This window comes from Xiphophorus maculatus, chromosome 9, assembly GCF_002775205.1.
Source record: "Xiphophorus maculatus strain JP 163 A chromosome 9, X_maculatus-5.0-male, whole genome shotgun sequence".
Lineage (NCBI taxonomy): Eukaryota > Metazoa > Chordata > Actinopteri > Cyprinodontiformes > Poeciliidae > Xiphophorus > Xiphophorus maculatus.
Window position 1 is genome coordinate 27199654 of NC_036451.1, and position 137721 is coordinate 27337374.

General features: G+C 39.8%; 7 protein-coding genes across 17 annotated transcripts in view; 3 read left to right on the plus strand and 4 right to left on the minus strand.

Annotated features, from left to right (window-relative positions):
* LOC102224251 (uncharacterized protein KIAA1107-like) overlaps positions 1-15421 on the plus strand; it is a 25895-nt gene extending 10474 nt beyond the window's left edge. For both annotated transcript variants that reach the window (XM_005807120.3, XM_023339345.1), the window contains exons 10-19: positions 225-327; positions 737-919; positions 1616-1780; positions 3214-3343; positions 4040-4101; positions 5458-5989; positions 7159-7246; positions 9480-9595; positions 9682-11535; positions 14501-15421. In XM_005807120.3, the coding sequence (XP_005807177.2) occupies positions 225-327; positions 737-919; positions 1616-1780; positions 3214-3343; positions 4040-4101; positions 5458-5989; positions 7159-7246; positions 9480-9595; positions 9682-11535; positions 14501-15000 (3733 nt within the window). In that variant the 3' untranslated portion in view covers positions 15001-15421. The remainder of the gene's footprint in view (positions 1-224; positions 328-736; positions 920-1615; positions 1781-3213; positions 3344-4039; positions 4102-5457; positions 5990-7158; positions 7247-9479; positions 9596-9681; positions 11536-14500) is intronic.
* An 847-nt stretch (positions 15422-16268) lies between these two features.
* c9h1orf146 (chromosome 9 C1orf146 homolog) lies at positions 16269-20615 on the plus strand. The gene is made up of 5 exons (XM_005807118.2): positions 16269-16334; positions 16518-16611; positions 17462-17633; positions 20328-20406; positions 20492-20615. Exons 1-5 carry the CDS (start codon positions 16269-16271, stop codon positions 20597-20599), a joined length of 519 nt encoding a protein of 172 aa, XP_005807175.1. The 3' UTR covers positions 20600-20615.
* A 38-nt stretch (positions 20616-20653) lies between these two features.
* On the minus strand, positions 20654-28175 carry LOC102223483 (glomulin-like). Of its 3 annotated transcripts, XM_014471795.2 has the most exons (18): positions 27996-28175; positions 27014-27139; positions 26107-26217; positions 25067-25175; positions 24546-24795; positions 24254-24344; positions 24004-24170; positions 23861-23914; positions 23732-23762; positions 23559-23648; positions 23012-23053; positions 22839-22912; positions 22605-22689; positions 22052-22158; positions 21341-21404; positions 21133-21268; positions 20964-21058; positions 20654-20885 (listed from the first exon to the last, which is right to left on the minus strand). In XM_014471795.2, the coding sequence occupies exons 1-18, from the start codon at positions 28035-28037 to the stop codon at positions 20790-20792; spliced, it is 1770 nt and encodes a 589-aa protein (XP_014327281.1). In that variant the 5' UTR covers positions 28038-28175; the 3' UTR covers positions 20654-20789. The 3 variants fall into 3 exon arrangements, with proteins under 3 accessions (XP_014327281.1, XP_023194875.1, XP_023194874.1); XM_023339107.1 differs by having other exon boundaries at positions 21341-21362; positions 24254-24795; XM_023339106.1 differs by having other exon boundaries at positions 24254-24795.
* A 16872-nt stretch (positions 28176-45047) lies between these two features.
* On the minus strand, positions 45048-51407 carry LOC102222242 (zinc finger protein Gfi-1-like). Of its 3 annotated transcripts, none has more exons than XM_023339109.1 (7): positions 51313-51407; positions 48407-49436; positions 47842-48030; positions 46732-47117; positions 46510-46647; positions 46222-46387; positions 45048-45870 (listed from the first exon to the last, which is right to left on the minus strand). In XM_023339109.1, exons 2-7 carry the CDS (start codon positions 48516-48518, stop codon positions 45692-45694), a joined length of 1170 nt encoding a protein of 389 aa, XP_023194877.1. In that variant the 5' UTR covers positions 48519-49436; positions 51313-51407; the 3' UTR covers positions 45048-45691. The 3 variants fall into 3 exon arrangements, with proteins under 3 accessions (XP_023194877.1, XP_023194878.1, XP_023194876.1); XM_023339110.1 differs by having other exon boundaries at positions 48407-49162; positions 49269-51407; XM_023339108.1 differs by having other exon boundaries at positions 48407-51407.
* Positions 51408-52120: 713 nt separating this feature from the next.
* On the minus strand, positions 52121-97569 carry evi5 (ecotropic viral integration site 5). 5 transcript variants are annotated; one of them, XM_014471366.2, is made up of 20 exons: positions 97399-97569; positions 87839-88071; positions 81338-81527; positions 75705-75929; positions 75547-75621; positions 75326-75451; positions 75098-75241; positions 74245-74334; positions 73933-74030; positions 73713-73773; positions 72063-72116; positions 71131-71163; positions 70608-70754; positions 67913-68044; positions 67685-67825; positions 67089-67247; positions 66688-66834; positions 66433-66528; positions 57180-57275; positions 52121-53062 (listed from the first exon to the last, which is right to left on the minus strand). In XM_014471366.2, exons 1-20 carry the CDS (start codon positions 97489-97491, stop codon positions 52790-52792), a joined length of 2613 nt encoding a protein of 870 aa, XP_014326852.1. In that variant the 5' UTR covers positions 97492-97569; the 3' UTR covers positions 52121-52789. The 5 variants fall into 5 exon arrangements, with proteins under 5 accessions (XP_014326852.1, XP_023195216.1, XP_023195217.1 ...); XM_023339448.1 differs by lacking the exon at positions 97399-97569 and adding an exon at positions 94619-94840; XM_023339449.1 differs by lacking the exon at positions 97399-97569 and adding an exon at positions 88699-88861.
* Positions 97570-98008: 439 nt separating this feature from the next.
* LOC102220351 (60S ribosomal protein L5) lies at positions 98009-105656 on the plus strand. The gene is made up of 9 exons (XM_014471368.2): positions 98009-98014; positions 100066-100188; positions 100657-100726; positions 100805-100920; positions 101002-101136; positions 101241-101443; positions 104196-104373; positions 105310-105398; positions 105498-105656. Exons 1-9 carry the CDS (start codon positions 98009-98011, stop codon positions 105595-105597), a joined length of 1020 nt encoding a protein of 339 aa, XP_014326854.2. The 3' UTR covers positions 105598-105656.
* A 1732-nt stretch (positions 105657-107388) lies between these two features.
* Positions 107389-119291, minus strand: LOC102219242 (protein FAM69A). 2 transcript variants are annotated; one of them, XM_023340014.1, is made up of 5 exons: positions 119020-119291; positions 110081-110215; positions 109887-109994; positions 109621-109803; positions 107389-109549 (listed from the first exon to the last, which is right to left on the minus strand). In XM_023340014.1, the coding sequence occupies exons 1-5, from the start codon at positions 119041-119043 to the stop codon at positions 108737-108739; spliced, it is 1263 nt and encodes a 420-aa protein (XP_023195782.1). In that variant the 5' UTR covers positions 119044-119291; the 3' UTR covers positions 107389-108736. The 2 variants fall into 2 exon arrangements, with proteins under 2 accessions (XP_023195782.1, XP_005806007.1); XM_005805950.2 differs by having other exon boundaries at positions 119010-119291.
* Between the last annotated feature and the right edge of the window lie 18430 nt (positions 119292-137721).

Sequence of the window (137721 nt, forward strand, 5' to 3'; positions counted from 1 at the left end):
TTTATACAGCGCTTTCCTTAAATCTTTACACTCAAACTTTTCTTTTTCTCTCTTCCACACTATAGCCACAAACATCCCTGCATACTACTGGTTCATGTGATGAACTCAAAATAATGCGTAGTTATAAAGTAAAATCTGTAATCAGAAATTAAACCACATGCACACTGTGTAGAGCCTATGGCTTCAGGAAATGCTTTTTAATTATGTCCACTCTGCGTATTCAGGTGGGTAGCGGAACATTTTGTGAAAGCCTGGTGTGAGAGGAACTTCTCCCTCCTGTCCCCGGAGCTGCAGCGCGCCTGCATCACAGCCGTAACGGACACAATGGTGAGTGGACTCCTCCCACAGTCATCTGATCTTCTCTTTTCAAGCCCAAACATCCATTTAAACAGTTCATTTCCACAGGAAGGAAAAAGCACGATGATCTGATTATAGATGAGCTTTATTCAATTCTGTTATTAGCATCGGCCTAATTCAGGACTTTGATGAAGATTGATCTGTGCTTGCAATTGGTGGCTGTGAATCTGTGAATCAAGACTGACCCGCTGTGGTTCAGACTTGGTACATGCTGACAATACAGCACTATGAGGGAATTCCCTCCTCTGATCAACAGGGGGTTGGGCAAGAGTAAATTATTATTATTATTATTATTTTATCTGATGCTATTCGTTTCACCTCTTTTGTTGTTTGTTGTTCTTAGAGAGTTTTTCTTTAGCTGATAGATGTTTTCCCTCAGACTGCACGGAACGCAGTGACGCTGCTCTGTGGCACGGAGCAGCTGATTGGCAGCCTCCCGGAGGTGAAGTGGGCCCAGCATGTGAGGGCCATGGCCGTGGAGCTCCAGGAAGAGAGCCTGCACTTCGTAGTCCAGCACCTCCCTAGGGTGATCCACACTCAGGCCTTCCACGACCTCCGCAGGGTAATAACGGCTCCACACCTTTTAAGCAGGCAGTGCTCACCGTGCGGCCCAGGGAACATTTCTGCTGCCAACTGCAGTTCAAGAATGATTCATATTTGTTTTTTAAGCTATTTATTTTTAATCAGGATAAAATTATTTTCTCACAGTTTAAAATGTCAAGTACGGCACAAAAATATTCATCTTTTCTGAGAAGCCGACTTTGCTGCACTCAAATTCGCTTGTATTTAATTTATTCAACTCGGCCAGACAGAAGGCAGGAAACAGAAGTAAACAACAGCTTCAGCTTCCTGTAACCTCCTTAAATCAGGTTCTTACAGTGTGAAATAAAATCTGTTCAACCAAAATGCCAAACAAACACCAGTTTGACCTTTAAAATTCTCACCACAGGCTGGCGATTTTGGAATTGTTTTACCTTTTGGATGTTTTACCTTTCTCAGAGCTGCAGTAAACATTCAGTTCCCAACTAGCAACAGATATGTCAGCCGGGCCTCTTTTTTTCATGATGGATTGATCGGTGCTATTTAAATTCAAAGTTTTACATTTTGGAATAATGTTTTAGAACTTCCTCATGATGCCATTTCTTCACCAGAAACCTACAATTAGTGGGTTTAATGTGACAAAATGTGAAAAATCTTAAGAAATGTGAAGACTTTTACATTGCATCTGTTTTCTCCTTGGTGTGTCACTGACTTGCAGAGGGAGGAGTTTACCAGAGAGCCGACGCTGCTGAAGAAGTTGTGCTTGGCGGTGAGGGAGGGTGTAGCAGTGGACAACTGCTGCGATCTGTTCACTGCTGTCCACTCTCTGTGTGAAGATAACTTTGATGGAGATTTCCACCTGGAATATCAAAAACAAGAGGAGGTAAACTAATCCTTATTCTTAGTTGGATTGTCGTTGATTGAACATATGTTTGTTAAAAGAAAGCACGACCTTATTAAATTTGAAGGTTTTACTTTATTAGTTTGTAGAATTATGTAAATGCAAATCCAGAATAGACAATACATGATACATTATATGGTTACTTACATAATTCAGTAGATTTTACAACAGTTTTTAGTAGCATGAATGTTTTTGATCCTGCAGTGACTTTATTTTGGAACTCAGTCAGACCAAAGTGTGGCATTTTCAGCCACTGGACAGATTTTTTATTTTTTTTGGCTCCTAATTTAAGACTAGTATAAATTTGTCTAAGTCCTCAGGGAAACCAAATTCTGCACTTAATTGATTTATTATAATTGGCAAAATATAGCATTTTAAAAAGTGACCCAAATCCTGTTCTTGCTGCTGTGATTAGACACATTTTGTTTGCTAGTCTACAAAAATAAATATTTGGAAACCGCATGCTTTTCGTTATGCAAACCAACAAATGTATGTTTATGTTTTGGATCTACAATGATTTACAGACCCCTCTTCCACAATACATTACTTCTTTATTTATTTCATTATAATGTCACATGTTTAGTTTAATGTGGGAGACTTAAAACAATATTTTTTTGTGTTTGTCATTCAAAAAGCATTTTTATTGCCAATGGGTACTCGCATAAGATCACATCTCATCTACAAAGGTCTGAAAAATCAGACCTTTGCTGATGTTATTAATTATAGGAAATCGAACTCTCAAACAGCATCATTCAGTTGCTATATCAATCAACAGCAGGCCCAGAGGCTGTTTGACAAAGTCTTCCAGCAGAACGGATGATACCCGATTTTATTCTTTGGTCTTCAGAATTCAATGACAGCATGCAGCCTCAGATTGAGATTCAGGTGCTTTGTTTTCCGTTAACCAGCAAGAGAAATCATCTGCAAAGCAACGTAAAGACGAGAGCTAAGCTTGTGAGATGGCTCCCATGACAAAGTGACCTGGCTGCAGGAGTTAAAGCCATGTACAGTAGAGCAGGATGGATTAGGCTGGGGGACGCTGTGACGTACGCCGGCTGCCTCACTAATCTAGCCGTGTGTGTCTAATGTCGAAGGCAGTGTGTTGTTGGTAAGATTTGTGACAGCAGAGAGCAGCGTTGGTTACCGTTTGTCCTCCAGCTCCATGTTTATAACCAGGTGTGAAAACAGAAATATGGACATCGGCTCATGAGGTCCCAGATTCCATTTAGGAGAGCTCAGCCACAGAGGCAGAGGGCAAGGGAGGGGCAGAGAGAGAGAGAGAGAAAGAGAGGGAAAAGGGAGGAGGCGAGGGTATTTGTTGCCATGGTGAAACATTCTTGAAGCAGCTGCTGATTCGCCCGCGCTGCAGCGCACCCCTTCCATTCTTCTGCCTGTCTCCTCTGTGTCACCGCCAGCCGTTCAGGCAGGAGATCGGCACTCTACGCGGGCGCCTCTGGACCTTCCTGCTTCAGACCTCTTATGCGGCTCGCCACACGCCGGGATGGGAGGCACTCTCACCCAAACACAAAGAGAGGATATTAGCAGGTAAAGGCTGGAATTCTGTCTTAAACCCTGGCTCTGAGTATGGAAGTAATGTGAATGCTTTTCATTTGTTGTCTTCTACTAAAGCCGGTGGCTCTCCTTACATAAAAATCCTCCAAAGTTCTCTCTGCTCCAGCTTCTTATATTACAGCAGCGCGCTGGCTGCTAACCCATTTAATATCCAGCCAGAGCTTTTATGAGACATGGTGGCAGTGTGTGTGCAGCTCGCTGGCTTATGAATGCACATCAACATGGTAAATGGACCAGATGCGCCATGCTTGTTTTTAACAGGATGAAGCTTAGCCTGCTGCTGTTGTGGCTCTGCATACATTTAAAAGCTTTCACAAATGCAATTACCAACCCGCTTCATTCATGTTGATCTAATAATATTTGGAAATGGGATGCATGAATAATTGATATGACTGGTATCTGTGTTTGGCCCAGTGGTCCTACAGTTCTTAGCTGTGTGTTTAGATTCTAAGGATTTAGGATTTAGAACCTTTATGTTTAATAAATGTGGAACTTTGCTTGTAAGAGAATGTACCAGATGTAAATGAAAGATCATTAACGATATTTGTTTTTTATGTTAAATATGTGATTGAAATAATGTATTGTTGTTGTTATATTGTGTTAATGTTGTTATATTTTTGGTAAACCTCATTTGTTCATCGGTGACTTTTTTTCTCCACCTTCTGACAGAGGCTATTGATAAAGGTGACAATCGAAGACTCGGTAAAAAGCCAGTGTTCACTAGCTCACAGGTAATGATGATTCATCTGTTTGGATCAGACACAAGTAACATTTCATTTTGCTTTTATGCATAAATTGAAAATTTCTTTATAATGAAAATAAAACAATCTTTTTTTCAATTGCCCAAATCTATCACTTCAGTGAAGCTGTTCAAGTTGTGGGGCACAAGTATTTATAGAAATGAAACCCAGTTAATTAGTTATTTAACCAGGCAAAACAGCTAATTGCTCACCAATTTGTTTTCTTGTTTTTGCACACCTCAACATGTAGAGGCATGTCTCAGCCCCTAATAGTTAGTTTTATAGATCCTTTCATATAATAACAGCTGTTTCAACAACAGGAAAACCTAGGATTTTATGCTTTTACTGTAACTATATAGAAGCTTTAAAGGGACAGTGTTATGTAAAAATCAACAGTTTTGAGCTTTACATCATGTTATAATGTTAGTCCTTTATCAAAAACATTCCTGGAGTGTTGCTTTGATTCTTTCATTCATGTTTGAGGAATCCTTTAATCTCTATGGTAACCATTCAGCTGTGCAAAACACCTGGTTGGACCTAGCCAGGCACAGCCTCTGAGGCACAGCTCCTCCTCAGAGCTGCAGTTTAGAAACTTTTGAGCTTCTGCCTCACAGAGCAGCACTCCTCTGTGGTTCCACCACTCAGGTCCTTCAGACTAGCCAGCAGCAATTAGCGACACTTGGCTGAACTGCTCGTGTGCTGATCTCATTATAGGAGCTACTTGTCAGTGAAACACTGGTAAAAACATTATTAAAGAGTTAATAGAGGAGCCATGTTGTTATGATTTCCTGAAGATGGAATTTCAGAAAGGATTTAGTTTTTAAAGAGACTATGACAAGGCATTGTCATAGTTGATCTACAAACAGAGCAGGAAAATGTAATATTGTCTGGTTGCAGTTACCAGTTGTTTTCTTGGTGCATCTCTAATTTTGTCATTGCAAGAATTTTGCAAACTTAAAGGGCAAGTTTAGCTCATGGCAATCCATGGAAGTGGCCATCCTTTAGTCACAGTGTGTCAGATGCCCCCATAGTAAAAGCTAGAAATAGAAAGTGAACAGATTTATGGGATGTAACTGATGTGTTGTCTAAACGCTAAGACATCATAAATTAGTGGCTAAAAGCTCTGCATGTCCCTCAGTTCATGTAGAAAGTCAAGTTCTGTGTGCCAAAATAGAAAGCTGCCTTTTGATAGACTCAGCGTAGATCTGAGATTAGACATCAATGTAACACAATGGTCTAATTTTATCCACTATCCCTTTACTGCTGATTTTTCTTTTTTTTATTCCCTGCTGATTGACCTAGTGCAGTAATACAGTAACATGACTCTTGTTTATTTTTATCCTGCAGTCAAAGGCTGTAAAATGCCCCACATCTCAGTCTGAGAGCTCTCCGGTTCACAGGACAAACCGGGCGCCGCAAAACAGAAACCCAGACCTCCGCAGTGCCGCGTCAGCCATGAAATCTGATGGTCTGAGCACGGCGAGCAAGCCGGGAGAAAGCCAAAACTCTAAAGCAAAGAACGCAAAGAAACAAGATAGGAGCGTGGCGACAAAGGCGAAGACAGCGTCGGCCGGCGCAGCGGTTGTCAACGGCGGGGCAAAGCGGGATGTGGCCGGGGCAAATGGCTCGAGAAACTCCCACGGGCCAAAAGAGCAAGAAAAGAAGCCGAACCCAGGCGCGAGGCCTAAAACCTCCCCCCCCAGCTGCACAACCACAACCCAGGCGACTGTAGCGAAGGCCCAGAAAGGTTCAGCGGGAAAAGCCGACAAGTCCGCCGTTGCCGTTACTACCCAAGCACATCCCAGTGCTTCATCCACATCAGCCACTACCTCGCCAGAAAACTGTGCCAGCAGTCTGCACGACAGCCACTCTATTCCAGGTTTACACTCTTTTATTGACTTCTTTATGTTTCATCAGCATCACCAAGATTCATTATCCTCTAGCGGCAGAACAGCAGCCGAAGCTGAATGGTTGTTAAGTCGCCTCCAGAGATAAAACTGTAGCCGGAATTAGAAAGGAACATCGGTTTAATTAGTGTAATCAATACTGTGCTGTCCCTGGGAGGGAGCTTTGGAAGAAGGGGCTTATTTCACGTCTGAATGCTGATTTGTCCGGAAACAAAGCAACTCTCTTCGTCAGTCTGCAGGTGGCAGCAGAGGTTGCAGCCTTCCACAGCTGTCACATGGGGGGGGGGGGGTCAGACCACTGAGCTTTTTAATGAGGGAGCTGGAGCTGGACGACCAACTGTCCTGTCCAGTCCTGCTGGTACAAATATACAATCACCACTGTGGAAGGCTGTTCATTCAGCTGTTTGACTCTGTCTCCAAAATGTTTGATCTAACAGCTGACCAGTCTGTAGGACGGAGTATTAGGGCCAAGCTGAGAAAATAAACAAAAATGAAATTACGAGAATAAAGTTATAATATTACGACTTTAGTCATGCAATATCATGACTTTATTCTCAGAGTAGTATGCCTTTATTCTCGTATTTGGACTTTCTTCTTAAATTACGTTATTCTCAAAATATTATGACTTTATTCATGTATTTTTAAACTTTATTCTCATTTGACTTTATTCTCATAATATTGTGATGTTAATCTGGTATTACTATGACTTTATCCCCAGAAAAATACAACTTTATTTTCATATTAATTCAACTTTATTTCTCTTGTTTCCTCTTCATAGATGTTAATATTATGATTTTATTCATGTAATTGTATGACTTCATTATCGTAATTTTATTTTATTGTTTTTATTCTTTTTTTTTTCTTGGTAATACTCCATTGTAACTCTGGCTTAGTTGATGCATATGTTTGATAAGACCACGGAACCAAATTACTGTTATAATTCTTCATTACACATCTGTACAAAAGAGATACATGTACAAAAGTAGTTTTGTTTTCTTGAGTTCGCACAATCCCAGAACACCTCATTCTCATAACTAATAATTACTCATGTTACTGATAATTCTTGTTTTCTTTAATGAGATTGTTTGATGCACAGTTCATTTCTAACAGATGTTCATGTGTTTCATGTCCTGCTTTCTAGGTACAAAGTCCAAGCCACAGGCCAAAGCAGTGAACAAGTCGCCTCTGACCAAACAACCTCAGAGGTCCGACACAGCAAGGACCAGCAGGTGAGAGTTACTGGCTTCAGCTTCCTTTCATTTCATAGCTGGAAACAAAATAAATTCATATCCATCTCTTCTATGGTTTGAGTGTTTTGATAAACTATAGAGATAAGTAATCATAACAGTTCTCAAATCTAGAGAATCTTTATTACACTCTATATTTATTGACTGCGACTCAGATCCCTGTTCGAACCACTCATGGGCCATTATGACCACTGACTGAAACACATTATAGGGTTCTTTATCGGTCAGTAAATTAGATTTCTCTGTTTTCAACTATAGATAAGATTGTTTCTTTTTGTCTTTCTCTCTCCCTCTTTCTTTCTGTCTCTTTCAGTTACTCTTTCTTTTTTTCTGCTGGCAGCTGCAGTGGTAGTTGCCATATATTCATAAAGAACTTTTGCATTTCACATTTTAAAATGACCATTAAAAGGCCTTAGAACTCTGGAAGGTAAAGTCTGGAAAGGCTGGAGTTTTATATGAAAGATTAGTAGGATTTCTGAAAGGAAACAGATAACCTCCTCCTGCAAGAATATTATTGTTATTGACGTATAGTTTCTTGTTGTGGCCTACAAGCAGAAAAAAAGCAGGTAGGAACCAGCTCATAGTCTGTACAAAACATGTTTTGGCAAAAGGAAATATTAGTTATGAACAGACCAAAACTTGACAAGTACAAAATAACAATGGTGCAAAGTGACACAAGCTAAATCAGTGTTGAGTTTTTGTGCGTCCTTTCGTGTGTGTGTGTGTTTGGATCAAGTTGTTCTCAGGAGGATAAAAACAACTGTGCAGTGTGCTGTGACAAGCCTCTTGTTTCCTCTTCAGAGATGTTAAAAATATCCATTTCAAACTTAGCATTACTGGGCTGTGGTGGCTAAAAACCTGGCTTTTTCTTAAATGCTAAAAGGAAACATCCTGCACTAGACTGTGCAAAGTTAACAGTTAAGTGCACCATCTTTCAGGCTGGTCCTCAGATTGATACATGTTGGATACAAAAATATTTTTTACTAGTCATCGTTTTATCGATGATTAAATGGGCTGGAATGGAAAACGTTTTGATTGCTTTGAATTAAAACGTTGAACTTGCCTTCTGCATCTCTAACTTGAAGTAACTGTCTGCCTTTTATCTGATTCTTTCATAATGCTGTGGAGGAATTTCGGCCTCTGTCTTTAAAAAACCCTCTTTAGTTTAATAAGGTTTGTAGATCTTGAATAGTTCATAGCTTACCTAATTATGGGCCAATGCCTTTTGCCTGACTGTGTGATTGGGCCATTGCCACGCTCTATTTTCTTGTCAATCAGTTGCTTAATTTACTGTCGCATTTTGAATCATTGTCTTGTCACATGACCCAGTTTAGAATAAGCCTAAGTGTTGTATAAAATAAGCCAAATACAGTTCTAATAGCCAGCTCAGTGACACTAACGCTCCTTCTCCATTGTCAAGCCTCACACTAGCCGGTTAATGTCTGGTTCAGTTCTAGTCAAGTTGAGTGTATCTCCATTGGTAGTGTGTCGATGATGTCATTTTAGTGTGTCCCATTGGTTGGGGGCAGTTTCTCTGAAATCTCTGTGTTTTTGTTCGTTGCGGGTTGACCCAACCAGTTGACCTTGTTTGCGCTCTTCCGCCACAATAAATAAAAAGGTTTGGAATTATCAATTTGCAGCATACTTTGCTCCCATCTGTTTCTAATTGTCCTGACACAAACTTATACCCTTCCAAATGGAGGCCTTCTGATTGTTTGATCATTAGAGTCTTTCTGATTATTTGAACTTACTGACATGTCTCAACCCAAGAAAAACTGGCAGCTCTCCTCAATGCTTTCCACTTCTAAGTAATCTACACTGTTGAATGATGGACTCCAAATAGTTTGGAAGCAGCCTAATCTTTGCAGCTCTTTAGATTGCTAAAAAAATTGCATTCCAACATATTTTCTCAATTTCAGTGCCAACTGGGGATTTTTTTTTCATTATGTCCTGACATGGAGAACAAACATACATTAAAGCATAAAATATTTACAGGTTTTGTTCTGTTTCCTTCTAATTAATAATTAGATGGAGAGTTACCCGTGAAAAAAATGGAAGGGGAAAGTAAATGCAGTTGCCATTCCTAATTTACCTTGTCTCATGAATGAAATAAAAATTGGAGTGAAAGTGACTTCTTTTAAACCAAATGTTTTATTTTTGTAATGTATTGTTTGTAAAATTATCCCTTTGGCTTCTTGTTCACCTATTTTACCAGCCCAACCAATAAATCAAGTGTGAAAGATCCAGCTAAAACCAGAACTAGTCCAGCAGAAAAGTCTGCTGCAGCAGCAAAACCAGACACCAAGGGAAGAACTACATTGGACCATCATGGTGAGTTGTTCAAGCTCCTTAATGTAGCTGTCTGTCAAAATATTGTAAAAGTGAATTCATGTTTTGAGTATATTTTTTTCCTTTAGTCTCCAAGCTTGGAACTTCTACGAAAAAGCAAGCCTCTCCCAGAAAGGAAGATAGCAAGGATGGACTCAAATCCTCAGGCACCAATAAAGTCACCAGTGATACTAAAAAGAAGACCGTAAAACCTGTATCAGCGAATGGAGTCTCGGCTAAATCTAATGCCAAAACAGCCAAAGTCTCCTTGAGTACCAAGTCTGGATCAAAGCCAAAAAATACCCCAGACTCATCAGCTGAAAAAGCTTCACCAAAAACCTCCAAACCATCCAGTCCTGCTCCATCCAAGATATCAGAAAGTAAAAAATTAGAAGCAGTGAATGGTAAAACATCAGAGCAGAGTCCAATTGACGACTCCGGTAATACTGTGAAGCGTAAGGATATTGTGCAACTTATGCCTTCTGCGGCACAAAGTTTACATCCAGTAGGGCAGAGTGAGGAGGAATTCCTACCTTCAGAAGTGAGCACTGACCACATTGTGCAGAAGACTGAAGCAGAGTCAGAAATCCAAACGAGTCCCCAAGATGAGACCAGTGTTACACCAACACCTAACAAAGTCCATCATGTCCACTTTGCAGAAGCAGTCGCTTGTGAACAGTTGGATAAAAGTAAAACAAAGCCATTTCAAGATGCCGTAATCACTATTAATGTAAACGGTGGACCAGAGCACGAGTTTCGATCACTGAATTCCTCAAAAGACACAGAATGTCTGGCCGGCACCCCTGGCAGCATGGGAAGTATCGACACCCCCATAGAGGACTCCTGGAGTGGAATCAATCATCAAATCAGCCCTGAATCCGAGAGCGGCAGCACGCATACCACATCGTCTGATGACATCAAGCCCCGCTCTGAGGACTATGACGCCGGAGGGTCACAAGACGATGACTGCTCCAACGACAGAGGGGTGTCCAAGTGCGGTACCATGCGCTGTTCTGACTTCTTGGGTCGCAGCAGCAGTGACACAAGCACCCCAGAGGAGTTGAAGATGTATGAAGGCGGCGCTAGTTTGAGGGTAGAGGTGCGTTTGCGTGGCAGAGAGGCCGAGACCACCAGCGAAGAGGAGGGAGCTAGACAACGTCCACGTTCTTGGTTGCAAAGAGAGGAGGTTCTGATAGAGCACACGGAGGTCAGAACCAATGAGAGCATGAAAGGTGTTCCCAACTATTCCGAGGAAGAAGAAAATGAAGAAGATGACGATGAGGAAGAGGAGGAAACGGAAGATGAGAGGTCTGAAGTCGAAGTTATTCCAGGTGATGGATCACTGCCAACAACAGAACCTTCCCCACACTTTCAGGGCATCATTAACCTGGCTTTTGATGATGACTGCCCAGACCAGGAGAACAACGACCAACCGGACTACCAGTCCACCTCTACCTTCCGCCGGTCAGTGCTGCTGTCTGTTGACGAGTGTGAGGAGCTAGGTTCAGAGGAAGGAGGTGCCCAGACTCCACCTCAGCAAACAGATGAAGCTTTCACTCCCTGTGATGTTTTCGAGTGCGACTCCACTACGTGTCCTTCAGGTCACAAACAGAACACCCCGCCGCTCAAACCCGAAACCACTGCCATGAAACTCAACATAGAAGAGAAAGAGGAGTTTGTATTCCTCACAGAAATCCAAGAACCAACCAAAGAAGAGAGCAATCATGTTATATCGGATAAAGTTCTGGACTCTGACACTAAGGAGGTGCCTCCCCAGGAGCGCCCATGCCACCTGGATCTGCACCACACTGAACAGTACAATGGAGGGAATAACAAGGGTCTCCCCAATACCTCAGAGAGCAAGAAAGCAGATTTACATCTAGACTTAAATGAACCTCAACTGAGAGGGGGCTCTGCTGTGCAAGCTGCACAATCTCCATCAGGTAATGTATGATCTACGGCCCCATTGTAGACCCCAAATCCAGACCATCAAATTTCCGTAGTCACCAAATTTGTCCTTGCAAAATTAATTCTCCTTAGCTCCGATTCCCAGACTTCCTTTCAACATGTACCTTATCTAGTATTGAAAAGAAGGATATAAATGAGCTTAATAGTGAAGTAATCACTTCAAACTCCAAACCATAAATGCACTTCATGTTTTCATTGCTCAAAACTTGCCTTCATCCAGATCCATCCATTGCAGAGCCACATTAATATCCATTTAAAGCTGGATTTTTGGTGTCATAAAACCAATTCACCAAATCTCTGCATTTTAGAAGAGCTAAACTATGTTTGATCAAAGCATTTAGGCAGTGGTAAATGACTGAAACTTAACCGCACTAAGAGAAATGCATCTGTTTAAAAATAAAAGATGCTGCCTTGTGACGAGGCCTCTGACCAATGCACTTTGATGTACATAAAGATAAAAATATTCTCTCTGTCATTCCAGTTAAACAGAAGAAAAAATCTGACCTTTTAAGCTATAGATTGTTTGTCGTAGGCTGTGGTGCTCCTTACAGCATTTTGAATCAGTATGTCAACACTAAAGGAATCACGACTGAGTTTTTGTTTTGCTCATGCCACTGTGACCTCTTAAACTGCACTGGCTATGAACCAGTGTAACTACATTTCTTTCGTTCTCATTAATTCATAAGATCAAATCAAGTCTGAACAACACTGTTCACAAAATACTTTTTATATTAAGGAAAAATGCAACTGAAATACAAAATATAGGTGAAAATAATTCATATTCAGGCCACAATTAATCCAAAACATATGGAGATGTATTATTTATGTGTAAATATTTCTGATTGCATTCAGCCAACGTATCAATAAAACGTTCCGACATTACTCCACTACACATTTGACAGTTTGATCGCTACATAAGCCAAGCTGTCACAACATTTGAATACAACTGTTGCACATTCAACTTAACGCTACTGAAATATTGCAAAACACACAAAAATATGAAATGATATGCAACATTACGAAGATGGATATGTCTGTGCTGATGATAAGTCATTCACCTCTGTATGTAAGGGGCTTTACATGGAAAATGTAACTGATGTTTTGCTCTGCAGTTTGATCAGTTTGGGTTATTGCTAAAAGCCAGCGGTAATGTAAATTTACCACTGGGTAAATTCATCTGACATAGAAAATTTTATTTCTAAGCATTTAGTTGATACTTGAATATAAAAAAAACTCCTAAAATGTGTGACATCACAACAGAAGTAAAATACGCTCTGAACAGTCAATTCCACACCTTTGATCCCAATACACACGCACTCTTCTGAACAGGATGCTATTAAAAGTGACACGCACTTTAAAGATGTGACATGACTTGATGTTCTCCAAAGTCCCAGAAGTCCACACATCTGGACCAGAATAACATGTTTTTCAACATATCAGCATGCACAGCACGGTGCTACAGAAGTCAATACAGTCAATACAATACAGTTTTTTCTTTCCCTTCTCTTTCCAGAATCATCAACATAATAAGTAAATTTATTATTAGGAAAACACAAATTTATCAAAGAAAATCCTCAAATGAATAAATCCTGATATTTATTTTTTTCTTTCAATTACGCACTTTTTTTCCACCATCAAAACACAGGACTCCAGGTTTGTAGGGTGAAACACTGACCAAAGTCTGGCTTATTACTACAAATTTTGTTTACAGTTTTTACAACAAGAGCAAAAAAATAAATAAAAATCTTAGAATGATTTGTTGATTTTAAAATACTGTATGTAGCACCTTTACAAGTGTAAAGCAAATGTTTGTGAGATTGACCCAACCCAAAAGTCCCATTGTCTAAAAATGATTGTATGAAAAAGAAGACACCATATTGCCACTGCTTCTCAGAAAATATTTTTTTGGGAGAAACGTTTCGTTTGCATCCCTTTGCTGTCCCTTTTTCTGTTAAGGTAAATACCCATTCCCAAGGGTTTCTTTTTGTTTGTTTGTTTTTGTTTGCTTTGTAGTTTGTTTTTTTATGATTATTATTTTGCATGGCACACATGCATGATGTAATCACTTTAGTTTGTATTTCACTTGTGCCATCCTTTTATGTCTTTTTTGTACATTATCTCTAGTCATCCCCAGTAGATGTGTGTGTAGAGATATAGATGTCTATTGTTTATGGAAAGTGTTTTGCTGCTGAGTACATTTAATTTTATGTGAGTAGCCAGTTTAAAGTACGTAATGCGTGTCTAGAGCAGCTGTTATAGTCCTGCCACATCTCTGGTTTTTCCCAACCACATTCCCAAAATGTGTTCCTGCCGCACCATTATTGCAGTACTATCCCATTGCAAAAGTGAAATCTGTTGTTTTCAGCATCAGCTAACGAGTTGGTAAATTCATTTGCCATATTGTGAATGTTCAAAATAAGAAGACATGTTAAAAAAAAAAAAACATGGCAGCATGACATTTTTGTGTCTTCAGCTTGCAGTTGCATTTTTGTGACAGTATTTGTTCTCTAGCTCTGCCTGTAAAGAGACCTGTGCACAAACCTCAGAACATATCAGTGTTAACTCTCAGAAAAATGCAAAGTTCACTGGTGCTGGCAATGCATGACTTCTTTTGCTTTACGAGTTGGATAAAGAGATGCATTCAGAAATACATTCCTTTGTACATTACCTTTAAAGTTACTGTCTACCCTTTCACAGAGATCTCAGTCATCTGGTACATTGTGGTTCACAGCAATAGCATTTCTTTTTATCTAATCATACTGCTTCTGCCACCTTGACTTCTCCTTACGTGACATCATGTTTGAAAGGGAAACAGCTGCATTAAGGGTAAAATCTGTTATCTGTGTTTCTCCTTAGCGTGTAGTAAGTCATCTATTAAGTGTAAGAACTGTGGAAGAGTGTTTCAGTTTGTCATTTTGCAGTATTGTCAATTGTTTTTAGGGGACAATGGTCTTGACAGACTGGATCAAACCTGCAAACATGACCACCGATCATCTAAAGTCCTCTCTCCCATTTATGAGATGGACGTGGGAGAAGCGTTTGAGCGCTGTTTGGATAAGGACAGAGATGTTAGACAACAGGTGGACGGCGAGAGGCGGAAAGGGGATGCGGAGAACGGCAGCGACTTTGCCAAGCGAGACTGGAGCTTGCTCAGGCAGCTCCTGTCGGAGCACGAGTCTAACCTGGGTGTTATCAACCCGGTGCCCGAGGAGCTCAACTTGGCTCAGTACCTCATCAAGCAGACGCTGTCCTTGTCCCGGGACTGCCTGGACGGGCAGGCCTTTCTGTCACCGGAGAAGGAGACTTTCAAACGATGGGCGGAGCTCATCTCACCCATGGAAGACTCCTCCACCAGCATCACGGTGACCAGCTTCTCTCCGGAAGACGCCGCATCCCCACAGGGAGAGTGGACCATCGTGGAACTGGAAACACACCACTGACTACTCAGAGGAGAACCTGCTGGACAGTTGACCCCTCTTATTTAAAAATGATATGTTTACTATCTTTATTTATGCTGTTTGTGATGTCACGTCTTTCTACTCACATCATGTCCTGGATTGTGCAGATTGGTGGACTTTACACCACTTCCATTCACATTTATCATTCCGCCCTTAAAAGACTATTTGACACGAGCAGGCTGGTATGCATGCAGATATTTTTGTAGATTGGACTGTTCAGTTGGTGTCTCTTTTAAAACCGTAACAGACAAAAGACTCTAGAAGAAATGGTGTCTTTTCTTTAAGACATTTTCTTTCTTTGTAGTCTTACAATATGGTTTACTGACATTTCTTAAAGAAAAATCAAATTAGCCTTTTGGCTCCTGTTAAATGTAAAATAAAGGTTTGTGTTTCTGGAAAAAAATGAAGGAGGTGGTCATATGTGTTTCAACTTTATTTATTTATTTATTTTTTTTTCTTTTAGTAATTTATAAATGTCAACTTTAGTTTTTTTAGATAAACAGCCATATATTTAAGTTAGAACTGAGGGTGTAAAGCAGGGGAATAACATCACCCAATGGTATGTAGCTCGTTAATTTATTAATTCAACCTGAGCTGATCTAACTTGATAATTAACTTTAAAAATCAATATTACAATTAGTATACGGTTATATATACTCAAGCAGGGTTGACAAAATAGGCAAAAAGAAGTCATCCAAGGTTTTACATAACGCTAGCGGCATCTAGCGGTTTGGTGCTAACACTACAAAACACGCGCAAACCGGATTTTGTTATCAGTGGGTTTTTAAAAATAATAAATTAGATCTCTCAATAATTCTGACTCAGCAATCTGCAGTGTTCATGTGGATGAATGCAGCTGTAAAGGAATGGGAATTACAGGATTACACTTGAATAGGGAATGTGACATCAGTTGTCCTAATAGTAGTTGAAATGTTTAGTCTGAATTGGAAAACTGATATATAAAGGTTCATTATTACAAGGAAAACTGATTTTACAGTCCAACTAAATTTACAAATTTCCTAAATATTTTAGGGATTTGACATGATAAACATAATTTGTACTAGTAGATACTTGTTGATATGTTTAAATGAGTTTTGCTCATTTTCGCGAGAAGAAATTATATTCATGGCCTCTACAGTAGATATACAGTAGATGTGGTTTTGGATTAAATGTTTACTCGACTTGCCATACAAAGCAGTTTTGTCGACGTAATTTTCTGAACTGGGTCATTAAATCCATCTTTATCAGAAATGACTTCGCCCAGTGAAACTATCGCTCAGTGGAGAACGACAATTATAATTAGCTCATCCCTCCAGGTAATGAGAATTATTTAACAGCTTTTCTTTCTTTTTGACAAAAATATAAGTGTAAATTATTGGAATAACAAGCTCTGTAGCTAACCTAAGCTAGCACCTGCTGTGAAATGTGAGCGCTCGTGAGCAAAGTGTAAGTTAAGTACCGCGGGACCAATTCTTATTATTTGAAACATGTTTCGATAGAACCATGACACCTGCAGGACGCTCAGCGCACAGCAGCACAGAATAAGGTTTTCTGACAGCGTGGAAGCTGGGGCCTTCATTTTCCCTCTTTCAGGTAAGCTAATAATCGGTTTTCCATCTCGTCTAAATATAATTATGAACCCTAAGTCCTGTTTCGTTTTGGAACGAATGTGCCTTCATAATGACTTTAGATAAAACATTCAAGTCACAGATACATTCCTTTCCTACACTTTTTTTTATTGCTTACAATTTATGTTACTGCGAAATACTTGTATTTCATTTTGTTGTTGAATATAAAGCAAACTGATGCATATTTTTCCACATTTGTAATTTTTTGCAACCAAAAGGAAAGCTGATTTTGGTACTATTTTACCCCCTTTACTCTAATACCCGTGAATAAAACCCAGTTCAGCCAATTAGTTGACCTAATGACCTAATTAGCAGATTGAGTGTGCTATTTAAATTCCAGCTTAAATGCAACTGTTCCCTAAAGGGCCCAATTGGGTTCTAGAGAATATTAGTGAATAAATGGCATGATGAAGACTGTAAAACACCAGACATTTAAGGGATAGAATTGTTGGAAGGAGTTGCTTAAACTATAGTATCTGCAATGTGCACATATGCCCAAAATTATTGTAAGTATTAGGTATTAATTGATTATCTATTATTATATAAAATGTTTGGTTTTTTCCCCATAAATGCCTCTTCTTATACATTGTTTCATTATGTTTTCAGAGATGTCATTCTCATTTATCAGTAGCAAATTTCTTGCTTAAATTAAAATTATTTTCAATCTAAATCTGCTATGGATACAAAAATGTTCTGGCTTATCTACATATTGGAGTCAAAGTGTGCTTAATGTAAATAGAGATCTGCTGGGTCTTTTAAACACAAGCGTTTAATGAATAACCATCTGTAATAACACATATTGCTTTAATTCCTAGGTACCGCGTTCCTGCTGGTTGACCCTCAGGACCTCCCAGAGCCTCTGGAGGAATCAGGATTAACTGAACGCATTGGAAAATTTGTGCAGGTCCACAGGAACTGCTTTTTACTTCTCTATTCTCCCTTTAATGGGGAAAAAGAACTGCAGGTTTTGACTGTGATTCAGCACAGGTATGTAGTGCCACTGCTTTCCATCTCTTCATACACGGTTAGGTGGCTGTGTGCTGTTTTACAGATTTTAAACCATTCTTCCTCACTTATGTTCCTTCAGTTCCTTTTCCCATTTTTCTTTAATATACATGGTGGGTGTTTTCTTGCCTGCCATCAGCCCCTGGTATAGTGTTGACATAACTCAACTTTTTCCCTCATAGGCCTTGTGAAATAAGTTATTTTACTTATGTTATTTTACTCTGTCTTTTTTCCCCACATCTCACAAAGAAAAAACGGACCCGGACGGGAAAGTTTATTAAGAGAAAGAAAAAGTTTTCTCTGTAGTCAAAACCATTGATTTGACAAACTAAACATCACAAAACGGTGCTCTGGATGACACCAGTTTCCACTGTCCCAATGTAAAAACTGACCTGGATGGGAAAGTTTGCTCAGTGGAAGAGATAACTTCCCCAAAGTTATATCTGACTAGTTTAGCAGCTGTTGGAATTTTAAAGCTAAGCATCGACAAAATAAAAACCTTCTGCTTGCAGATTCTCTCCGGGTGCTACGGCTTCTGCAACAGTCTTAAATTATGACTGTTAGGTTAATTGGTCTCTCTAAATTCTTCTAAAGTGAATAGAAAATAAATTTCATGAGTAAAATATCAAAAATAAAACATCAGGGCTGCACAGTGGCACCGTTGGTAGCAGTGTTGCCTTGCAGCAAGCAAGGCCTGGGTTTGAATCCCGGCATGTTCTCCCTGTGCATGTGTGGGTTCTCCACGGGTACTCTGGCTTCCTCCCACAGTCCAAAAGGATTTTGTGTGTGTTAGATAATGGATGAACGATTGAAGAATATTGAAACTTCTTTATAATAATATTATTAATAATAGCAATTATTTCTTCTTAGTATTATGCAATAATAATAATATTCAAATTCAAAAATACTGTATTAATCCCAAATGAAAATTTAAAAATGGGAAACTGATATTATTATTAATATTGATATCATAATAATAATATTAATATAGTCTTAGTAACTTGATTGCAGCCGGACCTGCCATTAAACGCCCACTGGTTGCCATTGTTACTCACATTTATCTTGCTGTTTCAACATTAGCTAGCATGTTGTCAGCATACTATTGACCCTTTGCAACTACGTCATTTAATCATTCGAGGCGCCATGATGGACGTCAGACGTGAGGAACGGGAGTCTTGAACAGAGCAACTGAAATTGTTTTCCAAAGTTGTTTTCGTCAGTTTATTCGTGGCTTCTACTGGTTCCAGTCGAGCTGAAGCGTCTGTGAACATAACACACCTGGTTGGGGCTCATAGACGGCGGTATTTACAAATGTTAGGAATAGCTGGCTTAGAAACCGACCCATACCTCCTCCCCCATGACGTTGATCAAATTACTTACTTTGCCTGAATTCACAGTACATGACTTGTATCACCACATTCCCTGAATGTGGAAATACATTTTATCTTGAAGACGCTGTGGCAGAACAGATTGAACGTCTGCCCGCTGAGTTTGTGTCAATCTGAGAAAAAAAGAAAATTATGAGTCGAACATCAGACAAAGAGACAGGGATGTTTATCCGCTGTGACCTGGTTGATCTGTTACTTATTAAGGAAACAGCACTCTTCTAATGTAACATTACATGAGCTAAACTCTCTTCTCTGTCAGTATTTTAAGCTTCTTGGATTCCCTTAACTGCTGTAATCTCACAATTACTGTAATGGAAGGTGAACAAAGTAATTTGACAACAAGGCTCCTTTGTATTATGTTATAATATAAATGACTGATTTGTGTGAGCAGGATGTGTGTCATATGCACATCATAAAACCTTAGATTATTAGCCACTTTTAAAAGCAGGCAAGATTTAAGGTTCTGAAATTCAAAGATTTTTTTTTGATGATGTAGATGTACATCAGATTCTCATGATGGATAATATCATTCCTTAAAGTAGAAGTCCACTACACTTGTTTTCTTGTTTCTAAAGATGTTTCACTTCTCATCCCTTGGATAATCAGGCAACAACCGAGGAGGGCAGAGTACCCAAAAACTGTACTCAAGTTAGAGTGGCACTACTTCAACATATTTTTACTCAAGTAAAAGTAAAAAGAAGCCATCCAATAAATTACTCAAATAAGAGTAAAATAGTATTTGGTAAAAATGACTGAATAACTGATCAAATTATCAGTCATTTAATATTTAGAAATTACATAATCAGGCGTACCAAAATATAAAGCTAGGTGGAAATGTTGGTTTTTAAAGGACAAAAATGACAATAGTTCATATAACTAACAAAAAATTTAAAAAATCAGGCAAAAGAATCAAATCAGTTTCCTTCAATAAAAAACCCCAAATGAAACATTAACAAAACCTGCAGGTGTGTTTCTGTGTCTGGTAAATGTTTGGTTAAAACATGTTTGTTTTTCATTCAGTGGGTTAAGAATCCAGAAATGTTGCTCAATAAGAGTAGAAATATTCATAATAAAATTACTCAAGTAAAAGTAAAAAGTACAGCATCGTAAAAGTAACTTTTTTTTTCAAAACCGTTACTCAAGTAAATGTGGTTAAATGTAGCTAGTTACTACCCAACTGTGGGTAAGGACGACCTGATTAGATTACAATTTGTACCTCAACTCATCAACTTCCCCCTTCTTATAATTCCAGATCAACGTTAACATAACCTTTTCTTTACATTTTCAGATTTATCGGCAGCAATCTGAAGATCCTTCCTGTACGAAATGGTGCACAAATAGCCAAAGGAATGCTGACAATTGCCAAGGTAACTTGTTATTCGGGAAAACAAGTGATTGTTGCTGCTGTTCACTCCCTGCATTTAAAATAAAGACGAACCTAATTGTCTGCAGGCCACCAGTAAGCCGCATGCTGATAAAATCCGAGAGCGCATGTCTCTGGCCCGGGCTCACATCATCGAGACCAGTCCTGTGTGGGAAATGCTCAGAGACATTTTATAAAGCCCAGCAGGTGATCCAGTTTGCTTTATTTAGCATGACACTAGTTCATACACAGTCCCTGCTGATGACACAAACTGTACTTTTGAAAATAATTTCAGCAACGATAAAATGATCACTTTTACAGCACTGCATTCTTTATTTTAACCGCCAAACAATCAGAAATAAAACATAAAAAGTTCCCAGTGCTGTCTCAGTGTGGTTTCCCCTGCTTCTCCTCTGTGATCTCATCTATTCGGACTACAAGGCTTTCCATTAAGTCAAATGTCACCAAAGCACTCTGCAGCACCTAAGAGACAAGAGAACCATCAGTGTTTGCTGAGCTTTCTCCAAAATAGTCATCAATTAGAAAGAGAAAAATCTTTACCTGATACTGGACTTCTGGAGACATATGGGAGACTTTGTCGTGCTTTACTGTTATGGTTTTTAACAGTCTGGTAGACCGAGCTTGCTCTTTGACTTCTGCAGGACAAACAGCATGAACAGAAATAAAATATGAAGTTAAGCTGTTTCACAGATCAGCAGTTCATTTGTACCTTTCGCTTTTAGCTTTTGTTCCTCCTTCAGCGCTTTCATCTCGGCGGAGTAATATGCTCTTGACATGCTGATACACACTCTCAGCATTTTTAGGTATTCATCTTTAATCCTGCACAGTTCTTCCCACACATCAGCCTAAAGGTGACAAAAGTCAGCAGCTTTTTAGACTGACCAGCAGAAGAAATTAGGTAAATTAAACTGACTTACGTCGCTCTTCAGTTCTTTGTCTCTGGTAAGCAGATAGCGCAGAAGATTCAGACTCTCCATTATTCTGAATGAACAGATAGAACATCTGAAGTAACAAAACCTTTGATGATTGTTTAGTTGAATCTATAGGCTTTCTTTTGGCTGTCAGTAGGGATGCACTGATTTAATTTGGGCCAATATCAATATTGGATATTAATATAACTATGATGCTCAATAGCCCATAGTAAAAAGTATCAGTATTGCTATCAGCAGGGTCACTGATAGCAATACTGATACTTTTTACTATTTTCGTTTGCTATATCCTCAAGTTTCTGAAGTTTAGGTGTTTTTTGGGTTTTTTTCTCCTTTGGATTATTTTGTTTATTGGTGTCTACAAAATATTTTATGAAAAAAACCAATAGGACAAGCAAAAACAATAGAAGAACAGAATACATTTGTGTGCATTTTTTCTAAAAAAAAAAAAAAAACATTTCCAAAAAAAATCATAATTTGAGAGGTAGAGTTGAGAAACTACAGTACAAAAATGAAATAAAACTTCAAGACGGAATCTAAAATTAAAGTATGGATTTGATACTGATTCCGACTCTACTTTCAGACATATTGCAAAGGCTAGGATGAATAACAGTGCATCGACAGCTTAGCCTTAATTGCTGGAATATTTTGGCCAAAGGGTTTCAGTGAGTTAAGTCACTGTTTGGAAATATGACTCACTTGTCCATGTTGGTGAGTAAATCCGTCTCTGCAGCTTGTGGTAAACTGAGCACCAGTTCAAGCAGCGGCAGAAGCTCCGTTCCCAAGAACCACTTATTGGCTTCACCCTGCAGGAGAGTTATGACAGATCCATCTCATTCATGCAGAGTTATCAGATCACAGCTAACATCAGCCATAAAGATCTTGGTCAGATTAGGTCTTTATACATGTCTGTGTTGAAAATACAAAAAAGAATTTGAATAAACTTTTTCTTACTTGGACTGTATTGTTCTATATGAACCCCAGAAATATATTTTTTTGTCACCTCATACTAATTTTAGGTTAATAATCACTAAATGACCACCAGATGAAGCTGGGTTGGTAAATGCTTTCAGAATCAGAAGAACGCAGAATGAACTGACCCCTCATGTGAGGTCACAGTTATAATCTGGGGTTACTTCAGGTCAGTTTTGGGTTAGTAATGTGTTAATTCTCTACATAGCTTGTCTTGTGAATATACTGTATGTTCTGAGATATAACTTTAGTAAGTGACAAGAAGCTACCTGATTCTCACCTTTATAGTCGATTGAATTTGACTCCTGATGTTGTTCACTATGTAACCTTCAACACCTGCATGGTGGCTTGTTTTTAACATGCATCTGCAAAGGAGGGATCGATAAGAAATGGTGTTTGTGTAGAATAAACATAAGACATTGGGGAAAAAATAGCAGTCTGAGGTATTAATGAAGTATAAAATCTACAGTTATTAATCTACAAATGCAAAAAGACATTTCACTTAAATTCTCACCTGAAGAATTTATGCTTTGCTTCAGCATCCAGTTTGTTTATGAAAAGTTGGAACACCTTCAGTCCCGATTCTCTCTGGAGAAACATCAAACTGTTTAAAAAAAAATCACCAAAACATTTCTCTTCACATTGATCTGAAATTTGTTCTGTTATCACAAGTGATTATGTACTGACCAAATGTTGAATTGGACAGTCGGTGAGAACTTGTCGCAAGTTCTGTGAATTTCAGAGCAGCAGATTTAGATTATTGAACCTCGTTTTTTAGTAATAGTCATGTAAGTAAATCTGTTCTCCATTAAATAAGAAATTAAATCGAAATGACACATGAATAAGTTTGTTCATAGAATCAAGTCATTAAAATACATGTCACGCCATCATCCGCCCATTTCTTCACTCCATGATCTGTGTCTTCCAGCTGTCGTAACTCTTATTAAAGTCTCTGCTGACCCGGCACACTTCTCTGCCCTTAGGTCAGTGATACCCAAAGTTGGTCCTCAAGAGCCGGCATCCTGCATGTGTTAGTTCTCTTCCTGGTGATAGTAACAATCTTCTCAGCATGTCAATGTTCTTCTTAGGTCTCCTGATGAGTCGTCATTTGATCCAGATCTGGTCAACCAGAAAGAGAACTAAAACATGGCCGCTGCCGGCCCTTAAGGACCGACTCTGGACAACACTGCCTTAGGTCCTCCATTCAACAAAACAGCTTTGTGGTGTGTCTTACCTGTGGTGCACTATAGAAGCTTTCCAGATCTAGTACACCTACTGGAAGGCTATTATCTTCCACCTTCTCCAAGCTTTTAGCAAACAGTGCCTATGGCAAAATGATTAAAAAACAAAAAAAAATCTACATGATGCCTTCTTTTCCAGGGGATTTTCTGTGATTTCTTTTCATACCAGTCCCTTGAGCAAATGTGATTCCTTTTTCCTGTCAAAAACACAAAACACACAGACCTTTAGGCAAACATCTTTCTTTTGTTGTAAAGGCAACAAAAAAAGTTCACCTGTAATTTACTGATAGCATACCTACTGAGGAGTTGACTGATGTGCTCCATGTTGCACTGAAGAATAAACACAGGACTAAAACGGACAGAAGAGTGCAAGTTGTATAACACATTAATTGTAAAGGTGAACAAACACATCACAATGCTAACTGACTATACTCTCACTTGAACACGGCTGGAAATGTGTCCATGGCTATGAGCTGGACAAAAAGCAGATAGGCCAAGCATGCGGCCGACTCCTTGGACAGGTCAGTATCCATCGTGGTGAATTTCCTCAGAGAACTGAAGAACAGAAGGCCTGGAAGAGACTCTCTGATTGCAGACAGGATGATCTGCAATGCACAAAAAGAAATCTGGGCATGCAGAAAGGAGATATCCCTTGATAAATATTTGAAACGATTCTTTGATTTAGTACCATTATCTCTACTGCAAAGAGCCACAAAGTTGATTTTCTGTCTCGGTTCAGTTCAGCTTCAAGCAAAGGTTCTTTTAAACTCAGCATGCAGCTGAAAACAAAAACACCAATCAGGTCATCTGTTCTGGTATCGTCAACTAGAAAAATAAAGTCCGTGACACTGACAAGATCCAGAAATAAAGACATACCATGTTTACACAAGGCTCTTCCAGTAAAATATGCAGTTTTTTTTTTTGTTTTGTTTTTTTTACTTGGGTGTGTGCACAAGAAAATCACTGAAACAGAAACGCACAACTTAAGAATCTCAGCCTTCAGCTCATCATCTTCTGGTGTTGGGTTACAGTTTTCATCCTTCTTCTTCACCCCGTCTACAAAAGGCCTGGTGAACGTCGCCAGGGCGACGCAGCAGCAACACAAACCGTGCTCATCAGCCTCCTCCTGCTGCTGGGTGTAAGGTACAGGCAGCCTGGACAGCTGCTTGTGAAGGGCCGACAGAGCCAAACCCACACCGGCTGCTCGGTTCTCATCCAGCTGCAGCAGAACTTAAAAAATGAAAGACTTTTTATGTATTTAACTTAACTGAATTTTCTCCAACATTGATCTCCGGTTATCAACTGTAGGGGGAGCCAAATACCAAGTTTTGTGAAACTTTGTGTCTATGTTTTAGCTTTAGATTAATCTTACATGCTTCCAAAAACTAGTGATTTTTACTTTAACAGAACATTTGATACTAGAGAGACTTAGAAGTGTGTTCACTGCTGTGTTGATGGTGAATGTGACATGTAAAGGCTTTAACAAAGTAGCTTTACATACCTGTTTGAAGGTGAGGAAGAAGGACGAGAATGGTTTCAGAAATGGCGCCTGGATCCATGCCTTCAATTAATTCAAGGAAGCTCTGCAGGAGGGTTGTGGAGCTGCACGTCTACAAAGCAGAGCATGTCTGAAGTGTCCTGAATCAAACCTCGGTAGGTCATTTCTTATTTTGTTGGGGGGTGTGGGGTGGGTATTAACTGACAGGGGTTCAAAGGAAATTATTGTCAGTGTGTTTTTTGGTTAACTCCACTGAGACAGTTTCAGGTGAAACAAGCACCAAGGTTTAGTGTAGAAGCCAAAGTAAAGAAAAAAGCGCCACAAAGGATGTTTTCTATCAAAAGCCAGTCTGTAGTACCATAAGTTGGTGTCAGATGAATAAGTTGCACTAGCCTTGGTACAAACAGGGCTTCTGATGAATGTAATAGCCTTCTTAGAATGTATTAAAGGTTCTTCATTAATTTCATGTCTTAAACATCATTTGACCACATCTTGAAATTTTAACGACCTTCTTTTCCTCTTGCATCTTTTTTTTTGTCCTTAAACAAAAAATTGATTGTCAATGTGTTCCATATTATGTTTTTCTGAATAAATGATTAGCGTTTCTTTACACTGTGACAAAACTACAAGGCTGAAGATGAAAAGACAGCACACATGCTGAATTCTGCTGTAGAATCTGCAGCAGATTATATCCACTGTTTGCTTCTTCATGAACTTTAGGTTAAAAAAAAATCAGGGATTTTAATTGCTGACTGAAACTCACCATAATGAAACAGTATACAGGGTTAAAGGCTTGGAGCTTAGTAAGAGTTAGGGTTATTATAAAACCTTCATGTAAATATTCATCTCTCTAAGATTCATTTGAGGTGTTTATTCTGACACCAAAGTATTTCATTACTTTTGAATCTGGAGACATTATTTAGAGGGCCTTATGGAATTGTGGCCTTTTAAAGACGGGTCCAACTAATACTTTCCCTTTTTCTTCCACAAACCTTCTCTGCTTTTTAGGAAATGTGGACTGAAGCTGCATTGCTGGTACCCACCATGATCAGTTGTGTGAAGGCAGCCTGGCAGTGATCATGACTCTTCTTATTAGTAACTAGTTTGTCTACAAGAGGTGCCAACAGACCACAGCCCATGGACTTCACAATTCCCTGTGGGTGGGTGAGAAAGCACACCTTTATTTACTACAGTGGTAGTACAAAGTGAACTTTGCATGAAAGTACATTTTAGAAGTAGAGTTTGGCCCTAACAGTAACATTTTATGTGGACTGATCTCTACTTGAAGGAAGATTAAAGAAAATAATCTTATTAGAAATCTATTTTTAGGCCCACAAATCAATCATTTCTAGAGTCACTGTAGGTCCAAACATATTGTGGATTCCTTTATGTTTCTATCGTAAATTAGTAAATAACTATCATGCTTAAAAGTGCCATAACTTACAGCTGCAATTAAAAAAAATCAACAAGGACTAACTTTGGAGAAATGTTTGAAGAAATATAAACGTTGCTGCTTTTTATTGCCAAAAACCTCACCTTACGTCTCAAGTGAATGCTTCTCATTACATATTCAATCATTTCAGCTCTTCAACACAGTTGGCCTACAAATGAAATAATGGTAAGAAGTGTTTCTCACAGTAGGCTACACACAACTGCATGAAGTGTGGTGAGATGGGAAAACCAAGGGCACTTAAGGAGCACCATGCTGATGGGTGTTAGCAATGGAGCGAGAAATCTAACCGAATATCTGCTTGTTTCCCTCCACACCTTTGGGTCAAAAGGTCAACAGCTGCCAAGTAACTGCTGCATCTTAATGTTTAACATAGCTGGATGTACTTTCAGTGCTGCTTGTCAGATTAACACAGTCAATCTGCCATCACTTCATATCTGTAGGGTGTGAATACAGTACTGGGACCCTCGGTCTGCCTCCTACAGTATTAGTGAGGTCACCTGGTTTTTCTCATCCTGGATGAATTTCAGCAGTTGTTGGCCGTCACCCCCACTGAGACAGGCAGCTCCTACATCCCTGAACTGCTGGTAGTCCTCCGGCTTCAAATCTTCTTCTGGAGTCTCGCGCTGAATAAATAGATATCGTGTATAATTAACACCATAACATGCTGTGCTTATGAGAAAGTATTTTCCACACAGATTTGTTCCGATTTGTACTTTTAGCATTTTTGCAATGACTAGGTCTTTACATCCTTGCGGTCATTTTGTCTTTGAAGAAGTGTTTTATCCAGTTCATAGGAGTTTTATCCATCATCTCAGTCGGGTTTATGTCTACACTATAACTAATCCACCTTAATCTCACTCTTCTTCAGAAGTGAAAATGCTGTCATTCATTGTGCTGCTCATCTTGCGTTGTTCCCATTTATACAAGGTCCGCAGCATGGCTCCTCTGTCTCCACTTGACCCTGTCGCCAGTTTCCTCTGGGTCTTAGTCTACCTTCTTCAAGTGTTCTACGGCGCAATCCATCCAAAGTTTCTTTGGCCTCCCACATGACCTTTTTCCTTTGGGGTCGGTGCATAGTGCTCCCCACGACAGTTTGGACTGAAATCCTGTTGAGTTGGTGACTGCCCTTAAACAGGCTGTTCATACTCAGCCATTCTGTCATGTGTGACTGAATTAAAATCAGCCACTCAAAACAAATGTGAAAACCACATTTTGTATTTTGTCCACTCTTAACATTTCCTCCATGATCCAGGACATGTAGATGTCCTGGATACCTTCATAATTCTTATAGTGAGTCAATAAGATTGAGCCAAGAAATCATGGAAACAAAGTTTTTGTTACTTTTGGTATCTAATTTAATAAAGCAGGTACTATTTTAAAATCTCTTCTCACAATGATAACATAAGTCGATGCATTGTCGATAGAACCATGATTACCTCAGCTCAGTTGTGTTGTGGTGGGAGAATATGGTGGACTTACCCATCTCTGGATGATCTCATGCACTTTATCTTCATTCATCATCAATGTTTCCTCCGCCCTCAGAGCCAATCCTGTTATCAATACGTCCACAGCAGATGTAGTGGTGGTAACTAAATGATCAAATAAATAGCTCTCCTGGCGTCTCAAGGGAAAGAAAAAGATTCAGTGTGTGAGGAACCGAAACATAAACCTCTTATCTCCCTTTGTGCTTCACAGCTAATAGGATTAAAGCAGGACACAGAAAGACGTGGAGCTGACCTGAACCATCGAGTTGACTAGCACTCGGTGGTGGGAGATTAATAACGAAGGAACTGCCGCTCTAATATTTCTAAACGTTAAAATAAATGTTCAAAGTGACCATGTTGGAAACTGCCAAATTCTGCTCTAAGGTGAACTCACAGAAGTGCTTAGGTAGTTTCCTGTTGTGTAGGTGGTGATGTGGCGCTTCATGCTTACCTTCATATTCTGTGACTGAAATAGACGTTAGTTGACATTTACATGTTATTTTAAGACGGTGTGCAAAATATATAGCCCTGAAAAGTATATCTATAAGTATTTCTGTTCCTTTCTATGAACAATGTGTCTGCTTCTGTTTTTCATTTGCAAAACCTGTCGATGTTAAATGAGATCATACCAAGCTGATGACAAATATTGATGCTTGACCTTTTGCACATGGTTTTGTAGCTGTGACAAAATCTGAAAGAAAAGGAAGAATAATAAAAACCATAGGAAAAAACAGGTGCTTCTTAGAAGGTCGTTTAATTCTGAAGTGGAGGGAAAATAGCACGTTGCTGTGCTCAACCTCTTTAACTCTGATTCAAATAATAAAAACCAAATGCCTCCAAAAGTAACTTAATTAGTAAGTGGAGGTGAAGTATGAGTAACTTATTCATAGTATGAATCCAGCAGTTCTGTGAAGACCTCAGAGGTTTGTTTGAAAACTTTGTGGTTTACGTGCAGTTGACTTGAGATTTGGGCAAAGGTTCACCTTCCAGTAGGACAATGACCCGAAGCACATGGCCACAGCCACAATGGACTGGTTTATAGATCGAAACATATATTTATGTAGATGTCTAATCCAATTGTGAATCAAGAATCAGGGGTGTTGGAGGGGGCAAGACTTGAAATCTGACATAGGCAAATGGCCTCAGTCCAGTCTGACTGAGATTGAGCTGTTTTACCAGTAGAGTGGGTGTGAATTTCAATCACTGGATGAGCAAACCTGTTTTTGAGACATACAGTATCTTCAAAGACTTCCAGTTGTAACTCTAATTGCAAGAAAGCAGTTTCTGCAGTGCATATTGTCTTGAGGCACAAATCTGCGGAAGGACCCAGGAACATTTCTGCTGTTTTGAAAGTCTCAATGAGCTCAGTGGCAAGAAAGAATGAGGACAGACAACAGGTTGCTCTAATATCAGGTTGAAGTGTAATTGCTGTCAAAAGTGGGTCATCTAGTTACTAAATTGGCAGTATTATATGCTTTAGTGTTGGTTTATAGCACAATCAAGCACCTATGTTTCCTACAGCTGATCTAAAAATGCCATACATATCAAATATGACTTAAAAGAATTTTGACTTTATATTTTAATGCCTCTGTCTCTTTAAGAAACTCCTGCCGTTTCTGAAACTCAGCCTTCAGGAAGTCAGCACAACATGACTCCTCTATGAACCCTTTAATGTTTTTACCGACTCTGCACTGATAAGGAGCTTCTATAATGAGCTCAGCAGATCAGCAGTTCCACCAGATGTTTGCTAATTGCTGCTGACTAGTCTGAAGGAGCTGAGTGGAGGAGTGGCAGGGGAGGGCTGCTCTGTACAGCAGAAGCACAACAACTTGGTTTTGCACAGCTGAATGGTTGCCATGGGAGATTAAAGGATTTCTCAAACATGAATGAAAGAATCAAGGCAACACTCTGGTTAAGTTGTTGATGAGGGAATAACAAATAAAATAATAATAATTTCTCATAACACTGCCCTTTTAAGCAAAGGCTGCAAATACTAATGTAAATGTAATTTTTTGCAGATTTCTATTTTTAATACATTTTGGGGGAAAAAAACTCAAAATCTTTTTTCCACATTGTCATAACGGGGAATTTATGTGTAGAATTTAGAGGAAAGAGATTCATTTAGTACAATTCGGAATAAGACTGGAACGTAACAATAATTGGAAAATGTGAATCTGTGAATACTTTCCAGGTTCCCTGCAGCAGCAGAATAATCACTGACTTCCTGCTCCGTCATGACAGCAGCGGAGCAGCAGCTCCGGTCCTGATTTGGGATGAATGGGTGGAGGAGCGTGTTTGAACGGTCGGATTTAGCCAACATCTGCCGTTCAGGTTTGCTCTCTGTATTGCCGTTTGATGAAAGCTTCGGACAAAAGCCACAGAGCAAATACAACACACACTGCCTCTCACTCCATGTTTGTCCAGCATTTTGTTGTTCCTAATTGCTGGCTGATGAGATTTTGTTTTGACACCGCTCCTGGTAGCAGGAAATACTCAAATAAACCGCATCTGACATGAGCATGCACTCAAAGCGTTTACTTTAACTGCACTAAATCCCAATGATTACTTAATGATGGGCCAATGTTTTCAAATGCAGTTTAATTTAATTAGAGGAGCACGCCACAAAAAGCTTTTTATGGTTACAGGAAAACATACAAAATGGGTCTTTTGTCATTGCAACAAATGTTAGATTTGTAATTGTATTATTCCAATAGTTATTTTTGGCTCTGCGTCTACAGGGAGACTTACGGCATTGATGCCTTCCTAACTCAGGAGAGGCTGATTATCTGGTGGAAAATTAGTGATTATTGACAATATTTTTATTTGAAATATTCAGTAATTCATCTTGCAAGGGCCTATTTTTTTATCTATGTAATGGATTTTATTTTCTTTTTCTTTTTTTTGCTTATTTGAAATCTTATGCTCCAGCTTTTTTACATACTGTTTTTTCATAATGATATCTTCTTATAGAAAAAATATAATAATGTTTTTATTACTGATACCACTATTAGTTATTTTAATACAAACAACGTTCAACAGCAAGAATTATAATTCTAATTATTTTTCACTATTATTATTATTATTAGATTTGACTATAACTAAGCTGATATAAAATAAATCTGAGGAACTGAATTAACTTTACTAATGATAAGAGAGTTAAACTAAAAGGAAAATATATCACTTTGGAACTCAGATAAGTAAAGTGTATTTTTTTAGGGGAGATTTATACAACGTAATTCTCATTTTGGAACAGAAATAATTAGATGGATGAATTTTAAAAATAATTTGCTGAAAAACCATAAAGTCATTGGTAAAAAATAACAAATAAAAAATTAGGACAACCCTAAAAATAGTTGTTTTGTTTTTTTATATCTGTTCAAATATTTTATTCAAACAACAGAAGCTTTAGTGGTTTTACTCAGTGAACAAAAAGACAGATGTTGTGGATCAAGTGAGGACACGTAGCCCCCTAACATCTGGGTTTAACCACTATGACATCATTTCATACCGTTCTGCAGCCATCTAGCAGACAACGGTCTGAAGAAAGTTTAAGATGCTTGAGGATTTCCTGTGGATTAATGATAAATTCATGCTGGATTCTATGATGTTGACCCGACCAGGTTCTTCATTCCCAAACCATGACACATCCACCTCCGTGCTTCATTGTTGATATGGGGTTATTTCCCTGTAATTCTGTATTTGGTATATGTCAAACATGTCCTCTGTTCTGCTGTCCAAATCATTTAGTTTTTGATTTTTCCATCCAAAGAAAAAATATTCTAGAAGTCCTGGTCTGTGTCTAAGTTCTGCCTGGTAAACTTCTGTTTGGGCTTCTGTTCTTTTCTTCTTTTTTTTTTTTTAGAAAGCAGAGGTTTTCTGATTGCACCCCTGCCATGAAAGTTCAACTTGTGCAGTCACTGTCTTAACGACAGTAACAGCCTGCTGTAGATGACATGTTAAGGTTTTGGAGACTTCTTGAAGCATTTTGTGGTCTGCTCTCCAGGTGAGCTGACTTGAACGGCCAGACCTGGGCATGTTCGTAGTTATTCTGATGTTTTTCTCTTATAGACTATTTTCCATACAGTTCCAACATTTTTGTTCTTAGATCACACTGATGAGAAAGACTGAGCGGATCGTTGCTGCTGGTAGCAAACTGTTGCAGTATTTATGGGTCAGTCTGGTATACAGGCAGCGGTCCTGTGAGAGCGCTGCTCCATTTTCCCCTCTCCACGCAGCTTTTCCTTGGTGACCTCTTGGAAAGCAAGAGGTTTTAAGTGAACTCTTTATCCAGCTGGTTTCCTCTGGAGACCTCTGCTGACTGTCAGCCCAGAACCTGGTCAGCAGGAGCTGCCGTGGTCAGGGCCGCTCCCCACGGGTCCTGCTGGAGGAACGCTGAGGAACATGAGTTTGATTTGCAGACTATTTCTTTTCAAACAACCCAGATTTGTCTTTGTGATTTCGACTTAATGCTTAGAATTGAACTGAATTGCCTGAAACCAGGTACACTGTATTTTTAAAAACATCAAGCTGTTCTATGTCCCTGTCTGACATTATTTGAAATCCAAGAATAATGAGAATTATTTTTTTGTCCCTGAAGTTTACATACATATCATCAGTATTGGCTTTAAGCTGTTTGACTTGGGTCAAACATTTTGGGGTTTCAATCTGACAAACGGGTCTCATCAGAAGAAACCATTTTATGCAGCGGTTACTATCAACTTCTGAATCTGAACAAAGTAATAACTTTCTCTCTCATTATTTTGGAATTTAGCAAACAAAACTAATTTTGTTGTGTGTGACTGACGACGCTGTAATATATTACATGCAGTCTTTGGAACGACGCTCAGACACATTCAACTCTAAAGTTCTAAAAAGCTAAAACTGTTATTACTTTATTGGTCAACATACAGTACAAGTTCAATCCCTAAAGGTCAGGATTGGAATTATGATTGTCCTTGTCTGTAAGTTTGTCTCTTTCTCCTGCCAACAGGGCCGAGGTAAAAGCTGCAGGGACAGGAACCCCATTGAACTAAGAGCTAATGGAGGTGGAGGTCTCACCAGGGAGAATCTTGACCCCGGCCCCCTTTTGTAAAAGCTTTGCCCCCGTGGCAACCAGTCGCAGGCAGGGGCCGTACCGGAGCGGCCGGAGTGTGTTTAGTGAACATCTGTTTGTACTCTAGCAAAAGGCTGCTGAGGTGATGTAGCCCAGCTCTCTCAACACGCTGCAAAGCTGCTTTATCTGCCGGTGTACTTTGAGCTGAAAGCTCCCAAGGTGACACAAAGGCTGGATGCTGCAGCGTCCGTAGGTCCGTGTTCCCTATAAGCAGACTCCGCCGCTTGCCTGCTGAACCTGTTGTAAATCGGGAATTGACTTCCCAACGTCATCTTGTTCCCAATCAATAGGCAGAGAGCAGACACCTCGCTAGACACAGATAACTGCTGCTCCCCGGCTGTATCTCCAGGCTGTAGAGACTGTCGCCCTGTCATAATCTGATCAATAAGCAGACGATGTCCCGGCTCACTCCGCTGTAACACACGGGGGCTCGGCTCCCACCCCGACAGCATGAGGGGGGCGGGAGGGGAGGTGGGTAGGGGAAACTGCCCAGCAACTCCCCAAGGTGGCTGAATCGGAGATGTTACATGTGAACTGGCTGTCAAAATGATTTAGTCATCCCCGTTTCTTGCCGGTGTTTAAAGATGCTGACACACTGTGTTTTGGGTTCCAATGTCTTGTTGAAACTGATGGAGGCTTTTAGCTTTTCTCTTTTTTTTTCCCAGACTCCTTTTATCCATTTAAGTGTTCGTTCAAGTGTTAGGATTTCTATGTCACCTGCCACGGATGTCTCCTGGCACTTCCTGCCCACTCACAGCTTGCTGTCAGACCCTCTGACCTGCAGCCTTCCTTTACTTCTGTTGCTGCTTGCTCAATAGATAGTAGATATTTCTTTGGTAAACTTGATAACCCGTTTTCTCTCCAGAGGTGACTCAGCGTTTTCTCTGTGTTTATCTAGATGCGACTAGGTGAGCTGAAGAGTGTGTGTGGGGGAGGAGGAGGGGGGGTGCATGTGTGTGTGTGTGTGTGTAGGCGGTTTAGAGTGAAGGTGGAATCCAGAGTAAAGGAGGCCAGATCAGATTCAACTGGAGCTCATTAAAGTTTCAGAGGAAGCCAGAGGGAGAATAGGGGGAGTCACTGCACTGCCAGGATCCATTTCCTTTGACTCTGACTTTGTCATTCTGGATCAATCCAGTGAGACGCTGGCCCGTTGTTGACTGGCCTGTCTCTAATGGAGTGATTGGCAACTTATTGGAACTTGATATAAAGAACAAGAGCAACTGGGTTGGCTTGGTTCTTTACGGGTTTCTCCTTTCATCTTACTGAACCTGAACTCTGCTGCTACAGAACCAGATGGTTGATGATGACTGGGTCTAACATTTCTGTGGAAATACTGAATATTACTATTATTATTATTATTATTAGTAGTAGTAGTAGTAGTAGTAGAACTAGTGTTGTTAATATGTTAAAAATTTATTTTTTAATTATTATTAGTATTAATAGTAATAGAAATTTGTATTTTTATTTAAAATATGAATTATTATTATTATCTAGTAGTAATGTTGTTATTAGTAGTAGAAGTGATATTTTTATTCCGTTACAAAAAATGCATTATTATATTTAGTTGTATAGAATAGTGTTATTATTATTATTATAATTGTTATAATATTTAATTATTAATATAATCATCATTATTATTATTATTATTGTTATTATTATTATTATTATTATTATTATTATTATTATTATTATTATTATCAGTAGCAGTAGGAATAGTGTAATTGTTATATTAATTTATCATTATTGCTATTATTATTGTTATTTATGTTATTATCAGTAGTAGTAATGGGAATATTGTTATTGTGTTAAAATTTTATTTCATTATTATTTGAAGTAGTTGAAGTAGTATTAGTAATAATAATAAAAGTAGTAGCCGTATTTCATTTTTTTTGTCATCATTCAGAATACACATTTTCTCAAAAGTCTTATTTTTGGTCTTATTTTCACGCATCAAATTGTTGATTGCTATTTTTTAAATGTAACTCGTTATTCGTTTTTTTCTTGCTGTCATTAAACACATCCTTGATGTCAGCTCCTTTTGGTGTTCTTTGGGTTCCTCTCTCGTCTCTCTTACTGTTCTAGCAGGAGCCTCAGTCATGTTGTTTACTGTTGGATATGAAATTGGCTGAAGGGGTTGACCTTTTTAACTGCAAAGCTGTAATAACTTGAGTTTCATTTATTCACAATATTAATAATTGAAGGCAATCTCTATCATGTTGTTTTATAGTTTGTTCTGTTTTATATTTGTGATCTCAGGCACGCTGCAACAGAAGACGATCATTTACATGCAGGAGATGTTTTAGAACCCGTCCTGTAATCTCACTTCCTCTTCTGCTTCTTCTTCTTGCCCAGCAGCCGTGGTCCAGTTCAGACACGCGGTTCTGTGGATCGGAGGTACTTACCGTCCACTCCTCAGCGCTTTGATCCTCCTGCAGTTTGACACATGACCACACCGACCCCTGGATGGGCATTAGAGCAGGCTTCAGCGGAGCCAACATCTGTGCCTCCCAGCACTGCCACTGCTCAAATCAGTCATTAAATCAGAACACAAAAAGCAACTTTACTTGAATGCCTCAGCATAAATATTTGATCATGGCTGAGAATAAATCTTTGCCGTTTTGTAGCGTCTCCCCCAGCTGTGGGCTCCTCTTATAGATCTCTCTCTCTCTCTGCTGTTTAGATACAGGCACATGCTTGGCTTGGTCATTTGTGAAATGGATCTTATGAATTTTTTAGAAAGATTCATAGCTACAATCAGACCTGGTTAGGACTCTTTCACTGGGTTACATCTCACAGTGCCGAAAGTACAAATCTCTAGTCCATTTTGCATAGATAATATAAGGCAGAAAGAGGTTTTTTGTGTTATTTTGACAGCAGCATTAAACTTCCCAGCATCTTAACCCATGTTCCTTCATAAACCACATCTTGACTACATCGTACTGACTCGTGGTTTTTGTCCTGAGTCTAGTATAGTCTAGTATTGTTCTGTTTTTGACATGGGCTCATTTTAAAATCAAGATTTGGTCACGGCCCTATTGTAAGTCAGAAGTGGAAAAAAAGTGTGGGAAACGTAGTTTTGTTTAGAAAGTCAAATGAAATGTTACATAAACGGTACATGAAGAAGACATTTTCCCTTTCAGCTTGACCTCCTTCTAGTGCGGATTTCTCTGAATCACTTCTTATTGAAGGAATAATGAGTCAAAGAGAAGCCAATGTGCAGGCTGTCCTTTGAAAAAAAAAGTATATTTAATCAGAAGGCAAAGTCATTGCAATAAAATTTTAAAAGTGAATCCTTTATTCTTTCATGAAGAATGCGTCTTTCTAAATTAGATTTTCATCCAAAGCCTGTTTAATGTCTGCAGTTTAATTCAATGATCTACACGTCGCCATATTCAATACATTACATTGTAACGCGTTTCGTTTGTCAGATTAAAACTAACTTGAAAATAAATTCTTTTAAGCATATTTAATACTTCTTTTAAGTATTAATTATACTTTCCATTAAGCTCATATTTCTGATTTTAAAAATAGTTGCTTTATGTGTCTGATGTAATATTCTAATTTTAACTGTCATGTTTTTATTAACTATGAGTGGAAAATCATCATAACTAAAGGTGTTAAAACTTCAGGCTTTCAGGCTAATCAGTTTATTAAATGTGTTTCACTTGGTGATGGAGTTACTGAAGAACTTTTCAATAATATTCTAATTTACTGAGTGGGTCTGCAGATGAGATCTTTTTTCCATGGTGTTTCTGTGCAGAACTATAGAGGAACTTTGGGGTAAGTGGAGATAAAGTGATGAAAAATGAAAACGAAATGAAATCAACACGTGTTTCCAGTTTATGATTCTGTTTCCACCAGTTTATCCCACATACAGAAAGAGAAAGTAACATTATAATCTAGAGTTACAGGACAACATTAATATGAAATATGTAATAAAATAAAGTCAGTTATAAGAATGCCAATATCCATCATTTTCACACCTTTAGAGAACTCAACTTCTTACCTCAGTCAGCTGGTTGAAAAACATAAAACAAAATAGATAATATATATTAATATAAATAAACTAAGACACTTTCTAAAAGACCTGGTGTCAAAATGATTCCGATTAAATACTATAAAATGTTAATCCTTTTTTTAAATTTATTTAACCAAAATTGTAGTTCCAGAACCAGTAAGGTTTCTACATACACTTTGTAGCATTGTGCTTTATACTATCATTTAAGTATTGTTTTATTAAATATGTAATTCTCTAAATAACCTCAGAATCTAAGACATGTTCATTTCTTACTTTGCTTTTTCACTGTTAGCTTGTCGTGGCTGTTGTTGTCACGGTGAAGATCACCTGCCTTAGAAACAGATCATTTTCTAACTCAATCAGTGCTTGAGCTTTAAATCTTAGTCCAGCTGTGCTCTCTGCCTTATCAAACACACGTGTGTTCCATCCTGAATGCCTCTTGCATCCTGCTCCTTTCCTCACCTCACTCTCTCATCCATCTGTGACTGAACAGGAACATCATCAGCTTGCTAAAAGGCTGCACTGCCCTCATACTTGTCACTTTTTTCTGTAGGATTTCTTCTCTTCTGTCTTCTTTCGCAAAACGATTCAAGAAGCTCCAGTTATGGAGCCTTTTAACCTGAAGAACCTTTTACTGTCATCTACAGGACTTGTGTTGTTAGAGATGGACTGGGAGAGAAGACAAAACCAGGCCAGCGATGTAAATGCAGAGCTGAGTGTGGAATCGGCCCTGAGGGGGTGGAGGGGTGGAGGGTTTGGGGTGAAGCAGAGGGGTCTGCGACTGAGCGACGGTAGAGCAATAGTCTTTCTGGTTCCTGAGTGACGGCTCACATCCAAATGGTGCAGTGATATGTGATGCTAAATGAAGCAGCTAAACACGTCTTTAAATGAGAGGACAGCCTTACGGACTCTCCTGCCTTCTATTCCCCAAACCTGTACTCCTTCCACCTCCTCTATAGCCCACCCCATCTGCCCCCCTCTGACTGAACTCACGCTGTTCAGGGCCTCCGGACCCTCAGAACACAGAGCCCCAGCTAATGGAAAGCTTTCAAGGACGACGGCCACAGAAAGATGTCAGCTCTCGTTTGGCCCAAACACCCTGAGACAAACTGTTCTGGACAGGGCTAGAAAGTGAAAATAACACCGTCCACGCCTTTCACACACCCTCCAGTTGATCACTGTGCGTCTGCAGTGACATTTTGGTAAAGCCGCTGGACAACATATTAAAATGCTGGTTTTGGACTAACACTGGCAGTAAAAATGGAACTAGTGATAAGAATCTTTGCAAAAAAGGGGGGCAGTCAAAGCCAGCACTCACCGTACATTACCGTATTTCTTCACTAAAGAAATACGGTAATGTTTATCTGTTTCTGTCTTCAGTCAACTACTTCACAGCATACTTTCACAACAAGTTTCTGTCAGGAAGAGATTCTCAGCAGAACCATAGAACTTGTGAAGATGCTGGGTGAAGCTGGTAAGAAGAAGCTATTGCTCTAAAAGCAAATATTGATACGTTTGGAGGAAAAAGGGGGGAACTAGCAAGAGAACATTATCCCAACTGTGAAGTACGAAGAAGGAACTGGTGAACTTGACAAAATAGTGGAATATGTGGAAATATTAAGCAGCAGCTCTATGGGCCAGAAGTCTTGCAAACTACTATGAAATGCTTGTGGAAGGAAACGCAGCATTTTTTGTGCCAAGTCATTCAGTTAAAAAGGCAATGCTACCAAAATACTGTGGAAATATTAGAAAAATCTGAAGATTAAATCTCATTCTGCCATTTGGGGAGGTAGAAATTTCAGTACCAACCAACGATCCAGATATTTACGGCTCTTGACCTAACACCAAGTATTGAATGGTTCTGAGTCGAGTGTAAAATTGGACATGGCATTTTTACTAATAAAAATCTAAGGAGTGTTGCATCCATTTCAGTTCAGCTTCCCTGAGTCAATACTTTCTGTCACCAAATTTTTGCTGCACTAAGAATGTTTTTTTGATTTGTCTGCAGCACATCTAAAGACTGAGATATTTGCCTGTTGTAGTTTATACTGGCCCTACATGCAGGCTCTCGTAAAGGTTTTGTCCTTTTCCGACGACTGCCTGCAGAATATTTCACTGAGAATTTCTATGACAGACCAACAAGTGGAAGAAAATATTAAATTGGTACTGATGTTCATTAAAACTAAACTGTTGCTGCAAATTAAAACAAATAAAAGTAGACTGTGGAGTATTTTGACCATGTGTTCTTTTCCTATCACTTGACAATGATATGCAACTATGTGTTGTTGTTGTAACCAATATCGTAAAAAGTGGATATGCAGCAGTATATGCAACCCATAGGGGTGCTTTGCTAGAGGGGGCGCCAAAATATGGCGTAAAAAATAATTTCTATTGGAGAGCTGTATAAGTGGATATCTGGAGCCGGTTCTTCTCTCATTTAAACTGGGTTGTTGTCTGATGACTGGGAGCTAAAGATGAAGAGGCAGAAAAGAATGTGGTCAGTGCAGAAAACAAAAAACAGAGGAGGAACAAGAATAAAGACGTTCTATGATGAGAAAAGCTTTTCAGAGTGGTTGTCAATAGTTATTTCAGTCTATCAAGAAAACGTGTGTAAATATTGAAGTTAGCTTAAGTTGCTATAATGACAGGTCACTGTCGTCTTGTTGTCTTACAGGTGTATAGTGACGCTATATCGCGTCCGCTCAAACCTCAGAAAGTAAATCTTCGCCCTGGTTGTAATAAAATGATGACGTTCAATGACAATAGAGAGTTTCAAAAGGCCTGTGAAACAAATATGTCGATCCTTTTTGCTTAGATGAAATTCTCGTGGAAACGTCCTTTTCTCGGACTCTGTGGGGTGGGACGGTTTTACTGTGTGTGCTTCAAGTTGAGGGAAAAGAAAAATTCTCCGACATTCTGTCATTTCCGGGCAGCAGAGCCCAAAGTGGCGGACTCTCTTGTCTCGCGCGTCCCGCCTGTCAGCCGCCTCGCGCATGTCTCTTGCTGTTATTCTCTCCTCTCTCATCCTGCTGCCGTTTCTTTGCTGCGTCATGAATAATTTGTGCCCGCGCCTTGTTGCTTGATGACAGCTGTGCAGTTGGTTTGCAGTCTGTTTTTCAGATCAGGTGAATAATGAATAAGGCCGCGCAACAAAAGAGCTGCTGTGTCCTATATGAGCGTCCCGCTTCTCCTCTTGTGTCGCAGCTCGGTTGGCGTGTCAGTCAGTCAGCCAACCTGCCAACCTGCGGGGTGGAGGAGGGGGGAGGATTGCTACAGGCAGGCAAACAGAAAAAAAAAAGTCTGTTTGATGCAGCAACTTTTTCCTGTAGAAAACATAAACAAAGGCTGTAAAAACGGGTCGGTTGTGTATCTGCTGCCTCATCTGTCTTTCTGTCGTTAATCAGTGCTGCTGCTCTGCAGCCCGCTGTCAGTAATCCTGCACCTCTGTCGGGTTTATCTCAATCTGGAGCCTGTCAGACCTGCGTGAAATCTGCTGAACGGAGCATGAGCAGCAAATACGGCGTTATTATTACAGTACACACAGCAGGCGCGTCACCCTCAGGGGAAATAATCACATTTACTCTCTGTGTTTCCCCTCACAATAAAGAACAACATCAATCACTAAGTGTTTTCTAGGTATTAACATCAACACTTGTCAGCTGCCTGGGAGTCATCTTTTTCTTTTTCTTTTTCTTTCTATTTTTAATTTTTAAATCAAGGACCTATTTGTCCGTCATTATTTTTGCTCCACTCTGTAAATTTACGAGACAAAAAAAAGTCGAACAGCAGCTTGTTTAGGGTGTTATTATATAGAAATACCTTTTATTTTTGAAGTTTTCAGTACTAAAAAACAACATCGTGTGAATGAAAACACAGTTGGGTGATGCAGAACCCAATGGGTTTTCAGGGGAATGACGTTTTAAAAAAAAAAGCGCACTGAAAACAACAAAGAAAAACTTTTTAATTTTGTTTGGTTTGATTGATGACATCACTAGAGGCACAAGAATCAAGCTGGTGGTGGAGAACACCAGCTGCCTTCTGAAGGAGGGATCTGTCGTTTACACCTACCTGGAACTGACCCAATTTCATTAATTTATTTATTGATCCACATCAGTATTTTTTCTTTTCATTTTTTGCCCCACATGCTAATTTTGAATACCCAGTACTCAAAAAACAACAGAAATATGTACAAACACCAGATTTAAGAACTCCAGTCAGCTGCCTTATGTGACGTCACCAGCGGAAGGTGCAGGTGAAAACTTGCATTATTGAAGGCTGGTGAGAGATATTGATATTTATGGAAGCCCATTGCTGCCATGAATTAAAAAAGATAAAAGGAGATAAAAGATAAAATTCACATTTTGCTGACATTATTACGAGAATCAAAGTCATAATTTCGACTTTCAATCATAATCTTGAGATAAAAAGTCATATTGTTTTACTGCTTAGTGCAGCATCTCATGACTTCGAATTTCATAATTATGATATTCTATCTCAAAATTATGAAATATTTTCTCATAGTTACGACATAGGAAGTCAAAATTGTGACTTAGAAAATCAAAACTATGACTTTCTCACTCATAATTATTACTTTGAATACCTTAAATATGGCTTAGAAAGTTGAAATCATGACTTTTTATCTCAAAATTGACTGAATCCCATAATTAATACTTTCTACCTCTAAATTACAACTTTTTAATTATGATGTAGAAATTCAAAACTATGACTTTCTAACTCAATTTTTATTTTGAATATCATAACAATAGTATAGAAAGATGTAACTCTTTCATCTTTCTATAGAATGGCTTTTTAGCTCAAAATTGACTTTGTATTTCACAATTTTTACTTTGAATCTCATATTTATGACTTTTTATTTCATAACTAGGACTTTGAACGTTGAAATGCTGACTTCCTGTTGTTTTTTTTTTTGTTTTTTTTTGTCTTCATTGTGGAAATGGGCGTCCACAGAAATGAAAGCAATAAAGCAAAGTGGATGGATAAAGCTGATTGTGACATGTTCTACACGTGACAAACCATTACGAAAGTGAGCTAAATGTATTTTCTAGAAAAGGCTTTAGGTTCCATTTGTTTTAGTCTTTTTGCAACAGACTCACCCAATATAACCTGTAAAAATGTCCCTTTGTTTAACAAAGGGCTGAACTGAATCAAATTTATCAAATGAAACCTCCCCTCTATCATTCATGTTTCATTCCAGATTAATAATAGATCATCCAAAACCACCAGAACTCTGACCCTGATCTTTCTAATTGCAGTGCTGTGTCTGTCAGGAGAAGTTAATCCACTCACGTCTCTCCATGCTACATGTGTGATCCTGGACGATGCGACGCCTGTGTTTCTAGGTGTGCTTATCTGAACCCCTCAGACTCCACTGTTCTGATGACTCGGCCTCTCCCATCGATCCGGACATCTCTATTCATATTTGATATGCCTTGAGGTGCAGGGTGAAGTGGTGGAGGGGGGGCATTAAAGAAGAAACCCTCCCACCCCCCCCATGCCCTCGGAGGAAATCTGGTCAGCCTAATGGCTTGTTTAAGGAGTTTGTCTTAAAACGGTTTTTCTCTGAGATTTCACTGCAGGATCTCCATCCTCAGCGGGAGAAAGCAGAAACGGTCATAGCAACAGTGGTTAGGCAGAGTAATGAGAGGTAAACATCTCAGCTGCTCTTCCTGCCTTTCGTCGACACATCATAGCTCACTTATTTAAAGCGTGTGTGGCCAGCCGGTGGCTTGCTAAAAGTACTAAACGGTGAACCTGGAAACTCCCCTCAGAACTTCCTGGAGTCCGTCTGTCGTGTTTGTCTTTTCTTACAGCTGAGACTCAACGCTGAGCCGTTCTGTCTTATCCAGAGCTGATCGATGTGATGTGATGTGAGCAGCGGCGGCGTTCTCCAAGCTCCAGCAAACCCCGACACCGACTTCTGCCCATCCTCCTTCGGTCGGCTCGACTCGGCTGCTGAAATATTCAGTATTTTCGCAGGCCTGAATCTTGTACAATTTAGGGGGGAGGAAGTGAGGCGTTAAAAAAAGAAATCCTTGTGAGTCACTGATTTCAATCAATGTCGAGGAAGGAAGACGTCGCCTCTCTCTTTGGTTTCTCTCTGCTTCATGCAGTCCGAGGTGTTCGTCCACAGTATGAATGTTAGATTAATAACAAACGACTAACTCACCATGCATTAGATTAGTTCTGTTTCCCGGGTGGAAAAACGTTTCATGTCTAAAAAACGAGACCCGGAAGCAAAAACGTCTGAGTTTGTCTTCTTTGTTTGACTTTGTTTTCTCTCAACATAACAGGCTCAAAATCCTGCTTACATGCTGACACAATTCTGGCTGGATTTTTATCTACCGCTCTTTCTGTCCGAAAAGCTGATTTTTAAATTACAACACGGTGATGTTTGTGACGTTTGTGGTCGTTCTGGAAGCTTTACGCCGGCCCACTTCATCCACGTTTAAGGAGCGTTTGTTTGTGTCAAACTTTCAGATGTGTAGTCGGCATTTTGAGGTCAAGTCAAAGAATTTGGGCGTAGTCTTCATTATTTCATCAACTTAAAGGAGTCCCTCATTATGATATAGCCACCACCATGCTTAACAGTTGGCAGAATGTAGGGTTAAAAGTCTCAGCTTGACTCCTCTAGATGTTCTTGTCGTTAAGGTCAAATAGTTCCATTTTGTCTCATCTGACCATAAAACTTTTACCCAGAAGGCTTTTGGCTTGTTCACACCACCTAGAAGACGCCTGTGTTTCTTTTTGGTGACGTAAAAACTCACTTTACTGCATTCCAGCATCTTCCAGTCAACGATCAGGTCAGGGGGGGTTTGTTCCTAAACATCCTGGCATATTCCCTTTGACCTGACAGGTCGGATCAGACTGTTGAAACCTTGACAGTTTCCTCACAGAACGACGGTCCCAAATACACCAGAATGGTTCGTTTACCATCAAAAGCTTCAGGTGAATACTGCCCACCGGTCTCAGTCAGCCATGCAGGATGTTACTACTTCTTACTAAGTGTTTTAGCTCCAACAGACACATCACGGCAATCATTCTGTTTGTTTTGCTGTCTAATCTTTCAATTGTGCCAGATTAAATCTGGTGTTTTGCTTTGTGGAAACAATCCCACTGTCGCCAAGCCTCCCCACCCCCAGAAAGAAAGAAAGAAAGAAAGAAAAAAAACGAGGGTAAGAATTATTTAGTTAACGGTTAGATCTGCTCAGGCTGTTGAAGGTGCAAACACAAGGCTGCAGTGGTCAAAACAAACTGGAGCCTCTGGGCTTCAGTCCCAATCACAGCACTGAGACCCTTTCATCACATGGCACATCAAGTCGCACTTTTGCTTTTCAGCTGGACTTCAGTAACTTATGGTCATAATAAATCTGGACCTTTAAAGATCTGCTGGTGTTGCATTAAACTTCTGGATCTCTCAGGTCTTCTGGTTCTGGTTCTGGTTCTGGTTCTGGTTCTGGTTCTGGTTCTGCTCTGCTCTGCGTCCCCAGAGCCAGAACCAATCGTGGAGAAGCAGCATTCAGCTTCTAAGCGCCACAGATCTGGAACAAACTTCCAGAAAACAGCAAAAACGGCCGAAACACCGAGTTCCTTCAAATCCAAACTAAAAACCCAGCTGGTTAGAACTGTTGACCCATAATAAATGGAACATTGACCAACATATTTCATGTGTAATGATGATTTTAACAAAATGTGTTTATGAGGATTTATTTTTTTACTGCTGTAAATGTGCTGCACAAATAAACTGATTGATTGATTGAGTTGACAGAAGTCCAGTAATAAACTGGACGATGGGACTGAAGCAGACTACAGGACATGTGATCAGACTGACTGGATTATTTATTTCGTACGTGTTTTATGTCTCGTCGATTTCATTTATAGCGATAATAATCCTCAAGTAGAATTTCACCTGTGTTTATTTTAACAGTAAAATCATCGTTTCTTCTGACAGAACAACAGAGCCGATCCCTGCAGCTGGCAGAGAGAGAGAAACAGAAAAAGAGAGAAAGAAAGAGAGAGAGTGTCTGTTTTGCCCTCATCTCTGCCAGATGAAAACAACAACACCTCCAGTCTTTGCAGAAAGAGCAGATCTTTATCAGGTGCGTTTATTGTCCGTTTAACAGAGTTATTTAAATCATGCTTTATCTGAACACATCTGCCATTTGTCTCTCTCATTTTTCCTCCACAGCTCACAGCTTATCTCTGGCTTTAAAAAAGAAATGAAATGGGAGGAGATGAAGGGGTGGAGCAGAGGGGGATCTAAAAAGAAAAGGAGGAAGGATGCTGTCATTAGTGTTGCTCCTGTTTTTTTTTTCCACCGCACCTATAAATAATACAAATTATAAGATATAATAAAAAAAATAAAAAACAAGTCGATGGGATCCAAATTGTCTTGAATTTTCAGTTCATTAAAAATGGAAGAAAGTATGTGTTGAGAAAAGGAAAAAAAAAAACAAAAACAGTTGTTTTCCTCCTCCGGTGGCTCCAGCTCTGTCTCCTTCCCTCCCGGAGTGAAGGCCGGACCGCAGCTCGGTCTTCTGTCTCACTTCAGTCCGTGCTGTGTCTCTTTGTGCCTCCGCAGGTCCACCTTCCTCTGGAAGCCTTTCCCGCACAGGTCGCAGCCGAACGGTTTGTATCCGGTGTGTTTCCTGCTGTGCGTGATCAGGTTGGAGCTCTGGCTGAACGCTTTCCCGCAAACCTGGCATTTGTGCGGCTTCTCGCCTGGAGAGAGAGAGAGAGAGAGAGAGAGAGAAGCAAAATCAGTTTATTTATTTATTTATTTATTTATTTATTTATTTATTTCAAATCAAGCCGGGTTGTAGGTGCGTCTGTAAAGGGAATTATTTTTGCCAGGGGTTGGGATGCCGGGAGGCTCCGACTGTCTCTGGATGGCGCAACAAAACTTAAATATGTAAGCAATAGTTTTAACAAATTACAAGTTATGGGGGAAAAAAAGTAAGTAAGTAAGTAAATAAATATACTGGAACAATTAAACCTCCTACTGACCGACCTCAGCGGGTTGAACAGTATTGGCGCTAACCGGGCGTTTTGACGCACTTTGGTGAAACTCACCCGTGTGGATGAATGTGTGTTTCTTCATGTCGGACTTCTGGTGGAACCTCTTCCCGCAGTACTGACACGGGTAGGGCCGCGTGTCCGAGTGGATGAGCAGATGCGTGGATAGCGTGGAGGAGCGCTTGAAGCTTTTGCCGCAAATTTTGCAGTCGAAGCTTCTCTCCTGAAAGGCGCGCAAGAAAACAAAAAACGAGATTGGTGTGTTTTGTTTTTTCCTTCAGTGTGTGCATCCACCCTGACTGAGAAGAGAAGATGCTGCAGGATGTGGTTTCACCGGGGTTTTACCTGAGAGTGCACCGCTTTGTGCTGCTCCAGGCTCACGGCGTGGCCGAACGTTTTGCCGCAAATGTCGCACGCAAAAGGCCTCGTGCCGCTGTGCGATCTGCGGACGTGGACCTCCAGGCCGTGCGGGGTGGAGAACACCTGATCAACAGAGATGAAGATGAAGAAGGCAGCAAAAGGAGACGGTCGTGATTTACTCTGAATGCGCTTCAACAGGAGCCTCACCTTCCCGCACTTGACGCACTTGTACGCGCTGTTCAGAATGAGGCTGGAGCAGAGCAGGTCGGGCCGGGCCTTCCCATCGGCCGCCTTCCCGTGCAGGCCGACTTCAGGGAACAGCAGCGCGGCAGCCTGCCTCCGGTAGTCCCCGTAAGGCTCCTCCGCCAGGGCCCGCTCTGCAAACACGGCCGGGTGGCAGCTCCGGTCCGCGTAAAGCGCCATCACCGCCGGGCTGGCGTCCACCTCTAGGCCGGGATGGAGGCTCCGCTGCGCCACGGGCCGCCGCACCTCCAGCTCCGGCCCCGGGTAGCTGCTCCAGGCGTACGGCCGGAAAGGGACGGTGAAGGGCTGGGTTTCACCCACCAGGGGAGAAAGCGATTTTTCGGAGTCAACTGGAGGATGACAGGGGAAGTTTTAATGAAGCCAGTGGCGTGACTGTACGGGAGCCCAGCAGGGCCTCAGAGATAGAACCAACTGCTGCTGACAGCTCTGGACATGAACTTTATATCAATAAGTAAAATTTATTATTATGCATTAACGTCGATAAACCTACACACAATGTTTTATCGGATAAAAAAAACATCATATGGTGATTTTTAAAATGAAAAATAAAATAAAGACATTGTTTGAAAGTTTCGCCGTTGACAGCAGTCGTGTTGGATTTTACGGTGTGTTTTAGCTGTCACTTGTTTTCTTTTGGAACAATAATAAGTTAAATAAATGTATGTGTGTGTAGGCCCTACTTGTAAAGTCATCCTTTTTAGGAGAATGTCTGGCATATTAAGGAACCTTCTGAACACTGATGGGCCTCATGGGGCCCAAACAAATGTGGTAGATCCCCTTGTTTAGGGTTGGGGTTAGAATTAAGGCATGAATAATGTTTTGGTTAGATGTAGACTGGTAATGGTTAAGGTTAGGGGAAAATGTTAACCACAAAAATGAATGGAACTCAATACAAAGTTTTAATATGGGTAGCAGTATAAGCGTGTGTGTGTGTGTGTGTGTGTGTGTGTGTGTGTGTGTGTGTGTGTGTGTGTGTGTGTGTGTGTGTGTGTGTGTGTGTGTGTGTGTGTGTGTGTGTGTGTGTGTGTGTGTGTGTTGGGGTTGTGTCTGTACCAGGCGACGCGGATGGGGACGGAGGCCGCCAGAAGTCCTCATAGTCCGCGGAGCGAGCGCACAAACTGTCGGCGCAGCTCAGCGGAGACCTGGGGGAGAAGTCCGCAGCTTCGCCCGGGTGGGAGGCCGGAGAGAGGCCGTAGCTGTCCGCCGAAAGGTCGGCGTCCTCCTCCGGGAGCTTATCGGTATCTGAGATGGGGGAGGAGAAGCGAAGCTTTTACCCAGTGAAGCTTAAAGCTGAAGCTTCAGATCACAATCTGGGAATGTCCTTTATAACCAGGAGGCACTTTTAACAAGAACTAGTCAATGAAACATTTACTCTTTCAATAACATTGACTAAAATCGATTAAATCATATTTTTCTTACATTTTAAAATCTTTTCAGAATGTTTGATTGTTTCACAAATTTTAAAAATTCAGCATCTCAAAGCCCTTTATGAAACAACTATATAACAACAATATATCCACAAAATCCTTTACGCAGATCCCAATTTTAAAGCAAACTGTCCAATTTGACTGTAGCTACATTATGATCCAATAATCTGTCGTTTTCATTCAAATCCTACCTGAACAGATGTGAGCCAGTATCGTGTCCAGCCTGCTGTAATCATCCTCCAAAGTCCGCGGTCGGTGGTAGCTGTGCGCCTTCTTATTCTTCACCAGGAAGGAACGAGGCATCTTTAGTGTATGTGTGTGTTGTGTGGTGTGTGCGCGCGCGTTGTGTGTGTGTGCAGGGGATGATGGGGAGGAAGAAGCGAGAGCGAAGGTTAATGACGGGGATCCAGCTGCTGAGCAGAAGGAGGAGACCTGGCGGCTGGCGTCCTGTTTACAGATTTGATCTGAGCCGCTGACATCCCGAGCGTTTTAAGAGACTTTCACATGACAACGGAGCATGCGCGCAGGCGTCCACGCCGTCCGCCAGGTGTCGGCTCGGACAGGTGTCACCGAGGCTGACCGCCCGCTGAGCGGCGGCAGGTAGACAGCAGAGAGCCGCAGCGGGGGGGCCCCGCGTCTCTTCCGCTTGTTTTTCCACTCAACTCAGAGTTTTTAACTGAGCGTTTCACCTCCGTCCCGCTTTCGTGACGGCAAACAGTCCCGAATGAGTAGAAGATGATGACTAGATTTAAAAGTTAGGACTTGTTTTTGCTTTCTTTTTTTTTTTTTCCAGGTTCATCCGAGTTGCCGCCGCGTCCTCATGGATCAGTCCATCAGAGCCGGAGGAGCGATGACGCTGCAGCCTCTCACTTACTCAATCAGAGAAGCAGGGCAGAGGTGGAGGCAGGGGCCAGAGGAAACGCGGAGGCGCAGCCCGCGGTGTGGAGCTTCAATTAGAACATAAAGAGGTGGGGGAAAAAAATCAAAAATCAAAATTTTCCTCCATGATAACTCATGTAAATTACACAGAGTGTGCGAGGCGACTTGAGAAACCTTATCGGAGTGTGAAGAGCGCCATAGTGCCGCTCTGCTGATCAGCTGTCTGTTATATGACGCAGTTTCATGTGGCACTGCGGCTGTTTGCGCCGGACACAGATCATGACGCACAGATTAGCAAATCAGTGGTGAGCCAGACTGTCAGGCGCGGGGCTGGAGGTGATGCTGGAAGAAGAAACGTTCTGCTTTTATGCGGATCAACACGGATTAAATCAGAATAAATAAGAAAATTAGAAAAAATAAATAAATAACGATATAAAGAAAGAGAGAAAGAAAGCAGGATCTCTTTCTTGCATCCCGTCAATCTGATCGCTTTTACGGTGATCGACTTCACCAGCAAAACGAAGGACAGGAAGTCGAACCGCACCGATTAGAGCAGCTGCCGCTGCAGGGCCCCGCTGGCTGGGGCCGATAGGAGGACGGCACCAACTTGTGCAAGTGAAGGTGCCAAGATGGGGACAGGACATGGAGCACCAAATCAAATATTCAAAACAGAATATCAAAGTCTGCGCCCTTCTTGGGTAAATGGCGCTCAGTTCTGCGCCAGGTCATTATTGTTTTCCGCACAAACGGAATAAAGCAGCGCGGCGTTTTGAACAGCCTGTCCTGCGTTTCCATCCCATCCAAAACAAACTGGAAAAACTCTACATGATTATTTTTTTTAATGCGTTTTCATAAATACGATATTTTGTTAATAACAAACTTCAGAGACTCCATGTCAGCACGACCACTTCATTTGTTGAACATGTCCAGTGAAATTGTGAAACAATAAAATTCTGTTTAATCTGTTTTTACTGATTTAATTTTTTAGAAAACATCTCTGCTGTTATTGCACCTCTGTTTCTCTGCACTGATATTGTTAAATAACCAGATTTCTTTTTTAATGTTTCATACAGTTGCACATTATGTACATTTGAAAAAAAGTCATCGTACTCACATCCTTTGGATCGTGATATAATTGGACAGAATTTTAAGTAATAGTTTTGTACAATATATTATTTTATTACTCTTATTTTTACCTTTGTTTGTATGTTTTTTTTTTGTTTGGTTGGTTTTTACTCTTTTGGAACGTTGTTGTGTGAATCTGTTTATCTGATGCTGCTGTTGCACCTGAATTTCTCCTCTGAGGCACAATAAAGGTAATAATTACTGTCTATTCTAAACCCGGTGGTAATTTAAGCCTATAGTGTTTTTATTCATTTTATGTATTTATTTTTTTTTTTTTACAGTTCTTACACCTGGGAGGAAACAATGCTGGAGCACAATGGGGTTTTTTGTGGGGTTTTTTCTGGCGCTTGTGCCGCCCTCTGATTGAATAACGCCCTGAGTCGGAGCCATATTTGCCCATATGAATCTCCACAACTTTATTTCCTCTTTCAGCCATGGGGGGGGGGGGATTTGCTGAAACTTGTTCTTGCTCGATTTACTTTCATCACGTGACTGTCTAACGGGATGGAGGGTCTCCCCTGCCACCTCCCCCTTAGAAAAACAAACCGTTCGGTTCAGAAAATGAAATAAAACTTATCTAATGCAATAAAATGCACATAAACACGCTAGTATGGATACGATCATTATTTTTAAATGGCGCGAATTTCCACGTTCCGAATAATTTGCTTTCCCTGCTAAACAATTATGTCCGTTGTAATTTATGTCCATCTTCAAATCTTTTCGTCATCCTTAAATTCAGCTTTCAAGCCTCTTAAATGTGAAAAAGCACCAAATGATTCATCCCCTCCCACTCTGCGCAGTCTGCGATTTTATTGCGTTTCAGTAAACGTCAAGAATCAACCGCAAGAAAAACAATAATAAAAACGCATTCAGGAGACTGACAGATTTCCCTTTCATTTTTCAGCTCTAAATTAAAACGTGAATTTATGCCAAATTAATTGAACATGTCATAAAACTGGAATCGCGCTCAAAGCCTCAACTTCGCGTTTCTCTCCATATTTTGAAATGATCCAACGATTCACCGTCCAAGCAAAAGGCATCATTAGAAAAGGGTTTAAAAAAACAAACAAACATTAGTAATAACCATACAGACCTGGGTTATGATTCGGTGCCTGAGGAGAGCTGCTCTTAAAATGTGGTTTTGTGCATGAAAAAACTTGAAGCCGAGGCTCGGCTTTTGGAAACCGCGACAAATCACTTCCTGAAAGAAGAGAATCTTAGCGAGAATCTTGAGAGGAAAAGACGCTTTTGAGTTTCAGAGAAAAAAAGATGTGTGTGTGATCAGTCAGCTGAAGATTTAAATAAATAAAAAAATATATAAAGAAAAAATCTACTGCAACCATTAAAACACACACCAGAGCGCAGAGTTTATGAAACTTTTATTACGAAATCTTTCCTTTCTCTCACCAGTACAACGATCTCAGAGTGCTTCATAGTGTTGCCATGTGTTCTTACACTGCAAAGTGCCACGATGTGCTTCTCTCCCGGTAACAATCAACCAATCAACGGGAGATTCTGCTGAAGCAGACCTAACGTTGGGGTCTGATCGGACTCCCGGATGTGCGGCCTGAGGTTCGTGTCTGGTTCCCAAATCCAGCTGCTGGCTTTGGGCGGGCCTGGCAGCCCAACGCCTCCGGTCTGCGGGTCTCGCCTCGTCTCCTCCGCTTCTGTGCAAACGTGTTAAATCATCACAGGCCAGATTTGACTCGAACGCAGATGCGCCTCGTGCAGTCAGGAGGAATACTCTGACCGCGGCGTCCTTCTCAGAACGTAACGATGCGTGATGACTGAATCACCCTCTGACAAGAATCCATCTTCCTTTTCCTCAAATCATATACATACAAAATATTATACATATATATATATATATATATATATATATATATATATATATATATATATATATATATAGTCCCTTCTTTATTATTTGTACAACATATCTAAACATCAGATATGCAATATTAATACATGGTTTTCAAGTTCAAAACGAATAAGGAAAAAAAAACAAAAAAACATTTACATATGTACATATGGTTTGCTGAGCGCCTGGTGCAGGATGTAAGCTAAAGGCCTTGAATGGGTCAGTGCTGGTTGATAGAAGCAGCTTTGATACCAGGCTCTGACCAACACCATCCAAGCTATACACACACGCACACGCCCACACACAAGTAGAGTTCCGCCCCTGCATGATGGAAATAACGGTATTGACGGCTTCAACGGAAGTCGTTTATAAAATCCTTTAAAAATATAAAACATGCTGGATGAAGTGTGGAGTTTGGGATAAATGTTCTATTGCACAGTCTGTCTTTCTGTGTTGTACCTACAGGAGGGCGACCCCCAGGCCCCCAGGCCCCAGGCCCCCAGGCCCCAGGCCCCCCAACCCTCCACCTTGTAGAGTTTGATTCTGTTTGATTCTCTGCTGAGGTTCAGATTGACCCCGGCTTTGTCAGTGGTGTCCAGGAACAAACAAACAAAAATAATAATAAACAAAAAACAGTGGCATGATTCATAAGATATGAAATGACAGATTTGCTTTTTGAAATTCAGAACTCTGGATCCGGGCCCTGCGCTCACACCGTGGTGGACTTGATCTGAGGCACGGAGAGCCGCAGGGCGTCGCCGTCTTCGCCGTCCTCCTCGTCGCTGTCTGTGTCCTCCAGCTTGGCCCGCAGCCTGATGCGCCCGCCGCCCCTCGGCTGGAGGCTCTGCAGGTCGGGGTCCTTGGCTCCGTCGTCGTCGGAGGACTGGTAGGACTCCCCGACTCCCATGTAGTGATTGACGATGTGGATGCCATCAAAGCTGGGCTGGCTGACCAAGCCCTTCTGTCCTTTCAAGCAGCAAATCTGGTAGAAGATCAACAGACAAAGGTTAATGGGTTCAGAGACGCTAAGGACTGGATCAACATACACATAGAAGCAGAAATACTGACATGGTGACCTTCAACAACTTGATGGATGAAACACTTAAAGGGACAGTATTATTTAGTTCACTGTGCTATTTTATAGCACAATTCAGTAACTGTTAATTTTAGTTGTTCTAAAAATGCTTTATACATCAAATATGACTTAAAAGAAAATTGACTTTTTAATGGAAACTGGGAATCTGTCTCCTGTTCTTTCTGAAACTCCGCCCTCAGGAAGTCATCACAACATGGCTCCTCTATTAACCCTTTAACAAAGTTTTTACCAGCACTGAGAAGAAGCTCCTATAATGAGCTCAGCAGTTCCACCAGGTGTTGGCTAATTGTTGCCAGCTAGTCTGAAGGAGCTGAGTGGGGGAGGTGCAGAGGAGGAGCTTCATCCTCAAAGGCGGAGCCAGGCCCACCTAGGTGTTTTGCACAGCTGAATGGTTGCCATGGAGATTAAAGGATTTCAAACATGTATGAAAGAAAGCAGTACTCCAGGTATGATTTTGATGAGGGAATAACATAAAGTAAATCTCAAAAAAGGATATTTTGCAATTTACATAATACTGGCCCTTTAAAAAAAAAAAGAAAAAGGATAACCTGAATCAGTTCTGTATCCATGCCAACGGAACCGATTCAGACTGAGTTCAGATCTGACTTTATATGGAATCAGTACAGTCAGATGCTCACATTCGTTCTTTTGAATGAATGCAATATTAATTAATTAAGATAATTATTTTAGTCATTCTTCAGGCAGTGTTTTCTGATGACGCAACAAATGACTTCAGTAATTCATAAAACCAAGAACAGGATGCTAAGGTTTGACTTTATTGTTGATTTTCCAACATCTACACAGTGAAAACACGCAAATATGGATCAACCACACACTGAATTCAATTATATTTAATCTATTTTTGCATTATTTTAAACACAGAAACTAAACAATTAGTCATGCAAGACTTCTGCTTATTAAGTTCAGTTTTCTTGTTGCAATTCAGCACAGCAATAAATTCTACTAAATAAACTTTGTGGACATTTTGTCTTTGTTCTGTTGGAAGCAATATCGGCATAAACAGCTTTTATTACTGTCATTTCAATGGAAATATTAAGAGTTATTAATTACTTTGAAAGGAGAGCTAATTAATTCTGATCATAACTGCATATAGACTTTTATTTTTTTCTATCATTTTACTCAACAAATGTAAAATGTAATATGGATGCAAAACATAGAAACTCCTAAAACAAAATCACAGTAACTGGGTGAACTCTGCCAGGAGACAGAACTTTATTAATGTGAGACAAATGGCTGTGAGGGAGATGGCCCATCATGCTTGGTTTTGTTTTGTAAGTTTAGAGAAGCAGCTGTTTTTTTCTTAAATAAATATAATGAAATATATTAAATGACATTCATGTGTTTTGTTCACACATAAAACACAGAAAGGAGCGTTTGCAGAATTCATCAGACTTCAGGGCTCCAGACACTCTGAGTTGCTGAAGCATTCTGGACCGTCTCCAACTCCCAACAATAAACAGCTTCACAGCGACTCAGGGAGATGAAGGTCAGCTGTGGGTCACATGACAAAGCCACTGAAACCACTCACCTCGGCCAGCCTGCCATGCAACAGACAGACATGTAGGAGAAAAGATGCGTTCAGAGCACTGCAGGCCAAAGGCAGCACAGAAAACGAGCCTACGTCAGCAGCAGCTGCTGTGGCGCGCAGAGGAAGTTGTGATGTGGTTGACTACAGTCAAAATTTCCAGAATTAAGATGCAGGTTTTTAATTAAATTAAAAAAAAAAAAAAGAAAGAAAGAGAGGGGAGGAAGGTAGTGGGGCTTGTTTCTGATACGACGTACTTTCAGATTTGTTCAACTCAGACGTGAAAGTTGACAGGATTCCTAGTAGGTCGCTGCTAGGAAAGCAAGACGAGGGTGGGAGGGGAAATGACTCGCTTTTCTCAGCTCAGTCACCTCAGTCTAGAAGAAACACTAGACTGAGCAGAGAATACACACAGACTGCAGATGGACTGAGGAGAAAAGAAAGCATTTTCACTTTTTCACATGGAAGATGAATTCATCAGCAGTGACGTCTTATGCAAATTTACAATTCATGGTTATAACGTCTACAACTTTTCACTTTTGTTGAGTGCTGCAGCCACAAACCTCAGTGCGTTTCACAGAGATTTAACATAATGCCTTGAACACAGCAGTTCATGACGGCTGCATGGTTGTCAAAAAAGTTTCACAAATAATAATCTGAACCAGTAAATAACATCATCTGCCTTCAGGAAAACCACCTCATTCATAAATATCTAACCAAAACATGGCCGATTAATGACATTAATCAGAGAAGCAGCCAAGTCTTCCAAAGAAGTTGTTGAAATCTACAACACAAGTTTGAACGGCCTAGTCCAAGGACAGACCCGAAGCCAATTGAGGATAAGTGGCAAGACTTGAAAATGAATGCTGACAAATGTTCTCTAGGTGATATGACTGAACTTGAGCTGCTCTGTAAAGAAGACAGTGGCAAAATATTGACAGGGTTTAGAGTGGAGTTAGGCCCCGTTTCCACGGAGACGGTTATCAGTGAAATCCAGCCGATCGTTTCCATGCCTACAGCGATCGGGGTCTGCCACACCGGCACGTTTTGAAGCCAGGTCCCAAAACGTCGCAGGAGGCAGGATGTGATGTGTTCCATCGGTAGAAAAACACAACGTTGGATAACGTTGGATAACGTTGGATAACGTTGGTACTGCTGTTAGAGCTACTTCACCTGCTCAGTTTGAAAAGCTGCACTGTTATAAAAATATGTGTTTTACATATTTCTTGAAACTGTCACTATTGTGACAATATGGTATCAGACACATTACATATTTAAAAAAAAGAAAATCAAGCTACTCTCCCTTTTCCCTATGTTCCTGCTGTCGATCACCTTCGTGTATACACACCCTGCCCTTGCTCTCTGCTACTCTACAGGTTCTCCTCGTCAGCACAGCCTGTCATAAATGCTAAGGCTAGTTAGCATGGCCACTGATGACGGCAGATAAACAGTTTCCTGGAACAGTGAGATGTTTCTCTGCCATTAGCACTTTTAGCAGCGTGATAACAAGCATGACTGACAGCGCTGAGACCCTCTGGCTCTGATTGGTTGTTTTTGATTTCTACAGACAGCAACAGTAGCTCTGAGAGGAAGTCAATCTTTTCAGATCATCTCTCTCTGGCAGTTTGAACAAATATGTGATAAACATATTTTTGTAAAAGTTGTATACTGCAGCTTTAACACAATTTCTGATAAGGAAAATATACATGTGTGTTACGTGAGCACTGGGCTGAGCCAGAAACATATTCATGTTTCCTAAATGAGGTGGAAGCTAAGCATGAAAAATACATGCACATTTCAACAATATGCTACAATCACAGCGCCATCAAGTGGCCTGGCATGACAGCTACAGCTGACTGGTCTAAACATGAAATCTTTCCCAAATTAACATCTGAAAATACCGGCAGACATGGCTTTTGACGTGCCTCAAACCTTCCACTGTCGGTAGAAAGACGCTTCTCAAACATTCTCACTAAAGGGGCTGAATTTGGAGTATTTTATATGTTGTTTTTAATTCCAATTCAGAATAATGTACCGTTTTTACTGCGTCTGTCACAAACATCTCAGTAACACACTTCAGGGTCTCCAAGCAAATGTGAATAAGGTCCAGAGGTATGAATACTTTTGTAAAGCATTATAAATGAGCATCAGAACATTAACATTCTGGTAAGTGCTGCGTTCGTTCTAGTGCTTCAGAGTGAACGTGGAAACTTGAGGGGCAGGTCTGTGTCTGTCAGAGGTGCGCAGTGCGGATCCCGCACAGGAAGTCTCTGGGTGTAGTTAACACTTCTACTAATCTGTAAACCAGCTCACAGAAAAATGGAAAGAAACGTGAAGTGCTACATCAAAGGGCTGGCATCAACACTCCACCTGATCATTAACCCCAACCATGAACACAGCCTCGCTAAAAACCACTTAATGAGGGCTGCATGTGGTGCTTGTGAGAAGCAGCCTTACCTCTTGTTTCAGCTCAGATATCTGGTCTTTGAGGTCTCTGATGTACTGGCTGGAGTCTGTGTGGTTCAGCTGCCCTTGGACCTTCCCTTCTTCTTTCTGTTGCAAGAGGAGATGTTACACTAACGACAGATCAAAGTGAAGTATTCTAGGTAACAACAACCACTTGAAGAAATGAAGAGTCTCTGCACAGGGCCTGACTGGCACAGAGGGAGATTCTACATCAGCCTGTGATGATAACACATGTTGCTGGACAATAAATTGTCTCATCGGTAAACGATAATATTGTCGTTTAGTGACCATTTTCCAGTTGATAACAGGATAATAATGTGTGATACTGCAGTCAACTCCACTAACACAAATACTGCATCTGAAAAACATCCATTAAAACTTAAGTTTGCCCTCTCAAGGACGAACATTGTTTGTTGAAGGAGTATATGAATAAATTTGAAAACATGATTAAGTGCAGTTACTGTGTGCAGTTTAGTGATACAAATCACATAAATGTGACTGGTGTCCTAAAGGAGTGTATTATAAATGGATGTTTTTCAAATGCGGTATTTGTGTTTGTGGGGTTGACTGCTGTCATACAGTCACAGGCAGAGAGTTACATGAAAAATAAGAAATAGTTCATATTGTCACTGCTACCATTATCACAGTAGTACCACGAAATATTGTGATAAGACTATAAGTCCATATCGCCCACAGCGACTTAAAACTGGAACTGGAAGACACATTAAAACTCAACCACCAAAAACAATAAATAGAGCTGAAATTAAAAGCACACAAAACTAAAACCAAACAAAAATGCCCGTTCAAAGACATCAATCATCAGAATGGAAATGATTGAGCCGACTTGAATTTATCATGCAGTTAATTGCTAAATCTCTGATTGCGACAGGTTTAATTCTGCATGCTTGACTAACATTCTGAGGAATAAAGAAGTGCAGGCTTGTGTGGCGGGTAACCAAAGTCACAGATGTCTGGGGGAAAACGGCAAACGCTGCCATTTGAGCTTGATTTCCTCCCGAGGCCCTGGGGATGAGGCCGAGTGTTGGCCCCGACGGTTAAACAGAGCATGTGATGTTTACCTTCCTCACTAAGACACCTGCAGCCAACGGGGGCCAATCCGCTTCAAACCTCAACATTCAGTGCACTTTTAGTTTGAAAGCAAATTCAAATTCAAAAATACTTTATTGATCCCAAGGGAAATTTAATTTTGTTGCAACTCATAGTAATTCAAATTCTTCTAACAGTTATTGTAGATAGTGATGGCTGTTGGTAGGAAAGATCTCTTGTAGCAGCTCTGAGCTAAAATATTAAAGAGAGCTGGGGCGCTGAGGCCGGCCAACACCCCGAAATACAGACAGGATCCTCTGCTCCTGTGGTGACTTAGTGCTCAGGTCTGCAGGTCCCAGAAGGCTCTCTTTTATCTAAACAAGTGAGTTTTGTTCCAAGATTCAGTTGTTTTTGAGGTTTAGCGGCTCCAAAACACTGCAACAAAAACAGCAGGCCGTTAATGAGACTTCCTCCTGTTCAGCTGTGTGCATCAGCAGGTGTGGGAGCGAGGCCGGGCGTCTCCAAAAACACTCTCCTCCCGTCCTCCCATTTCAAGACTCCAGCATAAACCGTGCGCCACGTCGCTTCTGAAATGAACTTCGTTTCAGCTGGCTTGCAGCCCTGGACTGAACTAAACATCCTGTCAACATCACATCCTGCGTGAAGACAGAAATATCGACCAAATAACTAAATTACAACTTAGAATTTCTTCTGAAATCCCGTCTAATTTCATTCGCGCGTTTCCCATCAGCTCGCTGTGGACGACGGTGTTTAGGTTATTCTGAATGTGCACAAAAACATTTTAGAGGGAATGTGTGAAACTGCGCAGTGTGTGGGGCAGAAATGCATCGCTGTTTTTGTTTAGCTGAGAGTGAACTTTCCGTCCTCGATCCGCAGTCCAACTTAGAACAATAATAGCTGCAGGATCGGTGCAGATGCATTCGGCGCATCAGCAAAACATCTTAAGACATTGCTGCACAAATCTCTGAGCATGTCATAGAAACCTCAAAATAAACCATGCATGCCACCTTTGGTAGAGTCTCTGCTTCAAGATGAGAAACCACTTCCTATCAGACCAGAAGACAGTGAGGCTTGTGGCGTGCAGAGGCCATGGCTGACGGAGAGAAGGAGGTTGTTCGACTTTAAACTGAAATCAGGCATCCAAGTTTCGTTGACCACGCTCTCCACCATCTCTGTCTGTTTGGAGTTGTTCCTGCAGGACCGTTTGGACTGAACAAACCCTCCCTCTGATCATAACCCTTCACGTGAAAACCGAACCGTCACCAATGAGCAAAACCTTCCCTGATAAGGAAGCAAACTTCTTTTTTTTTGTCTCAATTCCCTTTAGATTAAAACCATTATCGCTCCCCACAACTTAAAGAGCAGGTAACCAAACCACAGACCAAAAAGCCAAAAGTGCCACACTGATTTAAATCCCTGCTGAGTACAGAGGGGGAAAAAAACACTAAACCAACAAGTATCATCTGATTTCTAGTTTCTGTTTATAAAATAGAGAAGGACCGAGGTGTAAATAAAGTTAAAAGGCTTGTTCGTGTTATTGACACACTCCGCTAAGAGTTCATTACGTAGATTCTGCAAAGTATGAGGGCGGGAGTGAGTTTTCTGTGTTGGGTGTTTGTGCTCCATCACTTAGTAACCAAACCTCAGACCACACGGTGTGATTGTGTGTTCGCCTGAGGAGAAGATGAGGGGGAGGCTTTCTTTTGTCAAAGTCACACTTATAAATAGCTTGTATTTCTAGCTTAAAATATAAAAACAGCTAAGCACAAGCATGCATGCACACCTGGATTTTTTTTTTTTTTTTTTAAAAAGCTCTTCTTCGTCAGAGTTGTTTTCACCTTATCACATAATCAAAGTGGTGTGAAACTCAATAGGTATTTTAAAAAGTACCCCTAACTCTAGCCTCTAGCCGGAAAGATGGTCTGAAATGAATGCTAGGTAGCGCTAGCTGAAAGGCTAAAACGATTGGTGGACCAACCATTTGTAAAAGAACTTTTCAAAGACGTGAAAAACTTTCTGCAACCTTCTGTTTTTGCTTCAGTCACAGTTTTTGCCAAACAATTTCAAGAGTACACAAAAATAATCGAAGTGAATGCAAAATGCGGTTTTAAAAAGAGGACTCATTCAAATGTATTTATTTATAAGATTTATTTTAAGAAAAGCTAAGGTGCTGTGGCAGCGCAGGGGGTAGAGCATGACCCATATAAGGAGGCCTTAGTCCTCGACGCAGCCGTCGCAGAATCGATTCCTGGCCTGGTGACCGTTGCTGCATGTCTTCCCTCTCTCTCATTTCCCACTTTCCTGTCCAACTAATATTAAATAAAGGCTGCCTGATCCAAAAAGAAGTGGGGGGGTGAGGGGGAGCTACCAATTGCCTGCCTAATAAGATCAGGAATTAATTGTGATCCATCACATTTCCTGAAACTCACATTTTGATGTAAAGCCACATCTAAATGCCATCACTGTCTCACATCTAAAATGAAGAAATTACTGAGACACTGCCTGACATACAGGCCTTTTTCTGGTTTGCTCTGCATCCCCGGAACCAGAACCAAACATGGAGAAGCAGCATTCTGTTTTTATGCTCCACTAATCTGGAACACACTTCCAGAAAACTGCAAAACAGCTGAAACACTGAGTTCCTTTAAATCAAGGCTAAAACCACACCTGTTTAGAGTTGACTTTGATTAAAAACAACTGAGACATTGATCAAAATAGTTGATGTACATTTGATTATTGATTTTGATGATGACATTTGACAAAATGTATAACGTTTCTTAAACAGGTATGTTGTGTTTTTATCATGTGAAGCACTTTGAACTGTCTTGTTGCTAAAATTGTGCTATGAATAAACCTGACTGACAACATAAAGTTGGATAAAGGTCACCCTCACAACAGTTTAACACGGTGGTGGTTGTGTGATGGATCGGGTTTATTTGCTGTGCTGCAGCAGAAAAAATCCTCCAAGATAAAGTCTGACCATCAGTTTATGACCTTAAGCTAATGAACACTTGGGGTTTGCAACAAGGCAGGGATCTGAAGCACAAACAAATCTGATTCTGAATGGCTAAAGTAAAAAGTCCAAACTTTAATATGAATAAAATGAATGAAATTTGCCTTAAATAGGCCATTAATATTTGAAAATCCTCTAATTTGGCTGTATTGAAACATTTCTACACAGAAAAGGGCCTCAGCCTTTTCATAGCTTTGTAAAAGACTCATTGATAGATAATGTAAACATTGAAGTTAAAGTTGGCAAAACCAGGTTTTTGTTTTGGGGTCACACTGGGTCAGGCTGGTTCAGCATTTCATTTAAAGCTGTTTGATGACCTTGAGAATTGAAATATTTATGAATAAGCAATGAAATGACTCCAACTACAAACATAATTCATTAAAGCGTGCCTATAGATAATAGGAAAACGTCACCAAAAACATTTCAACACAATTTCCACAAAAACATGACCAGCACATGTTGCCACGCAGAAACAGGAAGAATTATCTGGCAGCAGTGCTGCTGCAGTTCTCCTCAGTGCTGCGATGACGTAACAGGCTTTCAGAAAAACAACTTATCAGAAGCTTCATGCTTCTCAAAGAGCAAACTGGAGCAACAATTTAGAAGAAAGGAAGGTGATCGGATGAAGTTAATGTGGTCACAAAGAACAGAACTGAAACCAAAACTAGACTCATGTCTGCAACACAACACACTCCAAAGCTACCACTGACTGCCACACTGCAAACTTTTATAAAAGATGGGAAGTAAACAAAACAAACTGAAGCAATCTTAAATACCTCCATCAATAGATTAATCTCTTAAAAAGAGAGAAAAACGCTCTAGTACGAGAAAATTGCACTAAAAGTGAAAGCTCATGAAGAAAACTTAAAAGTTACTTACAGTCAGACATGGTTATTCAGAAAGGTTTGATAAACCGCATAACCAAAGAGTTGAGTTCAAAAGCTGGATATTTATCAGATATAAGGGAAGCCAAAAGGTTCAGATATGTGGAAGCACTCAAGAGATCATTTTCATTTAAATGTTGATTTTCTGAAAAAACATGAAGCTATCTTCTCAGGACCAATTGCACATCTATCTCACATTCTTCACATTCATCCAGCACACTTTATGTCAACTAAAAGGAAGTACTAGACTCCAACTGTGTGAAAGGACTTGCAACTTTAAAAAAAGTATTGTGTACTGCTAACCCCAAATATACAGTATAACTCAATATATTGCAGATGTTGCATTCAGATAGCAGAACGCACAGGATTCATTCTAGAACAGTGTAACTCACTCATATTTATTTAGCATTTTAATTCTTCGTTTCTCCTCTCATAAACAGAAATTTCTATAAATATAGTTACTTTTTTAAAAATATATCTCCGAACTGGGTCATAAGAGCTGATGCTAAGAGGGTGAACCCGGGTTTGGACCCAGGCCGGTCTGAGCTCTTCCATTGCAAAAAGGCATTTTGTTGGAAATCTGAGCCGAAGCCCAAATCACTGGTTGCATATGAATACCACCAGAACTTTCACAGGAAGCAGGAGTCAGAAAAATAATGAGAAAAGCTGTTCAAGAGCCAAAGGCCACATAGAGAGATTTTCACAAAAACCTGAAAATGGAAGGTAGGATTTTTTTTTTCTACAAAAAATCCCCAAACAAAGCTCTAAGCACATTTACTGCGCAAGAGACTCCACTGTTGAAGGAAAAGCCTGATGAAGTGCTTTTATAAAAAATTACTGAATAACTTTGAACACTGAGAGAACATGCTATGGTGTGATTAAGCCAGAGCTGAACTCTTTGGATGTCAATGAAGACGCACCATGTTTGGAGAAAGAATGGTTCTGCACAAACGGCAGGACCGGACTGACGTTTCCAGGTAGGAACGTCATCGTGTGGGCTGACCGACGGATGGGGAAATGTTCTTGATAACACTCTGAAGACAAAGTGAATGTGCATTTTCCAGACACATGAGGAAACTCTTGACTGATTCAAGAGAAAAAAAGTCAAACTCAGCTCTCACCTGGTTTTTATCCAACTGAAAATGAATGGAAAGAACTAACAGTCAGAGTGCGCAAAAAAAAAGAAAAAGAAATCCTCCATATTTGTAGGCGGTTTATATGGAAACACCTGAGCAGGGCATGTGACAAATGGCTTTCTTTATTATTATTAAATTAATTCCATAGTGTTTAATACTTATTTCTTATGCCTTTTTTATATTTACCAATAACTTCATTTGTAAAGTAATTTGCTTTAATTTCTTTGCAGCTATGGATTACATGTATTGTTAGGAATATGTGGTGTGTAATTTTATGTCAAAGACATTATTAGAAATATTTAAACTGACAAAAATGTACTTATGCACCCAGTGTACAGGTGAAAATATGAAACAGCATCAGCCTTATATTCAGGCAATCGGCCAGCAGCAGAAAATCCTGTAGTGGTTGACTTTTACTTTTAAGTCAGGAAATTGTGTTCTTTCAGCCAGCTGGTCGACAGTATGCAGCAGCAGTAGTTGGATTATTAGGTCTTTGGATTAATTTTCTACCAGAAAACAGTGCTACCTAATGCTAACTAAGGTCACAAACATGCCTGTGATTAATACTAACTGGAAGAAAAGCACCACTTCTTTACTACACACTCGTCTTCTGGAATTACATCTACTGATTCTCAACAGAGATCATTTCCATTGATAAAAAATGTTGACTCAACAAGTTTAGCAAGTTGTCAAATTACTAAAATCCTTCAGAATTTCAAGCACACAAGGAGGCTACATGTGGGCTAAATGCCAAGAAAAGCAGCGACAGACGCTTACTCATTTGTGACTAACCAAAAAGAACCTTCTCGTGGACTTGGGGAAAAATATTATATATCCTTTCTGTTTGCAAAGAACTCCCAGTGAGGCCATGTCGCCTAAAATGCACACCGAACATTACAGAAAATCACAAACTATAAGAGTTTGAATCAAACTGTTGAAGTGAACCCGTGCAGATGTGATGCTGCAAGACTTGTGAGGATGCTCTATAGAGGTGAGCCTTTGAAGGCCTGACGGTGGGGAAGTCAGAGCAGAAAGCTGCGACAGAAATACACACAGCCCAGTGCATTTTAAGAACACAGAAAAGAACCAACTTCCTCTCACTACAACTTGTTTACACATAATTTGCTGCCACGCTCCACAAACGTAACGCAACAAAATCGCTGTGGGTTGTAAAATGCTGAGTCCGCAAACACGTTGAAGCTTAATTAGATTTGAACTTTAGATCCCTGTATTTCTGTTCATGGCTTCTGGACGGAGTGGTGGTCACAACAGATGTGTGTTGACGTGTTTGTTGTGGTCAGTCTTGTTGTTATGCAGCATCTCACACATGTTTGGGGATAAATACTGGGTCCTTCTCACCTGCCTTTTGACGTTTGTTTATAAAGGACACAGTTTTAAGTGTGTTCACTTCAGTTAAATATAGTTTTATCTTGAGAATGATAGAGTTTTAACCCCAACCCTTACCCAGTAAAAGAATAGTGTAAAAATACGTTTTGGGACATATCTATGCACGCCCTTTATAAACTAACATTTTATAATCAAACTTCAATCTGTTTTATTAGGATTTTATGTGAGAGAATCCGAAGGATACGCCGATATGAAAATCTGAGCTCGTATCAATATCCTATATTAATTAGGGATGAGCTGATCCACTCTTTTCACTTCCGATACAGATATCTGAGGTTTAGTATCGGCTGATACCAAACAGCTGAATCAAATTAAAATGTTTCCTTTTTTAAACACAGACATAAATGTTCTGACTAACAAATTTATTTGATAACTCTGCACCAGCATATATATATATATATATATATATATATATATATATATACCAATGGATTCAGAATCTTAGCCAAGCATGGACAAACAACATAAGTTGAATCTGTTCAGTCAGTGTGTCTGATCCATAAGGTCAGATCTATTCAGTTTAATTCTATGCTTTGTGCTCTGAGCACCATCATGCTTTATTATTTATTATTTTATTTTATTTTAGAGTTCCTAATTACACGTTCTGAACCATTTGAAAAGAAGGTTTGCTGCAGTTTATTTTTACATGGTTAACCAATGTAGTCAAACTACTGTTTTCATCAGTTTAAGTTTCTTTATAATTTACTTTACATTGGCTGTTATGCTCCAAATTACCGTCACTGATACCTTTCAATATTGGTACTGATACAGATAACATCAGATTGGTGAATCTCTAATATGAATGTTGCTGTTATAGCTGAAAACGTATATTAACTGATATTATATATGTGATATTTGACTATTCTCTCGACATCTTGGGGGGGAAAACAGACCACAATGACTTCACCACTGCTTCTCTGCTTCAGTTAAACTCCCCACAATCCTTTGCTGCGCCACCATCAGTCACATGACCAAACATGCTCCACCGTCCCTCCAGAAACAAACAGCAGCAAGATGGAAATAAATACCCGTTGTTAATATTTGCCCAGTTTTTTTTTTAATGGGACCGAGGTTAAAAAATGACGATACCGAAGTTGGTGCCAATATATCGTCCGTTTTTCAGATCTTTATTGTAAAAGATTTATGAAGCCATGAATCTGTTCTTTCCACTATCCAATCAGATGCTAATTTATTTTAGTGTGTCAAAGAAATTTCATATAAACTACATTGAAGCTTTGTGGTTACTTCGTGACTGAAACTGAAAAACCTTCAAGGAGTGTGAAAACTTTTGTGACACTCTGTGTGGGACCCATTAGTTGGTAAATTGTCCCCTGGATGTGTTTCTGCTGAAACTAGGTGAAAGCTTATCAGACGATGTGTTAACTGTGTCTCTATGGTAACAAAGAACAAACACCAGATCAGGTAAAAATTTCCAGACGAATATAAAATTCTAACACTTTTAACTCCCTCTCCCTCCCCAATCAGATCTTTGTGTACTTCAAATCAAAGAATAAGTAAAAAACCACAGCATCAAATATCTGTCATATTAAGAAATAGCTACGTGCTTAACTTCACTTCCTCTTTTGAATTAAAATAAACTACAAATTTGCTTTGACGCCCATATATTTCACGATGAGAGAAATTTCCCTCTGTGGCTGAGAATGATGAGATATGTGTGATGTGGCTTGTGAGGGAGTTGAGGAAATCCAATGCTTGCTGCAGAGCTGGGACTTTACCTGAATCTCCAGCTCAGAGATCTGTTGCTGGAGCTCTGCCATGGCAGCAATGTTGTCAGCTTCCCTCAACCTCACAGCCATTACTTCTTCCTTACTCTGCAAAAAAAAAAGAAAAAAAGACATCAGCTCTTCAGTTTAAACACTCCTTTTTTCACCAAGTTCACAAGTTGAAATTCACAGCTTGCACCACAACTGAGCTGTGGTGGCTCGTCCCTGCAGAGGTGGTGCTAAAACGCTACAGCAGGCTCTTTGTACCTTGCATTCAATCTCAGCTTGCCTCCGCTTGATCTCTTGTAGCTGCACATGCAGATCCTTGTTCTGGGTGGTCAGCGTCTGCACGCGCTCCTGCAAACAGCGGCTCTCCTGTTCGGCCCGTCGCAGCTGATTGCTGTGAATCTGATTCTGGAGAAGCAGCAGGAAAAAGTTTTTTATAGATAAATGTACGGCCTGTGGTTTTGGATCAAACAGGCAAAAATGCAGGTGAAGTAGAAAGCTGCTGCCCTCTTAAGGCGAAAGTATAGCATTACAACCTGTGGCTTTTGAAAATGTCCCGTAACACGGTTGCTTTTTGTTATTACACTTAGCTTAGATTATATGTAAAAAAGAGTAGAGAAGAAAGATAAAAAGCTTGATTACAGAACAATGTGAGCGCTGACCTGAGTCTCCATCTCCAGCAGCCTCTGTCGAGTTTCTCTCAGCTCTGCCTGGACCTCGGCTTCTCTCAGCCTCACGCTCATCAGCTCGTCCTGCAGCTCACTCAGCGTGTTCTTCTTGGGGCTGTCCTTCCAGCGACTCGCGGTGCGTGCCAGGTGGCGCTGAGGAGACGGCTCACAATCAGACTCTTTCAGCAACACCAAGTCAGGGTTCCTACACAAAATGAACTACTCCTCCAGACCTATGCTTCCGGAGTTCTTTGTTCATTTCTGTCCACATACTTTAAACAGGAAATAAGAGTAGGAAAGTGGGAGGCGAAAAGCGGCTGGAAAGTGGGTGGTATTGGGAATAAAATCTGGGAATTTTTTTTTTTTTTCCCAAACAACATCATAATTATCCAGACCTGGAAAGGTGTTCAATCTCAGACTGTCCCAGAGTGCACAGGAACCCTTCCTTAAACTAAGCACATTTGCCTGTGGAACATACTGTAGCTTACATTTCCATCTATCAATCACTCACTTGATAAATTTGCAGCTTTTTGAATTTTGGTCATTGTAAAGTCTCGGTGTGATTTATGCCCAGCTATCCTGCTGCTCACCTGCCAGTGTTCTTCCAGGTCTCTGACTTGCTGTCTCAGCTCCTTCAGTCCAGTCAGAGCCTCTGCTTCCCTCAGCTTCACCCCGATCAGCTCCTCTTGGAGTCGCGCCACGTTAGTGTCATCTGGTAGTGACGAGTTCCTCTGCAGAAAGGTTGTTCAACATACAGATGAAACTAGGGTTTGTGAGCCATGTAATAAATAAGCTTGTGTGCACCTGCAGCAGCTGACCTTCTCCATATCGAGGATCTTGTCTTGCATTTCTTTGAGCGCACACTGGGACTCGGCCTCCTTCAGCCGGGCCTGGACCAGCTCCTTCTCCAGCTGCAGGACGGACTCCTCTGAAAACCGAGGCGGTCCCTTCTGCAACCGACACAGAATGACAGTCAGAACGCAGTCTGAACGCAGTCAGAATGACAGTCAGAATGATGTTTCATCAGTGAATGGTGAAACATCATCATTCACTGCCCCCAAAAAGAAACAGTCTACTGAACAGTCAGTAATATCCATCTCCATACTCTCAAGGCCTCTGCAGTGTTTCTCCTCTCACATCACATCATTAATTCATGTCCATTCATTGTTAAACAAGGCAGCAAATTATGTAAAACAGTGTAGCGCGTCACATTACCATGTGGAATCCAAACATGAATAATTAACAAAGTTAGCCCACCAGATATGCACAGAGAGGAATCTGAGAGGGAGGGGCTACGTGTGAAATCACCCAGCTACACACACAGCTGCTTACACATTCATGAACACACACCGTAAACGGTGACAGATGTGTGTAGACCTGTGTGTAACCATTTTTGCAAGGCTTTCTGCATTGCAAAACAGGTCGCTATCTAGAACCAATGAGCATCGTGAGAAGAGCTAAACCCTGTGGGGGGATTTTCTGAGGCAGACCAACCCAAGACTTCAACGTTTGCAGTGATTTAAACTATTTTACAAATAAAAATCAACTGAGCCCATACTTTGACCAAATTGTATTCTACTGGGGGAAAAAAGGATCCCATAGCATAATGCCACCATCACCATGTTTCTCAGTGGGTTTATATTAAAAAGAAATGACACACAGGAGGACTCTGCTTACTAGTTAGGCAAATTATGAAGGCAATTGACTACATTGAATTCTATTTAGGGATATCAGATTAAATACAAATGCACACCACACTTTTAAGATTTTTATTTGCAAAAGAAAGAAAGAATGGAAGAAAACCATGTATTTTGCTTAGGTCATTTTGTCTTGGCGTGTCATATAAAATCCCCCCCAACATCTATTAAAGTTGTAATGTGACAAAATTGTGAAAAGGTTTGAATACTTTTATTCAGTATTATATGCTAAATTTGGTTAAAAATGTTTTTTGGGGGGTAAAGAGGCAACTCAAGCAGCCGAATCAAAGTTTCTGAATGAGTGTTAAGCGACTAGGTTTACTGTCATTTCTAACAGCCGCCAAGTTTTGGTTTTGAAAAATTGGATTGCTGTTATGATGCAGGACAACACAAGTTCAAGAACAAATTTTCCTCATGACTTTTCTTGGTAGGTTACTGTATTCTTCTTCTTAAGCAGCCGTGGTACTGAATAAGAATTTACCGGTATATATTTTATCAAAAGTTAAATATCTCATGTTACATCTGCGACCTTAAGACAGACAAAAAGATTTTTATTTTTTTTTAAATTGTGAGAACAACGTCATATTGTTAGTAGAATGAAGACGCAGTCTTACCAGAAGAAAGTCGTAAAATTACCAAAAAAAGTCATTTTACTGAGAGCAAAGCTTTGATAGTTATCAAGATGTGACAAGTTGTGAAGTCTGTGATTCATTCTTAAAAATAAACACTCATTCCAAAGTCCTGCTACTGGAAATCATTTGAATCTGATGTGTTAAAAGATCAAGTATTTCCTATTTGTACAATACTACATTATAACTTAACAAGATGCTCAACATTTCTGATTTGATTTTTTGTTATTTTTGTGTTAGTTATTATACAATTACTTCTTCATTATCCTAATATTAAGGTTTTTTTCTTGTATAGTTACAACTTTATTCTCGTGATATGACTTTTTTGTCGTGTGACTTCAATCTGATATTATTAGGACTTTTTGTCTTGTAGATTTATTTGATTTTTTTCTTAGCCTGGCTCTAATACTCCTTTGTACCAGCCTACAGACATGTGCTTTTTTCCCCAAAGTCAGTGGGTGTGGCGTACAACTCTGGAAAAAATGAAGAGACCACTGCACTGAATTACACTGAAGACCTCCTAGTTATTCCGCCAAATATTGATTGCTGAACTCTTCCTGAGTTAAAACATTAGTATTGTTGTTTCTAAATGAATATGAACTTGTTTTCTTTGTATCATTTGAGGTCTGAAAGCATCTTTTTTGTTATTTTGACCATTTCTCATTTTCTGCAAATAAATACTAAATCTTTACTTGGAATTTCAGAGACATGTTGTCAGAAGTTCATAGAATAAAAGAACAATGTTCATTTTACTAAACATATACCTATGAAGAGTAAAATTAGAGGAACCAATCATTTTAAGTGGTCTCCATTTTTTTCCAGAGCTGAATATTCAGGTGTGTTCAATAGTCAGGAAATTATGGTAATAGACAAGTTACACTAAGAAACATTATCAGGAAGATAAACTCCATGAACTAATAAATAATTTGTGTTTTTTACAGATCTTATGATGAATGATAAGTGTGTGCAGAACATGTATGAAGGTCTCTTCTCTAGACTTTTGAACATGACAAAATTTCTGTTATCTGAACCTCCAGTTGTTTCCAAACCACATTCATCTTTAAAAAAAAAAAGGCAGTTATCTGAAAGCTTAAACCCAAACCTCACACCCAGATCTGAGCTGTACGCCGCCTCTAACGCTACGCGCAGCGTCCTGCCATGCGAGGTTTTTCCATCCCCCTGCTTACCGCTTGTGGCTGCTGCTGAAGCTGCCTGATGGTTTTCCTGGCCTGCTCCAGCTGAGCAGTGGCCTCCTCGCTCTGCTGTTTGACCGTGGTCAGCTCCCGCTTGACCAGGTAGTTCTCCTCTGCCTCTTGGGCTCGAGTCACTTGTCCCTTTGGACATAAGCAACCGAGGAGGGGTGGGATGAGCACGACAGGAAGTGAAACGGAAAAGGCGGAATGGGTGGGCGAATCAGACAAGAGGTGGGAATGGGTTTTCATGCTCGTTTGAACGCTGGCAACTGTGATTTACATTAACCCTTAGCTGTGCTAAGCTGTGATCCTGTCATTTTGTCCAACATGCCATAATGTGGAGTTTCATGCACTGGATAAACAATGTTATCAGTTGCCATGTGATGTAGTTCTTTATTCATTAGAGTTCATCAGATTCTGATTGGTCTAGGATTTAGCTAAAGTAAGCATGCAGTGAAAAACAGAAAGAGAAAGATAAGGGAAGGGCTGAGTTGGATAGAAAAATAAAGGAATATACCTGAATCAATCTATCTGCCAAGGAAGCACTTTCCTACAAAACAGAAATATCAACAGAGACAGAGGGAGAGAGACAATCCAAAGGACAGTTAAAGCACACAAAAGAACAACTGATTGCTTCAAAGAAGAAATGCAATGTTCATTTTCTCTCCATTGTTTAGTAGCTGAACCATCAGGTAGAAAAGGAACATTGCAGGTGCGGTGAAATAAAGTGGAGCTAAGCTGGTGACAAAGTGAGGAAATAAGTGGTTCTGCAAACAAAAAGCTTTGGACGTGGTTAAAGCTGACAGGGAAGAAAGCTACAAATACCTACAGTAAGCAGATACAGGTTGGTTTAAGTGAGCAGAAACATCTCATCCAAGTTTTTTTTTTCTTAAAGTCTTCGGTTAGTTATGAGTTTAAAAAGTCAAAATGCCTCGCCCGGAGCTCAGTGCTGAAGCAGCAGCCCAGCAGACGCTCCTGTTATCCACACCAGACCTCATGCATGGTGCAGCAGCAGAACTCAGTCTGACAGCATGCCGATTACCCAGCATGCAGTGCTTCCAGCTTCCAACACCAAGCGTCGTCATTCACATTCCACATCTGCTACACGCAGTCTCTCCAGTCAGCAACATCCGGGGAGATGCTCACCAGTTTTTTTTCTTTTTCTTTCTTTTTTTTTTTGAGGAAAAAAAACTGCACTTTAGAGACCGTTACCATGGTGACCTGGAGATGAAATTCAACGTCTTCTGACTTGATTTTATGGATCAGGAAATCCGCTTTTCAACTCAATAAGTTATCCTAAAAGCAGGCAGCTTCCCGTATGTGCAAGTCCGGCGAGTTAGTGCGAGAAATGGCTCCATTGTTAGGAGGGATGCATGACGTCTGGGAAAACCATGGATTAGAGTTGAACTGGTGTGAAAGGAGAAGTATGTGTTTCTGTGGTGAACTCACTTTTTCTAGTGTGTCTATCCTCTGTTTCAGGAGCCTATTCTCTGTCCGTAATCTCTGAAAAACAAAATATACACAAAGGATGAACTCATTAGCCACAGCAACAGACTTCTGACTTCTAACAGTGGCAGCAACATTTTGGTGGATAAATTAATTTTCTTGCATGATTTCCATGTCAGTAGTTCCAAAAGGCTGATAAACACAAATGTTCATCTTTGGTTTTGAGACATGACGATACAGCATCTAACAAATCTATTCACACCCCTTTATCATTACAATTCTATCACATCACAACCTAAATGTTTCAGTGTTGCTAAGCAGAAGACCAATAGCTCTGTTTCCATTGACCATGTAATTTGAAAATAAAATTGCTTAATGGAAACATGACACTTTTGGAAGAAAAAAAAACAAACTCCTTTTCCAATATAAAGTTTTGGTGCTAGGATGAGGTATTATTTTGACCGTATCAAAATTGGTTTATTTCGCACAACTGCAAACTTTTCACGCGATCAATCAATCATTCAATCAAATTTTATTTGTATAGCACCTCTCAGCAAAAAGGCATTTACGACTTTGTATAAAAATACAAAGTCATAGAACACACAAAAAAACACTTTAAAATGAAACTCCAAGTCAAGTGTTTTCTCGTAGTTTGCCGAGTTGACATTCCTGTGTGGGATAATTTAGGCTCGCCACCTGCTTCCATTATTCTCTGCAGTACAATAATAACATGCTTTTACAGGGGAAGATTGTTATTTTGGTCATTATATCTGTCTGGCGTCTTGGTATCACTGGCTTTCCATAACCGCTGAACAGAAGCCCGTCTCTGTGTGTCAGGAGAAGTCCCATATGACTACAAATGCAACTTTTCTGATGTCTGGAAGTAAGGAAGGCTACTATTGGCTGCTTTGTGGGATGCACAAGGAAAGCAGGGAAAACAGGGGGAAGCATGTGGCATCTGCACATGGAGCACACAGTAAATATGAACAACAAGTCCATATTCAAATTCAAAAATACTTGATTAATTCCAAAGGGAAATCAAATGTCAAGCATCTTCAATGAGGAAGGATTTCCAGTAGCAGTCAATCTGACTGTGAATCTGAAGAGGCCTCTGACCGAATGCATTGTTGCTGTGTGACAACAACAACATGAGGCTGTTACAGGATACTATCAGCTCAATGTAAAGTCAGTAGACGTGATATTTTACAGTAACATGTCCTGGATGTCACCATCAGTTGTTGGCAAGCACTGCCAACCCAACTCATTTGCTTTTGTCGCTCCTCTTTACTCTCTTTCTAGTTTCTAGTTGATTCTAGAAATTCAAGAAAATCCTAAAGATTACAGCATTTTTTGTGCTAATGCATCATTGTGAGTTTATTGCAAACTTTTCACAAACAATGCTCAAAACCATTGGGCTTAACTGATGCTAACTCACACCAGCAGGTGGCAATATTTCTTATTTCTACTCCATTGCTGCCTCCGTCTCACTTGATGTCAAGTAACAAAAATCCAGCAGCATCAGGGATTGTTACCCAATGACGTTTTACACACGCCTGTTCAGAGAAAAACTGCAGCAGTCACGCATGTGAAAAAACAAAACTGTACTGCATTTCTGATTAGAGGTTCCTCAGTGCATTAAAAGTACACACACACCTTTATCTCCACCTGTTCTTCCATCTCTTTTGTTTTGATTGTAGTGTACTCCTTCTCTAACCTGGAAAAGAAAAGACAAAAATACCTAATAAATTGGACTGGTCTAATAAGACAATACAGCACTGGATATTTGGAAATAAATAAAGAGCTTTTTATATTCTAATCTAACTGGATTATAAAAGAAGATGAGTTCAGTTTAAAAGAAGGCAGCAGGGCTTACTTCTTCATTTTCTTGGCGTTGTATTTAACTTGATAGGCAGCCTGGATGACCTTATCTGGTCCGCTGTCAAACTGATGTGGGATGACCTTTTGGAAGTGCTGAAATGGGAAGAAAAGTAAGAGAAGCAGATTAACTGTGCAACCTGCTGTTTGGTAAACTGCTGTCCAACTTCCCAGAGTTCCACCCACAGCTGCCATATCCACATAGGACCCATGTATCAATTAACTGGGTGTGGTGGAGCTTCCTTCCAGGGAACAAAGTGCAAATTGCAATGAAACCTGAGCCAGCTGAGTAAAGAGTGACGGTGTATACCTGTAACATTCCCTCCATGTCGAGCTGGATCAGCTCAGCCTGGTTCATCTGCAGGATGGCCAGCCCCACACGGAAAACGATCTCCAAACCCTGAGGACAGATCAGCTGGAATCAGAGCGGGAAGCTCAGCCTGATGAGAACCAGTAACGCACCGATCCGCTTTATTTCACTTCCGATACCGATATCTAAGGTTTAGCATCGGCCGATACGATCCGATACAGAAAAACAGCCGAATTAATTTAAAATGTTTCTTTTCTTTTTTCATAACCTGTACCAGTACAGCACACATAAATACACTAATAGATTCACAAGATTGGTCAAACATGTAAAAACAGCACAACTTTCATTTGTTCAGTCAGAGCTATTTATTTTACAGCCAATGTAAAATAAATAACAGAATCTGAAACTGATAAAAAAAAAAACAATAGGTTGACTACCTTTGTCAAACATTTCAAACTGTTCAGAAAGAACAATGCAAATTCTAAATATAATATAAAATAAATATTGAAGTATGACGTCGCTCAGAGCACAAAGCATAGAATTAGACTAGAATTATTTTTCCAATATCTGAACCGATACAGATGTTATTATTGTTTTAAAAGAACTTAATCAGACCACACTGTCTTTGCAAGTCCAGCAGGTGGCACTAACATGTTACTTTTCTTTTCATATTAACCTTATTTAACATGCTTTTTCAGTGAAGCTGTTTTGAAAGTTGAGTTAGTTTTAAGTCTAATGCAAAAAAAGTTTTGCGAAAATTACTTTCTCAAGAATAAAAGAAAGTCAGTAAACTGACTGACATCAATAAATAGCATTTCTTATTGAAAGTGGGTAGCTGCTCCTCTTAACTAACCTCACACATGAAGATATCGAAAATCCTGGTGGCTACAGGTAAGGGGTAGGAGGTGAGGAAGATGGTGAGGAACCAGGAGGAGGCGTACATGGAGGTGTGGAAGCTCTGAGCCTGGAAATGCATGTGCAGCTCCGGGAGCTGCTCCTGGAAATCCACAAAAATCATTCAATCCATACAGCAGATTTCTCCAGAGCATTCTCTCTCTGTAACTCCAGATAAAGTGCCTACCTGGATCATGCTCTCAAACTGATACATGCACAGTCCCAGCTCGGCCATGCTGGGCTTGAAGAGCTCGCGCAGCCTGTAGTCCTGCATGAGCTTCACAAACACACAGAAGGCCTCCTCCTCTGGCATCTGGAACAAAACAAGACTAAATGAAGTAACACCTGCGGGAATCTTCGCTGACTGCAAAGGTATTTTACGGATATGTTTTTCAGTAGCATCATTACCTGCATGAGCAGCAAACCCACAATGAACGCACTTCCTTGACAGTAGCCAACCTCGCGATCCACCAGAGAATAGGCCTAATTGACCAAAAAGTCAGTAGATATTCTCTGAATAGTTTTTTTATGTTTCAGATTGCTGTTGGAGTGAGAAGCAGCTGTACCTTCATGACATTGAAGAGCACTTCCTGGCCCAGGCTGTCTTTCTCTTTGAAGAACTCGTGTTCAGGATAGGTGCGAGCGATGTCTCTGCGTATGAGCTTCTCGCACGGCGATGTCATCTTTAGAAGTTCTGAGTACTGATCTTTGATGGGCATGTTCTGGGCGTTACACAACAGCTGCCACACTATTGCCCGGAAGTGGTGGGGAATGCCTTTTCTTACGAGATCCTGCAGGAAGACAACAACAACAACAACAAAAAATGATTTTTTTTTTATGTTGAGGCTATTGGACAGTAAAGTATCCATATCTAAACCTACAAACTAATCCCAAGCACTCATCAGTGTGGACGATGCTAGTGAAGGAAGAAGACATAAAGCTACTTTTAATATCAGCACATACAAAATAAAGTCAGAGGAAGCACAAGAACAAGAAATTCCATGATCTACGACTTCAAGACATGTCTAAGGTTTCACTCAACATGTAAGAGTGACATTTTCAGCAGACAACAGGAAGGGTGAATAGAGTGTGGCAGGTTTCCCCACTACTCCGGACATTTTGTCACATTAGGAGCTCTTTTAGGACCAAGGAGTTTGGGAATAGCTTTTTTTTTATCTTACAGAGGTAAAATTCTAAGAAAAATCTTAGGACTCCAGAAATTCTACAAATTTGCCTAAAATGTCGTCATTTAGGAGTCTTAGGATTCTTTGAAAACATGAGCACAGAACTATAAGGGCAAGAATCTACATGCTCTGAAATATACATGGATATTGCTGTTAGACCGGCCAAGGTAATCCTGAGTCATTCCTGTAGCCATGAAGTTAAAGGTTTAGGCTGCTGGACGACAAAATTACAACTTTTCTTCACTTTCTTCAATTACTCTTTTTTTAAACTACTTTGAATAATTAATTGAGCTTTATTGCACTGTTTGATGATAAATTTTATAATTTATGTATGATTGAATTGAAAGAATCTTTTTATAAAGTGTCTCAAGATAACATTTGTTGTGAGTTGGTGCCACGTTAGAATTAAAGTGAATTGCTGTTTTAGCAAAGCTAGTCTCGCTAGCGGTGTGTAAAACCCTGTTTTTATTCAGCCATGGTGCTGGAACAAAAGGTTTAAATGCTGTACCCATCTTAGTGAATATACACTGTATGTGAAGGTTAAAGCTTAAAAAAAAGGTTGACTGAAAATCAGGCACAAATGTTTGATCTCTGCAGCTCTACAGCAGTTATTTTGTGATTTTCACTACGACTGTTGTATTACTAAAAATCACAAATATTCCATGTAGAAACATAGAACAATTCACTGAAATAAATGGACTGCCTCTGAACAAGAGCCGAGTACATTTCTCTGAAGAAGCGGCTCCCTTCAGAGGAATCTAAGTGACCCCACACCTGCAGTGGGCGCTCTGAACCCTGACAAGGTTTCCTTTCCCTGCTGCACTGTTTATTATTCTGACTGTAGTAATAAAGAGAGCCGAGGACTTGGTTCATTTGGCTGAGGCGTGCACTTTTCAAATCTTTCCATCAGGAAACCCATGAGTCGTGTAAAAGCTGTTGTTAGTTTAGCTTCATTTTAAATAGCGTACATTAAATAGCTTCATTTTAAATGCACATTTGGGAGCCGTATTTTCACATGTGAATGCAGATAAGGGGAACTGTAGAAGAGTAATTTAATGTAAGATAATGGAGAAAGAAAGCTGACGTTTCTCATAACAGCAATAAGCCAAGAGTTTGCTCATATGATTTAGGTTTTTGTCTGTATCCCATAGTAACCGTGTATCCACTACCAAACCCAATCTTTCCAATGAAGCGCTCTAAAGTAATTTGTTTCTGTATATTACTACTGATACAAGTTGATGAAGCAATTTCCTGTGCTGACAGGGAGCGATGCTCTTTCCTGCAGTGATGACAACACATAATGGTCAAGTGTGTGTGTATGTGTGCATCTGGTGAGCCCAGGGCACATCTGGAGCAGAGGTCTGTCCACCCCCCTCCTCCACCCAGGCGTTCAGCAGGGGGGTTCCCTCTCCCCTTGAGACAATCTGTGCTTTGTTCTGTGATGGAATAAGGGGCGTCTTCATGTCAACTGTTCAACAAAAGCTGCTTTCTGCCCGCTCTTCACACTAAATAATAAGCAGCACTCAAATACAATCAATATTTTAAAACCTGAACTTACGAGAGTACAATAAAACAATCTGACCCAATTGCACCTTTTCCAGAGTCAAACTAGTTTATATTATCTGGTTTATTATTTTAGATATGTCCAAATATGTGTTCACTGTGGAGAGTATTGTAGCATTCCTTAAGCTAGCTGATAGGCAGTGTGCAGTAACAGTTGGGGTGAGGGTGGAGGGGCATCCCATGCAGTTTTCTGGCCAATCACCAATCACTAATCTTTAAAAAGCTTGACCTGTCAATTCCTATTGTGACTGATACCGTTTATTTTTTTTGTCTGAAAAGTCAGAAAATGTAACGACAAAGTAGCTAAGTTGGCAAAAGTGGAGTGACTGTTGTTAACCTCTCACATGCCGACGTGACCTAGTGGGGATCCGTCTGGGTTTTCTCCCATTGACATGGATTCCTCTGGTAGGATTTCTACCAGGCCAATCAGCTAACAGTAGAAATTGTGGACGATGACATCGATTTTTTACTCTGTTTTAAAATTATAGTCTGACTGTAGTTTTAGCAAAGGAAGTGAACGAAGCCTTGTTCAGCTTCAAACCTCTACTTCTGCAGTGGAGGATGGATGATTCCTGATTGGGCAATTTCCAGTAAGTTTTTTAGCTTTTACCAGGTAAGGGGCGGCAACGCTTTAATCTATGCTCTGCCAAACCAGAAAATAACTCTGGTAACTCTAGAACTTTCTCTGGCATTATAAGAACTTTAACCTGCATGTTAAAATATTTTTTGCAGTTTGGAGACTGTATCTGCTTCAAACCTTGCAATTCCTCAATACTTTTAACCAGATCATGCCTACTCAACAGGCTTCCGTTTAAACAGCAGTAGATTTAATGTAAATGTTAAAAAAGTTACTAACAGTACCACAGTTAAGATTTTGCTGACAAGTTCAGAATAACCAAAGTTCCTTCCTTCACACAACAACCGCTGAATTTTTCTGGAAGCCAAGAGGAAGAAAGCTGCAGTTCTGAGGAGGAATCAGCCTGTCTGAATAATATCCCTGCCTTATTTCAGTTTATTGATTGCTTCATCTACTGGATTGCATAACAACACAATTAGTGGAAGGACAAAGTAGTTCCACTAACTACTTTGTTAGTGGAATATTTTGTGTTGCTTCAATATTTATATGCAGAATGACAAAAACAAGAAATACCTGCTCCTACGGCTGCTGTAAGCGTCTCTCCTGCTATGCTAAATGTGTGACCAGATAAAACATTCTTGGTCAACATTTACACTGAAGACCACTTTGGGCCTGGGGTTTAAATCAAAGCACTACCGACAGTCACATGGAACATAATTATCACAGGGCTGCAGAGAGTTACTGTAAAAACAAGCCCGCTAAAATTAGCATCAAAATGTCAGGAACTGAAATAACAAGTTCAGGGGCAACGCTGCAGGGTCAGCCGGGACGGAGATAGCCTGACAAATTATCTCTGACTGTAGTAAACACTGCAACAGTCTGAGCTTTTGTGGTGTCTGGCACAGGGCGAGATGGTAAATGTCAGCAAAAATGCATGTGCATCACAAGAGAGACCACACAGCTGAGATGTGGATGGTGTTGTGGAGTTTAGAGCAACAGCAAACATCAGGAGATTCTTTTCCTTTCTTTACAGCATATTGGGGAAGAGTATATTGTTTTAAATCAAAAATGGTGCTTTGCAACAGTATTTTTGTGTATTAGCTAATTTTACAACCACTCTATTCTTAATGCATTAATGCAGCTTTTGGACCTGGGTCTTTAAGGTATTAACTTGAATCAGCAAAGGTATTCAAGCCTAAAATAGCATCTCAATGCTACAAGCAGAGACGCTAATGTCGGCGTCCACAGTCCACATGAATGATTAGGGCTTCCTGAAAAACTGCAAATGACCCCATTTAAATTAGTTGAGACAAGAACATCCATCTAAGCTAACCATAGATTAGAAGAGCACTGATCACAGAAACGGCCAATAGGCACATGGTAACTGTAGGAGCTGCAGAGATCCAGAACTCAGGTGAGAAAATCTATGTCTTGTTCCACTAATGGAAGAGTGAGGAGAAGAATTTTGGCAGCATATTACAGCTGCGGCACTGTGCTGACATAGTGATGCACAGCAGGTGCCCTGTTTCAGCTTCAAAGCAAGGCTTACAGTTAGTAGTAGATACACTAGCAACAGCTTCCAAATAAATTCTAGTTTCAAAGCTAAATCACCACCAACCTTCATTTCCATAAAGTTTCACGTCAATAACTGCGTTTTCACACCTAAGAAGCAGTGAGAGTTATCATCCTCCGTGTTGCTGGATTGTCCATCAAACACAAAGGATCTCTCCTTTGTGGTTGTGTGCCAGACAGGATGGCAGCTGCTTAGTTGCTTTGACAAGGAGCAACTAAGCAATCCTGGAACGCTGTACAGGATTTCTGTTTACACACACTCTTACGTGAGCTGTTTTGTATGTGTATTTATAAGTTAGAGCGACAGGGAAACTCGTTCGGAGCCTCAGAGAGAGAAATCAGAGGCAGCAGAACACAGCAGTAGCGTTTCCATTACAAATATGCACAAATCTTTGTCTATATGCTGCTGCTGTAACCCCCCCCCAAAAAACAGTTTTGCAAGGTGGTGTTTCCATTAAATAAGAAATTAAATTAAAACCACACGTCAATAAGATTGTTCATGTGAAAGTCATTAAAAATTGTGGAAGCGACGGATATAAACAGTGATATGAGAAATCCAGAATTCAGCTATGGTGCAAGAGCTCATCATCTATAAGCCAATCAGAAGAGAGGTCAGTGTCTTATTCAGGGTTGGAGCAACAAGCCCCGCCTACTTGGGAGCGACTACGTATTGGGCATTTTGGGGACATTTTAGTTGCCAGTTTTACAGAGGAGCTATGGATTCAACACACCAAAATGACACACAACTTCCTATGAACTGTGTGATGATGTGAGAGCTCTGGTGGAGCCAGTGGCACAATGTTAGAAAAAAAAAAACAACAGTAAACCATTATCCTTCTACTACTTCCTGTTGTCGTCCTTGTGGTTTTTGACAGTAGTAACATTTTTATGTGTTTACTTATTTTTTTAATGGTGCAAAAATACTATCAAAGTAACTTAATTTTTTTCCAACGTGACTCATGTGAAGTAAAAAGTGTTTCCATTCCAATTTTATTCTACTTTGTTATAGCTGAACAACCATGTCATCTTAGCGCAAAAACTTTATAGAAAACAAAAAAAAAGACTTATTTCAAAATTGTCTTCTTTCTATTATCCAAGTTTATTTTTGCTATTTATACTGGTGCAATTTTATGGTCACATCTACTCCCTTGGTGGTGACAGTAGCTGTGTGTTCCACCTCACACACACTTGTACATGCTCCACCCGTTGTCATGACAGCAGTTTGGATGAAAGGACACCTTGGCGAGGCGTTCTGCAGGCGTGTCTCAGTAAGCGCTCTTCGGCACCAACGCACCAGCCTCACCTTCAGCTGCTTCTCCTTCTTCTTGCGCACCTCCTCCCACTCGTTGACAATCCGTCCCCACAGGATCCAGGTGTCCTCCTCCAGGTGGGACAGGTTGGAGGAGGCCGAGGAGCTGGACACCAGGGAGGAGCCGCTGTTTCTCCGGGAGCCGTTCATGGAGCGCAGAGACTTGCTGTCCGTCTCCAGAAGTCTAGAATTAAAAATATGGAGATGTATGTTATCAATTAGGGCTGAAACTAAGCATTATTTATTATTATTATTATCTATACTGTTGCAGAGTTTGACAAATACGATCAGGTGGAATCCATAAATGATTGAACTGAAGTGACTTTTTTGTAAGGTGCCTTGAGACGACGTTTGTTGTGAATTGGAGCTACATAAATAAACTGATCTGAATTTAATATTTTAGTTGGTTATTTTGATGATTAAATGGATAAAAAGAATATGCATACTTTTCATTTAACAGCTTAAGCTTATTTTATACAATGTTAGTAGTATACAAAAATACAATTCCAATTTATTTCATGAACAAGAAAATAAACATTTTCTAAAACATATAAATATTTCTACCATCAACATTTGAAAAGCCAAGCTCTTTCTGCTCGACTTAACATCAACACAATGTTGGACTAATTTGGTGATTATTTTTTTATTTAACCAACTAATAGCAAAAGATGCTCAATTATTTTTCCCTTTTTTTGTGTTTTAGAGAATGTGAAGCAGGTGAAGCTAAAACTTTCACTTGAGGACTTCTGGGTAGAACATATAGACAAAAGAGGTTCATTTTTTTGTCTTAAAGGCAAAATGTATATATTGTTTGTACACTTTTGGATTAATTACTGCTCTTACTGTATTATTCTTTTCAAAAAATGTCCTTTCCTGAGGCTGTATAAGCCAGTTCACGATTAATTAATTACTTAATTAGTTGACGTTTATTTTGATAATAAAGGATCACAATTACTCCGATTAAGTGTTTTGATCATTCAAAAGCTGTCTAAAACAAGGACATATTTGGAATGTGAGCATTTATACTTTTACATATTTTAGCTTAGAGAAATATCTTCAAGGTACATCAGCAGTAAGAGCAACAAGTGACTTGTTGACGTGCCACTGGAAAATCAAGGAACTAATATGGCAAATGGAAATATCTTTGTATATGCTTAGTCAGGGTATTATAAGCCTGGTCGGCCACCAGGCTTTACTTGTGACCCTACCAGGCTAAGCATTGCTTATTTCTTTCAGTCTTTTTTAAATGTTTGCAACCTTTTAAGACTTTATAGTTGGTATTCAGGTATTAGTCCGCCAATATTTTAATAACACGAAATTATCAAATGATATTTTCAAATTTCTTGTCAACTTTAAACATTTTTCAACTCAAAATCACGACAGGCTGCTGGATGAATGACTGCCCCAGCACCCAACCACCAGGCTTAGCAAGTTTTCTGGGGGAAACCTTGCTTAGTGAACAGAAATTTACTTGAGCAAGAGGTTTTATTGTGACAAAGATAAAGTATAAAGCTACTTTGCGATTCTCCACCCTACCAAGTAAAACCAGACACTGCAGGGAAGCAGCAATAAACCTGACGTTTCTAAAATTAGTCTCAGGTAACTTGCAAAGCGAAAGGAAGACAACGCAAACTGGATCTTGTGTTCACATCAACGATGGAAACATTTTTAGGTCAGAACTGTTTATTTACAAGCCACTGAGTGTTCAGCAGGGCAGCTCTGCAGGTTTAAAATAACTCACTGTGTCAAAGTTGGATGAGCTGCAAACACATCAGCCAATTAGTAATTAGTGAAGAATTTCAAGAGATGCCCAGATAGGATTCAGTGGGAAAACAGTCCAACAGCCAGGCAGCGTGTAATCATAAGTAGAGGTTGACCACATGCTTGATTCATACAAACTACTCTTCTTACTTAATGTAAACAACAATCAGATTCAGATTCAAGGTTCAATACGTTCCAGTATTGAACCTGTAGTTGAGCTCATATGTCAGTAAAGAAGGAAAGAGGTTGCAAGCTTTTTTGAAGACAACTAGAGTTTGATCTGCGTCTTCAGAAATTGACTGAATGCCTCATGTTTACTGCAGCAGTTACTGATCTAGGAACAGCATGTGGAGAACAGGAGACCCAACTTCAAACCATGACATAGAAACAAACACTCTGACACCTGATCTTGGAAAAAAGAAAAAAAACAAAAGTCTGAGGACTTTCCAGTGCAGCCTGTAAGTGCTGTCCCAGAATGGCTGGGGGTTCCAGACAAATTCAGGTCATGTAGGAGAACGAACTGAGCAGAAAATACTACATTACGGACAGAGTGAGACAGAATACCTAAGTCAGAGACTGGAGGAGTTTACACTTTGTAGAAAAATTCATAAACTGCGTTTTATAGTTGAACCTGAACCTCCTACGAGCTCTGCTAATAATTCACCACAAGTCAAACAGTCAGAAGATGAAATAAGTATTGTGGACTAATAATGATCAAGCAAGAAATACAGCAAATAAACACCAATTTTTAATTATACTTCTACCCACATGATAAATAAGATACTTTAACCTATAATTTAATCTCCACTCCCATTTTCTGCATTTTAAAATCAGTATAACTTAAAGTAAGACCACCTTACCAAGATAAACTCATAATTTTCTCCTCATTGCTTTGGGATTTCTTCAAAGCTGACACATCTGGACTTAGACAGCGCAGTAATGAGTGCTGGATTCTGTTGTTCTTGTGGCAGGACAGGACGAAGCTCAATACCCTTTATCTGTTCTGCCAGGTCCAAAGGCCTCACCAAGCACACAAACCTGCGGTAAGCAGCTGCAGTATCTCTGATTTGAACACCAATACCAAAGTCCTCACTGTAGTTGCTGTAGCTGGTTTCAAAGTTCCTTGATGACGAAAAGATTTTACTGTTAGCATGTGGCTATAGCTTAGCTCAGTTAGCTGGATGCAGGAACAAACAAGCTGTAATTAAGCTTTATCGAGTTAATTTCGATTAAGTAATTAATTAGATTTTAATGCGTTAAAATGTTTTTACCACAATTAATAGCTATTTTTTTCTTTTTTCAACATATGAAAATTACAGCAGGAACTTTTGCATTCATTCATGTGTTGCTGGTACTCCCATAAATGTGACACACAAGCGATATTCGCAAACAACGATGGACAATGAAGCTGCTTTTCCTGGGACTTACTTTTTGCCACAGAAATTGATCTGACTGGACACTGGACAAGTCTACTGTTGTGTTCTAGTTTTGCTGAAAGGAGTTAGCCTATCAGTGAAGCTATTCAAGCCTAAAATAGCATCTCAATGCAAAGCATGTAGCAGCAGCATGCTAATGTCAGCATCCATAGTCCACATTTCTACAGACGTTCCATGAATGATCAGGAGTTCCTAAAACTCTGGAAAGATGAATGTTAGTATTGTACTTTGCATCAGTGTGGTGGTTGAAAAACCTAAGCAACAAATTAAAACAACAAATACCTTTATTGTTGAGCTCATATGTCTGTTTATTCAATAATTTAGCTGATTTTTTTTAAAAATTGAAAATATTGGTCATTTTGTCAATACTATACGATTAATAAATTACAGACCCTGCATTTAACTGTGTCCCACTACTAGCTAAAATGCTAATTTTTCACTTAAAAGCATGCTACTCTGAAGGAATCATACAGGCAATAATCTGTCCACCCAAAAGAAGAAACGCATCCAAGAAAAACTTATTTGGCTGGACAAGCATTGTGATGGATTTTACAGTGAGCAAGCGAACAAACCCTCAACAATAAGAGTGAGTGACACACTTGTGCTGAAATAGATGCTTCTACTCTCACACACACATTGCTCAGCCATGGATGAAAGGTTCAACGGAGAAAGAATTCCCAGAGCTGGCAACAGAAGGCCATTGCGTCATCCTCTAACAGTCTATTAATTCAATGTGAACAATGACCGAATCAGCAGGCCACAACAATGTTCTCAATTTACCACACACACCCTTGGTGATACCATGCATACACCACTTAGCATGCTGTGATGTGGCCTTTGGGAGTGTGCAACAAGTTATTGGTCTTCCTACAAAAACCAATCAGTTCAGCAACAAGACAGGACATTGTTGTAGAAGTGATAATCGGCATTGACATTTGATTTGATCTCATCTACAAGCTCTCACTGCAGAGTAAATCAGTGTAAAGCCAGTTGAACAACAGCTGTCAGATGAGACAAACTGAGGAGAACTATTTAGTCGATGAGCTCGGAATATTTTCCTTACTGAAGGCCAGATTCAAATCAAAAGCGCTGTAATGCTACAAAGCAAAAAAAAGAGAGGCTAACCTGATAACAAAAAAAGAAAAGAAAACGTAGTGTAAAATTCCCAGAGTTAGTCTCCAGTTAGCATGTCACAACCTGCTAGATGTCATTCAGGTGTGTGTGCAGATAAGAGGGGGATGGTAAAGGCTTCTACAGTGACTGTGTCAGGTATTCTGAGCACAAAGCCAACAAGACAGCACAGCAAGATGTATCCAGTATTTGAATATTCACTTTAAAATGTCAAGAAATTGGATATTTTAATGTAGTATAAATACATAAACCTTGCCAAATTAACAAATCACCTGAAATGATGCTGATAAATACTGAGAGGAGACAGAGGCAAAAGGAGAGCTCAGATTTTCATTAAATCCTGACGCATCCATACAAAAACTAGTGCTGATGTCGATATCCGCTATTAATTTTGCCTCCATGGTCGATATCCAGCATGTGACAATATTGCATCATATGTATTTCTGTTATTTCAATATTGTGAAAGAAAAATGACCACACTGCTGACATTTCTTCTCTGTTTCAGTTAAACATCCTGCAGTCCTGCACAATGTCACATGACCAAACCAAACCCCATGACCAGCCTCCTCCAGAAACACAAAGGACAATTTAACCTGCAGTATTTCCTTTGTTAATATTGGCCCAGTTTTACTTACTGGACCGATACCAACATGTTAAAAAAACATGTAAAAAAAATTACCTGATACCATTGTTAGTGCTGATAAATCGTGTATCCCCACAATTATGACCATTTAATAGCAGTTATGATGTGAAACTGAATTCAGATCAGTTTTATCTATTAAGTTTGTCATAAATCACAGACCTTTGAGGATTACCAAAGAATGACCACACATCCTGCAGCATGGCTGCTCCAGTCAGTGTTAGTAACACTGCGTTGCAAAAAAATATTTTTCGGAAGTTGTCTGTGTTTTTTTCTATTTTGAACCGCGGAATCCAAAAATGACATCCATTTTTCTCAATCAGGTCAGGTTCTTATTCTAGTCTGATCTAGAGTAATTAAATCTTCTGACTAAATTGATTATATTTTTGTGACATTATCAGTTCATTTCCGTTAATATTTCTCATCCAAAAAAGGTTTTAGGAGAAAAAAAAATTGTTTTCCAACAAAGTAAATTAATTATATGTTACAAACTTAGATTCTTGTAAACTGAATAATAAACACTGATCAGGGTAAGTACATGTAAATTGAACATTATATCTCCGTCTCTTTCCTGTCCTGATGGAATCTCTCCTCCTGCTCATCACTCATTGATCCAGATTCTCAGGAAACCGATCCAGATGGGAGAACAAGTCCTGCATTTTGATGCTCATGTTGCTCCATAGTTCAGAAGGTTCACCTGATTGAGCAAAACCAAGGCGATTTTTGGATTCATCTCATCAACGTGACCTTAAAACAGTTGAAAAACTCCAGACAATTCTTTGGCTGTTGACCAGTGTAATCAATGAATGATCAATAATCCTGGGGAGTTGTGATAGTTACCATATTCTAACATAAAGGTTATATCCCTTCAAAAGACTGATGACAATACTTCATTAGTAATAGTTTTCTTATGTTCAGTAATGTAATTAACTTAATAATTAAGGACATAATGCTTGATTATTATTATTTTTTTATTATTATATTATTTTTTTTCCTTTCATATCAACAAAAACCCACTACATGCTACGAATACCTGAAGGACTACACTAGACTTTGTTTTGTGTCTGTGTATATTCACTTAAAAATATAAAAAGTATAATGAGACAATTATACTCACTCTCTTGGCGGTTTTAAGCATTATATTTGAATTCCTACTATAAAAACTGTAATAGTGAGCATGTGTGTCTGAGTTTCTCTGATGAGTCATGTTACCCAAACTTCACCTGCAGTTTAATTCTGATTCATTTCTGACTGAATAACAGGAACACTGACTCGAAACCTTTGCACAGAGGAAGCTTTCTTTGCCAATTATTGACATAACAGAAGTTGTAAACAATGTCTCCCCTGATGGGCTACCGTAACAAAACAATAATTATGTACTTTAAAAATAAAAAAAGGGAAATTCTCAACTTTTGTGAAGGACGAGAAGAGAAATTCAGTTTGAAAAAAAAAAAAGAAAAGAAAAAATTCCATCTTGCATCATCATGCAAAGGTAACTGAAGAAGCTGCATCAGCCAGACTACTGACCTGTTCTGCTCCTCCAGCTTGGCCAGTAGCTCCACATCGTCGGGGCTGAGCTGCGCTGGGGAGGACGGCGAGAGGGCTGGTGAGGACAGCGATGTGGAGGAGGAAGTGGCGGGGGTCTGTAGAGATGTGGGCGTGGCCACCTGGCTAGCCATCTGACTGACAGTGTGGGAGACCGAGTTCTTCACCCATGAGAGAGTAGAACTCAGCTTTCCAGCAACCTTGTCTGTCGCCACCTGCAGGGAAAGACCACAGGAGTCTTTTTATTATGTAATCACTTTCCGACCTCACCGGGCTTGGTCTCACAATAAGTCACCGTCTAAACTTAGATCCATGCCAACCAGACGTCTTCCAGTCAGAGCGGGACGGATCGATGCGGCTGCTTAGCTTTCGCTCTGCTTTAGCCAATGTTCTGATTTCCCGATCAATACCTCAAACTGCTTGCTTGTGCTGCAGCAAACGTTTGATGAGTCAGGACTGAATCGTGACAGTCAGCAGTGGATGTTGGATTGGTTTCATTTTAAGGCTACTTTAACAACACATTCTAACCACTTTTCTCCCCCCCCCCCCCCCCCCCCCAAACAGATTAACAACAAAAAGTCCTGCTTTTGCTAAAGAGATTTTTTTTTACACAGCAGAGCAATGATTAACATTATTATTCCCTCTCATGGAGAAAAACGGCGACAAAGGTGTGAATCCTGACATGTAATCTGACCGACCCTCAGAACTGAGCAGACATACATAACATGAGAATTATAAAAGAAACTGTTTACATCTGTTTCCTTTTCAGAACCACCACTGAAAAATACACACAAACCCTGACCAAAAGCGTATAAAGAGGTGACATCAGGAAAGTTTCCTACCTGCTTTTCCCTCCCAAAAATCCAACCTTTTCAGCCGCTTTCCATGACAAAGCCGTTTTTCAAATCTCCATATCCATCAAAAGAAGGATTTTGGACGCTTGTTAAACCGCACACTCACTCGCTCAGTCTTCTAAACATTCAGCCGACTTAACAGTCTTGCAGTCATATGCTGATCATACTTGCAGGACGGGTCAAAGTGCCACAGTCAAGATAGTCATTCCCCACAGCTGTACTTCGCAAAAAAAAAAGGAAAAACAAAAGCCTGGCTGTCATAATACAGGAAACAAATCTAGAATAGAAACTGAGTAAAAAGCAGCAGCAGTAATGGTCTTTTACAGTTTTTAATGCAGTAATGTTCATGCACACTTTGTATATACTTTCTGATACTCAGTTACACATTTCTTTTAATCTGAGTATGCTATTTTTAATAACTGTACATTTCAATTTTTTTGCTGCAAATTTCCCCTTCAGTCTTCAGTCTCTTTATTTTTATCTCTGTGTGAATCTGCATCTGCCAGCCGCTTTGCTGCTGTTTTACCTCAACTTCCCCACCAAGGGTCAATATAAGATGTTTCTATTAGTCTTAAGAGTCAATAAGAATCAAAGAAGAATCGTAAATGTCTTTCAACATTTTTGACAAATAAAATGTAAAAGTGGTTCAAGCACCTGAATCTTCGTGTGTAATTTAGTCCCAGTATTGCAGAGGGTTAGAAGAATATCCTGAGGTTTAAAACACCTAAAAGAGCACAATTAAGTGCATCACCTGAAAATGGAAAGGGTGTTGCATAACTACAAACTGCCATGCATTCAAACTAACAGGACAAGCAGGGGTGGTATTAATCAGAGGATCATGAAGAAGCTGCAGAAAACCACAACTCCAGATATCCACCCTTTATGCAACAAAAGAAAGCCAGAGGAAGTTGTCTATTCAACGGCAAAACTACAAACTTCTACACACGTACAAATTTATGAAAACAAATAACTCATCCGACATAGTTTTTAAAAAAATAGTGTCTCACACACATTATTGTTTTCAGAAAACTTTTTATCCAAATGAACTCACACAAATATGTCATTTGTGTTGTTTTAAAAATGCCAAATGCACAGGGGACAGTGTAGCGCAAAGCTAAAACCTTTGTTATCCAATCAGCTGATGGCATTGTATTTACTGCAAGCAGTAATGTAACGGAACCCTAAATCTCTGTTTACCCATAAGCACACAAAAACACAAATAAGGAGCTTTGTGTGGATGAAAAGCTGAAACACACTAAAATGTATTGGTTTTCCCAGATATCCAGAGGAAAACAGACCCTAACAACATTTACATCTTGTCACAAGGTGTAAAAATCCGTGAAAGTTCAAGCGACAGGAATTCTTTGACAGACTTTTTAATAATGAACTCAAAGGCACAAGGACTTCCACATTTTTTTTATCTGACGTATAAGTAAGTTCAATCCTTCCCATCAACAAGTACTAAATAAATGGCATATAGATGAACTTCTTCTTCACAAAATGTAGACCAAAACAGAATGGTGTCAAGATTTTAGCGGTTGTAAGATTTCTCCTTTGTCTCCATTTCTCCCATTAACGCTCGACTTAGGTGTTTATTTTGGTTAGATTTATCCAGAATGCCCTGAACCACAGCCCACTTTCTGCTTTTGGAGCGGTCTTCAGTCTGCCTGGTGTTCGCATATGCATTCAAATCACGCCAGAGTTCACTTTAACCCAACCGAGACCCAGGTTAGTAGGTGGACCAGAGTTTGATTACACATTCACACCTCCCCAAAAGAACTGGACTTTCTGGGCAAACCAACTAGAGTCGGATTAAAATGGACTAAGCAAGGCTGGTGTGAATGTATCCTAGGTGTAGATGGATTTGAAAAGATTTCAAATTACCTGGGAGCAACTTTAAATTTAGACTCTGGTTCTACTATGTCAGATGTCAGCGTCAAGGTTGGCCTTAAAAGATATTGTGTCCAGTGAACCGAGCCGATGAAAGCAGGAATTCCCCATAAATCCTGGATACGGGGTTTGTTGCTGCTTTTGTTCGACAAAGAACTGAAAGAGCCCAGAAATGCTGGGAGCATAGCTAATGAAGCTACAGAGGGTCCGAGCAATGGAACATCAGGGCAATTGGGGAAGTGAAAAAGACCAGAGGAAGAAGTCAGAAATGTTTCCCTTATCATAACTGAACAGATGCATCATCACACTAGCTGAAAAACAAACCAGGTAAATGGCTAGAAATTATATCTACATGTATAAATTAAGAAACTTCTAAGCTACACTCACTCCTATCTTCGTATTCTATTTCTCTTCCTGAATAACCTTCTCAGGCTCTGCAATGGACACCATGGTGTGAGAGCACTGAAACCCAGGCTTGGCTCACAATAACACACTCAAAGTGAGGTGGAAAGGCCTTTCTCTTCACACGCACAGGGAAGCTCATACTTTCCAAATGTACAATCAACATTTCAATGGTCGGGCTGAAGGCTACTCCTCAACAAGCACTGCTAGCCTTTTAGTGGGGTAGAAAATGAAATGTCTAGACTTTGGGTTATGATTTTAGAAATTCAAACCGCATGTATAGCCATCTTAGTTTGTTACGGTAAAAAAATGGAGTCAAAGTTTAAACTTTAAGAATTATATTACTTTCAGATTCAACAATCCTTCTACTAATTTATTTCCTCAATCACAAGAGCTAGAAATAGGGCCAAAAAAGTGTTCTGAGTGACCAGAACAATGATAGCATAAATCTTTTGCATAAGTAAATAATGGTGTCAATTAAGTTGCTGAAAATGTGTAAAAGTTGATTGGTTACACCCAATAAAACCAGGTGACAAGCTTTCTTAAAATTTGTTCCACTATGCAGTAGTTTATCTGCTTTAAGTTTTAGCTAAAATGAATTCCTGCCTTTAAAAAAAGCACATACTTTTTTTTTTTACACAAATTCCCTTTCAAAGTATTTGCACCTCTAGAACCTTTGAACTTTTAGTCATGCTACAACAAATTAGCTTCAGTGTATTTTTTAAAAAAGTGTGGTAGGTTTAACAATGAAAGGTTTATAAATATTTCAGATTATAATAAAGCCATTGCCATTATATTACTTGAAAATTGTTTCAAAACAACATTATCATTAATTGCAATACCTTCTAGGACAAATATTGTCCAGCAATAAATTGTCCCAGGCCTAAATTATGAATAAATTAAATAAGCAGGCCTATTTAATACTTATGACTAAACCTTTGTAGATCAGAATAGGCTATGGTGTCAAAAGGTGTAAACAAACAAAATCCTAACATCATGTGGATTGATAGTCTAGTGCCCCAAAATAAAATCAGACTAGGCAGCAACACTTGTGATCTAATGAACAGTGTTACCCCACCCACCAGCTCACATGTACTGCATCTACCAGAACAACACCAGAGGAGGATTACAGAGGATCTGTGATGTACAGCTACTAAGAATTTACACTTGTTTTGATAGCAAAAAGTGTATGTTGGTTTTTAAAAAACGCTATTTTCATCCTGTTTGTTATAAAATAAACTCAAAAGCAAGTGTGTTATTACTACTTTCTATCTCAACACATTATTAGCCCAACCAATTGGTGCGGAACAGTTAGCAGGAGAGCAAACCCTCCGCAGCTTCACGTCACAGAAGATCTAAAGCTGATCTTTAATGCACCCCCCCCCCCCCTCCTTCCCCTGAAGCCCAATGCCACAGCCAAACTAACTCTAACAGAAAAAGTACTGAAGTTCTGCAGCAAGCATAAGAACCATTTGGGCCTGAGCAGCCAAGAAACAGAGAAGGAACTCACTCAAGTGTTTAATAAAGCAACTAGTTCAGGCACCGTGACTGAATTCAAAGAACAGAAACTATTTACTCACCAGCTGCTGGGACTGAAACTTCACATACAGATGGACTAGATCTTCACACGAGTGTTGCTACTGGGGGAAATGTAATACTTGAACTATTGTATAATAAAATAAAAATGGCAATCCTTGGACATTAGTTTACATGTGATACAGGCCCCAGGCTTCAGTGTGCTGCTAAATAATACTAGATCTTCAATTAGCTTTAGCTTATGAAGAGTAATGACTTCCAGTCACCAACAGGTGCTTTTATGGATAACTGATATCATTGGCACCAGGGAATCTCTCTCCTTCAGCTTTATTCACACTTTTTACTAAAACAAAATTCAAAAGTGCTTCACAAACACAAAACATGTCCCATCCAGGATTTGTTTGTCCCTGGTAGAATTTATGGAGGATTTCCAGATACAGAAATAAAACGACCATGTATAACAGGGCTTCGCCCAGTGCATTATAAGCCTGGTGGGGCACCAGGCTTTAGTTATGCCCCCACCAGGCTAAGCATAGTTTTTATTTTGTATTTACTATAGAGATTTTTATATACTTGTAACAGTGATAATAGCAAAGACTGGCTAAAGAGTCTCTTTGGTGAAACGGTTGGAAGCACAATGGCAACACAGTATGGTCAATATGTGAACACATTTTGAGGTCAGACGACTTTACCGTTCAACACGCTAACAACTTCAGAGAATGAAATGACAAGTCACAGATAAAAGACACTTTAATTAGGATGATCAACTAAAGTGCAAAAAAATATTTTTAGCATAACTGTTATTTTTATGTTTCCCTTTTTGAAGACTATAGTTGTTTTTAGGTATTGTTAATAATGTTTTCCAACAAAACATTATTATCTAGCGATATTTTCAAATTTCCTGCCAACTTTAAACATTTTTTTAAATCAATAACTGCCTTTACCACTGGGTTTAGGAGGTTTTCTGAGGGTAGTCCTGCATAGGACATGCTTGAAAACGCACATTGCTTTGTGTAAACTCATCAGCACTCAGCATTATCAGTTCTACAGGACATCACAGATATTTTGCAAGCAAAAACAACTTTTGAAACTCATCTTCCTCCTTTTCACAATGTGTTAATGCAGAGCAGCTTGTTGAATTGCTAAACTAACACTAACACTTTTTTGTTGCACATGACTTGCTGTGTCTTGTTAAATATTTTAATGCCTTTCAGGTTAATAATGTAAATGAAAAAAAAAAATACAGCTCTTGAACACAAACATAGCAGTTTTTAAGTTATCTCTCAGCTGCTCTCTGACCTTAATGAAGTTTCTCATTCGCTCTGCATTCTTACTACTTTCACCCGTTTTTATGCAGCGGTGCAATATTTAGAACTCTGCTGCGTTAAAGATGGTAATCTGAGGTGGGTTTATCACCCACAACATCCTTGTTTACTGGATTTTTCCCCCCGTCTACAGTCTGAGTTTGAGACACAGTCAACACCGCAGCAGCAGCACAGCTGAGCGGTTTAAATCCTCTGCTTGTTCCACATATCATGTTTCCCTCTCTGTAAAACATGCTCATCTCCAAACAGGAAACAGAGGAGCGGCGCGTTAGCCTCCGCTGCCCAGGTTCCTTTTATGGCTCGATGGTGCTGAGCGCTGAAATGGGGATCTAGCATCAAATTCAACAGTAGTCTCTCTTCCAGAAAGCGCCACAAGTTACACGGCATTACCGAGAAGAGAATCCGCTTAAGCTAAACGAAGACGTCGTTTGTTTTTTTAACCTTTTGCAGCTAAAATGGCGACTTCTACTTTATTTTATTTTATGGGTTTTTTAACAAACATCCACAGTCTTAAGAAGTCTCCAGCTGCAAACGCGTCAAATACTATCGACACCACTGACAAGCCGCAGTTCGAAGTAATACTGCGACAAACCGAGTGGAAGAGTTAAGTAATAACCATTTGTATTACTTGAGCGCAATGTCACAGTATTGCCTTTAAAAACAATGGAATAACTTTGAGTCTGTTAGTGAGTAGAAGTCAACTTCCAGTAAATAGACCGAGCCCGGGGGAGAAAAAAAGCAAAGACATCCTTTACCTTGAAGCGTTTTCAGCCAGCAGCAGTAAATGTCTCCTGTTTCCCATGCACGAAGATAAAGCTCCACTAGTCAGAGAAAAAGTTCCGCTCGGAAACGCTTTACGTCCGTACATAGAAAATTAGGACAAGCCAGTGCGGCTAGGTTTCTTCTTGAAATGCTAGCCAGCATTAAGTTAGCCCGTTCCCATTGACTCCTCGGTCCAGCCCATGCAGCCGTAATACGTGTACACAAACGTCCCCGACCCACAGACACGGCCTCGACTGTTTACATCCTAACAGAGCATGCGCCAACCTGGTGTAATACTGTCACCAAGTGGTCAACGTGAGGAACTGCAAACCAGGGTCTTATTGGAAAGCGTTGCCATTTAGTCATGAAGAGAAAGCACGACATTCTTAAACACAAAAGCGCTTTTTTTATTTAAAATATAGTTTGATTATTTTCAAAATGGAGACCAGAAGTGAAAATGGGCCCAAATAAAATTGGAGCATCTTTCTAAAATTTTTGCATACAAGCACACTAACTGATGTACTCTGATACACATTTAACTACAGTTTTAATGGCTTTAATGTTTTTTTGTGGGTGGACCACAACGACGCCAGTAAAACTCACAATAGCATACCAAACTTTATCATTAACAAATTAGAGTGAGAAATACAATTTCCACAGACTTTTCAATAGTAACCACATTATCACACTGTTCTGCTAAAACAAGATTCACTTTTTTGGTGAATCCTTTGGATTTCCTTACCCTCTTTAGTCTGTTTATGGCAACGTGTCTAATGCAGATGAATATCTTTGTTTTATTTTTGTAAAATTTTCACTTACAAATAAAATCTTTTTATTTATAAGTGAATAAAAAAAGCTTACAAATAAGTCTTTTGTAAGTGAAGTATTAGTGTTGTTGCTACTACTAACAGCAGCAACAACAATAATAAATAATAATAATAATAAATAATAATAATAATAAACTTTAAATATTTCTCTTTTATTAATCACATTTCTGCTTTTATCTTAAACAAACAAAAAATCCCTTCATCTCCCATTTATTAAACTTTGCTACATACGGAAGCACTGACCTATGATCCTAAAATCTCACCTGCCCACACATGGAAAGAAGTCAACTCAAATATTTTCAAATTATATGTCTGTCTTTTAATAAGGGACCCTTTTAATATTTTGGATCTGATTACTCATCTGCAAAATTTAGACTACTCTGTCTCATTAAAAATGTAATGTTTAATATGTATCTGAGCAGATCAAAATAAAAAATTCTAAGGAATTTATGTTTTTATTTTTGTTTGTTTTTTGTGGCCCTAAAGTGCTTTCAGCTTGATGATTTTGGCCCTCGTGGTAAAATGGTTTAAGACAAGAGTGTCAAACTCCCCTGTCTTCAAGGGCCACAGGTACAAAACAGTGGAATGAAATCCACTTCTTCTTGTGTAGATCAGTTCTCCAGAGTCCTGCTAATGACCTAATTATTCTATTCAGGTGTGGTGCAGCAGAGGCAGCTCTAAAGGTTGCAGGACAGTGGCCTTTGTGACTGGAGTTTGACACCTGTGGTTTAAGACCGTTCTCTGTCTAAGCAGTGACTGGGTCAGAGGCAGGGTGTAGGCTGAACATAACGCTAAAAACAATGTCACACTCTCCAAAAAAACATCTCAGGGTCACTTATTAATTTACATGAATTGTTTTTGGAATGTGAGAGGAAAATGGAGTACCTGAAAAAAACCTCACACATGAAAATGGAGAACCTTTTGCCACCCTGTCCTTATACAACTGCTGATTTGAAGGTTTTTATACAAAACCAAGATAGCCTAAAGCAAATCAGAAGTCTCAACAACTTGTTTACCCTCTCATTATCTATCACAAACACACAGGATATGAATGACTCAAAGGCGAATGAATTGTGTCAGAGCAGCTCTGTCTCAGGGCAGCTATGGGAACGTTGTGATTTCATGTGTTTGACCAAAATAGTCTGAGGTGACTTCAAACTTAAAAGTTCAAGCGACATGAAAACTTTCGCAGAACACTAAGTGTAAAGAAGAGATGTGAGCTTTTTCCTCAAGGGTCTCAGGATTTAACACTGTTAGGTTAAAGAAATTCTAGAGTTCCCAAAATGTGGTCCACATTTACTGAATTTGGATAAATTCAGTAAATATTTACATTTTAGCCAGTGTAAACATGTGCAGTCGTATTTCTGATGATTTGTTGGATAAAAAGTACCTTTTGAAAATAACAAAGGGCACTTTGGTACTTTGGTATTAAACAGACTTTGTAGTAAACCCCACATTTCAGTGTTAAAAATGTTTTTTTTTCATCAGTCTAATCTAATATTCTAATTTTAAATATCATGTTTTCTTTAGCTGTAAGTGGAAAATAATCATAGTTAACAGAATAAAGGCAATCAAACATCCATCTGTGTGTAGTTAATCTATACAATGTGTTTCACTAAAAGTTCCTCAAGTAAATAGACTTTTGAATAAAATTTGTTGAACGGGTCAGCAGGCTGTCTCATCAAGTGCTATTTTATGTCCTTATGTTTATGCTTTGTTATTTTCTTTTTTGTTTCCTCTGATGCCCCGTAAAGTACTTTGGGTGATTGCGTATGAATGGTGCTCCATAAATAAACTTGCCTTGCTATTAAAAGCACAAATCCCAACTTGAGCTTATGATCAAATATTATCTCAGTTTGTACTTTAGTTTTAAAATTATTTGGAAAGAATGATAAGGACTTATGTAATGTGTAACCAATCAGTGTTCCTACATTAAAATATCTTACCTGGAGTTCATTGCTGCGAGGAAAGAAAAACGTCACTTCTGTTGGAGCAGCGTGGAGTTTCAGGTTGTTTGATATCTCTGACTGATCTTTCATTGAACCCTCACTCTAAAAGCAGCAAATGCTAGTAATAAAAAAAAAAAAACTACTAAAAATCCATTCTTAACCTAATCAGAATTCACTAACAGTGACTTCACAGCAGCCACAATTAGACCAGCTTCTCTCAGTGTCTCACAATGTGAACAGAAACTCCGAGTGAAGGAAACCTGGAGAGGAATAAAGGAACTCTGGGGAAAATGCGTCTGTGTGACTGCCAAGGTTCACATACCGAACAGTTCCCAAACCTACTTTTCAGGTTTTAGGCGAGAGCAGGCATGACGCATGTCTTTTGTTGGCTGCTTGGACACTCCTCTGGCTCAGGAAGGAGCTGACGTTGTGGAGACACATCAGGACCGAGCGCGGCCCCATCGATCTGATACGTCATTCTATCTGTCGCGTCTCATCACACTGATAACGTTACGTAACCACAAACATAAACACACAAGTGTTCGAGGTGAAGAAGGCTGAAGAAGTTCAGTCATGGAGAGAATAAACTAAAGCTGAGGGTAACAACATGAGCGTAGGCATGTTTAGCCTGATTTTTCATTACCTCCCTCTGTTGTCTTCTTACTAGATTCCTTTTTAATGGCAAAATACTTTCTTTGTTTTTTACAGTGCCTATAAAGTACTCACCACTTTAATTGCTTTTGCAAATCAATCATTTTCAAGAAAATTTGACTTTTTTGACCAAAAATATAAATATACAATTTAACCCTTCAATGTAGAAGTGAAAACTGATTTCTACTAATTAATGACAATTAAATAAATCATTTTATGTAAGATAAGTGATTGCATAAACATTCATCTGCTGATAGATAAAATAGCTTTTCTGACCAAAAAAATGTAACAAACAAACAAAAAAAAAACTGTTTTTGTTTTTGTTTGAATAAAAACAAAAATATTTATTTACATTTAATAAAAATAAATATTTTTATTTTCTGGTTTATACAGAAAATAAAAATAAAAATATTTCACTCAAAATAAGTGACATTCTTCCTGTTGAACTGTGCTGAGCTGTGAATAGACCAGGTCCCCTCACATATTCTCCATCGGATTAAGGTCTGGGTTTTGACTAGGCCCTTCCAAAACATCCAGCTTTTTGTCCTCAAACCATGTCTGTGTAGCTTTAACTGGATGCTTCGGCCCGTTGCCTTGCTGGAATAGAAATGTTCTCTGAAGCCGTAATTCTCTTGCAAGTGTCTGTCTGTCTTATTTTTTGTCAAAAAAAGTCACATTTTGTTGGTCCTGATTAATTTATAAAAGCAGTAAAAAGCGTAGAAGATCCAACAGGGTGAATACTTTATACAGTGCTGGTAACATTTCAGAGTTAACAATCAAAGATTAGTCCTTAGTAGGGATGTCAAGTCAAGAAGCTGGTTTAATTTGTAGTTCAGTACATTCTCTGTTGCCTCCACCAGAACAAAATGCTGATATAATGGAACAGCATTCTAAAACGTTGCTTAATCAGATCAGCTGAAACATTTCTATATCTTTGTTCCTGTAATCTATCAGATAGATAGATGTGTGGATTATTCACAATAAACAAAGTGCTATTGTACATTCTGGTCATCTGCTTCCACACACTAACCATGGCCACCAATGTTGCAGTTATTTTGTTTTTTTTAATTATTTATTTTTTAAAATTAATGATAGTGCAATGGTAAGACCTCAATAATGTGTTTTTTGTGGACATGTAATTCAGAATGTATTCTGGATTCTGTATCCTTTTTGGTAACAAGCTTCATTGTTCTGATGATATTTTCTATCGATTGAGCCACTTAGAGGCCAAGAAGCCAAAGTAAACACTATATCATCACTAAATATAGTGATGATATAGTATAGTAGCTATTAGTATTAATTTCATGCGTTATACATATAAAAAAACTTATTTTTAAAATTAATTTTTAAAATAATTTGTTATTTTGTAACTGTGCCATTTATTTATTTATTCATTTATGTATTTATTTCATTTTACTTTTTAAAATACGAAAACTTACACATAGCTTTCCAAATTTCTCTGTTGGATGACAGTTTCTAAATATTAATAATTAATATCAGATTTTCTGACTCAGTACTAAAACAGTCTTTTAGTGTCATTTCTTTGACGGTTGCTTTTTCCGTTTAATTGGGTAAAAATATGTTAAAGCAGTGCTAATCTTACTTGTTTACAATCTTCAGACACTCCAGCCACCCTTGCTCATTATGATGAGCTGTTGTGCTTGACCTTTAAATGCTTCTTCTTGTCGTCAAGGCCAAATAAATCATTTTTTTATTCTTGTCTAAGTACAAAAAATTTCCTCCAGAAGGCTTTTAGGTCATCCATAAGAGTATCTCCAAACTTTCTAAGTTTTTTGTTTTATTTCCTGGTTGTCACACAGTAATGACTGGATTCTCGGTGGACTTTTACACTTGTGTTTTTGCCACCTTTCATCCAGTCTTAACTAAACTTAAGTTATTAGAAAAATATATAGGCAAAGAAGATTGTACCCACTCAAATTATTGTGATGTATCGCCCCGGTTCGACAGGGGGCAGTAGTGTGAAAATATAGCCTGGCGTTTGGTTCTTTCTAGGCCAGTGACGCAGTATTTAGCAAGCATGCGCACGACGGTCTTTCTTTTCCCAGTGCAGCGGAGTCCCAGCCCCAGTCTTTGGCTCCGGGCTCCTTCATAAGGAGACTAAAAGACTCCAAAATGGTTTGTAGTTCGGCCTCATATGAGTTCACACGCATCCCCTAAACGTCCAGGCGTTGTGTTCTGTCGTCAGATGGTTCAAAACATGTTTGTTATGTTCAGATGATGATGGATTTATTCCGGCTAATGCCTGACCGGTGCTGCTCAAACGTGGCCTACCCGTTCTTCTCTTCAGTTTCTGCTTCCTGTTGTTTAGAAATGACCTTTCTGCTGGCACTTCTTTGGGCAACACTGCTTATTTCTCATAATTGTGTCCCCTTATTTTTGAGTGCTAATTCATTTAATTAGCGCTGCGTTAGCAGACGTGTTAACTTAGCTGTTCTGGCTGCAGGCTAGCTAATGTTAGCTTGGTGTAACACTGCTTTCTGACACTGACAGCCATGTTAATGTTCAAGCACCGTTCTACAGACATTATCACACTCTGTCACTGCTTTCCTTTGGCATGCTAACCATTTGCTTCTGTGTTTGCAGGGTTTTGTTAAAGTGGTGAAGAACAAGGCCTACTTCAAGAGATACCAGGTCAAATTCAGGAGGAGGAGAGGTAAAACCTCATAATATAAACAAAACCAACATGACCACAGCTGCCATTGTGCAACTAATCCACCTTTCTTCCGTCCAGAGGGAAAGACTGACTTTTTCGCTCGCAAGCGTCTCGTCGTCCAAGATAAGAACAAGTACAACACGCCGAAGTACCGCATGATCGTCCGCTTCACTAACAGGGACATCATCTGCCAGGTTAGCATCTGAAGTCCTGATGTCAATGTGAAAAAGAGGAACAAATAAGTGCTCATAATTTCTGTAAAAATGTTGTTGCAGATCGCCTATGCAAAGATCGAGGGGGACATGATCGTGTGCGCTGCCTACTCGCACGAACTGCCAAAGTACGGGGTCACCGTGGGCTTGACGAACTACGCAGCAGCCTACTGCACTGGCCTGCTGCTGGCCCGCAGAGTGAGTACTCGCTCTCATTTTGGGAAAAGTTTTGGGGAAAAACCCCAACACCTTTAAATGGCTCATAATGTTTCACAACATTAAAACTGCGCCTTACTTCCCAGCTTCTGAACAAGTTCGGCCTGGATAAGGTGTACGAGGGCATGGTGGAGGTGACCGGAGACGAGTTCAACGTGGAGAGCATCGACGGTCAGCCGGGAGCTTTCACCTGCTACCTGGACGCCGGGCTCGCCAGGACCACCACAGGCAACAAGGTGTTCGGCGCTCTGAAAGGGGCCGTGGACGGGGGCCTGTCCATCCCACACAGGTACGTCCTGGACGGCGTTCAGACCAGCTGCTGCCCAGCACTGTAACGCTGGGCGTTAGCATAGCTGCTCGAATACCTCCAACCAAACACTGAATGAAAACTTCACTCAAGTTTGAAGTAAAACGTGCAAAAAGAGACTCAATAGGTTAGGTGCACTTTAACAATATTTTAGCAAATTTAAGAATATATTTTTTTTTTGGGTTTCATAATTCAAAACCGTTTAGATCACATATAATAATGATGCCTCAGCATGGTGTAGTAACCAGCTCAGAATAATTTGGTGTAGTGCTTTGCGTTCTGCAGCCTCTGCAGATCAGCAAAATAAAAACCCTTTAGAGCCACTAGTGTTTCATGGTGCTTTGAAAAACGGTAACTATCATTTTTGATATCTGCTGTAGGAAACTTGTTGTTTTTAAACAAAGGAAAAAGAGGATGGAAGTCGTTTGTGGCACATGTTCCAAAACCAATAATCAATTAATCGCACGACAAGTTGAAACAAACTCAATAATTTCCATGTGCATGAAAATTATCGCTTTCCTCTTTTGTTTCTTTGTTTCAAAAGTCTCCAGTGTGGTGTTTTGGTCTCAGCCAGCCCGTTGCTTATTTTGAAGGACAATTTTGTTTAGCGATTTTGTAATTTTTTTTCGTTTTGTTTATTTATTTGGGATATTTATATTGTCGTCCAGTTCCAGTGTTAAATGATTATTAAACTTTGAGAATGTGTTCTTGCGTTATTATGCCATTGTACGACTTGAAAATGATCTCAAAACAATATTGTGGTTGAGCGCGATAACTGCTGGGACAATTTATCATCCAGTAATCATGGCAGGCCTAATAAAGCCTGATGACATAAAAACCAGATCTAAAATCTTATTGGTACTTTCAGTGTGATTCGATTGAACAAATTTAGCAGTTATTCCCTGAAAAATATCTATAACCAGCATTTGTTGCAGTATCCATGATTATGTTTTAGCCAGAGCTAAGAGACGTTGTGGGATGTCTGAAGAGCTCCCTGCTCCTGTTATCAGTAGTTTTCTATTGGATCCTCTCTCAGGTGGTTTTAGCTGCAACATCGTTTGTTTTTGATTTCACAAATAAAGATTTTACAGATTACATTCAAAATATGTGCTCGGGTTCTGGAAAGATGACAAATCTATGAAATTCCAGATGATTGGAATAAATGTTCAAATTGACAAAAAAAACCCAAACTTCCTTTCTGAACTTTAATTTTTGTTCCATGATCGGCAATTAAAAATGACTTTTTGAAAAATGTAAAAGTTGCATAAATGAGATGCTTTTCCACTGCAGGAAGTTTTTAAGGAATCTGGACGTTTTTCCTGGGTTGATGTTTTCTTCCCTGCAGAACCGGGATGTTTTGAGAGTTTTTAACTAAAAGTGAAGCTTTGTAGTGGAGGAACACTGATTCTAATTTCCAGCCGGATCCTTTTCTGACTCTTGAAATGCTGACACTGGGAGACCGTCTGTGGTTTGATTTTTACCACTCCAACACTGAAATATTGATTTCTATCTGATTTTCCAGATAGTCCAGGTTTTGACTGTCCTGCTCGGTCTGCTGTCACTGCCAAGGATTGTTTGGACGTGACATGTGATTAGAAACAAGATCAGAAATTCACACTGTTGGTGAATATTTATTGGCTGCTGTAAGCTGGTTTGGAGTGACCGATGAATCTACTCGTACAAAAAGGAACTATTTGAGTTTTTCTGCCTGCAGATTGTCTCGGATGAGGGGTTTTAACTGGACCTGTGTAAAAAAAATAGATTTGTTTATGTGTGGTAATATACTGTTGTTTACATTTCAGTTTGACCCATTTCTGCTTCTGTAGAGGGAGAACGAAGCTCTCAGTAGATTTGAGCTTATTTCTCTGCAGTTAAACTCCAGACCACTGTAAACTAAGAGCTTGTCTGTTTCTTCAGTAGAAAAGTGGCTCTTGTCAACATGTGTGTTTTTTTTATTGTGAGAACAGATCACTAAATAATTTTTCTCCATTGCTGTTTTATCCAGAACTTCATGGTTCGGTGGGATAGCTTGTTGATGTAGCTGCTGGGTCGGTCACTGGAGCAAGACGGTCAACCTGAACAATGAGTGGCAAATCTGTGAAGTTTATTGTTATTGTACAGTCAGTGTGAGCAAAATTAATATTGCACAGATTTGCTTAGATTGGGATGAATATAAAGTATTCATGTAGATGCCATGACAGTCAGGATTTGGGATGGAAATAAAACTAAAAGAGGCCGATATTTTATTCCAATCAACATTTAACCATTTTGTTGCACAATAAAAATGTTTACAAGGATTATTTTTCCTCAAACTCTTTCCAAAAATTTACATACAGAAGAAAAGAGTTAAGAAAAAAATTACAAGCAGTAAAATTACACACAAACATTTTTATTCTTGGATCATAATTTGACATCAAGTAAGGTTGAGGAAGAAGTAAAAAATACTGCCACCTGCTGGTGGGAGTTGGCATCCTGTAAACCCTTACGGAAAATTTGCAATAAACTCATAATAGTTGATTAGTGTGAAATGTGGAAGATCTGTTTTTGGTGTGAATTTGTGTCTCATCTGCACATTGTTGCCGTATCTGGAAAAACACAAATCCTTGTTTTTATTCCTGCCTTTCCATCATTAGGAGACTGGAGTTCTTTATTAGGAGTTATGCATAGCTAAGCTTAAAGTAAATTTTTTTTCTTTTTTAATTGCAGAAGTTTAAATGTTCCTTTCCTTCCCCAGTACCAAGCGTTTCCCTGGTTACGACGCAGAGAGCAAGGAGTTCAACGCTGAGGTTCACCGTAAGCACATCATGGGCCTGAACGTGTCTGAGTACATGAGCTACCTGATGGAGGAGGACGAGGATGCGTACAAGAGGCAGTTCTCCCGCTTCATCAAGAACGGAGTCGCCCCAGAATCGGCAAGTTGTCCCAGTCAACCATTGCTTTGCTTTGCTAATTTGCCTTGGGTGTGTTTTTTGTTTGTTTTTGTTTTTTTGTAATGTAAATCTGGGACATTTATGCAGAAAAGGAGTCGTATTAAAGACCAAGTATCTGTTAGAATTCAGTTTGAACTTTCTAAAATGTAGATCAGACTTAGACTTTGTCATTGCACAGACATGAGGATGAATTTGGCAACGAAATTCATCATTTGTTTTGGTAAACAGAAAAAATATTAATGTATATAATTTATATATACATCAGTACATGTGTAAAAGTGTTACTGGTGCAAATAATAAAAAAAATAAATTAAAAGAAATCAGGGGCTCCTAAGTCCCAAATTTGCAACAGTGATATTTGTTGCCAAGCAGAAATCAAATGGAAGAACTGAGGTGATGTGATCTTGTTCCCAGTCTGTCGATCGGGGGACAAAACGTCACCGATTGTAACACTCGCAAAACAAGCTTGTGTTTTTTTGTTTTTTCCTGACTTCCAGTTTTTCCATATCAACTAAAACTATGTAATTATGGTGTGAATGACGCATAAAAATGTAACGGTTAAATACCTTGAGGTTCACATTTACAGTTTTCACAAATGAACTACTGTGGATTCAACAGAACATTAGTTTTACTGTCTATCACTAGAGAATAGAACAGGTTTAACCGGTTCCATTAAACTACCTGACCCTGAAGTTTGCACTAAGCTTCGAGTTTTTTCATGTTTTGGGGAAGACTTTGTGTTCACCAGTGTTTGACCAGGAAGCTGCAGCAGCCAAGACACTACAGAAGCTATTTCATATCCTGCTTTGTTGGAGCTGGAAACGTCTAATACATTTTTACCTTAATGGACGTTTTAAGGATCTGTAGGAATTGCGAGGTTAAATGTTGAGTCTGACTTTGTGTTGATGCTTCTTTCAGATTGAGGAGATGTACAAAAAGGCTCATGCTGGTATTCGTGCAAACCCTGTTCATGAAAAGAAGCCTCCCAAGGAGGTCAAGAAGAAGAGGTGAGGAGTGATTTGTGTCAAAGCTGTTCAAAAAGCACCACCACCTAACTGAACGGAAACATTAAATTGTTAATCCTTTTTTTTTTCTTTGGGTCAAAGGTGGAACCGTGCCAAGCTTTCTCTGGCCCAGAGGAAGGACCGCGTCGCCCAGAAGAAGGCCAGCTTCCTCCGGGCTCAGGAACAGGAGGAGGCAGACTGAGGCGTCAGTCTGCTCCGTTCCAAGCGCAGAAATTTGTTCTAATAAATATGGAAAAGACATCAGTTTTCCAGTCTGCTTTGTTTTCTTCACTTCAGTTCATTCACAGCTCTGATGTAGAAGCATGAGTAGTATGGCAAAGTTTTTCTGGACTTGTGTGGTGAAGTTGTCAGTTCTGGTGTTGATGTTTAAAAGGACTGCAAATGAAGATGGAGGTTCTTTTCTCCAGTAAAAAAAACAACAAAAAAACCCTCAATTTTACCCAGAAGACATGGAATTCTTTTAGTAATTCCAATTGCCCAAAAATCTCAAACTATGAGTTAATTCATTTTATTCAAAGCTAAAAAGTAGCTATTACTGTTCCTGTTTCCAAAATGCATCAGAAAATGATGTCCAGTTTGACATGAAGGAATTAAATGGACAAAAATATAAATATTAGCATTATTAAAAGGGTGCTTTTGACCTTTTTCTTTTTTCTTTCAAATTCTTGACCCCATGGAGTATCACAAGTTGCCATTAGGTGGTGCTCTGGTAAAGTTTAATCAACTTTACCTTAAAGATGAGTCAGTTATAGCTTCAAAGCCATAACTATCAGAATTTCATGACTGCAGGGGGAAAATGATGAGAGGGGCTACCTACTTTGCTCTGTACAGATTAGAACAAATGAACATGTCCGTCTTAAAATAGTACAGCTGAAACTAAGAGGGTTTCAAACTAACTTTTTAAATACTATCTGCTATTACACAATTGAGGTGTTATTTCAGTAACTTGAATTAAAAGTGAAGCTTGTATAATAGTTATACACAGACATATCAAGTTTTTATGTTAAGTATTTCACAGCTAATCAAAACTCCAACTTCTCTATAGGTCTGATACAGAGTCAGAGGGAAGACTTGACATGAGAGCTGTGATGTGGACGGACAACTTGAATGGGACGGTTAAGCAGCACTGTCATTTCTGTACAGACTGATGTATCAAAGTATTTTCATAAAGTTGAGTGGATGGAAAAAGGTTCAAAAGCTACAGGTATAACTGCAGCTTTAAGCTTGTAAAGGAAAACCCGTTCAAAGATCAAGGACACACTTGCAAAGTATGAACTGCCAGCTAAGAAAGTCACCAAACATGGATCAGACCTGCGACAACTTGGGCTATGGAGAAAAATGAGTAATGGTCAAGTGGTCTAAAGTCCTCTTTTAAGATGAAAATCAAAGTAGTGTTTCTCTTGGGAGTGAAGGCACACAATCCAAACTATCAGACCAGTATAAAGTTTTCACAGTCACTGATGATTTCAGGTACTACGTCATAAACTAGTGTTGGTCCATTAGCTTTTAAGGTTAGTACAGAAAAATTTAGACCATTCATGCTTCCTGATGTTGACAAATGTAATGGAGATGCTGATTTTATTTTCCAGCTGGACTTGGCAGCTGCCCACACTGCTAAAGTACCTGCTTTAATGGCCATGTTATCATAGTACTGACAAACTGGCCTGACTCAACAGAAAATCGATGGAGTGCAAGGAAGATAAAAGGCCACATGGGCTAAAGACTAATAAAGCCAAAACACACCTTGGCAGAACAACAGGCTGATCATCTCCATCCCACGTTGTTGCAGTGATGCAGAAATTTATGCGAAACAGAGCCTGCCCAAAAACTAAGTGAATATTGTACATACTTTTCATCAGGTGCATATTACTATAATAAAGTTCTTTTTGTTTTTGGAATCTAACATTCTGAGAAACGACTTTTTGGATTTTAATTAGCTGTAACATAATCATGAAAATGAAAAAGTAAAAGCTTTAAGGATAATCATCGGCCTCTTTATTGAGTACACTGGCTGAATTGATTAACAGAATTGCTGAATCATCTAATCCAGGGCTTTCCAGCCCTACTCCTCAAGATCTGCAGTTGTACCAGTTTTAGATCCAACCTGTTCCAACTCACCTGAATCAAATGATTAGTTTGTTATCAGGCCTTTGCCAAACTTGATGGCACACTGAAGAGGTAATTCAATCATTTCATTCTGCTGTGTTGGAGCACAGATGCATCTAACGGCTGTAGAACTCAAGGAGTAGGGTTGGAAACCCCCAAACTAATCATATAGCAGAAACTCCAAACATTTAGGCATCAAGACGTGGTGAAGACGAGATGTTCCATCCGAGCTGCAGAAAAGGGTTAGTTTGATTGTGGCACAGACAGAGGCTGGTACCTGACAGGCTGGTTTGAGTATTTCAGAAATTGCCGATTAAGATGTTGGGGTTGGAATTTGTTGTAGACAACAATAAAACATGGATTGAAATATGCAACCGTCTCTCGAGTTTACAGAGAATGGTCCAAAAAAGATAACTTATACAGCTAATAGTGTATGGAAATACCTCATGAATGGATAGACTGGCTCAAGATGATCGACAGGCAACAGTAGCTCAAATAAGCACTTGTAACAAGCAAAGAATGTAGAATACTGTTTCTGATCATGGAACATACTAGACCCTGGAGCAGAATGGATGCAGCAGCAGAAGTACATATAAAAAAACCACATCTATCACAATCAGACAACTCCAGAGTGGAAAGACGTTGCCTGGTCTGACGAATCCTGATTCTTGCTTCATTGTTCATATGCTAGGGTCAGAATTTGGTGTAACAACATAAAGCATCAGTGGTTCAGGGTTGTGGTGGTATAATGGTTTGGCAACTACATCTTGGGATACTTTGTGCCTCTTGAGACCATATGGCCATTGTTTAAACACCTACCTGAGTATTGTTGCTAACTGTGTCTGTCCTTTCATGACCACAGCGGACCCATTTTTTATGTGAAAAAGTCCCAAACATCTCAAACTGGACTCCTTTTACCAGTCTGAGATGCTGCCACAGTGAACTATATAGAGTAAGTCAAACTATTTGAACTGAATTACTGAAACAGATCACCATTTCTAAGCTAGTCTATTGTAATGAGATATAACTTGATACCGGTAACCGTCCGATGTTTACTCTATAGAATACATAGTACATGAGGTGATATTGAAATGACTGAACAGACAGCTTTATAATTAAATTGTGTATATAGGTAATACTAAATATAAGTGGAATGCTTCCACTACGAAACTGATTGTCCGTTTTAAAGAAGCAAGAATGCCCAGGCGTCTTGATTAGGAGTCTTTTGTATGGGAGATCTTCTTCCACAGTAGAGTCTTAAGATTGTTCAGAATGAGGGAGTGCTCAATCTCCATCTGTTCTGCTGAACCTTTCAGTGCCATACAAGCATAGAGCTGTTTCTCAAGCTCATCGCTTAGGTCAGACGGTGCTCCTCTTACGATGTAATTCTTAAGGGTGTCACAGACTTTTGCTAAGTTTGGCCTGGTGACCTCAGGTGTGCAGCGATGCTTGGTGAGGTCGCAGCTAGTGAGGCAGTCGGTCCCATACAGACAGTCCTCGTCTACGTCGCAACGCTGCTGTCTGATTCTTTCCTGGAAGGTGGCTTCAGGGATGATGTATCGGGCGTCAACGACCTTAAAGTCATACCGCTCGTTGTAGCCAAAGGTGGTAGTCCTCACATCACACATGAGGAAGCTTCCGTAGGTGCCGTGGAAAATGTCCTCGACTAGTTCTAGCAGGCCAATGGAGATCTTGGCCTTGTGGGGCCACGAGGGGGTGAACCACTGCTCCATGCTGCGCCGCAGACCTGCAGGAATCCATAGCTCAACAATCCAAGGCAGGCTGATGCCGTACAGGGGAGAGTAGGGAACCTTCTCCATCATGTACAGATCTCCACAGAAGCCGAGCAGCTTGGGTGTGTGATCTCGTTCCTGCAGGACGAGCGCCAACAGGAACTCGTTGAGCTGCAGCAGGGCCCAGGTGGAGCGAGCCTCTGGCAGTGAGATATGGCCGTCTTTATTGGAATCTGTAAAGGACAATACCTGGGTTGCCAGGTCTGCGAGATTGGCTTGATCCCCGACTTTTGCCTGTGGAGAAATGAATAAGCTTTAGAACATACCCAGGCTTTGAATCTAGACTTGAACAAAGCCTTCCTGACCTTCAGATGGCTGATTATCATCTCTCTGAACTTTTCCACTGAGGTTCCCTTTGTGGGTTTGTTGAAAGCAACGGGAGCAGCCTCTTTTCTAGGCTCCATCTCGCCTCCAAGATCATAATGGGGTGCCTCCTCCATCTGGCACTTAATGACTCCTTGTAAATCTCCCCAGTTTCCTGAGTAAACCTGAAAAGAACAACATGGTGCTTATGGAGCAGTTGGTTATATAACAAGCAGACAGCAGAAAAAGGCATCGATTCCCCTCCAACCTGGTTGTTAGGTTTGGCAGTGAAGCACTTCTCCAGGTAAAGTGTTTCCTTCTCACACAGGCTGCTGCAGGCTGTGCCATCGATGACTCCTTTCCTGTATTTGTCACACTGATGAATACGAATAGAGCTACATCTTAATAGACACGTCAGTTTGATCGCTTGGATTGGTGCATGAAGGGAATGAAAGTACTCACGATGGAATTTTTGCAGTCGTGCCCTCGACAGAGCTCTGTATAGGACGAGTACCGCACGTACACGATCCAGCTTCCTACGAACACAGCCAGCCAGGAGAAGAACAGGTACTTCATGTGTAGGTAGGAGAATCTGGCCTGTTGGAGACAAGTTTCAAAGATTTAAACCGCTGTTACTTTGATTATTACCTTCAAAATCTATTCTAGTTAAATGGGTTAAATTTACATAATTACTACTGGTACTAGAGCACATTCATACAGCGATTGACAGGCAACCCAGAGGCACATCAGGATGAGGTAGGGAGGAAAACTGGAGCCTAATCACTAACTTTTGGATTGCAAGACAACTACTCTTCCCACTTAGCCTGGTCCTTGCCTTCCTAAACAATTCTGTTTGATTCTCATCAGATCTTTAAAATGAAGATAGGTTACATGTGTTATCAAGTGTTATTAACTCTTATTATTAACTGTAACTGAATATTACATGTGTTATCATGTGTTGTTAACTCCTCTACTGCAGTCGGTATTTTACCAGTTTGCGTTGGTGGAGCATACAGGGTGCGTGTTAACTCAATGTCAAACTAGGAGGATATCAACACAATCTGGAGATTGACATCTACTTACAGGGAAAGATTATTTACAAACGGGAACATATTTTGAACTATTACTGGTTTCCAAGGAGCAGAATGTCCCAGCAAATTAAAAAGATTAAAATGAAATAACTGAACATTTGCAGTCACTGAGCTAACCATGAACCAATGCATTGAAATGTGAGGCCATCTGTCAGACAGATAAAGCTGGCTGGCTGTAAGCTGGGTCATCAACAGGCCAGTCATCCCAAACACATCCGCAAATCTACAGCAGATGTCCCTAAACCTGCTGAATTTTTTCTTATCTTATTGGTAAGAAATCAGGTAACGTCGGCAATTTGACAAAGCCATCAGGAGGTCGGTTTCTAAGCTAGCTATTTCAGGCTTTCCTAAATACCGCCGTCTATGAGCCCCAACCCTGAATTAAGTTCACAGACAAATTAGCTTGACTCTAACAAGCAGAAGCTATGAATAAACTGGCGAAAACAATTTCCAGTCGCTCTGTTCAACACTACCGTCCCTCACTTCCGACGTCCGTCATGGCGCCTCGAATGACGAAGTGACGCACCGTAGATGCAAAAGGGTCGATTGCGTTTTTATATATATAACTGATATAATACACGTTGTTGTTCATCTGAAGTTTTTGTTACCTAATGTGGAAGCCGGAAATACCTTAAATATATATCGCCTGCTGAAGCAAAAAATGATCATGGAGGTGTTAGTCTTCCTGACCGCTTAATAAGTAAAGCAAAGAAAAACGTAGCAGCTGAACAGAAACTAAAGAGGATCGATCAGAAAAACAGAAAAATAACTGAGACTGCTAATGTTCAAAACAAAATATCTCACAGTTCCATTTCCTGTTTCATTGTTAGTTCAAAGAGTGCATTATGGATTTCAATAAATTATAATTAGCTTGCTTAATTGATTTCCCTAAGTCAGTGTTGTAATCATGAACTACTTATTCATTTGTTTCCTCTGAAGCCTGTTACTGGTTTTAAATCTAAACATTTTACAATAGGGTCAGTGGTATTCATGCTATTGGCCAAAGAAGCAATGACCTTTGACATTAGCTTGAAGATTATAAGATGTGCACAACTCACAACCAGGACACAGAATTCTGTATCTGCAGCAGTTTTCAAATAAGCGGCACAATCTCAATGTTAACGTAAAGATTTCAGTTTCTTTTGTCTTGGAGTTTATTGTCACTTTACCTAACAAACAGGAGCACACAGTTCAGAATTTATATTTATTAAATTGATAAAAAATATTCTCTGCTTCTCCATCATAATGTTGACTTCTAAGAACCTCTAAGTAAAATGGCGGTAACATATAGTCTTTTTTTTTCTCAGCCACTTGATGGCAGTAGAAAATTTCTGAACCAACATCTCCTTACACTCTGTGTACAATAATATAATGCATGTATTTATCATTGATACAGATTTCAATAATTTTGGGGTTGAAATGTTTAACTTTTTTTTCCCCCTACAATGGATTGATTATAGAACATAGAGATTCAGTCATAAATCATCTTTGTTTGCCACATTTTTGCACACAAACAAGAAATTTGACTTCAGTTCCACTTTGTTTAATTACGTGACTTTCTTTTTTTATTCCTTTGGAACATGTCTGAATATTTGGAGTTGCTGCTTCCTTTCGGATTCCTGTCAATGTTGTTAGTTCTTCTGTAAATAGAGTCATAAAGTCAAACAGAACAAATGTGTGAGTAAATCAGAACTGGGATTTTAAGGCATGTCATGGTTCTCCAAAGGAAGTGATTCATTTCACAATACAGAAACAATCAAATAGTAGATGAAAACGATCTGCAGAGTTTTGTATCCAAACAGATTAATATTAATAGAAACACTCACCGAGCTGCACTGAGACACAGTTCATTAACATTTATGCCAAAGTCGATAACAGGTGACAAAACGTGGACAAGTTCAGGGAATATGAATGTTTTTTCAAGAGACTGCTTGTACAAGAGGTACAAGTTGATAAAAGTGTGTGAGGACATGATTGGGTGAAGGCTGGAAGAGCTGAATCGGAGTGTATTCATCCCAGTGGATGTTTAATAATTCACTGAAAGTTGTGTTTACATGTGGGACACTCCAGAGTCATTATCTTGTCTTTTGGTTCTCTTTCTGACTCCAGTCTGGCCGGGTCCACAGCGGCATTCCTCCAAATGGAGAACATTAGAGGAAATCAACGCTGCCTCTCCATCTGTTGACAAGTCCTGCAGTCACTGCATGACAGTGATGGATCTCCCCCCCATCTACAGTCCACAGATTTCACTTCCACTTCATATCTGACACGTCATCCGTCTCTTCATTCTGCTCTCCTTTCTCTAATATGCAGTTTTTGTCTTTTAAGCCAAGTTCCATTTTCCTATTTGTCCTTTCAAAGATTTTAGACAGTTTAGTAGAAGAAAGAGCAAAAAAAACAAAAACAAAGTGATCATTTTCAACACTAGAACAACAGATTAAATTATTCTGTTATATGAGTCTCTTTCCAAATGGAACCTGCATCCATTTTCTGCTGTTAACACTACAGATAATGAAGAAATCTGCTTTCAAGCAGTCTCTGTAAGTCACTTGCTAATCCAATTTCCCTCTGTGAAGTGGCATCTAATCACTCTACTCTTCTGTGATCATCCAGTTTTAAGGAAAAGATTTGGTACAGTCATGGCACTGAAACCCATAGCAGCGTATTCAGCTGGATTTACCATTGGTCTGGACTTTGACAGGACCATTCTGGCATGAATTACTTTGATCTAAACCATTTTCTTGTGACTTTGGCTATTGGGTCATTATCCGGCTAATAACAGAACCTCCTCCAGAATCTCAAGTCTTTTGTACCTTCAACCAAGACTTTTCCACTCAGGTATTGTGGTTCTGGTGATGCAGAGCAGAACCAGAACCAGAATCAAACACAGAAAAGCAGCATTCAGTTTTTATGCTCCACTAATCTGGAACAAACTTCCAAAAAACGGCAAAACTGCCGAAACACTGAGTTCCTTTAAATCAAGGTTAGAAAACAACCTGTTTGAGTTGCTTTTCATTAGTAGTAAGTGGAATATTGATCAACACATTTGATGTATATTTGCTTGATGATTTTGATGATGGCATTTGATCTAGTCTAAAAATCGAATGTTTATTGCTTGTTTGATAATTGGTGATTTTATGATGTTACAAGGCTTTCTACAGAAATCTGTTGTTTACATATTAGTTAAAACTGTCACCGTGACGGTAAAGTACGAGACAGATAATCTGTGAAAGATGACTGTCGTCTGAAGAAATGCGCCGTTCCTGGTCAAAAGCAACCAATCATTGCCAGGAGGAGGGCCTTAGTGCTGTCAATCATGCTTGTATAGGTGCTGCTAAAACGCTAATAGTGGCGAAACAATGTAATGTACTAGGAAAACCGTTGCCATTAGTCACTATGCTAACTGGCATGAGCATTCATGACAGGCTCTGTTGCAGTGTAGCGTGTCTCAGCTCTGATTGGTTGTTTCTGACCAGGAGCGGTGCTCTTCTTCAGATGGAAGAGCTTGCCTTTTTTTCACAGATTATTTGTCTCATAACATGCATAACACTTTGCACTCTGATGCATAGTGATAGTTTTAACAAATATGTAAAAAAAAAAGCAAAAAAACAACAAAATATTGTATAATCAGTTGAATAACAACTTTATTCATTATTCTCCATTTCCATTTGGTTATCAGAAGTAATTTTCTTTATATTCTTCAGTGACTCTCATCTCCGATTCGTGGGTGATTACACTTCAACTGATAATAAACTAAATTATTTTTTTTAAATACGTTGTTTAAGCGGTTCCTGGGATTGCAACAACTTTCATGTAATATTGATACACATTCATTTTCCACACGTTCTACCCAATTAAACAGTAAATTCCATCATTTATTGCAGCTGGTGTAAAAACAAGCCTCTTTAACTTATGGTGTGATCTAGATGAAGGTAAGAATCCGGTGTTATCGCTTTGTTTTTGAAGCTTCTCCATCAGACTCCCCCTGCTTTTTTATTTATTTATTTTTGTATCGATTGGCTTACTTACTAATCTGACCGTGACCACCAGCTGGATATTTAACTGCCCTGGCCACATGAGTGGGCGCTGCCCGAACCCCGCGTCAGTTTTTCTGTAGGTGGGAAACCATCGGCAGCAAAAAGCCTGACGGAAATATCCCTCAGTGGGGGAAACAAACACACAGCTCTTCTTCCTCTAATTGATACTTTGCGGCTTTCATTTCAGCTCTCTCTGATGCATTTCCATCCGTGGGATTCTGTATTGACCCTTTGCGAGAGAAGAGACTTACACAAACATGGCTAATGAGGTAATATTGATTGTGGCCTCTGTGACAGCTATTAATTAGTGACTGACTGTGACCATATGCTGAGATGGGTGAAGGGAGAGAAAAAGAAAAGCTGCTTGTCTTTATCTGGATGATCTCCCTCCTCCACACCAACGCACAGCACCTTGTCGGAGAGCTTCTTTTTATTATTATTATTATTTTTTTTACTAGCCCTGAAGCTTCAGATAAACTGCATGCAAAAAATGGAGGACATGCTGTACCTGATGCTGAACTACTGAGCCAGAGAGGAGATTAAAGCTGATCACGAGCCACATATTACTGTCCTAACGCTTGTTTTTTTTTTATTTTTGCAGCTTGCCCACCATTCATCCATTATGTATGATTATAAAGCTTCCCCTCAGAGGTTGCTGTTTAATGGGCAGCTGTGCAGATGAGAGGAGGCTTGGAAACAAAAGACGGAGAGGCTTCGAGGAGACATTTTGTCAAATATTACCGACAGATTAGACAACCGTCGTAAATTATGCAACAAGAAGCGTGAGCCAGGTGAAACGTCTGGGAAAGGACCGCCTTCCTCTGCTCCTCTCTCACACTCTGATGGGGAAACTGTTCTTTATAACACAAACCCTGCTGACTGGACACTTCCTCAGCTCTGACCACAAAGATCCAGGCTTGATGGGTAACTTTAAATGTATATATTTTCAGTTATGTGTGGCCTCAAAGCTCACAGGAGATTCACTGCAAAGAATTTTTGTGTAGAACAAACATCTTACCACACTCAAAAAAAGACAAAACTAACATATAAGTAACTTTTCAATAAGATACAGGAGCTTCTGTAAGTCACTAATTTCTTAATATTGATTTTTTTTAAAGCACTAGTTCTACAGGAAGACTTTCTTCACTTATAACAAGACACTTTTCCCATAAGTGAAAAATCAACCAGTGGAACTGGTCATTTTTTCAACAATCCTAAAGAATTATTGGCTTAAAACAAACTCCTATATCATGCCGAATAGTATGATATAAAACAAAACTTACTTGTCAGTTAGTTTTGTTTTTATTTTCAATTATTGAAATAATCCCCAGCTATTTTAGTAATACCTTCACCTGTTTCAAATTCAGCAAACAAAATCTCTAAAAGCTTCGTGATGACGTGTGTTCACTCATATTCTGACGCTAAAACAAACCAGAATCTGTTTTCGGTTTTTCTTTTTGACACCGCCACTTTCCCAGAAGCTGTGTTTGAAGCATCTCCTTACTGCGAGGAAAAGGTTAAATTACACGATCTAAATCACAGTATGATTTAAATCAGAGTGTTTCATCTAAAGACGGAACAGGAGCAACGTCGCAGTCAGTTTGTTTGTATTTTTGGTGGAAATCGTTTCCCTTCAGAGGGTCCCTGGACGACACCTCCTGAGCTGCCACTGGAAGGCTGCGGTGGCCTAGAAAACGGAGCGGCGCTCGGAGCGGTCCCTGCAGAGCGCCTCTCTCTTCCTTCTTTTAACTGGTCCTGACACTTTTTTGTCTCTAACATTCGTGTGTGTGTGGGCGTGCGCGTGTGTGTGTGTGTGAGTGCGCGCAGACTGTGTGAGTGCGTGCAGACAAGAGGTGAGATGAATCTGCCTAAATTAGGGAAAAAACAAGTGGCTTCAGCTGAACGTATTTAACCAGGAAAAAAAAAGAAGAAAATAAGCAAACCAGTTACAGTAGGCTGAATCTGAATATCGGTATCCTTCTCTGAGCTTTTACTTTGGATTGAAATGCTGTATTTGAGTGGCTAACTCCTCTGAATGTCCTCAAGATGCTTCACTCTGGCTTTGGGTGGATCTGAATGAAAATGTTCAGCATGGTTTCAGTTCATAGATTACTGGAATCCCAGGAAAAGATGTCTGAAAATGGATGGATGGATGGATGGAAGAAATGCACCACGCCAGGTCAAAAACAACCAATCAGAGCCAGGAGGAGGGGCTTAGCGCTGTCACTCAACTTTGTTCACTCGCTGCCAAACACACTAATGGTGGAGAAACAACTTACTGTTACAGGAAAAACCGTTTATCCGCCGTCATCAGTGACCATGCTAACTACCCTTAGCTGTCATTACAGGCTCTGCTAGCTGCAGCTTGCTCTCTGTATGATTGACAGCACTAAGACCCGCCTCCAGGCTCTGATTGGTTGCTTCTAGATAGCCCTGGGAGACTGCAGAGGAGATCAGTTGTTTTTTATAGATTGTCTGTCTCATGCCAAACTGTCACAATATAGTGACAGTTTAAACAAATATGTATAAAAAAATAATCTTTATAAAAGTCGCACAGTGCAGCTTTATGAGGTAATATTTTTAAACAAAATCCCTGATGGACCAGTTTTTAGTTCTCCAAAATAAATTCAAACAAATTAAAATTCAAAAATGCCTTTTTTATGCCATAGGGCATTTAAATATTGCTGTAACTTGTATCATCCAAGTGCCTTCAAAAAGTTATCATGGCAATGCTGTGAGCAGAAAGTATCTCCAGTTAGTCTTGTCTCTACTAACCTACCCTTTGATCCCAGACATGTCAGGAGCAACAAATGAGTCCTTTAAGCACATGCTATGTATTTTACTGACTGGGCTGCATCGGCACATGGTTCTTACAGTATGTTGGGTCATTTTATTGTATGGATGAAGATGTTCCTAAAAGTGAAAACGATGACCTTTCGACTCTTTTGAATGGACAAAGGCAGAGATTTCAAAAGAAAAACAAAATATGGACGAAGCTTAAAAACCTGCAACTCTATCTACCTAACTTCCCTTAAAAAAAAAAATAAAAATTGTCTCACTTTTAGAAAACCTGCACAGACCGCAGAGAAAGCAGGAGAGTACCAAAATTATACTCTAGTAATAGTAGGAAATCTAGTTCAAAGATAATGAAAAACTGATCAGAACATCTTATTTCATATTTAAAAATGACAAAAATGCAAGCGTATGTCCTGATATTTTAAAATGCAAATAAACAACACGAATACAAAATATCTTCCAAATTATAAAAAGGTTTTGTTTTTCTAATAAAATCTTACTTCAACTGAAACTGTAAGTGTGTCTGTATCTCGTGCATCTTTTATGTTTTCTTCTTTCAATGAAGTTACTCACAGCGGGTAGAATATTGAGAATTTTCACTCCAGTAAGAGCAGCGGGATACATCGCGATATATCGCGATATATTGCGCATTTCCATACGGGCGTGTGTGAGTGCGCGCAGATAAGAGGTGAGATGAATCTGCCTAAATTAGGGGAAAAAACAAGTGGCTTCAGCTGAACGTATTTAACCAGGAAAAAAAAAAAAAGAAAATAAGCAAACCAGTTACAGTAGGCTGAATCTGAATATTGGTATCCTTCTCTGAGCTTTTACTTTGGATTGAAATGCTGTATTTGAGTGGCTAACTCCTCTGAATGTCCTCAAGATGCTTTCCAAGCAGTTTAACACTCATGTTGGACGCCTCTGTTTGGCGTCCAAAAAATGAAATAAAATAAAATAAATCAGAGTGCGATTATGCTGCCGCCATAAATCATGTAATTTCTTGGACGATACTGTACTCATCTCTCGGCCAGGTTTGGCAACAGATGCGTGTAAAGAGCTTGACCTGTATTGTGATTTTAAAACTTTTGCTGCCTTCAGAGCCGCCCGGTTTGAACGTGTGATGTACCAGCTGCACCATGGAAGTGGTTGCTACGGCAACCGCGGGCTCAGGAAGACTGCTGATCCCTGCCGAGCATCAAGTGAGTCATTCGGAGAAAACCTTCAGATGATTCTGCAGATTCGCAACGATTCAGAATCAAAATGTGACGGGCGAACACGCCACGCGTGAACCTGCGATCAGCTGCATCCTCATGTCTTTTCTCTACACGTAACAGCCCGGCTGAGCGCGCGCACTGCTGTTCATGCAGTGAGCGGAATCAGAACAGAGAGAGAGGTGTGTGTGTGTGTGTGTGTGTGTGTGGTAAGGGGATAGAGGGCGGGGGGGGGGGGGGGGGGGCGAGATCTTACCTGGACGTACAGAGGTTTTCTGAGGACCCCCCATGGAAACGGACCTTTGGCCATGGCGAAGGCAAGAGCATCTCACATCTGCTGCGGTCTGAATCAGTTTGCCACACACTCATGCATCCGCGTCAGGCGGCATCGTGGGGACCGGCCGTGGAAAACATCCCGAGATAAAGCATGATCGATCCTGGCGGCAGCGCCGGGGATGCGAGCCGGGACGCGGCGAGGAGGAGGCACTCTGAGCCGCGCCGCCGACTGCAGCCCAGGCTCCCTCATGTGGGGCCATGATCTCTGCTGGGGGTAGAGGAAGGGGGGCTGTAGGGGGGCGTTTTAGACCAATTACAGAGCGAGGACAGCTACCTGTTAGAAAGCTGCTGGTTTGCTGCTGTTTGGTTTTTATCTCTGTCAGATTTATATGATTGTTTTCAAGACACTTAGATGAAATGGAGAAGTACAATTTTTAGTGAGACACTTTTTGCCAAATATCAGAAGGTATCAGACCTTTCTGGTCTGGTCATTAGTGTTTGGCAGTGGCGGTCCTTGCATGAATGGTGCCCAGGGCGAGCCTCTTTTTTTGGCCACCATCAAAACACAGGGCCACACCGTCAAAAAAAATCAGCAATGTGAACACTTTACGGTTACATTCATCTAGCAGATAAATGCAGCCCACATCCGACTTTTTAATAGAAACCTAAGTGGCCAAATTCAAATCTTTTAAAACTCTTTCCATCCCCCCAAAAATCGACTTGTGTCACTTCCATATATGATGCTAAATCTGATACGCATCCTGTTGTTTTTAAGTTTTCAAAGCGTCTGCGGTCACAACAGTCTCGTCGCACTTTATCTGACTTTTATGTCATCGATGCGAGACATTTGTTCTAATTCTGCACCAGAAGAAGTCAGACACATGAAATCCAGACGTAAACTTTGACTGAAGAAAGTTGTGCTGAAACACTTTCATTTAATTGGTAGAATGAACCAAACACAAAAAAAATCGGATTTCAGCAAAAAGAAAAATTGGAATTGAGCATCAAAACCTAGCAGTTTTAACTAGAGATCCTCCAACGGATATAAGATTCTTTAAAAAGTGAACTACCTCCTTAAATTTGTGCTGAATCATGAACTGTAGGTAACTTACGCATCAACATCCACCTGTGTTATGAATGTTTTCCTACACTGCCTATAATGCTCTGATGTGCACCACACAGTGGGACCCACACCACATGAATGGACATGCAAACAAAACAAAGCAAGAAACGGTTCTCCTGGTGTCCTCCAGACCAGATGTCCTGGTCACTAACCCATACTCTTACACACAGAGACATGGCAGAGACATCTATGTATTTTCCACAGGTGGTAGGACTAGGACTTGTTCTGGACGTTCAAAGTGAAAAAGAACGGTGAAAGAACAGTTCCCTGTGGTTCTCCTGTGCTGCCTGGTTAGACAGAACCATTTGATCTCAGATGACACTTAATCCAGGCGATTGTCGAGGCCTCCAGTTGAGTCTTTTTGGAGTTTAGGACAAAGCAAATCAGGCCGAATTGTACTAAATGTTCTGGAGAAATCAAAGAACATGGATCCTCACTGTGCTGCCTGCTTTATATGATGAGGTCTTCAACTGCAGCTCCATGACAGCCAAGCTGCAGTAGGTGCTGACAGGTCAGGTGGGCCAGGAGGCCGATAGTTTTCCAGTCAGGCTAAGGCAGAAGAGGTGCTTCAGAACCCCCAGGAGTGGGTCTGTAACAGTTCTTCAGGACCCTGAAACTGACACCATCTGGACCCGCAGCCCGGTTCTGGTTCAGTCACACCAGACGCTTCTTCATCTGACCGCAGAGGTAAAGAATGAGCGAGGCAGAGTGCTAAAAAAAAAAAATCAGCTGATCAATTGATGACAGAAGAAAATCTGTAGCGTCAACTTTTTAGTTTAACAGAACTTTGATTATTTTTTTGAATGAAATAGTATGAAACCGATCAGTCATTTCCCTATTTTGTTAAGGTACAATCACAAATTTAAATGTATTTTATTGGAATTATTTTTCTGATGGACCGACACAAAGTAGTCCATATGTGTAAAGAAACCAACACACCATCTTTAAAAAATCTTTTATTTTGACATTTTTCCATAAAAATCAGTCGTTGAACGGAATCATTTATTTGGTATCTTATAAATCAACATTTATATGTACAGTAAGACTCCATCTGAAGCCACTGGACCTGGAAATGTGTTATACAATCCTTTATCTGATCGGCACTGTTCTTATTCATCACAACAGAGCAATTTGTTTTCACTAATTGGAGACGGCGGTTAATTGCACAAAGAAAAAGAATTTACGCAGAATAACAGAGCTGGAGGATTCCTTACAGTGACAGCAGAAAAAAGGATTTAAACAAATCTGGTGTCATTGTCAAGAAAAACGGATTTAATAAGAGAGCCATTTACAGGATGCTGTAGCGCTGAGTACCCTGAAGCTGTGAGTGGGTAGATGAAAAATGTTTCATAAGAGAACTAGCAACCAGCAAAGGTTCAGTGCAGAGGAAACACTGAGAATGACAGGCTGTATTGTTCGATTTGATGTCAGCTGTGATTAAATCATTTAATCAAATCTAATACAATATAACAAAGATTTCCAACTCTTGCGGTACAATTCTCTGTCTGGAAAACATCAACAGCTTCTTCTCCTAAATTTGATTGATTAGGTAAGAGTATTTCTGTTTCACAGCATCAGTATCTGTAATAAAACACATATTTTGACATGTATTTTGAGCTGTAAAAGCACTTTATTATTTTTATTATTACTGAAATATATGTATTTTCCAGGAATGTAGTCTCATTTCACAACATAGTCAAGTATCTGTGTATCCTTCAATTGCTATAAAAACGATATATACTGCTCAAAAAGATAAAGGGAACGCTTAAACAACACAATATAACTCCAAGTACATCAAACTTCTGTGAAATCAAACTGTCCACTTAGGAAGCAACACTGATTGACAATCAATTTCACCTGCTGTTGTGCAAATGGAACTTTGTACAGAACAAAGTATTCAATGAAAATATTTCTTTCATTCAGATCTAGGATGTGTTATTTGAATGTTCCCTTTATTTTTTTGAGCAGTGTATATATATATATATATATATATATATATATATATATATATATATATATGTATATACAGTACAGACCAAATGTTTGGACACACCTTTTAATTCAATGAGTTTCCTTTATTTTCATGACTATTGACATTGTAGATTCACACTGAAGGCATCAAAACTATGAATAACACATGTGGAAATATGCACTAAACAAAAAAGTGTAAAACAACTGAAAATAGCCCTTATATTCTAGTTTCTTCAAAGTAGCAACCTTTTGCTGTGATTACTGCTTTGCACACACTCTGCATTTTCTTGATGAGCTTCAAGAGGTCGTCACCTGAAATGGTTTTCATTCATAGGTCAACCTGCCCTGTCAGGTTAATAAGTGGGATTTCTTGCCTTATAAATAGTCATAAAAATAAAGAAAACCCATTTTAATTAGAAGGTGTGTCCAAACTTTTGGTCTGTACTGTATATATATATATATATATATATATTCTCCAGGGAGGAACTGGAGAGGGCCTGGAAGGTGAAGACCACAGTGGTGCCTGTGGTCATCGGGGCCCTCGGGGCAGTCACCCCCAAACTGGACCAATGGCTACAACAGATCCCAGGAACAACATCAGACATCTCAGTCCAGAAATGTGCAGTCCTTGGCACAGCCAAGATACTGCGCAGGACCCTCAAGCTCCCAGGCCTCTGGTAGAGGACCCGAGCTCAGAGGATAAGAACCACCCGCGGTGGGTGGGAAGGGATTTTTTATATATATATATATATATATATATATATATATATATATATATATATATATATATATATATATATATATATATATATATATATATATATATATATATATATATATATGTATATATATTATGACTTACAAGAAATTTGACTTCCAGAAAATTGGGCCGCTGTCTCTTTAAAAACTCCTCTATTAACCTTTTAGCTCCTGTCCTGAGCTCAGCAGTTCCACCACGTGTTTGCTAATTGCTGTTGGTTGGTCTGGGCTGGTCTGTGAGGTGGAAGCCCAGAGGAGGAGCTGCGTTTCAAAGGCGGGGCTAGGTCCATCCAGGCGTTTTGCACAACCGAATGGCTGCCATGGGAGATTAAAGGATTTCTCAAACATGCATGAAAGAATCAAGGCAACACTCCAGGTTTGTTTCTGATGAGGGAATAACATTATAACATGATTTATAGTTCAAAAAAGTCAATTTTACATAATTCTGCCCTTTTAATAGAGTCAGCAGCACAAGTTTGAATTTATTGTGTAATATCTGTGATCCACACGGGATTAAAATTGCTCCATCTTTGCTGCAGAGAACTGTGAATTTAAATTGCTGTGTACCTCAGCCACCACAAGGTGGCGGGCTGTAGCCTCAGCAGGAGCCTGTTAGTGTCTGAACGGCCTGAGATGAATTAGCTCATTATTGGAACATGTTGATCTAATCTGTTTGAGTGATTTCTATGGAGAAGTACAGTACGAACCAGTAGAATCTACTGGTACTACTGGTTTACTCGTGTCACTTCTTCCAGATGGAGAATCCCCTGATGTGTCTCCCTCAGAGAATCTCTCACATCTTGCACAGTGAAGCACTTTTACTGTGCAGCGTCTCTGAAAACACGCAGCCCAGGCTTAAAACTGCATCCCAGATGGTGCGATAGCATGACTTTGAGCGTACTTTATGTAAATGTGATGACTAATGTTTTCTCTGTCAGCCTGCAGAGTTAAATATCATCAAGAACGACCCACTCATATTTCTGGTCTCCCACTGTGGAGCGTTTCGCAGATGAAGACCTGTAATAAACAGAAGGACTTAGAGAACAGAACCGGATGCTGGAATGTTCTACAAAACACTTTTCTTCTTTCCTTCAGTTTCAGCTGTTCTCTTCCACAATACTGCATCATATCAAATCTGTTCAGAAAATAAACTCCTCTCTTACCCCCGTTTCAAAATCACTCCATTTCAAAACGATCTGATTTTTGTTTTGGTCTTTTTTTCCCCCCACCGTCATTATTCTTTGCATGTGATCAGCATTTGGGACAAAGGTGGCTGTAGAGAAAGAACGAGTCACACAGCAGAAGAATAAAGAAGCCACAAATAGCCTGGGAGGCAACAGGGATGTGTGGTGAAGCAATCATAATAATAGCACCGGCCGATTAAAACTATGATCAAATCAGGTTCTGATCAACTGGAATCAAAGGAGCAGTCTGTGTCCCAGTAGAGAAGCTTGAAATACGCAGAAGAAGCTCATTCTACGCTGTGCTGATTATTTGGTGATGTAATGGTGCTGCGGTGTAAAACGGAGCATTTTGCAGAGCTTTTAATCCTGCAAGGCAAAACATGGCTTGAATCTCTCCATGTATTTATTAATTTAGTCAAAATCTGACCAAAAAAAAGGTACGCTCTGCAAACCCGAGGTGTCCGAACCCTCTGGGTCAAAGTAGTCAGAGTTTTTTTTTTTTTTCTTACCCCTCCAGGGGGTCTTTTTATTTTGTGGGCTCTATAGTCCCTTTTTACAAAGTAGGCTGACAGGAAAGGGGGAAGCAGAGGAGGGAAGACATACGGTAAACGTCGCCGGGTCCGGGAGTCGAACCCACGACAGCTGCGTCGAGGACTTGAGGCCTCCAAATGTGGGTCGCACTAACCACTATGCCACGTCAGAGTTTTTAAAAAAAAATTTTTATTTTACTGAAAGTGATGTTGATCAAAAACTTATAAAGGATTTTGTACATTTGCTGAATTAAAAAAAATTCAAATTGGTTTGGGCTTCATTTAACAAATTCATTCTCAGTTCCAACAATAAGATCTGGGTCACTTTTCTTTCAAAACGCTTGCTATACGTAGCCAAATTTAACCCTTTCATGCATGAATTAGGATCATTTGTGTCAGGATTTTTTTCCAATTTTTTTTTTGATTTTCTTAGGGCATATAAAAAGGTAGGAGAAAAAGTTTGTAAGAAACTTTTTATTTTATTAAATTTTTTTAGGTGATCAATTGTAATTTTCTCCAAATACAAAGTTGTTATTTGAAAAATACATCAGTAGTATTGTTCTTTAGGGGTTATCTGATGTCACAATATTTTTTTACAGTCTACAGTAGAAGGAGGGACTGGGTCGGTTGGGATGCTTTTTTGTCTGTCACCATATTGGATTTAACAAAAATAATTTCTTGAATTTGCAGCTTGTGACCAGTAATTGATCATGTATTTTATGATGCATTAGTGTCCACTTCAGTGGTCTGTGTGCATTTATAAAATAAAAATCCACAAGAAGCAAAAGAAAATGGCTTTTAGGTAGCTGTCCACTGCAGTGACCACTATGCATGAAAGGGTTCATAAATTAGAATACACCTGCAGGCATTTTCTCCTTCAGAAGGCCACACTTTGGACATCTCTGTTTGCACGGATACATTTGAAAGGCATTTATTAAAACAGGTATAATATCAGCAGGACAATTGCTTTGGCTTTGAAGATATTAATGAAAGATAAAAGGTCAAAACATCAACATCCTACCCCACTTTTACGAAATCAGAAATACCTTTAAACTTTCATTAATATCTTCAAAGCCAAAGCAACACAAACAAACAAAAATTGTTACACAAACCAGCACAAACATAGTCGAGTTGATTGACACCAATTTTGTCTGATTTTAAGAAGGTGGTGGTGGGTGGGTGCGGTTGACCTTTCATGACCTTTGGAAACATTTCTTAATATCTTTAAAATGATAGCGGCACAAACAAAAAAATTTGCTGCACAAACGTTTCACACCAATTTTGTCTGGTTTGAAGAAGGTGTGGGGATCAACTTCACTCCGGTTGTACTTAACATAAAAATGAACATAGATTTTTATAATGAAACCACAAAATTAAGCAAACAGAAAATCCAAAACTAAATTCGCTAAATAGAAACCTGCCAATTCTCACGTTTTTCAGTGTAAATAATTTTGAGCTAGCTGTGGTTTTCCAGCCATATCAAAATAAACGTGTTTTACAAAACTGCAATGGAAACACTTTTTTTTGCACCACACGAGCCACATGATCAACAGCCGGATGTTACTACTGGAGGAAACGACAAAGTGGACAACAGGAAGTAGTTGTCTCATTAGGATGATGGTTTGTTTTAGGGGCTTTTGTTTTGTTTTTTCAGACTATGTGCAGCTGGATCCTCCAGAGCTCCCACAGCATCACACAGTTCATAAAACGTTGTGAGCCATTTGAACGTGTTGAATACATAACTCTTCTGTAAAAGAGTGAAATATAATTTCCCCAAATGTCGTATACGTAGCCACTCTTAAGAATAAGGGCCTTGTCGCTCCGACTCCTGAATAAGACGCCGACGTCTGATGGCTGATAGATGATTTGTTCTTGTTTAAAAAGAACCTTCCCATACTTCATCAATCATTTTGTTTCAGTCTTATCAGTTAATTTTTTCCATTGAGTTATTTTTAAACCGTCTGCTTTGTTCTTTGCAGCCTCTGACTGACTGAGAAAATGACCCGTTTCTTCAGGGCTGTGCAGTAACAGTCTTATGACTGGCTAATTGTAATGTTTTGTACTAAGAGAGGCTGTGTTCAGATGACCTGCAGGCGTGTGCTGAGGTTACGGCCTATTAAAAGCCGAATACCAGCAGCAGAGCAGCTGAACTGAAAGACAAACCAGCGTTTCATGTGAAAGGGAGGACCGAGCTGCTCAGAGCCTTCAAGTTCAGATGCTGAAAACTTACCGTCCAAGTATTATCCTTCTGTCTGGGGTTTTAGAGGAGGTTTGGCACACCGGTTGTTGACGTGTCGATTTTTCAGGACTGGAAATGAGTAAGTTCCCAGGCGAGCTGACTCAGAGGGAGCAGGGGCTGCTGAGGATCCGGCGGGACAGCGACACCAAGGCCGCCGAGCTCGCCAAGATGGAGAAGATGCTGCAGCAAACCAAGAACATGATGGAGAAGAAGACCGATTCCGGTCCGGAGAGCAAGAGCTACCAGGAGAACATGGGTCTGTAACTTCATATCTGTTAAATCTTGGTGTGTGTGTGTGTGTGTTTTTTTCTGGTGTCACACTGTACCTTCCGCTGTCGCCTGCAGTAGAGGACCTGGAGGAGAAGGTGCGCTCCACCAGGCGCTACAGGAGGAACTCCCTCCACCACACGCAGATGCTGGAGAGCCAGATGAAGACGGTGAAGGGAGAGCTGGTGGGAACGCTGGACCACCTGCAGGAGCTGAGGAACGTCCTGCGGCGCTCCCAGCAGAAGGCGGAGGAGCGCAAGGTGGCCATGGAGAAGCTGGCTGCCGGCCTCAGGTGAACCGCCTTCCTCCAGAGTCGACCTGTCGGCCATTTTCTCGCTCCAGATCCTCCGTCGTCACGCAAGGCCGTGCAGAAAGCCTGTTTATTCACACCCCAACCGAGTAAACTGAAGAAGACCAGACTAAAGCTGCTTTCACTGTTTTCTCCCAATATATGCAAAGTAATAACTCCTGTGTAGTTCCATACATGTGATAAAAAAAAGAGTTCAATGTGTTGAAAATGTCTTGTTGTGTTTCTGGACTTGTTCCCCTGAAGACAAAGAGGTGTGTTGTGGCAGAGATGTGATCAGAAGTCGTTTCACACTGCGTCACATGCTGTGAAGAGAAGAGAGTTCATTCGCAAACTGAATGTTTTCTGCTCATGATGGACTCATCTGCCCTGAGTTGTTGCTTCTGCATGATCAGAACAACAACAACAACAACAAAAAAAACCCCACTGTCCTATGAGAGACTGGAGGTTGTTACATTGTGAGGTCTGCACTTGTACATTTAGCTGAAAATGTCAAGTGATGCAGATTTATTATCCTTTTTTTTCTTTTGGAACAAACAAGATGATGATATTGTGAAATAAAGCGACAGAAATCAACTTTGCATTTCTTGACTTATTATTTGAAATGAATAAAAGACAGCTGGTGAAAAAGAGGCTGCTTTTCGAGCGAGTTTGAGGAGGCTTGTTCACACTCGATTTCCCCACAGAGGGCGCTAGAGACCTCTCAAAAATCAGCTTGCGACAGAAAAGCAGAGGATCAGAGCATCAGTGTTCCTGATGAACCTACATATAAAGACAGTATGTTTAGAAGAATGAATTTGTTTGCAAACTTTTAGAAGAAAACCTTTTTTCATTTATCATCTTTAATTGTGAAACTAGAAAACAAAAACTGTACAGTGCCTTTTGTATTTTACTATGTGACCAAAACAAAACAGAGCAGTGAATAATTTTGATCTCAAAGGAAAATTATCCTTTTTTTTACATTTATTTCTTAATAATGCATTTTGTTAGGAATTTGTGAGATATCGCTACTAACATTGGTATCGGACGATTTTATTCATTTTTTAACGTATCGACATCGTTCCGATAAATACCACTGGGCCAATATTAACAACTGATGTTTATTTCCATCTTGTTGCTATTTGTTTCAGGGTGTGAGAGGAGGAGGTTGGTTATGTGGTGTTTGTTAGGTAATGTGACAGATATAGTGATGCAGCAAAGGATTGTGGGGAGTTTAACTGAAGTAGAAAAGCAGGGGTGAAGTTCATACTGTGGTCAATTCTTTCTTCAGATATGAAACAGGTAATGGTATATACATGGTAATGGCGAACCAACCAGACATTGTCGTAGTGGATAAACAACAGAGGAAAGCCGTTGTGGTAGATGTAGCAATACCAAGCGACTGCAACATCAGGAAAAAGGAGCACGAGAAACTAGAGAAATACCAGGGCCTCAGGGAGGAACTGGAGAGGGCCTGGAAGGTGAAGACCACAGTGGTGCCTGTGGTCATCGGGGCCCTCGGGGCAGTCACCCCCAAACTGGACCAATGGCTACAACAGATCCCAGGAACAACATCAGACATCTCAGTCCAGAAATGTGCAGTCCTTGGCACAGCCAAGATACTGCGCAGAACCCTCAAGCTCCCAGGCCTCTGGTAGAGGACCCGAGCTCAGAGGATAAGAACCACCCGCGGTGGGTGAGAAGGGAATTTTTTTTAATTTTTTTAATATATATACCGTATATATACGGTTTCCACAGTAAAGTCATGTTAGCTGCTTGCTACTTAATCTGCCTCTGGTCTGTGTGGTCTGACTCAGTGCTTGTAGGATCAGTTGACAACACTCCAAGACCCCAGCGCAGTGGGGAGACCCCGGGCCGGGCTCCTCCCGTGTCTCACCAGGTTTCTGCGCATGTGCGTCGTGTTACTCCTGGTCCCATCAAACACTTCATCTTCACTTGGTGGATTTTCGGGCCATGCATGTTCTTGCAGACTTAAGACATGAACACTGCTTGCTTGAAATTGGTTGTCATCCAGTTGTCCTTTCACAACAGTGAAAGCCAGGCAAGTGTTCAAGTGACAATGAATTCACTGATACATCTGGATGCGTCCTCATTGATGCTCCTGGAATTGTTGAATGTTTCGGGTCTTTCTACATCATACCCCCTCTCCCAGGTGACCCAGCAGGGATGATCAGTCTCCAGCTTGTGTCCATATTGCTAACTGGCTACATTGACTCCACATTCTTCCTCTCTTAAGCCACAACCATCTCCATCCAGCTTCTTCAACGAGGGGCGAGTAGCTGGATACATCTTGGACAGGTCATACTTAAAAATTTCTGATTAAAAAGTATATTTTTTGTGTGGTTTCTTTCATCTTCTCTTCGGCTTTTTCATTATAGTTGTAACTGCAATGAAAATCATGTACTATTTTAAGTTTTGTGTATATTCCCTCTAAATCTGTTGAAGTCTGACGTTTTCACATAATGAAATTTAAAAAGTTGCAAGCTGCAGTCCACAGGACATAAGGAGTTAAGGCGTTCCCCGTCAGATGAGCAGAATCAGTCTTCAGGAAGACTAAGCTCATTATACAGATATGTTTTGGCAAATGACTGTCAGCTGGATTCTCACACAGCTAAAAATGTGAAGCAATGCAGTACTGCTGAAGGGCTGCCGTTAATACCTGACATGACTGCTAATCAAAGAAAACCTAAGCTAAACAAGTTTGACAGGGTGATCAAGAAAGTTTGCTTGAAGGAAAAAGGATGCATTGACCCTGCTTCAGTAAATGATCATCAACTTGTAGTAAGACGTCGTTTGACTGATGGTGCAAAAGTGGCGATGTTTGACTGCAGCACAGAAGTTTCCAAAAACAGCAAAGCAGAACAAACCATTGAAGCACGGTGGTGGTTGGGCTTGTTTTCCTGCATTTGTGTACCTGGCAGTCGTGGATTTGACCATGAACTCCTCTGTTTATTAATCAGATCAGAGGTGATCTGTCCAACTGCATAAAATGTAACAAACTACTGTTCTCTGACAAAGCAATTGTTCTCTTAATGATTTGTTTTGTTTTCTTTTTTCTTCTCACTTGAACATTTCAGATCATGAAATGAATTTTAACATCAGGATGTAAAAAATACAAAACACAGTTGTTAAGTAATGTTTCGTTTCAGTGAACGTAATTCAGTGTTGTTTTTGTTGAGCCACATTGGATGATTTTGGATACACTGATTCAGAAATTTAGGTCGATATCAATTTCCGATATTTGTATTGCTGTTATGGCCGATAATGATATGTACCGCTATAATAAATGTTCCCTTACTATTTCTACACTGATAAAAAAAAGTGATCACCTGGCAGACATTGCCTCTCTGCTTCAGTTAAGCAGCCCACAATCCGGTGCTGCAGCACTATAGCTGTCACATGTCCAGACAAGAACCCTGTCACCGTTCCACTCCGCTCCCAAAACACCCTCACAAAGAAGCCACAAGATGGAAACGCTGGTTGTTAATGTTGACCCAGTCGTACTGATCAATCTGATTCCCAATATTTTCAAAAATAACTATTGACTGAAACAGACGTAAATGTCGGTATATATAGTACATCTCTAATTTTGGCTCCATCAATTACAGAAAGCGGATGTCGTCAAAACGCACATCCACTTTGACCCTTGACCTCCACCTCATTTATCTCCAGTGAACTAAGTGCACATGCAACACATATACTGTATATTCCAACATATCAGAAGATGTGTTAAACTGAATAGGTTTAGTAGCACACACAGCACAATGATTTTGTCCTGCATTCATAGAACTAATCCTGAATTACATTTTCACTTGGAGTCCATTTGGTTTTGATGACCAATTTCTCTTTATAAATGAAATATCCATTTGGAAACTACTTTTTGTATTCACTCAGGTTATCACTAGCTGCGTCTCCATTACAAATGTGCACAAAACGTAATATTCCACTAATGTTGAAAGACAAAAACTGTTTCAAAGTTGCAGTGTTTCCATTAAATAAGAAACACAATTAAAATCGCACGAGAGTAAATTGTGCACGCGATGAGTCAAAAATCATGCCGTGTCATGACCCTCCAACTCCTTCCTGTCGTCTTCCTCTTTGTGGTTTGTGCCAGTGCCAACAGCCGGTTGTTGATCATGTGACTCGTATGATGCAAAAAAAAGTGCTTCCATTGCAGTTTTGCTGAATAAATCCATTTTGATGCAACTCCAAAGATCCGCCTCATCCTAGACCCGACAACGTTTTACTGAAAAAGAAATTTTTCTATTAAGCAATAGAAAAATAGGAAAATGTGAGATTTTTCTCCAAATCTCAAATTGCGCTATTATATGGTCAGTGGAAATGGAGCTTTTGTTTTCTATTAAAATATCTTTGATGAGCTGAAACACTGACGTGGATTTCAAACAAAGCAGCAAATCAAGCAAGAAATAGCAGGAAATACTTCAGGGTGGTCCACGGGTCCAATCAAAGTTTAGTCAAAGTTTAGACCTCAGACTATATCTGAAGTACTAGCGTGGGAAAGCTGTGTCGAAATAAATCCTCAAACCGCAATGAAAGAAGAGCTACAGAGAGAAAGAAAACTGGTTCCTCTGCATGTCGACTAAATTCTTGATTGAGATTTTGGAGTGCTAACACGCAAGGCTCACATGTGTTGAGCACACCCAGAAGAACTCAGTTACCCTCAACACACATCACTCTGCTGCTGCTGCCACATTCTCCTGTTTTTATTTGCAGATTTTGTGTCCAGCAGCCGGTGTATGGTTGGCCAAGGACTGGCAGGACAACAACACTGGGTTTGATAAATGGTTTGAAAATTGCTTGTTTGCTGATGTTAAGTATAATGTAAGTAGAGGCAACAACATCGTGAAAGATGTCCTTGTTTTGACAGCCACAACCAGAGGCATCCTAACAATGAATGTGGTGATCACGGCCACATTTATAACAATTATCACACACACTTATGAAATCAGTTGAGATTTGCACTGAATATCTGAAACAATTTTTTTTTTTAATTCTTGTAAACTCCTTGAGGTGTTTGTAATTTTAGCATTGGAATAAAAATATTCTATATGGCCAAGTCAGGATTTTAAAACAACTCTAAGTTGAAATATCATTTTAACAGGTGTGATGTGAGCTCTTCTGTTTATTCAAGTCGAGGATCTTCTTGCAGAGTTTTTGATCAGCTGACGCCGACTAAGGGCTTTTTTGGGCGTGTGGTTTCCAAAGTGGTTTACATGACCAAAATAACATAATTTCCTGAAGTCCGGTTTGACAGTCAGTAGTCTGATCAAAAGTAACATGCTCTCTCTTAGCCGTGATCAGACACTCTAACTTCTCCAAGTTCAGTTGAGAGAAGTTGTTGAACCAGTTTTTTATTCCCATAGTGTGAAGAAATCACAAGTTTTGAAAGAGCAGTTCATCTGAATGTAATCTGCATAAAGGTTAGAAGAGATTTTTGAAATATGTTAATGATCAGTTCCAAAGGGGTGTATATATTAGCAACAAAAGAATTGGGCCCAAACAGAGCCTGGAGGTACATCACATATTAGATGAGTACAAGCTGACATGATGTGGTTTATTTCTTAAACAGGGTCTGAGATCACCACCAAACTATGGAGTCTGACCGCGAAGAGTGTTGGTCAACCAAGTAGAGGGACTGAAACATCTGACAACAAACAAAAGCCACTTAAAACACATTTCTACAAAGCGGCTTTTTTAGAAATTTGTTGCATTTTAGAAAATAATAAATGACTTTTACTCAGACCAGGGAATCTGTGCCTAGCCTAAAATATGATTCTGAATCATTTCTAGATGGCTTCCACCAGCTCACTGTCTGTAGCCGGTTCTGTTTTGCTCGGTGGACCTTTGGTTTCCTCTGCTTAGCACTAATTGACATTTGGCTTTGAAGCCTGGAAATCGTGTTTCCTTCCACTGGTTTCCTGTCATTTGCTCGCAGTGACTCATGTTGGTGTCCTTTTGTTTACCCTGTTTGTTATTTTTGAACTTTAGATATTCCTCTCAGTTTCCTGTCTTGATGCTTCATAATTTGCTTTTTCTTCCCAGCATTTTTGTCTGTTTGACCCGGAGAACAACTAGCCGGTGTTTTAAACAAAACCATTCCCTTCCATTCCTTCAAGCAGCAGTCCTTTTATTAGGGCCAGGTTTCCCTTTCTGTCAGCCAGATGCAGAGAAGAGACTCAGACTGTTGGGTTCTGCAGGGGAATGGTTTCTCTACATTTGCAGGGTGGAAGGCTGATGGGATCCAGCTGCTCACCATCACCAATCAGCAAGGGCCTTAAATAGGAGCGGCTTCCCTGAGGCAGACGCTGGTAAGTTTTGTAAATGACAGAATTAAGAATAAGTATAAATCCTTTACAATTATATATGCAGATGGTTCAAAAGACTTAGTTTCAAATAAAACAGGATTTGCTTATGCTATTATGAACTAGGTGTATTTATGAAACAAAGAACATCTGACCATTCAGCTGAGTATGCAGTGGAAATGTTAGCGATACTGATGGCCTTACAGTGGGTAGAGCAAAATAAAATGGAAAAAGTTCTTATATGTTCAGATTCATTATCATCACTAATGTCTATTTTAAATGCCTCATCTGAAAGTCATATGGAGTTGGTATATGACATTTATGAAGTTATATTTAGAATGACACAAACTCAAATAAAGATTAGGTTTATGTGGATAGCAGCTCATAAAGATATAGAAGGAAATGAAATGGCAGATCATTTAGCTAAGGTGTCTTTAAAACAAAGTAGAATTATGGAAATAGGGTATTGTAAATCTGAAATAAAATTAATTAAGAGCAAAATTAAATCTGAATGGCAACAATTGTGGGAGGAAGGAACTAAAGTCGTCATTTATTTCATATACAAAAGAAAGTAGGGAATATGGAAATAATAGGAGAAAATCGAAAAAAGAACAAGTAGTAATGACAGGATTGCTGCTCGGACAAACTGGATTAAATAAAACTTTACATTTGATAGGTAAACATCCAACAGGTAGTTGTGAGTGTGGTATGGATATGGAAACAGTAAAACATGTAATAATTCATTGTTAAAAATATACACTATGTAGAGAGAAGCTAAAACAAGAAATTAGGAAATATGATATAGAGACATTAAAACTTAATAAGATATTAATTAAACATAAAATAAATAAAGCTGTTGTTAAATTTTGGAAGGAAACAGGATCATATATAAGAATTTAGATTAAAGGAAGATACTCTGGTCCACACTCCAGCATAGTAGATGGTGATAATACATCTTAACGTTAGATGTCACCCGCCAGTAAAAATCAGAAAGAAGAAGAAGAGGCAGATGGTTCCGATACAACAGTGGTACACTCCAGCTCTCACTGCTGCATTTACAGTGTTTAACTTGTTTCTGATTCCTCTCCCATCTATTCTTTCCTCATAGAAGCAGCTCTGACCACTCCCTGGTGCTCATACCCACCTGAATTACCTGATTCGCTGCTCCGCTAGGCCTCGCCCCTGGATACCTCCACAACCACCACCCAGCTGCAGCCTGTCCACCCTCAGGCTCCTGCTGGAATTCATCCACCTCGAAACCCCACACTGCACCAACTGCTGGGAAACCCATGTACCCACCTCTGCTCATCTCAGCCAGAGATAGTTGAGATGGCTTACCATCACCAACCTGGTGATGGCTTACCTGGTGATGGTAAGCCATCACCAGGTTGCACCATCATTCCCTTCATTTACTTCCCTGTTTAACCCCTCACCTTTCCTCAGTTCCTCCTCTGGCCCGGTCCTTCCCTGCTGCCGCAGATCAACGCCTCTCCATTCTCTCTCCATTGCACTTGACTAATTCAATAAATCTGTTAAACTGCGTTGGGTGTCCGTAGTTGTTGCTTGCCTTCGAGTCCTGGTTACCTCTCACCCTGACACAGATTTTATTTAAACTTATTTTAAACTTTGCCTACAGCTCCTTGCTGATGCATCCAAACCTGTCAAATCTAGCCTTAGCTTCTCACTTAAACCCTCAGGTTTCAAAGCAATGTATTTGATTTCATGTGATATACCAATGAAAAATTGTGAAGTGGAAGGAAAAAGATACATGGTTTTTATTTTTATTTTTTTGCAGTAACAAAACTGAAAAATGAAGCAGGAATTTGTGTTCAGGATTGTCTTGTGTTTTTGCTCCATCCATCTTCCCATAAACACTAACCCACTTCCCTGTCCCGTCTGAGGAAAACATCCCATATCATGAAGCTAACACCCGTCCTGGCTGGCAGCTCAGGAAGAACATGCACTAGATTTTATATGGAGTTATTAGAGTAAAGGGGGCTGAATTCACTCCAATTAACTTTTTGTAGATTTTATTTCTTTTTGTTTGTTGTTTCCCTTCACAACTATTCTTGATTTGCTCCTGGTCTATTGCAAATGAATACTGCTAGCTGTAAAAAGAAAAATTAGAGGTAAGTCCTCACACAGTTCACAAATACACTCAGAAATACATCTTTACATTTTCCTACGTGGCACGAGAGAAATGTCCAGCTGTAGTCTTGACCCTGACCTGCTGATGAGCTGCAAACTCAAATCCTCTTCTCCCCTGCAGCATTACGCCGTGTTCACTTCAGGTTATTGTTCTCCCCCCGTCTATCCACTCAAAAATCCCTGGTACATCTAAAGTAAACCTTGTAAAATGAAAGGCAGGGTGTTAGAGGAAGGGTTAGGCGGATTGCTGATGATCCAAGAATATTGCCTTGCAAAATTCATCTAAGTATAAGAGAAAAAAAGAAAAAACAAAATGACCGTCCTGTTTGATTTGTTTTTCAAATCTTTCTGGATCTGAAGTTCAGCGACCGTATCTTCAGAGAATGTGGTTAGGAAAGAAATTAAATATTTGTGGATATTGATTTTGAGCAAATCTTTTGTGAAATGCAGAGGTGGATTTATTCATAATGGAACCAAAATCTTTTCAAAAGCTATACAGTTTTGATTTATTGATCTGCATTATGCAGGTAAATCGTCATGGAAATGCTCAAATCTAAATAAATTAATTAAACATATAATCTGAGACTTTGTGTTTCAACCTATTTACAATTATTTACAATTATTTTGGTTCTGATCCCCATTTGGTCCAAGTTGATTCTTATAAAATATGACAAATTGTGACATGGAGCATTAAACATCGTTAGCTAACTTGCTACTGTTAGCAATCATATTAAAATTAGGCTAACATTAGCATTTTACCACATTTTAGCTTTTACAATGATTTTTGCATGCTGATGGTCAACATGCTAGTGATAACCTTTATGCATTATTAGAAAAAATCTAAAAAAGTATAAGATGGGAAATGTGCCAAACCTCCAGTAGAAAGAGATCTTTTAGATCTGCATTTGTAATTTCAAACTATATTAGCGCATTTTTATCTGCACATTTAGAACATTTAACAGCACTAAGAAAAGAAAACGCTTTTCTAAGTTTATAGTATTTCAGTAGGGCCACGGTGAGATAGCGCTCCAGGCTGGACAGACAGTTAACTCCTCCTAAGTGACACGTTAAGGTGGAAACCACTTCATACTGCATTCCTACAGCTGATGAGAACAGTTTTGGTGAGAAAGTGGAGTAGAGACTTTTTTTTTTTTTTTTACGAATAATTAAACTGAAACGTACATCAGCATCAGTTCTGGTCTACTACCAGCTGCAAATGATCTTCCACATGAGCGGAGCTGCTGCAGCAGGAAATTAAAACCGAGAGGAAGCCGCAGGCAACCGGGGCCGCCAGATCCCTGCTCCTATCCGCCTCTCATGCTCAGTCATAAAGAATCCCTGTTATATCGCTGCGCCATATGCTTCACCAGAATGCAGCTAATCGCAATCTGTGCGTTTGTGGGAAACTCCATGGTCAGGACAGCAGAAGTATTACCCCCAAGAGTTATGCAACTTGTAACTCAGAGAGGTTTGGGCCCTCGCAAGTTAGAACAGGCCTGTGTGCGTGTGTGTGGCCGTCGTTATCCGCTCAGGCAGAGTGTTGCATCTGTTTGGTCTCGTGGGTGCTGGAGTTGGCATGTGTGAGACGGGGACAGAGATGTGTGTATTCTGCACAATGAGGCAGAATGTGCTGACGCAGCTCTGCCAGTGGGAGTCGACGGAGCCAGCCCTGACCTGAGGCGACTGCCGGAGCTCACAGAGGAGATCTGGGCCTCCGCTTTCTGTCACGCTGCCACATGGGCGTCAGCGGGGCCACAGTCTTAGGGGCCGCTGGCCGGGCAAAAGCCACGCGATCGAGAAACACGCGGGCTAAAGCAACAAATATGTAATTGCCAAATGAA

What these genes read in the sequence shown, in the direction of transcription:
- c9h1orf146 (XM_005807118.2), top strand. Translation starts at nt 16,269, where the DNA reads ATGACTTCGCCCAGTGAAACTATCGCTCAGTGGAGAACGACAATTATA. An exon ending in TAATTAGCTCATCCCTCCAG is followed by an intron (nt 16,335 to 16,517) that starts GTAATGAGAATT and finishes ATGTTTCGATAG; the next exon opens with AACCATGACACCTGCAGGAC. An exon ending in TTGACTGTGATTCAGCACAG is followed by an intron (nt 17,634 to 20,327) that starts GTATGTAGTGCC and finishes TTACATTTTCAG; the next exon opens with ATTTATCGGCAGCAATCTGA.
- LOC102223483 (XM_023339106.1), bottom strand. Translation starts at nt 28,037, where the DNA reads ATGATGAATGAAGATAAAGTGCATGAGATCATCCAGAGATGG. An exon ending in AAATTCAATCGACTATAAAG is followed by an intron (nt 22,159 to 22,604) that starts GTGAGAATCAGG and finishes ACTCTCCTGCAG; the next exon opens with GGTGAAGCCAATAAGTGGTT. An exon ending in CTCCAGAAGTCCAGTATCAG is followed by an intron (nt 20,886 to 20,963) that starts GTAAAGATTTTT and finishes CTTGTCTCTTAG; the next exon opens with GTGCTGCAGAGTGCTTTGGT.
- LOC102222242 (XM_023339109.1), bottom strand. Translation starts at nt 48,518, where the DNA reads ATGCCTCGTTCCTTCCTGGTGAAGAATAAGAAGGCGCACAGCTACCAC. An exon ending in AGTGCGTCAAGTGCGGGAAG is followed by an intron (nt 46,648 to 46,731) that starts GTGAGGCTCCTG and finishes TCTGTTGATCAG; the next exon opens with GTGTTCTCCACCCCGCACGG. An exon ending in ACAAAGCGGTGCACTCTCAG is followed by an intron (nt 46,388 to 46,509) that starts GTAAAACCCCGG and finishes CGCGCCTTTCAG; the next exon opens with GAGAGAAGCTTCGACTGCAA.
- evi5 (XM_014471366.2), bottom strand. Translation starts at nt 97,491, where the DNA reads ATGAAAGATCAGTCAGAGATATCAAACAACCTGAAACTCCACGCTGCT. An exon ending in AACGCCAAGAAAATGAAGAA is followed by an intron (nt 73,774 to 73,932) that starts GTAAGCCCTGCT and finishes TTTCTTTTCCAG; the next exon opens with GTTAGAGAAGGAGTACACTA. An exon ending in TGCTGGAGATGGAGACTCAG is followed by an intron (nt 66,835 to 67,088) that starts GTCAGCGCTCAC and finishes CTGCTTCTCCAG; the next exon opens with AATCAGATTCACAGCAATCA.
- LOC102220351 (XM_014471368.2), top strand. An exon ending in ACAGGGACATCATCTGCCAG is followed by an intron (nt 100,921 to 101,001) that starts GTTAGCATCTGA and finishes ATGTTGTTGCAG; the next exon opens with ATCGCCTATGCAAAGATCGA. An exon ending in AAGGAGGTCAAGAAGAAGAG is followed by an intron (nt 105,399 to 105,497) that starts GTGAGGAGTGAT and finishes TTTGGGTCAAAG; the next exon opens with GTGGAACCGTGCCAAGCTTT.
- LOC102219242 (XM_005805950.2), bottom strand. Translation starts at nt 119,063, where the DNA reads ATGGCCAAAGGTCCGTTTCCATGGGGGGTCCTCAGAAAACCTCTGTAC. An exon ending in GAAAACCTCTGTACGTCCAG is followed by an intron (nt 110,216 to 119,009) that starts GTAAGATCTCGC and finishes TGTCTCCAACAG; the next exon opens with GCCAGATTCTCCTACCTACA. An exon ending in TGATAATCAGCCATCTGAAG is followed by an intron (nt 109,550 to 109,620) that starts GTCAGGAAGGCT and finishes ATTTCTCCACAG; the next exon opens with GCAAAAGTCGGGGATCAAGC.